Source organism: Platichthys flesus, chromosome 9 (genome assembly GCF_949316205.1).
Source record: "Platichthys flesus chromosome 9, fPlaFle2.1, whole genome shotgun sequence".
Taxonomy (NCBI): domain Eukaryota; kingdom Metazoa; phylum Chordata; class Actinopteri; order Pleuronectiformes; family Pleuronectidae; genus Platichthys; species Platichthys flesus.
The window spans coordinates 13,010,567-13,151,120 of record NC_084953.1 but is presented as its reverse complement, the minus strand read 5'-3'; the positions used below and the strand labels follow the sequence as shown (position 1 = coordinate 13,151,120).

Here is a 140,554-nt window from a genome sequence, read left to right as displayed (position 1 = left end):
TTAAATGTTGTTTATTCCCACAGGGAAATACCATGTTTATCATGAAAAGTACACAAGAGTCCATCAAAGTACTTTTCTGAAAGAATTTTCTTATCTAAAGGAAATGATACAAAAGGGTAATTTGTCAAAACATGCTTTAGCTGCAGAGAGTCTAAAGTTATAAGATTTGTTTTTCTTGTAAGAGAAGAACTATGACTCAGGCCTGATATAAACAATGTTGTAAATACAGGAAACTTCTTGAAGTGGTGACCTCTGTCAGCTGATGAACTTTACAAGCTTCCCCTCTGCTAATATTACCCGATGATGCATCTTCCTCATATTTCCCCTGTTAGTCTGTTCTATGTTTACCAAGGAAACCTTGTTTTTGAGTTTGAGTCTCTGACTAAGATCTCTGGCCTCTGACCTCATCTCCATGTGCCAGCGCTGCTCGTCGTCCCTCTGTCTCTTCAGCACCGCCTTCTGCTTCTGCTTCTTCAGCTTGCTCTCCTGCAGCTTCCTGGCCCGGTTACTGGGCTTGATCTCCACAGGAAGTTCTGGGTTCACTTTCTTCTACAGAGACACAGAGAAGAGGAGAGAATATGTAAGACGAATGTAATGTGACAGTCGACATGGGATCTTACCCCGGTGTCTTGGCAATCCCACACAAGTGATATTGAACCGATCTTTCAAAATCCCAAGGCACACCATTTCGGAATCACTGGTCTAGCCTGTGACAGTCCACCATAGTCTTATTGGTCTCACCACAGTTTCATAATGATCCGGAAAGATTTAAACACTTCTCATTATAACATAAAATATATTTATTGAGTATTTTGTCTTTCATAGTCAAGCTCGCCATCAGCAGCAATGGGAGAAATCCTTCTGCCAGAACACAACACCTGCCATTTGGGTGTGGGTGAGAATGTACCCAACCCCCCCATGGGGCAGCTCCGATTACATATAGAATCTTAAGACTGCAGATAATATCTGAACTGCCTTGTTCTGTTGCTTTCCACTCTCAAGAGGACCTCAAGCATCTCATCCTTCCTCATGACTGCTTATCGCTCTGGGTACCCAGTCAGACAGGATCTCGGCTCAGTGAGACTTTCTCACCTTGTACTGCAGTCTGTGCCTTCTTCCCTTCAGGTGCATGTCTTTAGCATTGGGGTCGTTGAAGCTGCACTCACACAGTTTACAGTGAAATCGAATCACTTTTCCTTCGTCGTTACGAACCTGAATAAGACAAGACAGTTGGGGGTGAATACAGAATTGTGCAGGAGGTGTGAGTGACGCAGAGGAGTTGATACACAAAAGACTACATCAAAGTAGGAATTGTGATGAATTTTTCCTGCACACCTCCTCTACATAGTCGTGTCCCACTGGCTGGATGTCACCGAGGCCACCTTCTTTGTCGAAATCCTCATCATCACTCTGAGACTCATACTTCTGAATTGAATGTACTTTGGGCACCTCCACCTTCGCAGGCACCACCGCTGCTACAACTGGTAGTGTCACAGCTGGAGTGCTGACAGGCTTAGTGGCTGCGAGGAAGACAAGACATTACAGATCAGAGAGTTCAATTTCAGGTATTCTAACTGCCCATGAATTTGAAGTAAAACAAAACCTGTTAACATCCAACTTATACTTTATATTTCTAGTTCTTTTGCAGATCGATACATTTAGAAATATGGTTTATCAATTGGAATTAACTATCCAACGTCTTAAAATCCAAGAATCCTGATTTTGAGTACAGGAAATTACTTATTTTATAAGTGCATTTATTAAGAGACCAATATTAAAAAAGGGCTTTAGTTTTTCTGAAAACTGCCTCTGAACTTCAGTAAGAGCTTCTATTTAAAGGTTCAGTGTGTAGAATCTAGTGATTTCGGATGCATGTTTCAGCTGAATACCCCTCCCCTCCCCTCACCCTCCCCTTCCAAACATGAAAGAGAACCTGTGGTAACCTTGAATTGTCCTTATATGCAAAAGGTGTTTAGTTTGTCCAGTTTGGACGAAAAAAAAACATGGCAGCCTTCTTAGAGAGGACTCACTACCTCTAAATATAAAGTATTTAAATATAAAGGGCCCATTCTAGGGTAAAGAAAACAACAATTTGTTCAATCTCGACATTTTCACACTTTTCGACAGCGATGACACAGATGCCAAATGTATGTCTTATAAGTATTTATTTCGACTTTAGATTGGGCCACGTGTGCACTGAGCATCTCTGTTATGCAGGTTAATACTATTAAATCCTGATAGTGGAGCGGGGAGTAATCCCAAACAAATAAACTGGATCGGGGGAAAACCAGTTCTATTTATCTACATGAGTAATCACCAAACTTACAAATGACAGTTATTTTGGAAGGAGCTGCTCTCCTGACCGGTGGTGCAGTTTTAGCCATGGCGTGTACAGACACCTGTTTTGGTGTTGCAGCGGGAGTGGAAGTGGTTGAGGCCAAGGCAGGGGTGGAGGTGGGGACTGGAGGTTTCCCAGCTATCGAGGTTGTGACGACTGGAGCAGAATTCACCAACACAGGCTCAGTGGAAGGTATAGGTTTGCCAAGCTTGGTGTGAAGTTTCACCACCTTTCCAGGAATGACAAAGGGAGACAGAGGGAGATACGTCCATTTAAGGCTGCTGATATTTAATCCCATCGCAGTTCCCTCAGGGAGGTTTTGTCCTTAGACTCTGACAGACATCACATGAGTACACGTCATCTAAAAAAAGCTTCCGAGGTTCTTCTCCAGCTGCCTGTTTTCTAGAGATCATGATTAGTATTCTCTCTCTCACACACACACAGTCAATCTTCTCTGTAGCAGCGGAGCATGTGTAATGACCCAAGCTAAATTAACATAAATACAAATGAGTAAGATGATGATGAGACTTATTCCAACAAGTCTGAGAAGTTTCTCCTGCTGGAATCTCTTAGAGCTCAATTGACAAATGTCGCATTTTGAATGAACTAAATATGTTGGTTGTGTTACTGAACTGTGCAAGATGTTATTGTGTGAAAATGTTAAGTTTGCAGACACGCGACACAAACAGCAGTAGATCAATGAGTCCTCACATCATGCTTTTAGCTAAACGTTTTCTTGCCTTGCATTTAGAGCATTTAACCACAGGGATTTTCTCTGGTGTGCAGTCACTACTTCCATCATATTTTCATTGTGCAAACAACCTATGCCGCAGTGTGGTAAAATAACATGGTTTAAATTATAAGTAATATTTGAAATAGTAATACTAATTGTTGGGAAAGTAAAAGCAGGTAAATACAACTTACCTTCTGGTGTTTGGCCCCACGGATATGGGCGGCGTAGGCATCCACTCCAGTGCAGGAGACGTCGCATAACTCACAACGAAGCTGAGTCTGGACCCCCCTGGGCCCGTTCGTGGCCCCCGACTGTCCCCCAGACTTTAGGGCTGCCTCTTTCTTCTTATGCTTCTGACCCTCCAGGTGCTCCCGGTATGTCTGGTGCAGGAATCACACCAGTTAACTTTCTTTTTGTCAGGTTGATGAAATAATTCAATACAATTCTCTCAGGCAAGTGATGATACGAAGCATTAAAGAGACAATCCACCATGTGCTCTGATCTGAGATCCTTTTTTATTAGTTTATGTCTTTTGCTGCTCATTTATGCACAACAGAATGGCCCTGTTATAAAGACCCTTACAAATAAAATCTTGTTAAATCCACCTCATTTCTAATCTCTTACCTGAGGGCCTGCACAGCTGATCTTGCAAATGTCGCAGTAGTGGAGCTGCGGTTGCTTTGGAGGCCCTTTGGGTTTCTGCAGCTTGTTTTGGTGAAATGTTGGCTTTTTGTAGGCGTTTCCTGCCAGGGCTGTGACCATGTTGCTCCCTGAGTTGCTCCAGGATGAGCTTGTGAGTTGCTTGAGCGGAGGCTGGATTTGAGCCTTGGGCTGCTGTGGCTGTTGAAGCTGCTGTAGTGGAGGCTGCGGCTGGGCGAGAGTCTGCTGGGCCGGCTGGTAATAGGAGGGGGTGGATGTGGAGGTGTAGCCAGTTGTATCATAATTGGAGTAGCTTAGGCCTGAAGGTGAGAAGGTAGAGGAAGAGAGTGAGGACAGAGAGTTATTGGACATTATTAATTAACAAGAAATGTAGAGGTCTTCAAGCTGAGGTGTGGAAAACCAACACATCTGTCGGTAGAGAACAGCTAATGCAACTCCTGCAAGAAGCTGGTGGTGGTGGTGCACTGCTCTACTGTGCAGCGACACCTGTACAAATATGATGGAATCATGTCAGTCATTTGAAGGAAGGATTTCCTGCATCCTCAGCAAAAAATTCTGCATCAAAAGTTTGCAAAGGAAAAGCTAAAAAACAAGTCATACGGACCAATGAAGTTAAATTTAAACTTTCTAGCTGCAATAAGTCAACGAAAGAAGGGTGCAGAATTTCATGAAAGAAAACCTTGCAATCTGTGAAGAACAAGGTGAATCGATCATGCTTTGGTCTTGTGTTGCAGCCAGTGGCACTGGAAAATGTCACTAGTAGAGGGAGGAAAGGACTTGAGTAAATACTAAACAAATTCTGACTAACATCAAACTGTCTGGGAAGGAAAATAATCCTCATACATTCCTAAAAATCCACATTGGACTAGATCAGGAGAGAGTTTTGCCATGGCCCCAGCCCCGACCTTAGGACCATGGAAAATCTGTGGATAGACCTCAACAGCGCAGTGCATGCAAGTCCAAGAACTAGAAGACTTTTTCAAAAAGAACCCAAAGACTTGACAAGCTGTGTCGAAAGAAGTGCATACAGGGTGCCTTAACTCTTATTTTCCTGTCGAAACAGTAAAATATGGCATTAAAGTAATCTTGCAAAAAATGTAAAGAAATATGTCTCTTCCCCTTTATGCCTTTTTTGTATATCAGGTCATCTTTTATATGTGTAATTATTTCCAGTAACCTTTGACCATTGTATATCATGATCTTTAATCGTTTAATTTTTACCTGAGTAGGAAGTGGCTGCAACGCTGGAGCTGAAGGAGGAGCCGAGGGTGTAGGATGAAATGGGAGTGGGGGGCTGCTGGACAGTAGTGGTCACTGGGTAGATGTTGTAGGTGGTGGCCACAGAGCTGGATGGAGCCAGAGGTTTCAGGGCTGTTACCTGCCTCTGGGGAGGAGGAGGCTGGCTGTACACGGTGGTGGGTGCTGGACTGTAAGCACTCTTCACTCCAACTGATAGAGAGAGAGAGATGGACAGGGCAAGGGGGAGATAGTTGAGGTGGAGAGGAAGGGCATCAGAGAGATCTGAAACTCAACCACATCCACTGGGACTGTCAGAGGTTTTTTGGCAGAGCCGGCAGGATCCTGGTTTCTCCACCAGTGGAGCCGCAGATCACATTTCATACATATCACATTACCCTTCTAAGTGCAAAAATAAAAAATACTGAGACTGATGACCAACAAATCCCACAGCAAGACCGAAGTGTGTTTGTGTGTCTCATGCTCTACCCTGTCACCTGGAACACTAGTTAGTCAATATTTTGGGAGCGACTTTTAAAAGTGTGTTTATTGCATCTTCACATGAAAAAATTGGCCGATGCTTTCTGCCTAATTTCATGGTTTGCGGATGGTAGCAGCAGTCACACAGTGAGTCCCAATCATCATGCGGCCGACAAATGTTTCAACCAGCAAACAATTGCACAGTGTTAAAGGGTCTTTAGCACTAAAAGTGTCTAGGACACCCAGTTCAACCTCATTGTCTAGTACTGTAGGATTGTTTTTGAAATCATATGGACAAATTGTGCATTAGTTTTAAATTCTTTCAAACCAGATTTTTTAAGAAGTGACAGGCCTAGTGAGTAAGTGTATCATAGTGACACAACATTCAGTTTATTTGGACATTTCTGTGCTGCATCATCTTGTCACTTGATTAAATCAAAAAACTAAACTAAGATCATTGAAATCAACAAAAGCTGTTTGGCTAAGAAGAAATTCGAATTTTTGATTATCACTCAGTGGAATTGACTGAACCTTTCTTTACATGATAGTTCAGATACTCACCAGTCTGGTAGTAATTCTCTGTGGGTGCCCTCTGAGCTGTGACTATACTTGTCTGGTAGTACTGTTTATTGTCATAGGTGGTCACAGCAGCAGGGCGTCCGTAACTGTAGTTGTCTTGCTGGAAATTACAAAAAAGGATTCAAACCAATTAAAAAACAGGTACCTGCAATTAACATCTTAACTGTGCACATAATCATCTTTTAAATACGGAAGGTCAGAATTTCGTGATGACAATTGGTGCAGAAAGTGCATGCGTTGCTTTCTGCCATTTGTAGAATGCATTTAAAAGTCACATTATAGGACTCAAACCCACAAGACCACATCATGCAATGAGCAGGGGAATGGCAGAATTCATGAAGGAAGCAGAGAGAGGCTGACCGTGTCTGAATAGACCTGGTACGTCTGTGGGGTGGGCTGCGGCGGGGCCGGGGGGTCCGGCTGCCTGTAGGCGTAGTCAGGAGGGGCCTGGTGGGTCTGATAAGCAGGGTAAGGGGCGGAGACCACGGGCCTGGCTGCCTGGACCGGAGCTGGAGAGTAGGACGCAGTCACTGCATGAGCCACGGTCGGAGCCTGCTGGACACTGTAACTTGCTGTGGAGGGATGGGAGTAGGCCGGGGGAGGCTGAGTACTGAAGGAGAGGGAGGGGAATTAAAAGAAGCAATACAATAAACTTCAGACTCTCTACAACCTTTATCCAGGAGGAGACTCTCCACTAGTGCAAAAAAAATAGTTTTCTGTCATTACAGTCCAACAGAACACAAACAGAGACTTCACAGCATCATCCCTCTCTTATCTGTGGGACACAGGTTGTGCCCAAATTATGTTTGCCTGCTTTTTTAAAGAGCACAAAAAAAGGGGCAATCTGTGATAAAGTTACTTACATCAATACCAAGCCCTAATACAAACTGCTAGATGATATCCACAAGCAACCTTGATGGCTAATCAACAGCAGGACTGGCTTATAGTGACTGAACAGTGCCTCAGTGAGGAGGATCACTTTAACTCAGTTTAATCTTGTGTTTTGTTACAAATTTATTTTACTGCATGATATCTTCAAATAATAATACATTTTTATAACAAAACATTTCTAATAGAACCTATCTAAACACATTAATAAGGTTCTTTAAAAAATACATGGGAATATAACAGCACAGACCTAAACAAGACAAGACAAATTAAGAAAGGTTGACAAAGTGTTAACAAGTCTAATCTCCACAGGCAAACAGTTCCACAGCCTCAGGGCCCTGATGGCTCAACCCTTAGATTACAGTTTGGAGTATAGGGGGTTAGCAGCTCTGTAATATAACTGTGGGATGGACCACACTGAGCTATAGAAATCATTTCAACTGGCCGCCAATGAAGGGAGGTAGAAGTTTAAGAGATGTGAGTCCTGCACTTAGTGTTGGGTATAAGATGCAGACATTAGTCAATGGCAAGGCCACAAGTGTCAGGACAGACAAGAACATGAGTGGGCTAAAATTAAATGATGGCTCAAGGTCATAAAAGAGTGATAACGCAGATTCGTCATCACAGAAAAATATCCAGGATCCAAAGCAAGTACAAAATAGTAGACAGACAAATTCACACAACCAGTGACAAGTGATAAATTACATTTTCCAATAAGTCTGTGCATTGTCTGTAGAGCTTCCACTATAGAAATGCCTGTGATTTAATCAACTCGTTGAGTGGACGAGTCTGTGAATACCGAGTAGGCACGGACTGAGTTTCTAAGATCTAATCGTTGAATCAGTGAAGTCCTACATACCGTGCAGTATAAGTATTTCTCAACATAAAATGTTATTGAGGATTTTTTAATCGAATAAATTGATAAATTTGTCTTATAATTCATTTTCTGGATAAATCATTCCTCTCATATGGTTTTAAACACATTTACACATACACTGTATCTCTGCACTTCAGTTTTAAAGGATGGGTAAAACTCGAAAAATTACTAAGATGGGTGAAATAAAATAACCTTCACCTCCCTTTGGCTATTTTTAAGTAAATATGCCAAAAGTAAGCTGTGATTACAACACTGAAAATATGTATGATGAGACGCACCAGGTTTAACATAAGCCTACACACAACAATTAAAGAGAGACTCTTGAATGAGTGAACAGTTCTACAGTGAGGAATATGTGGCCTCTTGCCTTTGCCCTGCAAAAATAATATATTGAGTAAGAGCGAAAGACACAGAAACTTGTTTACAAGTTGAAGAGCTAGAGACATGCTGATAATGACAGGAAGCCTATTTAGTACTATTCATTTTTATGATCTGTGTTCATTGTCAAAAACATTGAATTCCTGGATTTGATGTGTCAGATTGAAGGATTTGAAGGACTCCTCAGGATCATCTGCAGATCTCACTGCAGCTCTGCAGCTCCCACACACTGACACACAGTGGAATCTGGTGTTTTGTTAAATCAGTGACTGAGGTTAGCACAGATCCTGCAGACTGGTCCTCGATGAGCTCAGATCTGAGGAAGAGTTTGGTGATTACACATCACCCGACCTGTCAATGACTTCTGATCGACTGTCAAACTCACAGACCAGATGTTTGTCAGTCTGATCGATGCTCTTTCACTCGTTTCTCCCTGTTGACATCGGCTTGCCATTAAACATTTACCCACAACAAACACAGTGAGTGAGACACAGGGGCAGCAGCAGGGCCAGCCCCCATCTCCCACCCGCACCCACCGGCCGCAGGTCACAGCTGCAGCCGCCTGACACCTCCTGTCACTGACTCGCTAAGAGAAGCGGTGAGGGGGCTGGGCCGTCGGCAGCAGCTGTCCGAGCCAGGCCGAGCCGGGGTTCACCTAATGTCAGGCAGCATGTCGTGAGGCGCCGGCCCTGCCGACCCAGTAAGCTAATGCTAACAAAGCTACGCTGCCTCTCCACGCAGCGAAGCCCCACCACTGACCGAGTCACCGCCGATACGCGGCCGCCACTGACACCCGGGGCCCCGCGGGCACGCTGACACCGGCAGACTCCGCTTGAATTACCTGTACTGAGGGGCGGCGGCATGTGTGAAGCCGAAATAGTTGCTTGCAGCCATCTTGGCATCTCCAGCACAGTCAGTGGGGAAACAGCAGACAGCAGCAGAGAGGCTGAGGCTGACCGTCAAGATGATTCACCTCCCGTCGGCCCCTGCGACACCAGCGCACACAGGAAGCACGTCACAGAGAAAGAGAGAGATAGTTTATTTTAACTGTGGTTTTTGTTTACATTGTTATTTATACTTTAGCAACACATATAAATGTCAGTAGAGTTTATTGGAAATTAAAAAAAAGTTAATTGAATTGAAAGAGAGAGAGAGAGAGAGAGAGAAATAAGATATGAGAGACAGAGAGTGAAAGTATTGCTACAACAGTAGTTGTCTGGTTTTCGCTTTTCCCCCCTGCTCTTTATATTTAAATGGCACAATGGTGTTTTTATCCAGCTATATAAACTGCTGATTGTATTTAAGTTGTTTCTCCTGGATTGACAAAATGTGATACATAAACACATATATCTGGCAGCTCTACATTATTTGGTGTTTACATTTTGTCGAATGAAAAATGAGTTCAGCTCTAAAGTCACATACTGCTGTTGCAATTATAGACATATGTATGTAAGATATTAATTGTTAAAATTAAAAGCAGGTGATATGAAACAGGTTACATGCAAGTCTCTCAAAATCCTACTTAAGTACACAACGTAATTGTACTTAGTTCCATTGCACCACTGCATTGAGCTTGTTTTGTGTGTTTGTGTCATTTCAGGTCTGTAACATGATGTAAAGAGATAAAACGCGTAACGCCATGATCGGCTATGATACGTAAATCCCGAAGCGAAGGCGGAAGTAAGTACAAGTGATTCCTCTCGTATCGCCTGCACAGGCTCCTGCCGTATCAGCTGCATGTCAGTCACGCTTGCACCGAGTTGCTGTCTAATGCAAATCAAACCAGAGGCTGCGACTCTGAAGCCAGAAGATTTAGACCGAGCATCATCTTTAGATCCTCACTCTGTGTTAGAGGAAACATCTGCACACCTCTTTCTTACAGCCAGTATAAAAAATGACCTTGGGTTTTGCAGGCAGCGCCTCAGCGTCAGCACACAATTACAAAAATAAATAAAATAAAATTAACCTATTTACATATTATTAAACTTCTAGGGGTTACTACTGCCACCAGGTGCACAAGCATCCTTAAAATAGATAGGGGCCTGTGGTAGAAACATGCAGAGTAAGTCAGAATGTTGTGCAGGGAAACTGGAGGGGTGATATGATTGGTCGTGTGCAAGTGAAGTCAGGGGGAGAATAATGAATGTGTGTTGGGAGAGTTGGGGCAAGAAAGACGTGATGGGGAGACCGAGAGGGAGGGAGGGGGGGGAGGGGGGGTGCTCTGCATGGAGACTGATGCTGTTGCCAGGGAACAGCAACCACATATAGAGGACCACTGAAAACAGCAGCAGGTTCCATCTAATGGAGTAAAGGGACACAGAGACTGGTGCTCAAATGTTGTTCCCCCCACGTTGAGCTTAGGTATTTAAACAAAACCCAGAAAAGCTGCCTCCCCAGAAAGGATGTGGACGCAAGACTGGTACTGAATCAGAGGTAAGGAGGGGGAAATGGTTGTCCAATCAGAGGCTGAGAAAAAAGGGGGAGATAAAGAGTGAAATCATGATGCCAGAGCAGAAGCAGCCTCATTTGAGGAATTTTGTATCTGGGTTGGTGTGGATGCAGGAGCTGAGAAGCACTGCTGTCGGTTCGCTCTTCACGATCAGTCTCTCTCATACAAAGGTGGCCAGAGGCTGAGGAGACTAGTAGGAGGAGGGGGGTCCATCACAGACAGAGGTGCCCCCTGTCTCCAGACACCTGCTGCTGGCGAGCAGCTGATATTGAGGACACTGTACGACTGTGTCTGTGCACGAGTGTGTGTGTGTGTGTGTGTGTGCATGTGAATTAGCCAACGACAGAAAGCAGGGCGAGGGGGAGATTTCAGCCCGACCGATGCTCCCCTGCAGGCTTGAGGGGATCAGGACTTTCTTCCCTCGCATCTTTGCATCTGTGTCCCAGAAGGAGGAGGAGGGACGCACAGGCACGGACCACAGAGAGGGTTTCGAGGGGATCTTGCACCGCTCATGTGAGTCGACGTCCATGCATTTCTAATCTGCTTGCAGCTTTTACACCTTGCATGAAAAGGGAAGGCAGTGGGAACATTCGACTCTGTACTGGTAATGTGCTACATATGTTTTTTGCAGCATTAATATTTTTATGATATATGACTGGAATGACATAGGACGATGGTTTACATGAACAGTGTGTTCAAATGACCTGTTATAGGTTATAGACACATTTAATAATATGTTATATAATGATATATATATATAGTCCATATTACCACTTGTGTTTGCTTCTTTTCTTGTAGAAATACTTCCCCTATATAAAACATGGCCGTCCTCTAGCTTATACTCAACCTCAAGTGTTGCTGCCAAAACCACTAAAACCAATTGCCACTGTAGTTGTCTCTTTGTGTTGCAGCATGGTTGTCATAATCCCACTCCTGGCAGATTGTACCACATTTCATCACGGTATCAAGTATAACCTTTATCACAGACTGGGATCCTCCGTCATTCAGACACTGGGGATCTTTATATATAAGCAGAGAAGTGCAATAGGACTTAACGTGCCGTTAAACAGCCACAGTTCACCAGACTGTTATTCATGTGCCACCATTGCATTGTGATACTGCAGCTGACAGTCAGCATCAAACCATGGAAACAAAGAGGCAAGAGTGCATCTAGAAACACTTATGATAATGCATGTGTTAACACATTAGTATTAAATCTATTTTGCTCTGCTGACGATTGTTATTTTCTTGGGGAAGCCATCTTCACAAGTCTGTTTTGGCTTCTCAAATCCCTTGCACACTGTTTTAACTTTGTTTCACTCTCTAGTTTTCTTAATACATGTAATGTGCAAATAAACTATTTTCTGCATGTTTTTTCCCCCAAAATCTTTATCACTATGTGAGTTCTGGTTTGAACTGAAGATTGTTCAATTAAAACCATTGGTTACATGAAGCACGAGTGTGAACAGAGATCAAAAAGTCAGTGGCTGCATCAGTCGGGTGGGATTAAGCAGCAGCGAGCAGGGGGATTAAATGGGCTGAAGGTTGTGGTCCACCCTGGCCTCTTGAATTCCAACCAGCAGCGACTTCATATATAATATTTGACTTTCATGAGAATAGAGCTGCAGAAAATGGGCTCTGTTCGATTCCGTCACATGCCTCTCACATGTGCCCCGCTGGGCAGGGTTATAAAAAGCCACGTGACCATGCAGCGTTGGTATCAGCCCCTACATTTTATTGAAATTGTTCATTATTTGGGGAGAAAAATCCTCCCACAATGCCAACTTTTCAAACACGTGTCTCTGTGGTGCAGCCTGTTGTGAGGAGACTCATTTCATTTGACAGCTTTCATATGTTTTAAAGGATTGTCATTGAGAAGTGTTTCCTCTCTTCTCACCTGCAGGCCCCTGCTCTCCTCTCTGAGGGATGGGCACCACAGAGGCGACTCTACGCATGGAGAACATGGAAGTGAAAGACGAGTGGCAGGATGAAGACTTCCCCAGGTGGGTTCCTTTTTCATTTCTATTGGTCATCATCTGTTCCGCTCCGTTACTGTCAAATATAGGACTGACGTTGAAGGTTGAGAATATACTGAAGAGAAGAGAAGCTTAACGCATCTCTGTGAGCTGTGGGTGTTCATACCACGTGGCGCATGTTTATGAATGTGTGTTTGTACGAGTACATTTGAGTTTAAAGGTAAATATTTAATTATCTAAGATTAAATATGTAGTTAATTACAGATTGACTGCTACTTACCATTATAGGCTGAGTTGAATGACATTCAGTTTGGTTTACTTTGTGTAGACTCATTGATATTTATATACATGTGTGCTGTGACTCTACCAAAGACGTTATGTTTTCATCTGTGTTTGTTTGTTTGTCAGCAACCAGTTTTCATGACATTATGCAGATTGTTGTTGTAAAGAAAGAACACAAAGATTTTCTTTAGCATTGTCCGACTGGGCAGTTTTTTTTGAAATTTTCATTCCTTTCTCAGAGAATAGGGATTGAATCTTGATGAAAAAAGCCAGGCATGTTTCATGGTCTTATGAGTGTTCAATCTGATTAAAATGAAATGTGGATCCAGTGAATTTAAATGCGGTTCCATAAGGGGACATGCTGGGCCGTGGTGGAGCTAAGTGCTCGAGTGACATTCTGCTTGAAATATTGACACTTTCTATTTTGGGAACTATTGATAGCCTTATGCTGTGTAAGTTCTGCTTTCTGTGCATTAATAGGGAAATATTTAAACTGTATATCTGTTCTCATGTGAAATAATCAGTACAGGGAGCTTTAAGGTCAGGCTGACATTTGATATGATGTTCACAGTGAGAGGCTCTGAAATAGGAAATCTGATCGATGGTCTGTCGCAGCAGGAGAAGAAACTGAGAGAAAGATAATTCATGACATACACTTTATGTCAGTGCAATCAAAACAAAAGCAATTTAGAAATTGCAGGCATGGTGTTTGATGATGAGAGGTTTGAATGAAACTCTTGATGCGCAGAAAAAGAGCAGTCAAGAGAAAGACCTGTGATGCTAGTTGGTGCTGAGCTCCCTCCTCCCTCCCTCCTCCTCCTCGTCCTCCTCCTCCCTCCGCCTCCTCGGATGGGAAGCAGGAAGCCAGGGAGCAGGTGCACTGTGGTCTCAGTCTACGTCATGTGACGCAGCAGCAGCCACTGATCAACAACACAGCATCGCCAGGAAAATGGTGGCAGGATTTTTGGTTAAAGGCAAACAGAGGCTGAGGAGTATTCAGCAGCAGATGGATTATTGAGGTGTAGCCTCAGAGTGCTACTCATCCCCCATCAGCTCAGAAGACTGGGAATGGTTTAACAAAGCAAACACAGAGGTGTGTGAGGTTAAAAGGCTCATTTGAATCGGCTCTTGACAAAAGCAGTGTCCTCCTGAAGGTAAGCATCATCAGTTCATCCTGATATTGATGTAGCTGCGCGACAAAGCAGCCATTATAAAAAGAGATTCTCTTGCTATTGTTGAAAGAATAAACCCCCATCAGCCTGTTATGTTCATAGAAAGGGGCTTCGATTCTGACAAAGGGGGTGTTGGACTGTTATTCAGTGCAAGGCTCCTCAGGGAATAGATTCAGACTGTTCAGCTGTGGTTGTGTCTCTGGGCTAAAGCCAGTGTTGTTGGCTGAGGAAGGGCACACACAAACACTCACACACACACACGTACACTGTCAAGCACTGTGCTCCTGCAGATGGGTGGGAGAAGCAGTTGGCTTTCACAGGAATGCAGCTAAAAACTGCCCCCTGCTGAATAACAGTGCGCTGTAGCTCCCCGCTGCAGCTCTTTCAACACTTAACTGTACGAGTCTATTTTCAGTGCTGTGGTCTCTTTCGGTGTTGTTGCTGATCGACACTAAACCACTCACGAAAGGGCCATCTGCAATCAATCAATCAAACTTTATTCATAAAGCAGCCTGTGATCAAATCAAATGTGATTCAAAGTGGTTTACATGTGACTGACTACACGTAGGATGTTAAAATGTATTTTAATGGGTAAAAATGAATGATTCAAACTGATTTAGAGACCAGTTCATACCATTAATAATAAAAAAGACAACAATAAAATATAAACAAGCAGTAAAAATAACAAATGAAAAATGATTACATAAATTCCTTATAGGCAACTTCATAAGTATAACGTCAATAAAACCTAAATACATAAAAATAGATGATAAGGATCCATATTGAATATTGGGTAAAATAAACACTATTATTATTTAAAAGAAATAAACTTGATAAAACACTACAATAAAGCCAAACTAAATGGGCTTTTATTTCATGTTAAATAATGTGCATAGGTTAATTCACACACAAACACACACACTCACTTATATTAAGAGCAAGATGTTGACCTTTGACCATAGGTTGTCAACAGTAAATAACAGAGCTTTGTTGACACACGGAAGCCTTCTTCTCCTCTCTTCCACTTGTCTCTTTGTCATTCCTCCCCCTTTCCCCTCCATTAAATTTTCCGCCCTCTGTAATCTTCAACTCTCCCCAAAGAGATGGTAATTACCGTCTCTATCCTCTTCAGCCAGCAGCTCTTTTTAGTGCGTATAGCCAGATCAGTGACAACATCCATGTCTAATCTATTCATAATGTTACATTTTGCTGTGTGGACAAAGTCATAGAGACCATAGCATGTTGGAGAACAAAAAAAAATATCGGATTAGCAATATTTATGCTTGTTTTACTTTAATTTTGATTTAGACTCACAGACTCACACTTATTTGGCAGAACTTTGACTTTGGGTTGTATTAGTATACAGTATATTTAATATTGAACCATATATTATTTTTAGCTAAGTCATGGTTGTTTATTTGTGCGTGTTTCCCTACAGACCACTACCAGAGTACGGAGACATGGATCCCTCCTGTGGTCTCACAGACAACAGAGGCTGTAAGTGTCACTGACAACTGGATCATCACTGATGGACGGATGAGTTCCTTCATGGTTTCAGTTACAGTCTCCTCTCCTCTCCTCTCCTCTCCTCTCCTCTCCTCTCCTCTCCTCTCCTCTCCTCTCCTCTCCTCTCCTCTCCTCTCCTCTCCTCTCCTCTCCTCTCCTCTCCTCTCCTCTCCTCTCCTCTGCAGCTCCCCCTAACTCCCTGAACGTGAGCCCTTCCGGAGGAGGAGATGGCGGCGGGTCTTCATCCCACCGTAAGCGTCGCACGTTGCTCGCCCCGGATATGAACCTGTCCCTGGATCACAGTGAGGGCTCTCTGCTGTCAGAGGACTTCCTGGACACACCGGACGATCTGGACATCAACGTTGATGACATGGATACACCAGACGAGACGGACTCACTGGAGTTCATCACCAATGGGAACGAGTTGGAGTGGGAAGGTCAGAGGTTAAAAATATATATACACCTGTCAGCTATACCTTTGATAGATTTATAACTCTCAATCAATATAACTCTGATTCAAGATTACGTTTTCAGGTCATCTGAATACTAAGATCAGTATCTCATGTACTGTATTATGAATCTATATTTATTTTACATAATGCATATGAGACTAAATGCTGAGGTAGAATAAGTGAAATCTTATATGTCACATTTACTTTCCAATTACAATCTGAAAGCTGCATCCACAGAATGAGGGTGAAACTATTTTTACATTTAGATTTAATCTGAAACTTACAAAACACATACTGATTCGAATCCTTAGGAAGAAACACAAATATACACAAACATAATTTCGTTAAAACTAGTGATACTTTAATCAATCACTCAAAACATCTCTTTAAATTAATACACAATACATTTTACTCTTGGGACTTTGCAGGCTGTTGCATATTAAAGACAATCATATCTATTTAAAACTGTGTTCAGACGACACTCCGGTGGCCTCGGCCAAGGCAGGTCCCGCTAACGGCTCAGGAGAAGTGGACGAAGAGGGGAACACCAACAATGGACGCCTCTGGAGAACAGTAGTCATCGGCGAACAGGAGCATCGTATTGACATGCAGGTCATCAGACCCTACGTACGGGTGATCACACACGGGGGTCAGTGAAATCCATTTGATAACTCAATGAAGGCCTTACTCTCTAGGTAAATACAAAGATGAATTTATTCAGTAAAACAAACAACCTTGATTATTAATATATGAATACGTTATTATCAGGTAAACACCAGTGAGACAGACGTAAAGATCTCATCCTACCTCAGTTAACTTTTTTACTGCTTTAACACTGTCTGTGATTTACTGGATCTTCTCTCATCAGGATATTACGGAGAGGGTCTCAATGCCATCATTGTGTTCTCTGCCTGTTACCTGCCTGACAGCAGCTGTCCAGATTATCACTACATCATGGAAAACCTCTTCCTGTGAGTTAAACACGACTGACTTTTACATTTCAAGTACAAGCTTTGATGTTGTACATGAATGGATTATCTATATAAGTATAAGCTCCCAAATCAGAACTGACTAACGTTCACCTTGTGGGAAATTGGACAAACGGTTCTCTAAGTCAGTGATTCTCAAATGGGGGTACGCGTACCCCTGGGGGTACTTGAAGGTACTCCAGGGGGTACTTGAGATTTTGTTTTTATATATTTAAAATTAGCATCCATTCAAAAATCCTTGAAAAATTGTTATTTAACAAACATTCATAAAATATAAGTGTAAGTTCATGAACTAAATTTTATATTCAGTAGGTTTTTCAATTTAATTATCCTAAAAAAACAGAGTCTCCCCCATACCGATGGTTTGACCCAACCTTGCACACGCCACATGTCATTACCTGTCATCACCTGCCTTGAAAACAGCAATGCTGCTGAAACACGGAGGGACAAGTACCAAAGAAGGTTAAACCAGAGCAGAAAGCCTTCCCTAAACAACACCGTGAGAGCTTGTGCCTCTTCGGAGGGGCGCTAAAACGTAAAAGTTTTCCGTTGTGAAGTTAATCATTCATAACAAGTCCGCGTCTCTACCGGTACCCTTTCAAAATAAAAGCATGTAATACAAAAGCGGAAATGAAATTGTATGACCTTAAAGCGAGCAAATATTTTACAATAAAATAACAGAAAGACACTTCAACAATATTAACAATAACATAGATTGGGTTATTTACACTTTTTGTTTTTTCTGTGGGGAGAAATTAGCCAGCAGTGGCATTAAGCCACCACATCTTCAGTGGTATCTCCAGACAAAACATGAAAGTCATGTTGCTAAGCCACCTGAGTTTTTTAAGAGGAAACTTTCTGAATTCAGGTCATCTCAAGACACGATGCGAAAAGCCTCCCCGAAGCAAACGGAAACAAGCTACCTGTCAGTATTTTTTTCGATCCTTAAAGAAGATATTTTAAGATGATAAATATTGAAAAAATATGTTTTGAGCTAATCTTTTATTTAAAACTAAGTTAATGATTTATTTTTTGGGAAGAAGTGTTTAGCTATAATTAAGTTCATGAGTTCAGTTTGAGAACATATCTTTATTATGATCCCAAAAGAGGTCACTTTAAGTTGATAATTATTTTGATGTGCACAAATCTTTATTTATATTGAGATAATAATAGTTATTTTTTATATCTTTTTATTTCGAAATAGTTCAAGAGAGACCACTAAAAATGAGCAATGTTATGGACATTGATGCAGTTTTAAAATGCTTTGCACTGGTTAGGGGGTACTCGGCAGAATTTTCTCTTCGAAGGGGGTACGTCACTGAAAAAAGGTTGAGAACCACTGCTCTAAGTGATCCTTTCATGATCCTTTATCTTTACATACAATCATTCTGAAATGAGTGTTTAACAAATCTCACCCCATCTGTCCTGCAGGTACATGGTGAGCAGCCTGGAGATGCTGGTGGCTGAAGATTATCTGATCATCTACATGAACGGAGCCACGCCTCGCAGTAAGATGCCCGGGATCAGCTGGCTCAAGAAATGTTACCAGATGATTGACAGAAGGTGAGGAAAAGGAGAAGCTACGAGAAAAAAACTGCCGCCGAGCCACATATGTTCATTTTAGATGAAAGATCTGCCGACTGAATGGAGCTGTTGTTTGTGTTTTGATGGCAGATTGAGGAAGAACCTGAAGTCTCTGGTCATCGCTCATCCAACGTGGTTCATACGAACAGTCCTGGCTATATCCAGGCCTTTTATCAGGTGATACACACAGACACCAATGACTGTATGGTTAAAGTGAGGAATCCACAAATGCCTGTGCACAAGTTAGAATGCTTTTTGTTATTCTGATCGACGTCCACATGAATTATAGATATCTCTGTCAAAGCCAATTAAGGCCCTTTAAGTTAATGATGGCCCTGCACATTGTGGACTGAATATTATCGTATCTTTTTATACATAAACTCTTTATGTTACAATTTCAAAGATGTGTTGACCACTGCCTTTACACTAAAATATAACAAAAACTGTTCATTGATACATTATCAGTACTATAATGTTAACCTATGATTGTGTTGTTGTTTCCTCCTCATCAATCCACAGTGTGAAGTTCATGAATAAGATCCAGTATGTCCACAGTCTGGATGAACTGGCCGAGATCGTCCCCATGGAGCATGTCCATGTCCCAGAGTGTGTTGTGCAGTAAGTCTCTCTGACCACTAGATGGAGAAGTTGAGCTACAGGAGTGATTCTCAACCTGTTGGCAGCTGTGATACTCCTGCTGTATGTCTTCTGTAAAATGATTATTTCAATGTTATCTAATTGAGAGCGAAATTAAATGAATAATGCAAGTTTTCTGAAAATGATCTGAGACGGAAGGATTTACTTTGTGAATTCAGGATATAACAGTGTCACTCATTTGCAGATTTGACGAGGAGAGGATTAATGTCCGGAGGGAAAGGTAAAATAGATCCATAATTGTTTTTTCTAATTTTGATTACAGCACTCACCTAGGTAAAAATACAATAGCTATAAAGAATGACAATCACACTGTCTGTGCCTGCAGGATGGAGCAGGAGCAGATGCAGCAGGAGCAGCAACACTCAGTCCCTCAGGAGACAGTGAAAAAGTCTGCAAGGTACCAGTCCTCACTGGATTTATTTTAATATTTAACATTTATCTATTTGGGAAACTATCTTCATATATGTGTGTGTATTGTTTCTCTCATTTTCAGGCCAAAGTCGATGATAGCAGATCAGTAGTGGTGAAAAGGACAGAACTCTGCAGGTGGGTAGTTTCCTCCACTTCTTTATTTATTATCCACAGGATGGCACTGTTTTTGAAATGGAACCTACACGTTACTGATTGCATTTCAAACTTGCAGCAATTCCGCATTCCTGAGTAATGTTTTTTATATTTCAATACAGAAACAGGATTTAAAGCAGAGTTATATATTTCAGGAGACTTTCTCTTTGGTCTTTCTTAGGATGAATTCATTTGAATAGAATACTTGTATGCAGTAATGCTGCTTCAGACTTAACTGAGCACAAGTTGTGGTATGTGCATGGGAGAGACATCAACACATAAATAACAAACCAGTTTGTGTGAGTGTGTGAGTTGGGGAAGAGAGGGGAGGAGGTGGTTTAACCTTCCTTCACATTCAGATTTACAGTTTTTTTACAGTTCCTCCATTGTCAGTGAGGGATGTCTGCCCATCTGTTGTTTACACACCTTTACACACTAATGCTCGGTCATAAGATGATCGTCTAGTTCCTCATTGTTCAGCCACATTATTTGTAAACAAGTTTGAACAGACCTTATAAGTGGAGTTTGCATGTTCGAACTTCGGCCTCCTCCCACAACCCAAACACATTCAGATTGGCTTCAGGTTGACTCTGGGATTGACCTTCATAATTAGCAGTGAGTTAATGGATGAATGTTGAGGATCTTTTGGGATCTTTGCTCTGAGTTTAATCAAAGTTCTTAAGTTTTTCCTGCACACAGCACAAGTTTGCAGTCGATGCAACACAGTGCAAAACCTTGAGGGAGAGCAAATGTCTGAAAAGCAGATGTAAAATTGTGTCTATCGGGTCCAAAATGAAGGCAGCATGATATGAACAGGATTTAAATAGACAGCCACCAGGAGTAAGTCCTACCCACAGCAACATAGAGCCTGAGTGTTAAAGAGTCTGAGCTGGTTTGAACCTGCTGGTTTAAGAATTTAAACAGTAGTGTGCTGTAGCTGTCGGTCCTGCTGATAAAGGTCAAACGACTGAAATTCCAATGATAGTGTATCCAGTGTGTCACGGGGTCAACATACAGAGACATACAATCATTCAAACTCACAGTCAAACCAAAGATCAATTTAGATTCTCCAATTCACCTCAGCCTAACCCGCATGTGTTTGGACTGTGGGTGGAAGTCGGAGCTCCTGGAAAAATCTCCCCAAAGACACGAAGAGAACATACAGACTCTAAAAAGAAAACCCCAGCTTTGACTTGGTTCATAATGTGTTACTCAAAATATATGTCCTTTAAAAGAGCAGGGGGAGACAAAGTTCATAACTATTTTATGGAATAACTAATTTGAATTTGATCATTACTTATTGTTAATGTATTTATTTGACTATAGCCTTAAAAGCAACATGTTTTAATGTTATCCTGTTAAGTAATTTTCATCTACAAACATCTTCTCTTTGGCCAGGATGTGACTTAGGTGTTGAGAATAAAACCTTTGATTAAGAAGCAGCTTCCTTATCCTACCAACATCCAGCTGAAGATTTGTGCCATCGTCCTCCAGATGAAACTCTGAGCGCTTCATCTTTAATCCTTCTGTCTGGAACCCTGGAACCATCTTGTTCTGTCTCTGTGGGAGGTGTAGATATCGCTGGGGACGACGTTAATCCACTGAGCTTCAGAACTTTGCAAGAACTGTTTATATCTGAAAACTGTGTTCATCAGTTCATTACCCCGCTGTGTGGTCTCCTATATTGACATGTTGCATCATCCTGAGGCTCTATAAGCCGGGAACAAGGACAGAAAATCAATCTACAATAACTAAAATAATAGAAAGTTGTTATTTTTTATTCCGCAGCTTGTTAATAGGAGTAAAGTCACTGCATTAACACAAAAACATGCAGATGTTTGCTTGAAATCTAAGTTGTTTTAAGAGTTCATTGTAACCTTTTCATTTGACAAGAGGGTCTGACTTAAACCTGAGGGGTTGAATAGAAACTGTGCTCGTGTCTGTGTGACATCACCAGATCACTGTGATCAGACAAATTTATACTGACGCTGGTGTGTCAATGTAATGCAGATATAATAATGATGTTACTCCATATGATCAGAGGCCTTCATCTTTTATTTTGTTTGCAACATAGTTGCTGTATACGTCAAATGCTCTCTTACTGTATTAACATTTTGAAGATGTTGAAATGTACTAACACTCTCCGACATATAGGGATAATTTACAGTTCTTCTTCCGGATCTCACAGCTTCCTCTGTGGTCTTCCATCTATCGTGTGACCTTATGTCACGATGTGCCTCAGTTCTCCTTGTGTTCATAATCATACATGTTTTAAACTACCTGCACATTGATGAGTCTATTTTGTGTCACATGTGGCCACACAACAGATTTCATACATTGCACTGACATGCTTTGGATGTCATTATTTTGTGTCATGCAGCCTACATATTCTGTGCATGGAAAATAGTTACCCTCGAGATACAGAATACTGTCTGAAATCTGTGTGTAAGTGACGGCAGTCAAGACAAAATAGACAGATGTTGCATTTTATGGTTCTTTCATGAGCAGAACATGTCTAAATCATTTATAATAGACTTCCTTCTGATAGTGAGCAGGATTACTTACCATATGTTCATTAGAAAAAACAATGTTTAAAATGTACATTCTAATTAAAATCTGAGCTGACATTTGTTGTCAGCTCAGATTGTGGAAACATGTTATCACTGCGGACGATGCATGATAATATGCATCCTCTTCCAGGAAGGTCGCAGCTGAGGCATTTGGATCTCAATACTGAGGGATGCCGTTAATGTAGCGTATTCTTATATTCTTCCTGAAATAAGTCTTATTTGACATGTGCATTTCTTCTTTGCATGTATAATGCAATTGAATAGACATTTGCTGGGGATTCCTCCAATTCTTTCTCATCTTCAATTATTGTAGCAGGAGGAGAAAGAGATTTTATTTTTGTAAAGAACTGCCTGTATACTGTTGATATGTTTTGCACTGTAGGATTTTCTTATCATGATTTTATCATAAAAACTAGAGACTGTGATAGATTTATGTTTAGCTGTGTTTTGTGTTGTTGTAAGAGGAGCATGACTGATAGCATGCAGTTGTGTAGCTGTAAGTTCAGCATGGACAGACTTAAGTGTCTTGATAAAATAAAAAAAGGATTCATGACATATCTGTTTCTAAACAGCTATTTCAATTGCGATGCTCCTTTTGTTCTGTTGCCTTTATGTTGTGGGAATGTTCAAGAAAAGGTTTTAACTTTTCACTTCTTTTCAGTCATTTCTGGATGTGATGATCACAGTAAATCAAACCTGAGCCATCAAACATATATGATCCCAGTACAGCAGCCATAGCTTGTCATATAAGGAAGGTTGTTCTGTTTATATATTTTTGGCTGAACTGAGTGCCTATTTTTGAGCTTAAAGAGAACCATATTAAGTAGAGGAATGTAAAGTTTAGCCTTTTTAGTTATTAGGATTTATAGGTTATCTTAGTTCGGTTAAACCTGGTACCATTGCCAGGGTTTGCTGATGTGACCTGCTGTCCTTAACAGAAAAGCACAATGTCTAGATTTTTACAAATAGTTTGCCTACCATTTGTCTGCTGTAAAATGTTCGCTCATTATTCTTTCTAGGTCGCCATGTTTGTTTCTTCCATGTAAATATAAGTCAATAAATTGTTGCTCCCAAATTCTGCTGTGGTGTTTGTTTGTAGACCTTCTTCAACTTTTGTCCAGTAAAAGCCAAATATATTTTACTCAAAATGCTTCACCACCTCTAAGAATAACTGACTTAAACTTAAAGTATAATAGTTTATTTATTGAAGTTCATGTAAAAGACAATTCAATTTGCTGTCATGCTTTCAATCACATATATTTATTTTGTCGTTTCTTTAGGTCTTAAGTTTAAATTCTTGCGAGTACATATTTGGCAAATAGGAGTATGCGTGGGAGATACAGTTTAATCTTCGGATCATGTTATTTCAATACAATTATAACTAGCTCCTTATTTTAGTATTCTCAATAGTGTAACTACTGAGTTGATAAAAGAGGTAAAAGGGAACCACCACTATACAGTAATTTGTCCAGGCATTCATACATGAATCCATAAATGAATCCAACCATATCTCTTATCCTTTGAGGGATGTGTGATGAGCTGAGGCCAATCCCAGCTGATTTTGGTCAAGAGGAGGGGTACTCCCTGTACTGGTTGCCAGTATATCACAGGGCTGACATATAGATAAACAACAAACAGCCATGTAATTTTAACATGTAATCAACTAACAAACACTGCTGTTACACATTCATATCCACAGTGCAGCCACGGTATTGAGCAGTAAAACACACAGGTTCATTACACAGAGCAGCAGAGGTAATGCCTGTTTCCAAAATAAATCTCCTTTTGCATTGTTTCTCACAAGAGAAGATCCCCAGTGATGATGTAATGCTTTCCTCTAGAAAAAGACATGTATGTGCTCAAGGACATGTTACTGCGGTGTTGTCTTTTCTGTATGAAGCCACCACTTCCAGAGATGCTCAGACAGGACTGTGATCATGTCATGTCACCTCAAAGCTCCGAAAATGGACTCAGAGAGCCCTATGACATCATGATGATGTGAGATGAAAGGTCATCACTGGTCAACCCACCAACCTACTCCTTTACACACTAACACGTCATGGAGAGCCTCTGACCTATGACATATGCCCTCTGACGCACACAAATAGAAAGACCCGTGACACAGAGACACACAGACTGGGAAAGAAAGCCGAGGCAGGGAGAAAGGTGCAGAAAGTGATTATATCCAGACGCTCACAGAAACCAAACAAGGTCCACAAACAATTGATACTTAGGTTAGGCCTCACTGTGGAGGTTACGAATAGATTAATAACTAAAGCAGTGATTAAATCCAAAGCTGATGAGTAGCTGTGTGTGAAAAAGTTCATCTCAAATATACACAAATACATAGGCACACATGTATAATACAATCCAATGCTGTATGAAAGAGAAAATAGGAAAATGGAATATACAATGTTAGATAAAGTGTAGTTAAATAGCATTGTTATAGATGGTTGATTTAAATATTAACAAGTAACTCAAGTTGTTTATTTATCTAACTGGATATTATATTTTTTATTTTTATTTAGATATGTAACGATCCTGGAAAACTCAAGATTTTAAATTTATGTCTGTAGCATCAGTAGTTTGCGACCTCAGCAGCTGGATCAGCAGCTGGATTATTTCTTGATCCACTTCCGCTTCGCTGACACACACCGACAGCGGCCGGACAATCCCGTGCAACGATTGGCTGGCGGCCAGAGCTCCTGCTGGCTCTGATTGGCTGCCGCGCGGGGGGCACGTAGCAGGGGGATGTGGAAAAAGAGCGCGAGCACGTAAAACCACGAGAACGTCGCGTGCCGCCTTTGCCGTGACGTGTTTTGACGCGTGTTGTATATAAAGCGCGGAGCCTCCGGGTGCCAGGGAACGAGCAGCAGGAGAAGCGGGACTAGAACCGGACACTCAGCTCACTCGCTGCAGAGACGGACCCGGGACCAGTTCGATCCTCCATCTCTCTCTACGTGTCGTTTGTAAACAGCCTCTTCAGCTCCCGTAGAACTGGACGAGCCGGAAGCGACGAAGAAAATGAAGTACATCATTGGAATTGGCGGGTAAGTCTGTTTTCTTTATGTTTAAATCTAACAGATGAGTATTGGCTTATGTTTTGAATGTTTGAAAACATGCGTAACTAACTGAAACACCACAATGTCACAGCTACACCTACAACTTTAATACACTATTCCGTGTAGTGATGGAGTCTGACGTCTGGTGCCTTCTTCTCAAAGCAAACTAGTGTTTAAAGTAAAAGTTATTAAATGTACATAGTTTAGCTCCTCTCTTGTTATCGGCGGTTAAAACTCTGTCCACGGTCGTTATCGGCTGCCCGCCAGAAAACGTGGGAGCCGGGCGGTGACACCGGGTTTGGCCGCTGTTGTCACAAATCGAGCGGGACTTTTGAAAATTCGCCGCCGAGTTCCCGGTTGGAAAAGTGGAGGGAGAGTTCAGATCAGTGGAGAGTCCCCAGACAAAGACAGGTGCACATGAGCATCTATAAGTCAGCTGTAAATCATGATCTCACACGGTTATTGTATTTGGTATTTAACACTGATGTGAACAGCGATGTTTTTTTTATTATTCAACTCCGCATGTCGTTTTTAAAATGCTGCTGTTCACCACAGTGGGTCCTTACATGGTTACTGAACTTGGTGTTAATAATGATTATGTTGTTAAACCCTTTTTACCACATGTACTAAAATAACTAATACTAATTTAATACCAACAGTCGCATTTTCTGGTGCACAGATGCTTTTATTTGTACTCCATCATTTAATTTAAAAACTAATGTTGGCCTGGTTGTAAATCAGCGTGTTATCACTTTTTTTCATTTTCCCACAACAGTAATGTGCCTTTTTTATTGAGCTCCATATGTCTATTAAAATGTTGCTGCTGATCACAATCTATTTAAATTCAGCCCTTGTTTACTTGACTTGTTGTTCACATTATACAACAAAAATTGCTTGCGATATAAACAAGACACATTTTTCATTTTTCCGTTGAAAAGATAGCACAGATGCTTGTTTACAAATTAACTGTTGCAGGAAGTTATTCATCTTTTTGTGTCGCTTCTTGCTTTTCTGCTTTCAGAGTCACTAACGGTGGCAAAACCACCCTGACCAACAAGCTGATCAAGACTTTGCCCAACTGCTGTGTTGTGCACCAGGATGACTTTTTCAAGGTGAGTTTTAGCAGATGGACATTTCATAGAATTTGTCTCTCTCTGATGAACATTGCATGTGAGTGCTCCCACGAATGTAATCGTTCTCTGCTAGATATGAGAATGGCCTTGATGTCTATGCAGATTAGTCTTTCACCTGCTTTTCTTTCCTGTATCCCCTTTTTAATTTTCTTAGTAGTTTCAGATTTTAACATCTGCAATCTATTTTATTTTACATTTCCTTGTTTCTTATTTTAATCCAGCAGTGCACTTAGCAATAGCTTGCTTTACTTAGTCCATTCCCAAAATAGTGTGCCTTTTCCACATTTATGTGTGTGTGTCCTCTTTGTCCTAACTCTTGCATGTGAGTGTGGACTGCAAGTGTTCAGAGCTGTGAGGTTGCCGCAGTGTTTTACTGGTGACTGTTATTTCAGAAACCTGATCAGATAGAAGTCGGGAAGGATGGCTTTAGACAATGGGATGGTAAGACGTCACTGAAGACTGCCAGTGTCTCATTGTTGACCTTACATTCACATACCATGTACTTCAGCAATATTACATACACATATAGCCCTTAAAATGCACAACATGAAGTTGAAAACAACCTCCAGAGACAACAAACAAACACATTCCCAATATTTTACAGCCTTTATTTGACTCTGTTCTAATCTTCCCTTGCTTCGCTCTCTACCAATCTTCCTCTACAGTCATCACAGCAATGGATATGGAGGCCATGACCAACACAGTGAAAGGATGGATAGAGAACCCTGTGAAGTTCGCCCGCTCTCATGGTGTCACGCTGTATTCCCCCTCAGTTGTGGCGGACCCAGACGACCAGATCCACATCCTGATCGTGGAGGGCTTCCTGCTCTACAACTACCTGTAAGTTCATACATATATTTTATTCTTAACATTGACTCGGTTCAACTTTAAGAACTCCTAACTTGTCGATATAGTTTGTACAAAGACATGAAAGCTTAATTCCTAAGGCACCCACTTGAATAATTGTGGTCTGTAGCTCCACGTAAGCATAGTTCATACGTGTGGTCTATTTATAGATTAATACGTTGTCTCACGTTAACACATTGACAGCAGCATTGTCTGTGGTGGGGAACAGGGCGTCTTGTTCTCAAAAAATTCTGAGAAATTCATGACAACAAACACTCTGCCGTGTTATTTCTGTCGAGTCACATGATTAGTTTCCTACCACCAGCACATGTACATAGACCCCTGCATGTAGAGTCGGGGCGGGCTCTGCAGTCGGAGATAAGGTGTTCAGCAGAAAGAGGCTCTCAGAGTTGTCGTTAAGAGTTGGGGCCGGGTGGTTGATACCGTGTGCTGGAAACTGAAAGTGGAGCACGCTGCAGAGATGTAGATAAGAAACAGTCAAAACTGTTTTATGGCTTTATACTCCTTTTACTCTAGTTTATTTGAAAGTCACTCATGACATGGTTCTTCTCCCCTCTAGGCCCCTGCTGGATGTTTTCAACAAGTGCTATTACATCTCAGTTCCCTATGAGGAGAGCAAAAGAAGGAGGAGGTGAGATCATTCCCGAAATGTTTGGTTATATTATATCACGCATGTTCTTATGTTCAATGAATTTTTTTCCTGAGAAGTTATTAACCTGCATCTTACTTTTTGTTTTTAGTACCAGGCAGTACACTGTCCCCGACCCTCCCGGCCTGTTTGATGGCCACGTCTGGCCCATGTACCTGAAGCACAGGAAAGAGATGGAGGACAACTGCTGGAATATTGGTATGTTACAGCTGTGTTGATTTGTCCAATGTGTATTCTTCTTATTATTATTTTTAAAGTTAATTGCTCATATTTTCTTTGTGAAATTCAGTGTAATCTGTTTGTTTAGAAGTTCCCGACAGTTTTCTTTTTTTTTCTCATCTGATGCCTTCCTGTCTGTTACAGAGTACCTGGATGGTGTGAAAACCAAGGAGGAGATCTACAACCAGGTGTATGAAGACATTCAGAACAACCTGCTCAATCGTTTATAGGTAAGAAACCAACCACTGTTGGTGTTAGTAGTATTGTAGAATCATATAGTTAAGTGAGAGAAAATTTAAATAAAGAAATCCCTGATGGAACCCTGTTTGTATAGATTACACATGCACAACCTGGTCTGACCCCATGTTCTCTTCTTTCTTGCAGCAGGAAGACTCCTCTCCATCCCTGTACAGAATTTGTAAATAGTCCTGAGGGCCTGAGGGTTCTTTTTTTAAGATGTTTTTTTTAATCTAATTTTATTATTTGTGTATATATAGCAGACCAATGTTAACTTATCATTGTCTTTTTATCATCTTCAGATAATCAATTTTTGTTTTTCCTGGAAACATGATTCTACTGATCCTCTTTTACTGTTATCTGTAAGCACTGATTTGTACTGGACCATATGCTCGCCCATTGCATTCTCCTACAAATAAATGTATTTGTTGCTGTTTGCTGATACAGAAAATCAAGCATTTGTGTTTTCTTTAATTACCCATATAAATGTATTCGCAGCGGACATGGAGCTTGTGTTCAGTTTCATTATCTCTCGTGAGGGCAACTTTATCTGACTTTATTAAGACAGCTCAGTCTTACCTAGAAGAGAATTTGAGTCATGAATGAATTGATGCCATTTTACAACCAGTCAACATATCACATTGTACATTTGCAAATTCTTAACTGTATAATTTACTACACATCAATCATTCAAATGAATAACATTAAGAGTTCTTTGAGGAAGTACTCCATATCACTTGAATGTCAGGGGGGTGGGGGTGGTGAGTCAATCACAGTTGACATAGGGTGAGAGGCAGTGAAAACGTTTTGATGGGTTAGCATATCTCTGGAGACCAACAACGATTCAGTCAATTTGAATTCTCAAGTGAACCTAACCCAATCTGGATGTGTTTGGATTGTTGCGAGAAACATTCAGATTCCACATGAAGACCCTGGACCTGTCAGACCTGTGAACGGTGGCTGTGAATTCCCAACCTGTTTAATTAGACTCAAAGAGTCGAGGAACACTTATTGGAACCATTTCTCATTACATTACATGTCATTTGGCTGACGCTTTTGTCCAAATGGTACACTCAACATTTATGAGGGGCCATTTAGGGGTTCAGTATCTTGCCAAGGACACTTCGGCATGCAGATGGGTGAGAGTGGGGTTTGAACCGGCAACCTTGTTGGAGAGCCACCACTCTAACCACTAGGCCACACCGCCCCTATTAACTATTTAATGAAAATGTTTAAAGAGGGTAGCGAGAGCTTGTTTATTCAGGGGTTTCAGATTAGAAGAAAGTGGGTCCTTTCCCTCTGGACCTACCACACACGATTTAAATCTAGTTAAGCTTAAATTCCTCTGAATTAGAGAATCTAAACAACCCGCATGAACTACTTCCACGTTCGGCCAATTTCCCCTTGTATCTTTTTTAGAGACTGGAACGACTGAGAACCCCTGTATCTGTTCTGGGAGGGGGTTTCATCTCTGAAATAGCTGCCTTCACTCGAGTCAATGAGTAGGTATCAGACTAACCACAAGGTTTAGGCTATTAGAGCTGGAATTTGATTTCTGGAGGCCCAGCGTACGTGCTGACATCACCCAATGTTCCCCACACGTATAAATAGGCCAGAATAATTTCTCATTTCCCCCTGAGGGAATACCTCGTCTTGACACGTGGTAGACAGTGTGAACTTCAACTAATCATACCGCAGCTAAATATGGAAAAGGGTCAGGTAGGGGCAGTGTATTTTAAGGGTCTTCATTTCCAACGTGAATGGAAGTCAAGACATATTTTAATTAGTAAAACAAAGCCGCGTCTATATGTCAAAGTCATGTGTATTTGTATAGATGTTGGGACTCTCTCACATGTGATTGGATCATTTTGAGTCCCAGTACAGGAAACATGAGGTTACAAATTGTTCAACAAGAGGAGGTTTCGTTTTAGAATTTTTTTTTGAGAATTTAAGCATGATCCAAGGTTATTCTTTCAATTGGAGCGTGGGTAAAAGCCTCTCTCTCCCCTATTCTGACACCTTTTATAGTAACGACCAGTATTTTGGTTCGACGTGCCATCAGCAGTGGGTACATGTAATCTATCATGTGCGTGTCATGTGGAAATAGGGTTGACGAGGTGATCGCTGTGACGCTCTAACAGATGGACGTAGACTGAACCACACCGGCCTGGACTGCCGGTGCTAAAAATGACAGCAGCATGTGTGAGGTCAGTGAAACCACACACACGCAGGCAGGCCCTCACTCAGGTGGATGTGTTCAACAATGACAAACACAAACCAGGATTCTGATGCGCCCAATTCATCACCTCACGCAGAGAGTGAAGCAGTGGCTTTATTATTGCCCTCTGCTCTACAGCTCAGGAGGAACCTTTGAGAAAACAAATCCAGTCTAGACGTTTCCCTGGACAAACCTGACCTCATTACCCACTGAAGCAAATCCATTGTGGCCGAGGGTAAATCTGGAGTCAGGTGATCTTCCTATGGATGTGGGTTGTTTTATGATGTTAGTACTGAGCCGATCCTTTGGTCACACATACAGAACACAACGCAGCGCAGGTGCATGTGTGAAGAGTCACCCCATTCTTGTTTTTATGGCTGTTGAATCCCATTCATATCATTCATCACATTGTCACAACGAGGACACAATGTGCACAAGGTGTATCAGTACTGTACTTAAACCTAAAAAAACACTTTCCATACGCCCGCAGAGGTTGTCCCGCAGACGAGGTGGAAAGTTGTTGCTGTTTCCAAGGCCAAAAATAAACCCCAAATTTGATGTGGGTTTAAAATAAGTCATTTTAAATACACACTAATAAAAAAACGAATGAGTACATTGCATACTTTGAAAAACAAACAAAAAGTACATTTAAAAGTAATGTACAGTTACTGAATACAGATTATTGTACATTTCTTTGAACACTTCCTGTTTATGTAACTTAATACTTGTAGTCTACTGTGTTTCAGAGGCAAATGTACTTAACTATATTGACCTAGTAGCTATAACTAGAAGGTACTGTGCAGAATGGGCTTTATAATGAAGCAATAGGAGACAACGTGAGTCCAAACGATAAGGATTGTTTGTCTGGACTCTTTCTGTCGGAGTGATAAATGATTCTCCACTTCTCAACCCCTCAAAGCGGCATTCACTCACTTCATACAGCACCTTTAGACACTCCTGTCACACAGATAGCACAATCTGAGGCTCAGCATCTTGCCCGAGGGCACTTCAGACTGCAGACTGAATGTACCAGGGATCGAACCACCGACCCTCTATTTTCTGCTCAGCCCTCTTTATCTTCCGAGTCGCAGCCGCCCTTGGAAGACGTACTAGGACGGATTACAAAATATTTTTGAAACAGATTTTTTTTTGTGAAAACATGTCAGGCACAAATCATCATTATATCCTGCATGTGTAATAACATGTTGGTGTTTATGATATAGGCCATGTTATTGAATCATTTTCTATAATGCAGCAAAGTTTAACTTCTTTATGGTGCAACATCTAGAGTAATGCATCTTATGGGACAGGTTGATCATGTGTTTTAGTTACTATAACTGTTATATCAATGTAGTGGAGAAAAACAAAACTATAACCCCCTCTCAGAAGAACCACAGTAGCATAAAAACACTCCAGTTAAAGTTAGTACTTGCGTATTTCACTAAATCTACTCTGTAAGCCTAGGGACAGTCAGTTAAGTAATACTGAGCAGGGGTTAAGAGTTTAGTGCCTTGCTCAAGAGACCTCTCTTTAGATCCAAACATATATTTTAATGGAAACTATCCAGCCATTGTTCAGTGAAGGTGTCAGATACTTCATGTGGGGCGTGGGGTGCTTGGAGAGGTGGAGGTTTGAATGGCCTGCACCTTGTGATTGTGTGCCTCCACTCACATACACACTCTCACACACACACACACACACACACACTAGCCTACTCATGTTTCTCACACTCACTCATGAGTTTAGGCTCACTCATTGCTGAAAGGCCCTGAGTGCCCACCAGTGTGTGTGGGTATATTTGGAGGGCATCTGTGCTTGTGGCGTTGGTGCAGGAGCGGACACAGGAAGCTTCGTACAGTACGACCTCCTCTAATCCTCAGGGTGCTGGCTGGCCTCGTGCATTCAGGGGCCTGCTGCCACGCACCTGGCTACCAGTGTGTCGACACGTAGCTGCAGCCACAGATGGAGTGGCAGCAGGGGCATGGGAGGACCTCTCACCTACTTAGGGCAGTCAACAGCCTTTTCATTACCAGTATAAACAGACAGCTACATGCAGGCCTGAACTACCTGAACCTGGTGTCTCTAGTTTTCTTTGCGTTACTGTTCAGGTGTCACGAAGGGTTTCTTCAGGTGTGGAAAGTGCTGCAGATTAGATGAGACAATCCAAGAGTGTCTTCTAGATGTTGTTTCGGGCCAACGTGGTTTTCCCCATTTCTCAGCCTTTGACCAAGAAAAGAAACAGGCTCCCCTCTGTTTTGAATTGAATATAAATTTATCAGCATTCCCTGTCTCTCAGGGCCACGAGGCTCTGAACGACCTGCCCAAGGAGTTCATGTCATGTCAGCTGAGCCAGTGTCTCTCAATTTCCCTATTTGCCTCTTCACATACCATTTTGGTTTTGATGTAACAAATAGATTTTTGGCTGTTTAAAACCGATGTGTTTGATGAGTGTCTATTGACATTGTAAATCACTTTGTAATGTGGGTTTAAAATAGTGCTCTATTGATTAAGTTGTATTGTTAGTGTAATCGTTATTATTATTTTGTAATGATCCCTCCTGTAAATGGATGATGAAAAGTTTACCACAGAAAAGTCTGTGAGATACAAAGACCTTCATATTACACATAAACACACTACATGTTGAAGACTGGTTTAGAGTTATGGTCTGTAACATAACAATGTCCGGAACTTTAAAAAGGCTGTAAAACTTGACCTAACTTTAAAATGTTCTCTGATATGACGTGCAGACATCACTGGGGAGATAAGACAAATCTGTTTTGGTTATGTCTTATATAACAAACATTAAAGAATGATCATGTGTTTATAAAGTATAATAAGTTCAGAGTAGGATTCATGAACATACATTTGCTTTATCAACAGCCAGATTTTGATCTTGGAGCAGAACCTACTACAATAAGAGGTAACAGAAACAGAAAGGGATTATCATCTTGTCTTTCTTTTCATTCATGTTGAAAACTGAAAAGGGCCGTGACGTGTGACCCCTGCTGAAGTCACGAGACTAAAACAGTTGAAGTTGAAGACAGTCTGTGAGGATACACTGCCATCGTGTGGTGGAGAGGGGGAACAGGTCCTCAGTGGGCAGACTGAATCCAGTCCTGTCACTTCACACTCTCAACACCATCCAGCACCGTCATATTAACAATATAAACTCATGTATCTCCATCTAACGTCAGTCTCAGGACTTTGGGTCCCGGACGGTTCAATACACGTTTAATCCATATGAAATCTAAAGGGCTCCACTGCCACCTCCACCTACATAGATCTGTTTCCTCTTTTAAACTGTGACTACAATGCAGTTAAGGACACATACATGTTTGAATGAAACTCTTGTTAATGGAGGACCCCACTGTCTGTGTTTCAATTTTCAGAAGATTTTAATGAAGAAATGTTGAGATACTTAAAAGGAAAGTTTTCATTCTGTTACTAATACTACAATGAAAATGTATCTAAACTTGCTTTTAATTTGCTCAAATATACAACAATAAAATCTTCTGAAACTTGACATACAGACAGGGGGGGGGGGGGTCACCATGAACAAGGTTGAGGTGAAACATCTGTATCATCTTTAAATGGTTTTCTTAAAAATGTTTTTAACATGATCGTTTTGAGTGCCATAATCATAATGAAGAAGTTGCACAATTTTGCCTTTAATTTTCATACAAAATAAAGATATATTATATTCCCTTAATTTATTATAAATATTTGTGTGGAAATCAAACCAACCTTCAATAATAAGTTTCATTAAACCTTCTGTAAGTAGCCAAGGACCAGTACCGTAAGACCATGAGTAGACAAGAATGGACGCATCAATTTTCAAAGTGCGGCTGGCACGACCGAGTTTTCACAAACCACGGACCACATGACCAAAGTACCTCACTACTTATGACACACTCAAATGTTCTTGGTTAATGTCTCGTCAGATAGAGACACAGTCGCACCGAGCCATGGAGAAGCTTGTGTTGGTCTTCCTCCTTTATTTTCTGGTGTGTTTGGGCACAGCTCAGCAACATTTACGCGCAGGTGTGGGACCGTGGAGACACCGGATTCAGTGGGAGAACAACGGTCAGATGCACAGTCTGCTGAGCACCGGGACCCAGTACCGCTCCCCGGCACAGACCAGAAGACGCACTCAGCTTTTACTAACGACTAAGAACAGTTTCAACAGAGTGAACCTTCCTTTAGCGCCCAGTCGACCCACCAGAACCAGAGCCGGACTCCCAGGGAACGCAGTCTGGGTTCACCCACTCCAAAACGACCTCGGTCCCGTGGATGCATCTGTTCTTGGTGCTGATGCTGGACAGTATTTACTCGCCTCGGGTCGACCAGGGTCACCCGGGCGGTCTCCACTGAGAATGACCCCTGCCGGAGAGGCTGTGCCTTTGGGATACCGACCACACCAGAGTCCGTCGAATAGCACCGCTGCCGCCACCCAGGAGTTCTCTGGCAGCGGGGTCCCGCGAGGTGGTCGGAGTGCAACAGGAGCTGAAGCTGGTTCACAACAGGTCCCCGCGTCGCCGATGAGATCACAGGACTTTACGCACAACCCAGGTGACCCGATACGACCCGAGAGCTCTGCCCGGTCACCTGCCACATCTGGATCGGTCTCCATGGCTGAGGATGGCGGCAATGCGCATCGCATCCTTCAGCAAACCAGTGCGGTTGATGCGCCCGTTGCGCACAGTGCCCCCTCACAGACCAGACTCACACCGGAGTCAAACATAGTTCCCACTGCGCCGTCCGGCAACTCTGTAGAAATACACTTTGGTCCCAGGCCGGATCCAGCACGGACTACAAGTGACCCAAGAGATCCGCACAGCATCCATCACAGGAACTCGGTGTTCTACAACGTTTACCCACCAGACCGCAGGAACAGGATCACTGCGCGCCCTCCGCCAGGAACCGGCTATGGCACCAGGTTCTTCCACAATGGTGAGGCAGATCCATGAGATACAGAGACCACCGTGTGTGCAAGCAGTTGGCCAAATACAGGGTTTGAAGTGTTTATTATTTAAAGTGAAACTGATAATGTTCCTGAATCTTAACTAATAGCCCCCAAAAACTTAAGTCCGATTTATCATCAAGTCCAAGTCATTTTGGTGAAGCACAGTTCAGAGCTCTGCTGAGGCTTACTTTGACATTTACTTTTTAATTCCCTCCCTTTATGCACTTTTTAGGGCATTTTTATAATAGTCAGAGTTAATGTCTCTCAAAATAAAAATAAAGTCTCCAGTATGAAAAATCTCTAAGTGAAGTTAAAATGAGATGATAAAAGTTATTTGTAATTAATCTGCATTAATGGAGAAATTATGTTTTTATGTTTTGACAGTGTAAAGAACAGTAGACTTCTCTCGTCAATATTTAGGTATTCACGTATATGATTCTCACCATATAAAATATAATTACTTGTTTAACATGATTCCCTTGTTTCAGTGACAGCCTGAATAATGTGATGGTTTTTATCAGTTAAAATGTTAACTATTCTCCTTATTGCATGTACAGGTATATCTCTGTTGATTATTCCCCTTCATTATGTGTAAACTCTCTATTCAATGCTAAACGAGTCACTGACTCTATCTGGGTCCTGATACATATGCATGATTTTGAGTTTGATTTTATTTCTGCAGGTCTTCCCGACTTGGTTCCTGATCCTTATTACATCCAGGCTGCCTCTTACATCCAGAGAGTGCAGATGTATGCACTCCGCTGTGCTGCTGAAGAGAACTGTCTGTCCAGGTACTCCTCTTTATTTGACAGTATCAGTCTGTCAGTCAAGTGAAACCATTTAATTATATGATCTGTTATTTATCAATGTTTCTATAAGTAATGTTTAATGACTCCTAAATTGCAAAGGAAAGTCTGAAATAGTGAAATTCAGCAGCCGAACGATATTTTTACTGATTCAAATCAATGGGTTTCACGTGTATGAATAAAAGCACGACAGCCACTCAGTATTCCTTTGAGGTTCGTTGCCACATCAGGATGTGCGTCGGCCTCTGTCCTGTTTGGAAGTTACAGCTGAATGACAGAGCGGCTGGACACAAACCTGGCAGCCGCCCGAGCTTCTCTCCTCTGATCTGAGCCGCCACTCTGCCAAGTAAAACAAGCTCTGAAGTGAGAGTCAAAGGATTCCTGAGGTGAACACAAGAACTACTGAGGCAAGACCAGAAACCACCTCTTCCACTGTGGCGGTGGATCTACGTTTGTGTTACGGTCTGTGGTGGACGAGACAAGGTTCACTGTGCAGTGAAGTGAGGTTTGCACTGATGGATAATGTGATGTAAAGATGCCATTGGCAAGAAACACAAGCGGCGGGTCACTCAATGGTTTAGGTTTCCTAAGATCTGTCCTCGTTAGTCTCCTGCTTCATTTTCCCTCAGGTCCGCGTATCATCCGAGTGTGAGCGACCTCGACTACAGGGTCCTGCTGAGGTTCCCACAGCGCGTGAAGAACCAAGGAACAGCTGACTTCCTCCCAGTGAAGCCCAGACATGACTGGGAGTGGCACAGCTGTCACCAGTGAGTTCAATTGGGAGATACATCTCTAAAGTATATATTTGAGGAACTTTGAGGCTCTATTGGCTATTTGATCATATAGGTAATTAGGTGACTGTCCAAGACCAGGACACATTTGCATCACTCATGTGGATCTTTCTCTCCCTGCAGACATTACCATAGCATGGAGGCCTTTAGTAACTATGACCTGCTGGACGTCTCCACCGGACAGAAGGTGGCTGAGGGACACAAGGCCAGCTTCTGTCTGGAGGACACGTCATGTGACCGGGGAGTACGTCGGCGCTTTGCCTGCACCGCTCACACACAGGTTGGTCGGCACGGTCTATGGTTTCTTCAGTTTTCCATCAATCGTCCAGTCGACATTTTCATTATTTCTCACTTGTTGGGTTGTTTCCTGTGTTTTAATGTAAGATGATTGAAAAGGATGATATTTAGAAATACACACACATTTTTCCCTTAAGCAAAAAGAAGGTGATTGATGTGAGTCTGCGTTTGTCTCAGGGGCTCGGTCCTGGTTGCTATGATACGTACCACGCAAACATCGACTGCCAGTGGATCGACATCACTGATGTGCCGCCAGGAAACTACATACTCAAGGTGAGGGGGGGGGGGGCGTAGATCTGCGGTCAGATGTCCAGTGTGTTTTCTGTCGACTGGGATCAAATATCTACATTTCATATCTCGTTGTGTTGTTTTCAGGTGACAGTGAATCCCTCCCAGCTCGTCCAGGAGTCGGACTTCTCCAACAACGAGGTTCTCTGTGACATCAGATACACAGGAGGCTACGTCCAGGCCAGGAACTGCAGGATCACAGTGTAAGTAAGAGACTGACAGAGTTCTCCCTTCTGAATCAGAAACACAAGCTGATCACTGGTGTCTGTTGTTTGTTTTGACAGGAGCTGACCTGACTGAAGACGACAACTTCACCACAGAAATATGTAGTATATATATATATATAAGTGTTTAGTGTTATCATAATTCTCTCTGTTTGTATATATGACATGATATATTGAAGCGTCAGACAAGCTGGAGTGATGCTATCGTTTTTGTTGAATTAAAGATTTTCAACTGGTATTTGCTCAATTTACTCAAAAATGAAACAAAAAACAAAAACAGTCTTAAAGATCCTCCTCTGAAATTGAAAAGCCTTTTGTTTTATTTGACAATGTATATGTATGGTGGACAATGTATGTTACAATACCGAAAAAGCAAATACTCTATTATAAGAATTTAAAGCAATAATTCTGTGTACATTTTTCCAGCAGTGTCGCTGAAAATGTTTAGTTTGAAGGTTTTTGAATGGTTGAAAGGTTGTCTGCATTTTTATTATATTTTTATTAAAGATTGTTTTTTTGGGAAACAAAAGTACTATTGAAGACTATTTTTCCCGTCGGATTCCAATGATCGATAGGTTTAAAGCTTATTATATTAATACAATTAAAATGATAATAAATGGCATTCAGTTCAGTTCAATTTTCAGAGCCAAATCATAACCTAATAAGGTCAAGACCTTACATTTATAGAGCAACCCACCAGTTCCCACAATGAGTCAGCACTTTGGCGATTTGTGCCGACTTGTGCCAGAGTTGCGCCTCAACAGAAAGTAAAAGATATAATAATAAAGAAAAAGGAAAATAATAGTGTGAGTGTGACACCAGTGGAGGATCTAGGATTCTGAATTAAGGGTCATAAAGGGGTCACAATTAACACAGAGGGACCCAATAAACTTTATGTCCAATATCCATGCACAATTTCCTTTTCTCTATACCATTGAGCAAAACCACACATCATTAAATATATTTGGGAAAATGTTCATATTGTTTGGGAGTGACTATTTTTTGAAAGAGAACTTACGGGACAGGGGCTCTTCAGGGTCCAACCCCCCCCCCCCCGGCCTCATCCCTCGTCAACCCCTGGCTCACATGAATAATCGCTATGGTTGAAATAATTTGAACAAATATGACCTATGAAGCCATTCCACTGGCTAGCTACCGTCAACAACCTGTCCATAATGAACAACCTGAGCTGGTGGTACATTTCTTGAATGCCTTTGGAAGAGCACACCTCAGAGAGACACGTGTGAAAATAATTCCACTCTGCACGTTTACCTCTGTGGGAAACAGCAGCAGGGGACGTCCATCCACTGTGCACCACCGGCCTGCTGTTGTTGGTTGCATATTTGTCATGTTGTGTTAACTTGGATGAGCGATTGAGAAAACATTTATTCACCTGTCAGCGGCTCCAGATGAGGTGTCCGGGAAGAGTCTCGCTCCGTTTGCACTTTGTCACCAGATTTATTCTGCGTGATTGGTCAATGTATAAATAATCACCACAACATTTATTTTTACAGTGGCGATGTTTGCTGTCCAGCACGAATACATGACCTCACTGTGTTCCAACGTTAAATATACGACAGGAAGAGCTTTTTACTGTTTTTCACCCTCATTTGTTTCAGTGCCACATTTCTCTTTCCATGTGTATCGTGTCGAATCTTTATTTGACAAACAGGAACTCCTCTAATGCATTTAACCCAGGGTGTGACGGATTTGTGCCTCAACAGAAACTTTGTACTGGTCTTTTTGAAGTCGAGGATTTCCACTACTTTCATGCCAAAAGGAGGAAATGAAAAGGGGATGAAAGAGGAAGCAGGTTCAGGATGTGTTTGAGTTGAATATATAGGCAGGTCGGAGCTGAGGTCATGGAGTGTTTTACTGTGACACAATTACAATTACACACAGTCATGACTGTATAAACAAGTAGAAGGTTTATGAATAAATTGAGAATTGAAACACTGTCACGGTGCTGGAAGATCCTGTTCAGATACTTAATTTAAATAAAGGTACAATCATGTCAAAATAAATCCTGCATAAAGGGCTTTGTTTTCTTCTACATTTGTTTGGAGCTGGATTAGACAAAAACTAGAGGACAGTTTTCCTTGCAACTCGGTGAGTAGGTAAGGTAAGGGTCAAAATCACACATGTTTCGGGGACTGATATTTATGAGTGCGTGCAGAGTTTGTGCAGATCCAAATAAAATTTCTGATCTATAGAATTTAAAAGTGGTTTCTCACAGGGACTGTCGGGCCTTGGTGGAGGTATGTGCTCTCCGAGGGCCAGTCTTCTAATCTCAAGTCCTGGAGTTCCTGATTTACGGTCCAGCTTCTCTGAAGAATCACAAGATACAGTAAATGTTGGGGGATTGAAGAAAAAACATTGTTCTGAATATCTAAATTTGTTTTGATTGTTCCGCTTGTCTTCTCTAGTTTGGGGCTTTTGGGGAAAATTCTGGATAATTTCATTTATTTAGAGTTTGAACGAATAGTTTTGATGAGACATAAAGTATTGAGAGACTTTATTTGTTAGGTAAATATAAAAGTATTTAGTCGTTTTCTTTATCAGATTAACACATTTTTTTGGGGGAAAGGACAACAATTAAGTAGCCTAGTAAAGTAGCCCCAGTTTCTTTCACATGACTAGGATGATAGTGTTACGCGGATGGAAAGGATGAAAAGGCATCAAGAATTAAAATCTCAGTTTATCCGAAGCACACTGGGTATGAACCCATTTTACCAATCCGCAGATTTCCCTCATCCTCTTATCCAAACATGGCCTCTCTGTCGAGCCCTCACCATCTTTGGTCAGAGAGCCCCCTGATGGGAAGTTGAGTGTGACAGAGGGTCAGGACCGATTCTCCTCCGCCTGCTCCAGGTGCTGTTTGCTTAGAGCAGACCAGTGTGCTGTAAGCCTGCGGGGCGTGCAGGATGGGGAGAGGTCCCGGTCGCTCCTGGTGGAGATGACGGGGAGGAGAGAAATTCCACAGACCCGCAGACGGCCAGGAAAACCTGACTGCAAACCGCTGACATCAGCAGCACCACTGCTAAACCATTATTATCGCGAGCTGAGTGTCTGTGAGGCCGAGCCCAAAAGGTCTGAGTGTCTGAGACTCCCGGTCAACAAGCGTCAGAGCCAACAGGCGAGACTGCAGGGACACATGATGGAGGGCAGTTTGCTGCAGGCACAAGCTTCAGCCTTCCACCTCCAGAAATCCTCCTTTAAATTATGAACCTGAGTTGAAGAGAATGGAATCCAAGATAGATTTGACTTCTTTGTTTTGTTCAGCATCTTCCCCTGCGTAATCTCATCAACTCGTCCTGTTACTGTGATGTTGATGGATGTGTTTGCAAACATTTTTCTATTTACAAATAGAGCAGAGACAACATTGACAACGTTAGTCTTTATTCTGAGTCATGTTTCTGACTATCTGATTTAAGTCCTGTATAAAAGTTTGATAATCTAATTGATTTGTTCCTCAAAATATAAATTTAAAGGAAAAAACTAAATGAAAAAATAGTATAGATGCAGACCCCTAAATGTGACTTATTCTTCCAGATCCATTTATTATTCCCTGGGAAATTGGTGAAAATGTCAGAAAAGCTCAATAAAAAATTTACTGGACCTGGAACTTTTGCCTGAATGTTAATGTTCTTTCTTTGCCCATTATATATCCTTCTACCAAGTTTTGTGTAAATCAGTAGTTTTTGTGTAATAACTTTGTGTAAATAATGTCTCTTTTTATTGATGAGCAGTATTGCTTTGTGCAATTTCAATGCATCAGATTTTTCATGTATTTACGAACTACGACCCCTTAAAGCTGGATTAAGGATTCACATAACATGAGTTCATCATGATACACCTGCAGAAAGAGATGATCCCAGGAATAGTCAATGCCATCTGACATGCTAATCAACATCATGCAGTGTTTGACTGAATCAACATCCATCAGCCTAATTTAAACTTTTATATCAACAGCTCCATTAGTGGATACATCAGAATTCAATTAATTAATATACCATTGATGTGAAGTTGTTTTGTTAATCAACCAACAAACAGAAAGAGATAGTTGTGTTAAGTTTGAATTCTGTTTTGACAAAAACCGAATGGAACGTTGTTTTCCCTGCACATGTTTTCCTCTCTGTGGCTGTTCATCAAACAAACCTGCTAAATTAACACTACCCAAAAATTGTGACTACACACGTACTGAAGTTGTTTTTAACGCTCCCCGCTGAGTGTGCAAAGTCTGGACTTTGACTTTGCACCATTGGTGGGACGATTGGACGCCACACGTTCTGTTTGTGGACTGTGTTTACTTTTGTTTATGGCAAAGAGAAGAAGCTGTTTGTGCGAGCGCAGTGGAAATGACTGAATATTTCTTCTCCTCCTGGTTTTACACAGCTGACAACCTGAAGGAGGAAGAAGTGTTTACCTGGGCAGGATAAGGACTCACTCAGTCCGACCGTGTACAAATCATTACAGACCTAACTGCTTTCCCTGTCTGAAATAGAAGAATATGAGCCTAATGGTGCCTCTACTTTCCCTCCCGTCACTACTGTGTAAATATTAACACACTCAACAGGTTGTGTGCTTGAAAACACGCTGTTATTAATCCTGTTAAACTTTGGGTTGAGAAGTGGGACTGGAGGAGGAGGAGGTCTGGATGGGCCTCCTGGGGGCAGACAGCTTGTATGCTCTACATGCTCAAACTGTTTGGTTTTTACACATGAGTGTCCGACAATGTTCGGGGCGCTCGTCTCGCACCGAACATCTGTTACGCTTCACCAGTAGGATGCTTGATGGTACACATGCAGACATGTGGGAGCAGACACGAGACTGTCGATGTCTCAAATGTTGTGCTACTGTGAAAACAAGAGGAATGTACATGTCTGCTGGCAGGTAAATGTGGATTTTGGAAGGATGGATGATGTTCGTACTGGGGGATTATGTACAACAGACCTGGATCCTAGCCCGACAAGGCCCAAGAATTCAGAGCTGGCCACCTTTCCACCTTTGTCCCTCAGTATGTCTCCATGTGTGTAGAACCACATTCTGTGTATACATTTGTTTATAATCTTAAAGTTCCTGGATTCACGTCACAAATTGATTTAGTTCCACACAAAGTTAAACACATTGAAATCACTTTGAGTTTAAAATCTGAGTTTTGTTTTTGACACAAAAGATCAAAACTCTGGACTTAAAAATGGGACGTTATAATTTCTGCATCAGGTGCAGAGCGGTGGTGGCGTTTCCACTTTTGAACCACAGGTGGCGCTGCAGTATAACAGCAGCACATCCAAGTCAAAGCCTTTATATTAAGTCTATGAGTCAAACACATGGATAATTTCCTCTGTGACAAACCAGATGTAACGAGAAGAAAAACATCTCAGAGAGAAAAGTTCTGTTTCTACTTGTCTCTGCTTTAATGCTCAATAAACATCCTTCCACCGACTTCACTGGAATCATGACTCTGCTTTTCTTTCCTCTTCAAACAAACAGGTGGGAACATCTTGTCCTTGGTGCAGGTAAAAGAACAAAATCACCAGTTTGACAGAATGGATCATTAAGAATCGGTAAGCTTCTCACTGATGTGGAGCTGCTGCCCTCCTCAGGCCGGTGTGTCGGACCTGCAAGTGAGAGTCTCCACCCTGTCCCTCTCGGCGTGGGGGTGTCCCCTGTTGAGTCGGACCGGCCCATCGACGCAGCAGACAGCGGAAGGTGTTGGTGTTATTAAGCCTGTGAGTCCCAAATGTGTCCTCACAGCTATTAATGAACGATCAGGGGACATGTACTGGGACAGAGTTTCTATATATTGAACAATTCAATGTTGAAAACTCTGTGATTTCTGATCAAATCATTTTGAATTCTTGGCCTGTTCTCAGACAGCAGAAAATTACAGATCTGACTCTTTGATAAGGCTTTATGATTAGTTTATGAGCGTTGCTCCTCTACTATGGTGCTTATATAGAGGAAAACACTTGAAGGAACGCTGGTATAATCATTACAATTGTTATTTCATTCATTAAGCTCTTCACTTATACCGAAACAACCCTGAAGTTATTTTTATTTGAATACATGTTAATACATATTTGTGTCCCCTTGATATGATATGTTAAAGGGGTATCCATACAATGTGTAGAACAGAGAACTTCTGTCTCACGTTTATTCTTTATTTTATTCTATTGTTTTCACATGTATAGTTCTTGTATAGTTAGACGCACGCAAGCCGCCAGAGGGCTCGAAAGGGGCGTGTTGCGTGTCTTGCGTGCATGCGTGCGTCCGTGCAACACGAGTATAATTTGGCCTAAAGTCTGATGAATGAAGAGTTTGTTTTCAAAGTGTTTCTCTATAAGTCTTGACCTTTTAAGCAAAGAGCCTTGAGATTATGTATATTAGGTTTTGGCTCTATGTGTAACCGGTCTCTCCTTTGTGTTCTTCCTGCGTTGTGTGTCAGTTTGTGAAGGAGAAGACCGGGACAGGACTTGTATCGCTGCTGAATGTGTCTGTTCTGTTCAGCGCTGGTGATTCAGACGAAAGGCCCCTAGAGGGCGCCAGGCCCATGTACGACTATAACACCCAATACAATAAACAGCAATAATTAACAAAGGCTGAGGGTTTTTTGTTGGAATGCAATATCAGTTTAAATACCTGCTGCATATACAAATACAATTTAATGGACATTTCTCAGCTTTCTAATTGAGACAAAGGAAGGCAGATGCAGTTTATTTCCAATTCCTGAAGACCTGCTGGTATGGGGGAGGAATCGGATTGGATCATCCTTTAGAGAAGGTCCATTGTTGGCTTCACCACTTTGGGTTCCACATGTGTCTTCGACAAATATAGCAGCATTCCTTTCTGCAGGACCTCTCTGCCGTTGATTCTGACATCACCCCCAGAATGCAATGCTGTTTGCAGTATAGTACAATGTTCATAAATATTTCCCAGAATGCATTGTTTTCTACAGCACAGTGCTGTTTTAATAGAAACAGAATGTAACAGTCAGAATTGTAATCACACAAGAACACTTTGATGAACGTGTTGTTGGAATTTAAAATTAATCACAGGCCTTTTACCTTTTGGTTTGAGTCCATTCAATCATTGATAGTTAAGATATGAGTTAATACTTTGATTATGTGTCTTAAGACAACACTTGATGACTGAAAACCTTAATTCACCAAAGTGTCCTGTTTGATTTATAAGGACAGGTTCCTTGTACAATGTACTCAGTACTTCTGTTAAACAAATAAACGGTTCAATCACATGAACTGTGGCTTCAATATTTTAATAGAGGTTAAGCAGACCCTTCATCACGTATATCTAATACATACTTTTAAAGTGTCAACAGCAGTAAACATTTGTTATAGAAGTCGTTTCATTTCATCATCAACTTCATTTAGTTCAATAATCTCTCTTTAATGCTCCAAGTGAGGGGAAGTCTCTGCTCGCATCTCACAGGGGCCTGTCCCTCTCATTTCATCCGTTTGGACCATCTCCTGGATGTAGACTGGACCCGATCCGGTCGCAGCACGGTAACCATTGAAGGGATCTTGGTGCTTTTGTCCTCTGCATCTCATCACACAATTCCCTGTGAGACCTGAAAGTGGTTTTGAGACCCTTGTTAAAGCTCAAACAAAACTGGAGTAAATGCACTGAAAGTAAAATGCTACAGAGCAGAAACGGTCACTTACTGTTTCTTCCACTTCTCAGTCTGATGAAGTCCACCAATAGGAGAGCACCAAGAGAAAGAAGAACACAGAGGACCACAGCAGCAATGGCTGGAACAGCACCTGCAGGAGTGAAGGGCGAACAGAAAGGAGATTGATCTTCTTTTCACCAACATGACAGTGACTCATTCTGACAATTCCTCTGTGGTTTACTGCTCTGGACTCAAACACAAAAGAACAGAGGATGAAGTGGAAAGTGAGTTAAAGGCAAGACTCATATACCTTTCCCCGGCTGGTTGGATGTGGAGTTGTTCTCCAGATGAGGCGCAGCACTGACGTGGTTCCTGTGTTCCACTGTTTCACAGGAGATACAAACAGGTTGAGAACTTTCTCACATCACGTTCACTCACAATCTGCCGTTTTTCCACTGTCATGTCCACAGGCATGAGTTCAGGATTCTTACCAACATGCAGGGTGATGATGCACCTGGGTTTCAGTTTGGGGATCAAACATGTGTAATCTCCTCTGTCAGACATCTTCACAGAGGAGATCTGCACTGAGATGTTTCCCATGATCAGGCCTTTGTGGTCCAGTGTGGTTCTGTGTCTGTACTGCTTCATCTGGGCGTTGAGGAGGACTCTTCTGTCTCGATACAGGAGGACATACTGGCTGATGTCAGTTCTTGTAACTTCCACTGTGTAATTCATCAAGTTGACCAAGGGAACAAGTCCACACCAAAGACTCACGTCTTCACCTTCTTCCACCGTTAATGAGAGACTCGAACATGTGGGATGAGATCCACCTGAGAAAACACAGAAAACGATTAGTCCTGTTAACATCACACAGAGCTGATGCCTATCAGGGCAGATGTGGTGTCAGTGTGAACTTGAATTAATAAACTCACCAGAGACAAGTGGGACAATGAGCAGTAAAGTGAACAGAGTCTTGTTCATTTTCCAGAGTTTTGTCCGCGGCACAGATTGTACCAAACCCGTATATGGATCTGAAGAGCCGGCTGCACTTCCTGTTCTCTCTCTATGATCCTCACTGACGTAGAGCTGATGTCCTGTGCAGGTAAAAATGCAGAGTGCAACCTTTTATACTCGTAATGTTCGGTTAAAAAATCGACTCACATTGGGCCAATCACATCGCAGAATGATCACATGAATGGAATGTCGGAGATACACAGGGGGCGTGTCTGGAGAGACGCTTCTCGAAGGTAAACTGTTGAATCCGCATTGGTTCTGCGTAATTTTCGGTTGGAGCGAACCAGCGCGTGGCGGCGGCTCTAGAGAGCGACGCGTCGGACAGACGGAGCGGGTCTACAGCCGCTTGTTGGAAAGAGGATCGATAACAACACTTGATGTCGTACATGGTGACCGGTGCTGAGAGACTGACACGGGGAGCACAGAGAGAATAGACGGGGACTATAATGATTGAAACAAAGGTATCTCCACAGGAGGTAGACTTTGGATTCGGGAAATATAGAATTCGGGAGTTTTAACCAAACCGGGCTGGAACCTCAACAACCGATCTCACGACACTTTACACGGAGTCGTTCTGACCGGCATTCTGACTGGCAAAAGGGCGCGTCCCGCCGGATCCACGCCATGGAACTCAGTGGCGCTGTTCACTTCGGCTGTGATCGCGCTCTGCACCGATGCTTTCTGCGTCAGCTCTTTTTCTTCGAGTCGTCGCCAGATGCGGAAGCGTCGCGCAACTCTCTGGCGCTCAGCAGCCTGGCTGTCGGCCCGTGATTCTGCTTTCTCCGCTCCAGTTGTATATGCTCCGTTCAATGTAGGGGTTCGTGGTAAATGATGATGGTCTACATAGTCCATCATCCCCCCCCCCCCCCCTACTTAATCGGGGGGGGGGGACTCGGAAATATTAACTCCGGGGGAACATCAGGGAACTCTTATTTTACCAGGACCATTCAAAATGAATAAAGAAAGGAATCTTTCATATTGTATTTCATTATCACGTGTAATAGAGTCTCTTTGTGGGATTAATGTTTTGTCCTAATACTTGCAGTGTCAAGATGCATCATTTCTTCAAGTGTTTTACAAGGTTCATTAGTTTTATCACATGCAGTGAACAGACTGATAACTGTCATGTTCCGAAATCTACATCTGGAATGGACAACTTTTTTTCTATCAAAAAATCTGCAAGTATTTCAGTTGGCGCATTTCATCAACCGAAATCATTCATTCAGTAGACGTTGTTCAGAATATCACATCAACACAGGAACCAAGGTTTTGTTAAAGAGGAGTTTAATTCATAGGAATCAGATGGATCATCCTCTAGAGAAGGTCCATTGTTGGCTTCACCACTTTGGGTTCCACATGTGTCTTCGACAAATATAGCAGCATTCCTTTCTGCAGGACCTCTCTGCCGTTGATTCTGACATCACCCCCAGAATGCAATGCTGTTTGCAGTATAGTGCAATGTTCATAAATATTTCCCAGAATGCATTGTTTTCTACAGCACAGTGCTGTTTTAATAGAAACAGAATGTAACAGTCAGAATTGTAATCACACAAGAACACTTTGATGAACGTGTTGTTGGAATTTAAAATTAATCACAGGCCTTTTACCTTTTGGTTTGAGTCCATTCAATCATTGATAGTTAAGATATGAGTTAATACTTTGATTATGTGTCTTAAGACAACACTTGATGACTGAAAACCTTAATTCACCAAAGTGTCCTGTTTGATTTATAAGGAAAGGTTCCTTGTACAATGCACTCACTACTTCTGTTAAACAAATAAACGGTTCAATCACATGAACTGTGGCTTCAACATTTTAATAGAGGTTAAGCAGACCCTTCATCACGTATATCTAATACATACTTTTAAAGTGTCAACAGCAGTGAACATTTGTTATAGAAGTCGTTTCATTTCATCATCAACTTCATTCAGTTCAATAATCTCTCTTTAATGCTCCAAGTGAGGGGAAGTCTGTGCTCGCATCTCACAGGGGCCTGTTCCTCTCATTTCATCCGTTTGGACCATCTCCTGGATGTAGACTGGACCCGATCCGGTCGCAGCACGGTAACCATTGAAGGGATCTTGGTGCTTTTGTCCTCTGCATCTCATCACACAATTCCCTGTGAGACCTGAAAGTGGTTTTGAGACACTTGTTAAAGCTCAAACAAAACTGGAGTAAATGCACTGAAAGTAAAATGCTACAGAGCAGAAACGGTCACTTACTGTTTCTTCCACTTCTCAGTCTGAGGAAGTCCACACACAGGAGAGCACCAAGAGAAAGAAGAACACAGAGGACCACAGCAGCAATGGCTGGAACAGCACCTGCAGGAGTGAAGGGCGAACAGAAAGGAGATTGATCTTCTATTCACCAACATGACAGTGACTCATTCTGACAATTCCTCTGTGGTTTACAGCTCTGGACTCAAACACAAAAGAACAGAGGATGAAGTGGAAAGTGAGTTAAAGGCAAGACTCAGATACCTTTCCCCGGCTGGTTGGATGTGGAGTTGTTCTCCAGATGAGGCGCAGCACTGACGTGGTTCCTGTGTTCCACTGTTTCACAGGAGATACAAACAGGTTGAGAACTTTCTCACATCACGTTCACTCACAATCTGCCGTTTTTCCACTGTCATGTCCACAGGCATGAGTTCAGGATTCTTACCAACATGCAGGGTGATGATGCACCTGGGTTTCAGTTTGGGGATCAAACATGTGTAATCTCCTCTGTCAGACATCTTCACAGAGGAGATCTGCACTGAGATGTTTCCCATGATCAGGCCTTTGTGGTCCAGTGTGGTTCTGTGTCTGTACTGCTTCATCTGGGCGTTGAGGAGGACTCTTCTGTCTCGATACAGGAGGACATACTGGCTGATGTCAGTTCTTGTAACTTCCACTGTGTAATTCATCAAGTTGACCAAGGGAACAAGTCCACACCAAAGACTCACGTCTTCACCTTCTTCCACCGTTAATGAGAGACTCGAACATGTGGGATGAGATCCACCTGAGAAAACACAGAAAACGATTAGTCCTGTTAACATCACACAGAGCTGATGCCTATCAGGGCAGATGTGGTGTCAGTGTGAACTTGAATTAATAAACTCACCAGAGACAAGTGGGACAATGAGCAGTAAAGTGAACAGAGTCTTGTTCATTTTCCAGAGTTTTGTCCGCGGCACAGATTGTACCAAACCCGTATATGGATCTGAAGAGCCGGCTGCACTTCCTGTTCTCTCTCTATGATCCTCACTGACGTAGAGCTGATGTCCTGTGCAGGTAAAAATGCAGAGTGCAACCTTTTATACTCGTAATGTTCGGTTAAAAAATCGGGAAGGCCCTCCCTCGACTCACATTGGGCCAATCACATCGCAGATTGATCACATGAATGGAATGTCGGAGATACACAGGGGGCGTGTCTGGAGAGACGCTTCTCGAAGGTAAACTGTTGAATCCGCATTGGTTCTGCGTAATTTTCGGTTGGAGCGAACCAGCGCGTTTCTGCGGCTCTAGAGAGCGACGCGTCGGACACAGAGGAGGACGGAGCGGGTCTACAGCCGCGTGTTGGAAAGAGGATTGATATCAACACACTGAGTTCACAACACTTCATGTCGTACATGGTGACCGGTGCTGAGAGACTGACACGGGGAACACAGAGAGAATAGACGGAGACTATAATGATTGAAACAAAGGTGTCTCCACAGGAGGTAGACTTTGTATTTGGGAAATATAGAATTCGGGAGTTTTTACCAAACCGGGCTGGAACCTCAACAACCGATCTCACGACACTTTACACGGAGTCGTTCTGACATGCAGTCTAACTGGCAACAGGGCGCGTCCCGCCGTGTTCAAGCCATGGAACTCAGTGGCGCTGTTCACTTCGGCTGTGATCGCGCTCTGCACCGATGCTTTCTGCGTCAGCTCTTTTTCTTCGAGTTGTCGCCAGATGCGGAAGAGTCGCGCAACTCTCTGGCGTGCAGCAGCCTGGCTGCCGGCCCGTGATTCTGCTTTCTCCGCTCCGGTTGTATATGCTCCGTTCAATGTAGGGGTTCGTGGTAAATGATGATGGTCTTCATAGCACCCCCCCCCCTCTCTCTTTCTCTGTCTGACTGCTTGTGTGCCAGTAGTGTGTTTGTGTGGGAGGGGGGCATTTAATCATGCGAGGGGAAAAACTCGGCAATTTTAACTCCGGGGGAACAGCAGGGAACTCTATAGTACGGGACAGATATTTGATAATTGATATATAATATGTCATTAATTTCGTTTAAAATCATTTCCCAGTGTGTTTCCCCGAGCGATGCGCAGCCCCGAGCAAACCTGTGCGCCTCCTTTCCGCTCCCATGTTATTCAGATGTGATGTTCACATTGTCGCAGAGGGTTCCAACACAGTTTAGCAGTTTCCTGTCGATATTGGTCGGTCCACCACTGAATGGTGTGTCACCGGTATGTCACGTTTGAGTTTCTGCCTATAGGAAGGTAGGGAAAACTGAAGTGATCTGATTTGCCGAATCTGAGTCGAGGGAGGGCCTTATACAAATCCCCGGTGAGTGTAAATCCCGAACGTTACGAGGATAAAAGGTTGCACTCTGTACTTTTATCTGCACAGGACATCAGCTCCAGATCAGTGAGGATCTTAGCGAGAGATCAGGTCCTGCAGCCGGCTCTTCTGATCCCTGGACCTGACTTAATTGAAGGAACACAATTTATACAATTGTTACAATTTCGTTATTATATATATTATTTCATGTTCATTCGTTTGTTCTAAGATGGTCAGTCGGGGCGCCGAACACAGCGTGACAGATCCACCCGTGCTCCTTTACAGCAAGATGAATTGTTACAACCCGACCTCTGATATTTAAATTTAGAAGCCTAGGTTTATGTGATTGAACACTTTATTTGTTTAACACAAGTACTGAGTAGATTTGTTCGCAAATATTTCCAAGCCTATCTTCATAAACACTTGACATCATATATCAGAGACTGTATTTATCCAACCTCTAATCTCAGATTCCTGTGTTCTGCTGCTTCTTCTGAATCAAGAGGAACAAGAGCCGTTTGTGGGACTCGTCCCCAAGAGGACAGGGAGAGACATTCAGAAGAAATCTGTCTCAATCAACCTAATAGACTTTGAGTGTACTTTCATATAGGTCAGTGAGAGCTCTCTCTCCAGGTCTTTGTCAATTTGTCTCTTTAATTTTGTACATGTAATCATATACTTGTTCTCCTGTCCCCTAAATATGAATTATTTCCCTTCAAATGTGTGTAAGCCTCCTTTCCATATACACAAAAGGGAACATACTCACTTGTCCGAGGGCACATGTATATATACCATAGTAAGAATTGATCTCTTAAGCCTTTTAAGGTGACTGTAAAACAGGAACTGCGCAGACCCTATTTCCTCCACTTTAATTCTCTCTGTTAGAAATTTGGATCAGTATTTGGATGTATTTACTTCATCAATGTCACGTGTTGATCTTCCATGTAATGAAGTTGCAGAGCTCCCACCGTCGGTGCTTCACACACGATGCCTCAGAAACCATGTTCTGATGACAGGGTTCAGAGGACAGTGTATCCTGCCAATGTGTTGTTGAATTAATAGTTTTAATAAAGATTCGTCTGATAGAGGCACTCTTATTTTACCAGGACCATTCAAAATGAATAAAGAAAGGAATCTTTCATATTGTATTTCATCATCACGTTTTATAGATTCTCTTTGTGGGATTCATGTTTTGTCCTATTACTTGCAGTGATGCATCATTTCTTCAAGTGTTTTACAAGGTTCATTAGTTTTATCACATGCAGTGAACAGACTGATAACTGTCATGTTCCGAAATCTACATCTGTAATGGACAACTTTTTTTCTATCAAAAAATCTGCAAGTATTTCAGTTGGCGCATTTCATCAACCGAAATCATTCATTCAGTAGACGTTGTTCAGAATATCACATCAACACAGGAACCAAGGTTTTGTTAAAGAGGAGTTTAATTCATAGGAATTGACTGTCATCATGCTGCTATTACATTCAATTACATTGTACAGTATTTGAGATTATGTTGAATTTCCTTTAAAACAATAATAAACAGACAAGTTAATTTACATGACAATTGTTTACAGTGCGGAAGTGTCACTGTAACAGACCGCGTCACACTCGCGCTGTGGGTTTTACGCGATGTCCTCGCCCCCGGTCTACTGGGTGAATAAAGCGAGCGGACGGACGAAAGTTGCATCCGCGCAGAACATCAGCTCCTGTGGGAACACGCGAGCAAAGCGATGATGGGAGCGACACTGATGGGATCGGTCCCAGAATGTCCCCGTGGTTAACTCTGAGGCTTCAGGGGGGGCGAACAGCAAAACAGAAAACCCAAACCACCTGAAGGGAACAACTTAAACTAACCTACTGAAATTAAAGGAACCAAAAGACATGTTCCTAACCTGGGTCCTCATCCAGAAACAGGAGAAAACATGGGTTCAACTCAAAGGATACCCACCCCCCAAACCGGGCTGGAACATCACCAACAGATCTTAAAACACTTTACAAGGAACAGTTGTGACCGGCAGCAATGATCGCTGTGTTCACACCAGACGCGGAAGCGCACGAAGCGCCGCCCAGAGCGACTCTCTGGTGAGCAGCAGCCTGGCGGTTCACACCGACCGCACATTTCCCTCGCGCCGGTCAGCCCGTGATTCTGCTTTCTCCGCTGGATGTTGTTTGCTCCGTTCAATGGTAGATGATGAAGGTCTTCATAGCACCACTTATGCGCATTCCTGTAGGGAGTGTGAACATGGTCGAGTGGGTTCGCAGCCCGCCTAGGACAGCTTATGTTATGATGGTATCGCTGCAGGACTTTCCTCATCTTTGCGTTGTTAAAATCATCGGCCACCATACCCGCAGCCTCGGGCCGTGATGTCTCAGTCCTGTTGATAACCGCATGCAGCTCGTCCAGGGTCTGACGTCGTTATGTGGCAGAATGTGCACCGCTGTTATAACGACCGATGTAAACTCCCTCGGGATGTAATAAGGTGGGCATCTGATCACGAGCTGCTCCAGGTCCGGAGAACAGCCCGAAGAAATAATCTCCACATCTGAGCACCACACATTGTTCTCCATGCAGCAGACACCTCCTCCCTTGCTCTTCCCCGAGTTTGTTGTCCGGTCCTGGCGGTGAATGGAGACCCCCTCGGGAACCATTGCGGAGTCCGGGATCGAGCCAAGTCTCCGTGAACACCATCACATTACAAAAAGTCAGACTGCCTTTTTGTAATGTTAAGATCTGTTGGTGATGTTCCAGCCCGGTTTGGGGGGTGGGTATCATTTGAGTTGAACCCATGTTTTCTCCTGTTTCTGGATGAGGACCCAGGTTAGGAACATGTCTTTTGGTTCCTTTAATTTCAGTAGGTTAGTTTAAGTTGTTCCCTTCAGGTGGTTTGGGTTTTCTGTTTTGCTGTTCGCCCCCCCTGAAGCCTCAGAGTTAACCACGGGGACATTCTGGGACCGATCCCATCAGTGTCACTTCCATCATCGCTTTTCTCGCGTGTTCCCACAGGAGCTGATGTCCTGCGCTGACAGACTGCAGAGTGCAAGCTTTATACAGGTAATGCTCGGGATTTAACATTCGGAATTTGTGTAAGGCCCTCCCTCGACCATCGACCAACATTTGGCAAATCAGATCGAAGGGCGGCGTGTCTGGAGAGGCGGAGGCACACAGGGGGGCGTGTCTGGAGAGACGCTTCCCGAAGGTAAACTGTTGAATCCGCATTGGTTCTGCGTACTGTTTGGTCGGAGCGAACTAGCGCGAGTCGGTGGCTCTGGAGACTGACGCGTCGGAGACAGAGGAAGACGGAGCGGGTCTACAGCCGCGTGTTGGATAGAGGATTGATATCAACACACTGAGTTCACAATACTTCATGTCGTACATGGTGACCGGTGCTGATAGACCGACACGGGGAGCACAGAGAGAATAGACGGAGACTATAATGATTGAAACAAAGGTGTCTCCACAGGAGGTAGACTTTGGATTCGGGAAATATAGAATTCGGGAGTTTTAACCAAACCGGGCTGGAACCTCAACAACCGATCTCACGACACTTTACACGGAGTCGTTCTGACCGGCATTCTGACTGGCAAAAGGGCGCGAGCCGGATCCACGCCATGGAATCAGTGGCGCTGTTCACTTCGGCTGTGATCGCGCTCTGCACCGATGCTTTCTGCGTCAGCTCTTTTTCTTCGAGTCGTCGCCAGATGCGGAAGCGTCGCGCAACTCTCTGGCGCTCAGCAGCCTGGCTGTCGGCCCGTGATTCTGCTTTCTCCGCTCCAGTTGTATATGCTCCGTTCAATGTAGGGGTTCGTGGTAAATGATGATGGTCTACATACCCCCCCCCCCCCCCTCTCTCTCTCTCTTTCTCTGTCTGACTGCTTGTGCGCTTGTAGTGTGTTTGTGTGTGTGGGTTTGGGGATGGGGGGGGGGGGGGGGGGCACTTAATCAGGCGGGGGGGAATACTCGGAAATATTTACTCCGGGGGAACATCAGGGAACTCTTATTTTACCAGGACCATTCAAAATGAATAAAGAAAGGAATCTTTCATATTGTATTTCATTATCACGTGTTATAGAGTCTCTTTGTGGGATTAATGTTTTGTCCTAATGTTTGCAGTGTCCAGATCCATCATTTCTTCAAGTGTTTTACAAGGTTCATTAGTTTTATCACATGCAGTGAACAGACTGATAACTGTCATGTTCCGAAATCTACATCTGTAATGGACAACTTTTTTTCTATCAAAAAATCTGCAAGTATTTCAGTTGGCGCATTTCATCAACCGAAATCATTCATTCAGTAGACGTTGTTCAGAATATCACATCAACACAGGAACCAAGGTTTTGTTAAAGAGGAGTTTAATTCATAGGAATTGACTGTCATCATGCTGCTATTACATTCAGTTACATTGTACAGTATTTGAGATTATGTTGAATTTCATTTAAAACAATAATAAACAGACAAGTTCATTTACATGACAATTGTTTACAGTGCGGAAGTTTCACTGTAACAGACCGCGTCACACTCGCGCTGTGGGTTTTACGCGATGTCCTCGCTGCCGGTCTACTGGGAGAATAAAGCGAGCGGACGGACGAAAGTTGCATCCGCGCAGGACATCAGCTCCTGTGGGAACACGCGAGCAAAGCGATGATGGAAGCGACACTGATGGGATCGGTCCCAGAATGTCCCCGTGGTTAACTCTGAGGCTTCAGGGGGGGCGAACAGCAAAACAGAAAACCCAAACCACCTGAAGGGAACAACTTAAACTAACCTACTGAAATTAAAGGAACCAAAAGACATGTTCCTAACCTGGGTCCTCATCCAGAAACAGGAGAAAACATGGGTTCAACTCAAAGGATACCCACCCCCCAAACCGGGCTGGAACATCACCAACAGATCTTAAAACACTTTACAAGGAACAGTTGTGACCGGCAGCAATGATCGCTGTGTTCACACCAGACGCGGAAGCGCACGAAGCGCCGCCCAGAGCGACTCTCTGGTGAGCAGCAGCCTGGCGGTTCACACCGACCGCACATTTCCCTCGCGCCGGTCAGCCCGTGATTCTGCTTTCTCCGCTGGATGTTGTTTGCTCCGTTCAATGGTAGATGATGATGGTCTTCATAGCACCACTTATGCGCATTCCTGTAGGGAGTGTGAACATGGTCGAGTGGGTTCGCAGCCCGCCTAGGACAGCTTATGTTATGATGGTATCGCTGCAGGACTTTCCTCATCTTTGCGTTGTTAAAATCATCGGCCACCATACCCGCAGCCTCGGGCCGTGATGTCTCAGTCCTGTTGATAACCGCATGCAGCTCGTCCAGGGTCTGACGTCGTTATGTGGCAGAATGTGCACCGCTGTTATAACGACCGATGTAAACTCCCTCGGGATGTAATTAGGTGGGCATCTGATCACGAGCTGCTCCAGGTCCGGAGAACAGCCCGAAGAAATAATCTCCACATCTGAGCACCACACATTGTTCTCCATGCAGCAGACACCTCCTCCCTTGCTCTTCCCCGAGTTTGTTGTCCGGTCCTGGCGGTGAATGGAGACCCCCTCGGGAACCATTGCGGAGTCCGGGATCGAGCCAAGTCTCCGTAAACACCATCACATTACAAAAAGTCAGACTGCCTTTTTGTAATGTTAAGATCTGTTATTGATGTTCCAGCCCGGTTTGGGGGTTGGGTATCATTTGAGTTGAACCCATGTTTTCTCCTGTTTCTGGATGAGGACCCAGGTTAGGAACATGTCTTTTGGTTCCTTTAATTTCAGTAGGTTAGTTAAAGTTGTTCCCTTCAGGTGGTTTGGGTTTTCTGTTTTGCTGTTCGCCCCCCCTGAAGCCTCAGAGTTAACCACGGGGACATTCTGGGACCGATCCCATCAGTGTCACTTCCATCATCGCTTTTCTCGCGTGTTCCCACAGGAGCTGATGTCCCGCGCTGACAGACTGCAGAGTGCAAGCTTTATACAGGTAATGCTCGGGATTTAACATTCGGAATTTGTGTAAGGCCCTCCCTCGACCATCGACCAACATTTGGCAAATCAGATCGAAGGGCGGCGTGTCTGGAGAGGCGGAGGCACACAGGGGGGCGTGTCTGGAGAGACGCTTCACGAAGGTAAACTGTTGAAATCACATTGGTTCTTCTGTGTAATTTTCGGTCGGAGCGAACTAGCGCGTGACAGCGGCTCTGGAGAGCGACGCGTCGGAGACAGAGGAAGACGGAGCGGGTCTACAGCCGCGTGTTGGAAAGAGGATTGATATCAAACCACTGAGTTCACAACACTTGATGTCGTACATGGTGACCGGTGCTGATAGACCGACACGGGGAGCACAGAGAGAAGAGACGGAGACTATAATGTTTGAAACAAAGGTATCTCCACAGGAGGTAGACTTTGTATTTGGGAAATATAGAATTCGGGAGTTTTTACCAAACCGGGCTGGAACATCAACAACCGATCTCACGACACTTTACACGGATTCGTTCTGACCGGCATTCTGACTGGCAACAGGGCGCGTCCCGCCGGATCCACGCCATGGAACTCAGTGGCGCTGTTCACTTCGGCTGTGATCGCGCTCTGCACCGATGCTTTCTGCGTCAGCTCTTTTTTCTTCGAGTTGTCGCCAGATGCGGAAGCGTCGCGCAACTCTCTGGCGCGCAGCAGCCTGGCTGTCGGCCCGTGATTCTGCTTTCTCCGCTCCAGTTGTATATGCTCCGTTCAATGTAGGGGTTCGTGGTAAATGATGATGGTCTACATAGCCCCCCCCCCCCCTCTCTCTCTCTCTCTTTCTCTGTCTGACTGCTTGTGTGCTTGTAGTGTGTTTGTGTGTGTGGGTTTGGGGATGGGGGGGGGGGGGGGCACTTAATCAGGCGGGGGGGAATACTCGGAAATATTTACTCCGGGGGAACATCAGGGAACTCTTATTTTACCAGGACCATTCAAAATGAATAAAGAAAGGAATCTTTCATATTGTATTTCATTATCACGTGTTATAGAGTCTCTTTGTGGGATTAATGTTTTGTCCTAATACTTGCAGTGTCCAGATGCATAATTTCTTCAAGTGTTTTACAAGGTTCATTAGTTTTATCACATGCAGTGAACAGACTGATAACTGTCATGTTCCGAAATCTACATCTGTAATGGACAACTTTTTTTCTATCAAAAAATCTGCAAGTATTTCAGTTGGCGCATTTCATCAACCGAAATCATTCATTCAGTAGACGTTGTTCAGAATATCACATCAACACAGGAACCAAGGTTTTATTAAAGAGGAGTTTAATTCATAGGAATTGACTGTCATCATGCTGCTATTACATTCAGTTACATTGTACAGTATTTGAGATTATGTTGAATTTCATTTAAACCAATAATAAACAGACAAGTTCATTTACATGACAATTGTTTACAGTGCGGAAGTTTCACTGTAACAGACCGCGTCACACTCGCGCTGTGGGTTTTACGCGATGTCCTCGCCGCCGGTCTACTGGGAGAATAAAGCGAGCGGACGGACGAAAGTTGCATCCGCGCAGGACATCAGCTCCTGTGGGAACACGCGAGCAAAGCGATGATGGAAGCGACACTGATGGGATCGGTCCCAGAATGTCCCCGTGGTTAACTCTGAGGCTTCAGGGGGGGCGAACAGCAAAACAGAAAACCCAAACCACCTGAAGGGAACAACTTAAACTAACCTACTGAAATTAAAGGAACCAAAAGACATGTTCCTAACCTGGGTCCTCATCCAGAAACAGGAGAAAACATGGGTTCAACTCAAAGGATACCCACCCCCCAAACCGGGCTGGAACATCACCAACAGATCTTAAAACACTTTACAGGGAACAGTTGTGACCGGCAGCAATGATCGCTGTGTTCACACCAGACGCGGAAGCGCACGAAGCGCCGCCCAGAGCGACTCTCTGGTGAGCAGCAGCCTGGCGGTTCACACCGACCGCACATTTCCCTCGCGCCGGTCAGCCCGTGATTCTGCTTTCTCCGCTGGATGTTGTTTGCTCCGTTCAATGGTAGATGATGATGGTCTTCATAGCACCACTTATGCGCATTCCTGTAGGGAGTGTGAACATGGTCGAGTGGGTTCGCAGCCCGCCTAGGACAGCTTATGTTATGATGGTATCGCTGCAGGACTTTCCTCATCTTTGCGTTGTTAAAATCATCGGCCACCATACCCGCAGCCTCGGGCCGTGATGTCTCAGTCCTGTTGATAACCGCATGCAGCTCGTCCAGGGTCTGACGTCGTTATGTGGCAGAATGTGCACCGCTGTTATAACAACCGATGTAAACTCCCTCGGGATGTAATAAGGTGGGCATCTGATCACGAGCTGCTCCAGGTCCGGAGAACAGCCCGAAGAAATAATCTCCACATCTGAGCACCACACATTGTTCTCCATGCAGCAGACACCTCCTCCCTTGCTCTTCCCCGAGGTTGTTGTCCGGTCCTGGCGGTGAATGGAGACCCCCTCGGGAACCATTGCGGAGTCCGGGATCGAGCCAAGTCTCCGTGAACACCATCACATTACAAAAAGTCAGACTGCCTTTTTGTAATGTTAAGATCTGTTATTGATGTTCCAGCCCGGTTTGGGGGGTGGGTATCATTTGAGTTGAACCCATGTTTTCTCCTGTTTCTGGATGAGGACCCAGGTTAGGAACATGTCTTTTGGTTCCTTTAATTTCAGTAGGTTAGTTAAAGTTGTTCCCTTCAGGTGGTTTGGGTTTTCTGTTTTGCTGTTCGCCCCCCCTGAAGCCTCAGAGTTAACCACGGGGACATTCTGGGACCGATCCCATCAGTGTCACTTCCATCATCGCTTTGCTCGCGTGTCCCCACAGGAGCTGATGTCCTGCGCTGACAGACTGCAGAGTGCAAGCTTTATACAGGTAATGCTCGGGATTTAACATTCGGAATTTGTGTAAGGCCCTCCCTCGACCATCGACCAACATTTGGCAAATCAGATCGAAGGGCGGCGTGTCTGGAGAGGCGGAGGCACACAGGGGGGCGTGTCTGGAGAGACGCTTCTCGAAGGTAAACTGTTGAATCCGCATTGGTTCTGCGTACTGTTTGGTCGGAGCGAACCAGCGCGTGTCGGCGGCTCTAGAGAGCGACGCGTCGGACACAGAGGAAGACGGAGCGGGTCTACAGCCGCGTGTTGGATAGAGGATTGATATCAACACACTGAGTTCACAATACTTCATGTCGTACATGGTGACCGGTGCTGATAGACTGACACGGGGAGCACAGAGAGAATAGACGGGGACTATAATGATTGAAACAAAGGTATCTCCACAGGAGGTAGACTTTGGATTCGGGAAATATAGAATTCGGGAGTTTTAACCAAACCGGGCTGGAACCTCAACAACCGATCTCACGACACTTTACACGGAGTCGTTCTGACCGGCATTCTGACTGGCAAAAGGGCGCGTCCCGCCGGATCCACGCCATGGAACTCAGTGGCGCTGTTCACTTCGGCTGTGATCGCGCTCTGCACCGATGCTTTCTGCGTCAGCTCTTTTTCTTCGAGTCGTCGCCAGATGCGGAAGCGTCGCGCAACTCTCTGGCGCTCAGCAGCCTGGCTGTCGGCCCGTGATTCTGCTTTCTCCGCTCCAGTTGTATATGCTCCGTTCAATGTAGGGGTTCGTGGTAAATGATGATGGTCTACATAGTCCATCATCCCCCCCCCCCCCCCCCTACTTAATCGGGGGGGGGGGACTCGGAAATATTAACTCCGGGGGAACATCAGGGAACTCTTATTTTACCAGGACCATTCAAAATGAATAAAGAAAGGAATCTTTCATATTGTATTTCATTATCACGTGTAATAGAGTCTCTTTGTGGGATTAATGTTTTGTCCTAATACTTGCAGTGTCAAGATGCATCATTTCTTCAAGTGTTTTACAAGGTTCATTAGTTTTATCACATGCAGTGAACAGACTGATAACTGTCATGTTCCGAAATCTACATCTGGAATGGACAACTTTTTTTCTATCAAAAAATCTGCAAGTATTTCAGTTGGCGCATTTCATCAACCGAAATCATTCATTCAGTAGACGTTGTTCAGAATATCACATCAACACAGGAACCAAGGTTTTGTTAAAGAGGAGTTTAATTCATAGGAATCAGATGGATCATCCTCTAGAGAAGGTCCATTGTTGGCTTCACCACTTTGGGTTCCACATGTGTCTTCGACAAATATAGCAGCATTCCTTTCTGCAGGACCTCTCTGCCGTTGATTCTGACATCACCCCCAGAATGCAATGCTGTTTGCAGTATAGTGCAATGTTCATAAATATTTCCCAGAATGCATTGTTTTCTACAGCACAGTGCTGTTTTAATAGAAACAGAATGTAACAGTCAGAATTGTAATCACACAAGAACACTTTGATGAACGTGTTGTTGGAATTTAAAATTAATCACAGGCCTTTTACCTTTTGGTTTGAGTCCATTCAATCATTGATAGTTAAGATATGAGTTAATACTTTGATTATGTGTCTTAAGACAACACTTGATGACTGAAAACCTTAATTCACCAAAGTGTCCTGTTTGATTTATAAGGAAAGGTTCCTTGTACAATGCACTCACTACTTCTGTTAAACAAATAAACGGTTCAATCACATGAACTGTGGCTTCAACATTTTAATAGAGGTTAAGCAGACCCTTCATCACGTATATCTAATACATACTTTTAAAGTGTCAACAGCAGTGAACATTTGTTATAGAAGTCGTTTCATTTCATCATCAACTTCATTCAGTTCAATAATCTCTCTTTAATGCTCCAAGTGAGGGGAAGTCTGTGCTCGCATCTCACAGGGGCCTGTTCCTCTCATTTCATCCGTTTGGACCATCTCCTGGATGTAGACTGGACCCGATCCGGTCGCAGCACGGTAACCATTGAAGGGATCTTGGTGCTTTTGTCCTCTGCATCTCATCACACAATTCCCTGTGAGACCTGAAAGTGGTTTTGAGACACTTGTTAAAGCTCAAACAAAACTGGAGTAAATGCACTGAAAGTAAAATGCTACAGAGCAGAAACGGTCACTTACTGTTTCTTCCACTTCTCAGTCTGAGGAAGTCCACACACAGGAGAGCACCAAGAGAAAGAAGAACACAGAGGACCACAGCAGCAATGGCTGGAACAGCACCTGCAGGAGTGAAGGGCGAACAGAAAGGAGATTGATCTTCTATTCACCAACATGACAGTGACTCATTCTGACAATTCCTCTGTGGTTTACAGCTCTGGACTCAAACACAAAAGAACAGAGGATGAAGTGGAAAGTGAGTTAAAGGCAAGACTCAGATACCTTTCCCCGGCTGGTTGGATGTGGAGTTGTTCTCCAGATGAGGCGCAGCACTGACGTGGTTCCTGTGTTCCACTGTTTCACAGGAGATACAAACAGGTTGAGAACTTTCTCACATCACGTTCACTCACAATCTGCCGTTTTTCCACTGTCATGTCCACAGGCATGAGTTCAGGATTCTTACCAACATGCAGGGTGATGATGCACCTGGGTTTCAGTTTGGGGATCAAACATGTGTAATCTCCTCTGTCAGACATCTTCACAGAGGAGATCTGCACTGAGATGTTTCCCATGATCAGGCCTTTGTGGTCCAGTGTGGTTCTGTGTCTGTACTGCTTCATCTGGGCGTTGAGGAGGACTCTTCTGTCTCGATACAGGAGGACATACTGGCTGATGTCAGTTCTTGTAACTTCCACTGTGTAATTCATCAAGTTGACCAAGGGAACAAGTCCACACCAAAGACTCACGTCTTCACCTTCTTCCACCGTTAATGAGAGACTCGAACATGTGGGATGAGATCCACCTGAGAAAACACAGAAAACGATTAGTCCTGTTAACATCACACAGAGCTGATGCCTATCAGGGCAGATGTGGTGTCAGTGTGAACTTGAATTAATAAACTCACCAGAGACAAGTGGGACAATGAGCAGTAAAGTGAACAGAGTCTTGTTCATTTTCCAGAGTTTTGTCCGCGGCACAGATTGTACCAAACCCGTATATGGATCTGAAGAGCCGGCTGCACTTCCTGTTCTCTCTCTATGATCCTCACTGACGTAGAGCTGATGTCCTGTGCAGGTAAAAATGCAGAGTGCAACCTTTTATACTCGTAATGTTCGGTTAAAAAATCGGGAAGGCCCTCCCTCGACTCACATTGGGCCAATCACATCGCAGATTGATCACATGAATGGAATGTCGGAGATACACAGGGGGCGTGTCTGGAGAGACGCTTCTCGAAGGTAAACTGTTGAATCCGCATTGGTTCTGCGTAATTTTCGGTTGGAGCGAACCAGCGCGTTTCTGCGGCTCTAGAGAGCGACGCGTCGGACACAGAGGAGGACGGAGCGGGTCTACAGCCGCGTGTTGGAAAGAGGATTGATATCAACACACTGAGTTCACAACACTTCATGTCGTACATGGTGACCGGTGCTGAGAGACTGACACGGGGAACACAGAGAGAATAGACGGAGACTATAATGATTGAAACAAAGGTGTCTCCACAGGAGGTAGACTTTGTATTTGGGAAATATAGAATTCGGGAGTTTTTACCAAACCGGGCTGGAACCTCAACAACCGATCTCACGACACTTTACACGGAGTCGTTCTGACATGCAGTCTAACTGGCAACAGGGCGCGTCCCGCCGTGTTCAAGCCATGGAACTCAGTGGCGCTGTTCACTTCGGCTGTGATCGCGCTCTGCACCGATGCTTTCTGCGTCAGCTCTTTTTCTTCGAGTTGTCGCCAGATGCGGAAGAGTCGCGCAACTCTCTGGCGTGCAGCAGCCTGGCTGCCGGCCCGTGATTCTGCTTTCTCCGCTCCGGTTGTATATGCTCCGTTCAATGTAGGGGTTCGTGGTAAATGATGATGGTCTTCATAGCACCCCCCCCCCTCTCTCTTTCTCTGTCTGACTGCTTGTGTGCCAGTAGTGTGTTTGTGTGGGAGGGGGGCATTTAATCATGCGAGGGGAAAAACTCGGCAATTTTAACTCCGGGGGAACAGCAGGGAACTCTATAGTACGGGACAGATATTTGATAATTGATATATAATATGTCATTAATTTCGTTTAAAATCATTTCCCAGTGTGTTTCCCCGAGCGATGCGCAGCCCCGAGCAAACCTGTGCGCCTCCTTTCCGCTCCCATGTTATTCAGATGTGATGTTCACATTGTCGCAGAGGGTTCCAACACAGTTTAGCAGTTTCCTGTCGATATTGGTCGGTCCACCACTGAATGGTGTGTCACCGGTATGTCACGTTTGAGTTTCTGCCTATAGGAAGGTAGGGAAAACTGAAGTGATCTGATTTGCCGAATCTGAGTCGAGGGAGGGCCTTATACAAATCCCCGGTGAGTGTAAATCCCGAACGTTACGAGGATAAAAGGTTGCACTCTGTACTTTTATCTGCACAGGACATCAGCTCCAGATCAGTGAGGATCTTAGCGAGAGATCAGGTCCTGCAGCCGGCTCTTCTGATCCCTGGACCTGACTTAATTGAAGGAACACAATTTATACAATTGTTACAATTTCGTTATTATATATATTATTTCATGTTCATTCGTTTGTTCTAAGATGGTCAGTCGGGGCGCCGAACACAGCGTGACAGATCCACCCGTGCTCCTTTACAGCAAGATGAATTGTTACAACCCGACCTCTGATATTTAAATTTAGAAGCCTAGGTTTATGTGATTGAACACTTTATTTGTTTAACACAAGTACTGAGTAGATTTGTTCGCAAATATTTCCAAGCCTATCTTCATAAACACTTGACATCATATATCAGAGACTGTATTTATCCAACCTCTAATCTCAGATTCCTGTGTTCTGCTGCTTCTTCTGAATCAAGAGGAACAAGAGCCGTTTGTGGGACTCGTCCCCAAGAGGACAGGGAGAGACATTCAGAAGAAATCTGTCTCAATCAACCTAATAGACTTTGAGTGTACTTTCATATAGGTCAGTGAGAGCTCTCTCTCCAGGTCTTTGTCAATTTGTCTCTTTAATTTTGTACATGTAATCATATACTTGTTCTCCTGTCCCCTAAATATGAATTATTTCCCTTCAAATGTGTGTAAGCCTCCTTTCCATATACACAAAAGGGAACATACTCACTTGTCCGAGGGCACATGTATATATACCATAGTAAGAATTGATCTCTTAAGCCTTTTAAGGTGACTGTAAAACAGGAACTGCGCAGACCCTATTTCCTCCACTTTAATTCTCTCTGTTAGAAATTTGGATCAGTATTTGGATGTATTTACTTCATCAATGTCACGTGTTGATCTTCCATGTAATGAAGTTGCAGAGCTCCCACCGTCGGTGCTTCACACACGATGCCTCAGAAACCATGTTCTGATGACAGGGTTCAGAGGACAGTGTATCCTGCCAATGTGTTGTTGAATTAATAGTTTTAATAAAGATTCGTCTGATAGAGGCACTCTTATTTTACCAGGACCATTCAAAATGAATAAAGAAAGGAATCTTTCATATTGTATTTCATCATCACGTTTTATAGAGTCTCTTTGTGGGATTAATGTTTTGTCCTAATACTTGCAGTGTCCAGATGCATAATTTCTTCAAGTGTTTTACAAGGTTCATTAGTTTTATCACATGCAGTGAACAGACTGATAACTGTCATGTTCCGAAATCTACATCTGTAATGGACAACTTTTTTTCTATCAAAAAATCTGCAAGTATTTCAGTTGGCGCATTTCATCAACCGAAATCATTCATTCAGTAGACGTTGTTCAGAATATCACATCAACACAGGAACCAAGGTTTTATTAAAGAGGAGTTTAATTCATAGGAATTGACTGTCATCATGCTGCTATTACATTCAGTTACATTGTACAGTATTTGAGATTATGTTGAATTTCATTTAAACCAATAATAAACAGACAAGTTCATTTACATGACAATTGTTTACAGTGCGGAAGTTTCACTGTAACAGACCGCGTCACACTCGCGCTGTGGGTTTTACGCGATGTCCTCGCCGCCGGTCTACTGGGAGAATAAAGCGAGCGGACGGACGAAAGTTGCATCCGCGCAGGACATCAGCTCCTGTGGGAACACGCGAGCAAAGCGATGATGGAAGCGACACTGATGGGATCGGTCCCAGAATGTCCCCGTGGTTAACTCTGAGGCTTCAGGGGGGGCGAACAGCAAAACAGAAAACCCAAACCACCTGAAGGGAACAACTTAAACTAACCTACTGAAATTAAAGGAACCAAAAGACATGTTCCTAACCTGGGTCCTCATCCAGAAACAGGAGAAAACATGGGTTCAACTCAAAGGATACCCACCCCCCAAACCGGGCTGGAACATCACCAACAGATCTTAAAACACTTTACAGGGAACAGTTGTGACCGGCAGCAATGATCGCTGTGTTCACACCAGACGCGGAAGCGCACGAAGCGCCGCCCAGAGCGACTCTCTGGTGAGCAGCAGCCTGGCGGTTCACACCGACCGCACATTTCCCTCGCGCCGGTCAGCCCGTGATTCTGCTTTCTCCGCTGGATGTTGTTTGCTCCGTTCAATGGTAGATGATGATGGTCTTCATAGCACCACTTATGCGCATTCCTGTAGGGAGTGTGAACATGGTCGAGTGGGTTCGCAGCCCGCCTAGGACAGCTTATGTTATGATGGTATCGCTGCAGGACTTTCCTCATCTTTGCGTTGTTAAAATCATCGGCCACCATACCCGCAGCCTCGGGCCGTGATGTCTCAGTCCTGTTGATAACCGCATGCAGCTCGTCCAGGGTCTGACGTCGTTATGTGGCAGAATGTGCACCGCTGTTATAACAACCGATGTAAACTCCCTCGGGATGTAATAAGGTGGGCATCTGATCACGAGCTGCTCCAGGTCCGGAGAACAGCCCGAAGAAATAATCTCCACATCTGAGCACCACACATTGTTCTCCATGCAGCAGACACCTCCTCCCTTGCTCTTCCCCGAGTTTGTTGTCCGGTCCTGGCGGTGAATGGAGACCCCCTCGGGAACCATTGCGGAGTCCGGGATCGAGCCAAGTCTCCGTGAACACCATCACATTACAAAAAGTCAGACTGCCTTTTTGTAATGTTAAGATCTGTTATTGATGTTCCAGCCCGGTTTGGGGGGTGGGTATCATTTGAGTTGAACCCATGTTTTCTCCTGTTTCTGGATGAGGACCCAGGTTAGGAACATGTCTTTTGGTTCCTTTAATTTCAGTAGGTTAGTTAAAGTTGTTCCCTTCAGGTGGTTTGGGTTTTCTGTTTTGCTGTTCGCCCCCCCTGAAGCCTCAGAGTTAACCACGGGGACATTCTGGGACCGATCCCATCAGTGTCACTTCCATCATCGCTTTGCTCGCGTGTCCCCACAGGAGCTGATGTCCTGCGCTGACAGACTGCAGAGTGCAAGCTTTATACAGGTAATGCTCGGGATTTAACATTCGGAATTTGTGTAAGGCCCTCCCTCGACCATCGACCAACATTTGGCAAATCAGATCGAAGGGCGGCGTGTCTGGAGAGGCGGAGGCACACAGGGGGGCGTGTCTGGAGAGACGCTTCTCGAAGGTAAACTGTTGAATCCGCATTGGTTCTGCGTACTGTTTGGTCGGAGCGAACCAGCGCGTGTCGGCGGCTCTAGAGAGCGACGCGTCGGACACAGAGGAAGACGGAGCGGGTCTACAGCCGCGTGTTGGATAGAGGATTGATATCAACACACTGAGTTCACAATACTTCATGTCGTACATGGTGACCGGTGCTGATAGACTGACACGGGGAGCACAGAGAGAATAGACGGGGACTATAATGATTGAAACAAAGGTATCTCCACAGGAGGTAGACTTTGGATTCGGGAAATATAGAATTCGGGAGTTTTAACCAAACCGGGCTGGAACCTCAACAACCGATCTCACGACACTTTACACGGAGTCGTTCTGACCGGCATTCTGACTGGCAAAAGGGCGCGTCCCGCCGGATCCACGCCATGGAACTCAGTGGCGCTGTTCACTTCGGCTGTGATCGCGCTCTGCACCGATGCTTTCTGCGTCAGCTCTTTTTCTTCGAGTCGTCGCCAGATGCGGAAGCGTCGCGCAACTCTCTGGCGCTCAGCAGCCTGGCTGTCGGCCCGTGATTCTGCTTTCTCCGCTCCAGTTGTATATGCTCCGTTCAATGTAGGGGTTCGTGGTAAATGATGATGGTCTACATAGTCCATCATCCCCCCCCCCCCCCCCTACTTAATCGGGGGGGGGGGACTCGGAAATATTAACTCCGGGGGAACATCAGGGAACTCTTATTTTACCAGGACCATTCAAAATGAATAAAGAAAGGAATCTTTCATATTGTATTTCATTATCACGTGTAATAGAGTCTCTTTGTGGGATTAATGTTTTGTCCTAATACTTGCAGTGTCAAGATGCATCATTTCTTCAAGTGTTTTACAAGGTTCATTAGTTTTATCACATGCAGTGAACAGACTGATAACTGTCATGTTCCGAAATCTACATCTGGAATGGACAACTTTTTTTCTATCAAAAAATCTGCAAGTATTTCAGTTGGCGCATTTCATCAACCGAAATCATTCATTCAGTAGACGTTGTTCAGAATATCACATCAACACAGGAACCAAGGTTTTGTTAAAGAGGAGTTTAATTCATAGGAATCAGATGGATCATCCTCTAGAGAAGGTCCATTGTTGGCTTCACCACTTTGGGTTCCACATGTGTCTTCGACAAATATAGCAGCATTCCTTTCTGCAGGACCTCTCTGCCGTTGATTCTGACATCACCCCCAGAATGCAATGCTGTTTGCAGTATAGTGCAATGTTCATAAATATTTCCCAGAATGCATTGTTTTCTACAGCACAGTGCTGTTTTAATAGAAACAGAATGTAACAGTCAGAATTGTAATCACACAAGAACACTTTGATGAACGTGTTGTTGGAATTTAAAATTAATCACAGGCCTTTTACCTTTTGGTTTGAGTCCATTCAATCATTGATAGTTAAGATATGAGTTAATACTTTGATTATGTGTCTTAAGACAACACTTGATGACTGAAAACCTTAATTCACCAAAGTGTCCTGTTTGATTTATAAGGAAAGGTTCCTTGTACAATGCACTCACTACTTCTGTTAAACAAATAAACGGTTCAATCACATGAACTGTGGCTTCAACATTTTAATAGAGGTTAAGCAGACCCTTCATCACGTATATCTAATACATACTTTTAAAGTGTCAACAGCAGTGAACATTTGTTATAGAAGTCGTTTCATTTCATCATCAACTTCATTCAGTTCAATAATCTCTCTTTAATGCTCCAAGTGAGGGGAAGTCTGTGCTCGCATCTCACAGGGGCCTGTTCCTCTCATTTCATCCGTTTGGACCATCTCCTGGATGTAGACTGGACCCGATCCGGTCGCAGCACGGTAACCATTGAAGGGATCTTGGTGCTTTTGTCCTCTGCATCTCATCACACAATTCCCTGTGAGACCTGAAAGTGGTTTTGAGACACTTGTTAAAGCTCAAACAAAACTGGAGTAAATGCACTGAAAGTAAAATGCTACAGAGCAGAAACGGTCACTTACTGTTTCTTCCACTTCTCAGTCTGAGGAAGTCCACACACAGGAGAGCACCAAGAGAAAGAAGAACACAGAGGACCACAGCAGCAATGGCTGGAACAGCACCTGCAGGAGTGAAGGGCGAACAGAAAGGAGATTGATCTTCTATTCACCAACATGACAGTGACTCATTCTGACAATTCCTCTGTGGTTTACAGCTCTGGACTCAAACACAAAAGAACAGAGGATGAAGTGGAAAGTGAGTTAAAGGCAAGACTCAGATACCTTTCCCCGGCTGGTTGGATGTGGAGTTGTTCTCCAGATGAGGCGCAGCACTGACGTGGTTCCTGTGTTCCACTGTTTCACAGGAGATACAAACAGGTTGAGAACTTTCTCACATCACGTTCACTCACAATCTGCCGTTTTTCCACTGTCATGTCCACAGGCATGAGTTCAGGATTCTTACCAACATGCAGGGTGATGATGCACCTGGGTTTCAGTTTGGGGATCAAACATGTGTAATCTCCTCTGTCAGACATCTTCACAGAGGAGATCTGCACTGAGATGTTTCCCATGATCAGGCCTTTGTGGTCCAGTGTGGTTCTGTGTCTGTACTGCTTCATCTGGGCGTTGAGGAGGACTCTTCTGTCTCGATACAGGAGGACATACTGGCTGATGTCAGTTCTTGTAACTTCCACTGTGTAATTCATCAAGTTGACCAAGGGAACAAGTCCACACCAAAGACTCACGTCTTCACCTTCTTCCACCGTTAATGAGAGACTCGAACATGTGGGATGAGATCCACCTGAGAAAACACAGAAAACGATTAGTCCTGTTAACATCACACAGAGCTGATGCCTATCAGGGCAGATGTGGTGTCAGTGTGAACTTGAATTAATAAACTCACCAGAGACAAGTGGGACAATGAGCAGTAAAGTGAACAGAGTCTTGTTCATTTTCCAGAGTTTTGTCCGCGGCACAGATTGTACCAAACCCGTATATGGATCTGAAGAGCCGGCTGCACTTCCTGTTCTCTCTCTATGATCCTCACTGACGTAGAGCTGATGTCCTGTGCAGGTAAAAATGCAGAGTGCAACCTTTTATACTCGTAATGTTCGGTTAAAAAATCGGGAAGGCCCTCCCTCGACTCACATTGGGCCAATCACATCGCAGATTGATCACATGAATGGAATGTCGGAGATACACAGGGGGCGTGTCTGGAGAGACGCTTCTCGAAGGTAAACTGTTGAATCCGCATTGGTTCTGCGTAATTTTCGGTTGGAGCGAACCAGCGCGTTTCTGCGGCTCTAGAGAGCGACGCGTCGGACACAGAGGAGGACGGAGCGGGTCTACAGCCGCGTGTTGGAAAGAGGATTGATATCAACACACTGAGTTCACAACACTTCATGTCGTACATGGTGACCGGTGCTGAGAGACTGACACGGGGAACACAGAGAGAATAGACGGAGACTATAATGATTGAAACAAAGGTGTCTCCACAGGAGGTAGACTTTGTATTTGGGAAATATAGAATTCGGGAGTTTTTACCAAACCGGGCTGGAACCTCAACAACCGATCTCACGACACTTTACACGGAGTCGTTCTGACATGCAGTCTAACTGGCAACAGGGCGCGTCCCGCCGTGTTCAAGCCATGGAACTCAGTGGCGCTGTTCACTTCGGCTGTGATCGCGCTCTGCACCGATGCTTTCTGCGTCAGCTCTTTTTCTTCGAGTTGTCGCCAGATGCGGAAGAGTCGCGCAACTCTCTGGCGTGCAGCAGCCTGGCTGCCGGCCCGTGATTCTGCTTTCTCCGCTCCGGTTGTATATGCTCCGTTCAATGTAGGGGTTCGTGGTAAATGATGATGGTCTTCATAGCACCCCCCCCCCTCTCTCTTTCTCTGTCTGACTGCTTGTGTGCCAGTAGTGTGTTTGTGTGGGAGGGGGGCATTTAATCATGCGAGGGGAAAAACTCGGCAATTTTAACTCCGGGGGAACAGCAGGGAACTCTATAGTACGGGACAGATATTTGATAATTGATATATAATATGTCATTAATTTCGTTTAAAATCATTTCCCAGTGTGTTTCCCCGAGCGATGCGCAGCCCCGAGCAAACCTGTGCGCCTCCTTTCCGCTCCCATGTTATTCAGATGTGATGTTCACATTGTCGCAGAGGGTTCCAACACAGTTTAGCAGTTTCCTGTCGATATTGGTCGGTCCACCACTGAATGGTGTGTCACCGGTATGTCACGTTTGAGTTTCTGCCTATAGGAAGGTAGGGAAAACTGAAGTGATCTGATTTGCCGAATCTGAGTCGAGGGAGGGCCTTATACAAATCCCCGGTGAGTGTAAATCCCGAACGTTACGAGGATAAAAGGTTGCACTCTGTACTTTTATCTGCACAGGACATCAGCTCCAGATCAGTGAGGATCTTAGCGAGAGATCAGGTCCTGCAGCCGGCTCTTCTGATCCCTGGACCTGACTTAATTGAAGGAACACAATTTATACAATTGTTACAATTTCGTTATTATATATATTATTTCATGTTCATTCGTTTGTTCTAAGATGGTCAGTCGGGGCGCCGAACACAGCGTGACAGATCCACCCGTGCTCCTTTACAGCAAGATGAATTGTTACAACCCGACCTCTGATATTTAAATTTAGAAGCCTAGGTTTATGTGATTGAACACTTTATTTGTTTAACACAAGTACTGAGTAGATTTGTTCGCAAATATTTCCAAGCCTATCTTCATAAACACTTGACATCATATATCAGAGACTGTATTTATCCAACCTCTAATCTCAGATTCCTGTGTTCTGCTGCTTCTTCTGAATCAAGAGGAACAAGAGCCGTTTGTGGGACTCGTCCCCAAGAGGACAGGGAGAGACATTCAGAAGAAATCTGTCTCAATCAACCTAATAGACTTTGAGTGTACTTTCATATAGGTCAGTGAGAGCTCTCTCTCCAGGTCTTTGTCAATTTGTCTCTTTAATTTTGTACATGTAATCATATACTTGTTCTCCTGTCCCCTAAATATGAATTATTTCCCTTCAAATGTGTGTAAGCCTCCTTTCCATATACACAAAAGGGAACATACTCACTTGTCCGAGGGCACATGTATATATACCATAGTAAGAATTGATCTCTTAAGCCTTTTAAGGTGACTGTAAAACAGGAACTGCGCAGACCCTATTTCCTCCACTTTAATTCTCTCTGTTAGAAATTTGGATCAGTATTTGGATGTATTTACTTCATCAATGTCACGTGTTGATCTTCCATGTAATGAAGTTGCAGAGCTCCCACCGTCGGTGCTTCACACACGATGCCTCAGAAACCATGTTCTGATGACAGGGTTCAGAGGACAGTGTATCCTGCCAATGTGTTGTTGAATTAATAGTTTTAATAAAGATTCGTCTGATAGAGGCACTCTTATTTTACCAGGACCATTCAAAATGAATAAAGAAAGGAATCTTTCATATTGTATTTCATCATCACGTTTTATAGATTCTCTTTGTGGGATTCATGTTTTGTCCTATTACTTGCAGTGATGCATCATTTCTTCAAGTGTTTTACAAGGTTCATTAGTTTTATCACATGCAGTGAACAGACTGATAACTGTCATGTTCCGAAATCTACATCTGTAATGGACAACTTTTTTTCTATCAAAAAATCTGCAAGTATTTCAGTTGGCGCATTTCATCAACCGAAATCATTCATTCAGTAGACGTTGTTCAGAATATCACATCAACACAGGAACCAAGGTTTTGTTAAAGAGGAGTTTAATTCATAGGAATTGACTGTCATCATGCTGCTATTACATTCAATTACATTGTACAGTATTTGAGATTATGTTGAATTTCCTTTAAAACAATAATAAACAGACAAGTTAATTTACATGACAATTGTTTACAGTGCGGAAGTGTCACTGTAACAGACCGCGTCACACTCGCGCTGTGGGTTTTACGCGATGTCCTCGCCGCCGGTCTACTGGGTGAATAAAGCGAGCGGACGGACGAAAGTTGCATCCGCGCAGAACATCAGCTCCTGTGGGAACACGCGAGCAAAGCGATGATGGGAGCGACACTGATGGGATCGGTCCCAGAATGTCCCCGTGGTTAACTCTGAGGCTTCAGGGGGGGCGAACAGCAAAACAGAAAACCCAAACCACCTGAAGGGAACAACTTAAACTAACCTACTGAAATTAAAGGAACCAAAAGACATGTTCCTAACCTGGGTCCTCATCCAGAAACAGGAGAAAACATGGGTTCAACTCAAAGGATACCCACCCCCCAAACCGGGCTGGAACATCACCAACAGATCTTAAAACACTTTACAAGGAACAGTTGTGACCGGCAGCAATGATCGCTGTGTTCACACCAGACGCGGAAGCGCACGAAGCGCCGCCCAGAGCGACTCTCTGGTGAGCAGCAGCCTGGCGGTTCACACCGACCGCACATTTCCCTCGCGCCGGTCAGCCCGTGATTCTGCTTTCTCCGCTGGATGTTGTTTGCTCCGTTCAATGGTAGATGATGAAGGTCTTCATAGCACCACTTATGCGCATTCCTGTAGGGAGTGTGAACATGGTCGAGTGGGTTCGCAGCCCGCCTAGGACAGCTTATGTTATGATGGTATCGCTGCAGGACTTTCCTCATCTTTGCGTTGTTAAAATCATCGGCCACCATACCCGCAGCCTCGGGCCGTGATGTCTCAGTCCTGTTGATAACCGCATGCAGCTCGTCCAGGGTCTGACGTCGTTATGTGGCAGAATGTGCACCGCTGTTATAACGACCGATGTAAACTCCCTCGGGATGTAATAAGGTGGGCATCTGATCACGAGCTGCTCCAGGTCCGGAGAACAGCCCGAAGAAATAATCTCCACATCTGAGCACCACACATTGTTCTCCATGCAGCAGACACCTCCTCCCTTGCTCTTCCCCGAGTTTGTTGTCCGGTCCTGGCGGTGAATGGAGACCCCCTCGGGAACCATTGCGGAGTCCGGGATCGAGCCAAGTCTCCGTGAACACCATCACATTACAAAAAGTCAGACTGCCTTTTTGTAATGTTAAGATCTGTTGGTGATGTTCCAGCCCGGTTTGGGGGGTGGGTATCATTTGAGTTGAACCCATGTTTTCTCCTGTTTCTGGATGAGGACCCAGGTTAGGAACATGTCTTTTGGTTCCTTTAATTTCAGTAGGTTAGTTTAAGTTGTTCCCTTCAGGTGGTTTGGGTTTTCTGTTTTGCTGTTCGCCCCCCCTGAAGCCTCAGAGTTAACCACGGGGACATTCTGGGACCGATCCCATCAGTGTCACTTCCATCATCGCTTTTCTCGCGTGTTCCCACAGGAGCTGATGTCCTGCGCTGACAGACTGCAGAGTGCAAGCTTTATACAGGTAATGCTCGGGATTTAACATTCGGAATTTGTGTAAGGCCCTCCCTCGACCATCGACCAACATTTGGCAAATCAGATCGAAGGGCGGCGTGTCTGGAGAGGCGGAGGCACACAGGGGGGCGTGTCTGGAGAGACGCTTCCCGAAGGTAAACTGTTGAATCCGCATTGGTTCTGCGTACTGTTTGGTCGGAGCGAACTAGCGCGAGTCGGTGGCTCTGGAGACTGACGCGTCGGAGACAGAGGAAGACGGAGCGGGTCTACAGCCGCGTGTTGGATAGAGGATTGATATCAACACACTGAGTTCACAATACTTCATGTCGTACATGGTGACCGGTGCTGATAGACCGACACGGGGAGCACAGAGAGAATAGACGGAGACTATAATGATTGAAACAAAGGTGTCTCCACAGGAGGTAGACTTTGGATTCGGGAAATATAGAATTCGGGAGTTTTAACCAAACCGGGCTGGAACCTCAACAACCGATCTCACGACACTTTACACGGAGTCGTTCTGACCGGCATTCTGACTGGCAAAAGGGCGCGAGCCGGATCCACGCCATGGAATCAGTGGCGCTGTTCACTTCGGCTGTGATCGCGCTCTGCACCGATGCTTTCTGCGTCAGCTCTTTTTCTTCGAGTCGTCGCCAGATGCGGAAGCGTCGCGCAACTCTCTGGCGCTCAGCAGCCTGGCTGTCGGCCCGTGATTCTGCTTTCTCCGCTCCAGTTGTATATGCTCCGTTCAATGTAGGGGTTCGTGGTAAATGATGATGGTCTACATACCCCCCCCCCCCCCCCTCTCTCTCTCTCTTTCTCTGTCTGACTGCTTGTGCGCTTGTAGTGTGTTTGTGTGTGTGGGTTTGGGGATGGGGGGGGGGGGGGGGGGGCACTTAATCAGGCGGGGGGGAATACTCGGAAATATTTACTCCGGGGGAACATCAGGGAACTCTTATTTTACCAGGACCATTCAAAATGAATAAAGAAAGGAATCTTTCATATTGTATTTCATTATCACGTGTTATAGAGTCTCTTTGTGGGATTAATGTTTTGTCCTAATGTTTGCAGTGTCCAGATCCATCATTTCTTCAAGTGTTTTACAAGGTTCATTAGTTTTATCACATGCAGTGAACAGACTGATAACTGTCATGTTCCGAAATCTACATCTGTAATGGACAACTTTTTTTCTATCAAAAAATCTGCAAGTATTTCAGTTGGCGCATTTCATCAACCGAAATCATTCATTCAGTAGACGTTGTTCAGAATATCACATCAACACAGGAACCAAGGTTTTGTTAAAGAGGAGTTTAATTCATAGGAATTGACTGTCATCATGCTGCTATTACATTCAGTTACATTGTACAGTATTTGAGATTATGTTGAATTTCATTTAAAACAATAATAAACAGACAAGTTCATTTACATGACAATTGTTTACAGTGCGGAAGTTTCACTGTAACAGACCGCGTCACACTCGCGCTGTGGGTTTTACGCGATGTCCTCGCTGCCGGTCTACTGGGAGAATAAAGCGAGCGGACGGACGAAAGTTGCATCCGCGCAGGACATCAGCTCCTGTGGGAACACGCGAGCAAAGCGATGATGGAAGCGACACTGATGGGATCGGTCCCAGAATGTCCCCGTGGTTAACTCTGAGGCTTCAGGGGGGGCGAACAGCAAAACAGAAAACCCAAACCACCTGAAGGGAACAACTTAAACTAACCTACTGAAATTAAAGGAACCAAAAGACATGTTCCTAACCTGGGTCCTCATCCAGAAACAGGAGAAAACATGGGTTCAACTCAAAGGATACCCACCCCCCAAACCGGGCTGGAACATCACCAACAGATCTTAAAACACTTTACAAGGAACAGTTGTGACCGGCAGCAATGATCGCTGTGTTCACACCAGACGCGGAAGCGCACGAAGCGCCGCCCAGAGCGACTCTCTGGTGAGCAGCAGCCTGGCGGTTCACACCGACCGCACATTTCCCTCGCGCCGGTCAGCCCGTGATTCTGCTTTCTCCGCTGGATGTTGTTTGCTCCGTTCAATGGTAGATGATGAAGGTCTTCATAGCACCACTTATGCGCATTCCTGTAGGGAGTGTGAACATGGTCGAGTGGGTTCGCAGCCCGCCTAGGACAGCTTATGTTATGATGGTATCGCTGCAGGACTTTCCTCATCTTTGCGTTGTTAAAATCATCGGCCACCATACCCGCAGCCTCGGGCCGTGATGTCTCAGTCCTGTTGATAACCGCATGCAGCTCGTCCAGGGTCTGACGTCGTTATGTGGCAGAATGTGCACCGCTGTTATAACGACCGATGTAAACTCCCTCGGGATGTAATAAGGTGGGCATCTGATCACGAGCTGCTCCAGGTCCGGAGAACAGCCCGAAGAAATAATCTCCACATCTGAGCACCACACATTGTTCTCCATGCAGCAGACACCTCCTCCCTTGCTCTTCCCCGAGTTTGTTGTCCGGTCCTGGCGGTGAATGGAGACCCCCTCGGGAACCATTGCGGAGTCCGGGATCGAGCCAAGTCTCCGTGAACACCATCACATTACAAAAAGTCAGACTGCCTTTTTGTAATGTTAAGATCTGTTGGTGATGTTCCAGCCCGGTTTGGGGGGTGGGTATCATTTGAGTTGAACCCATGTTTTCTCCTGTTTCTGGATGAGGACCCAGGTTAGGAACATGTCTTTTGGTTCCTTTAATTTCAGTAGGTTAGTTTAAGTTGTTCCCTTCAGGTGGTTTGGGTTTTCTGTTTTGCTGTTCGCCCCCCCTGAAGCCTCAGAGTTAACCACGGGGACATTCTGGGACCGATCCCATCAGTGTCACTTCCATCATCGCTTTTCTCGCGTGTTCCCACAGGAGCTGATGTCCTGCGCTGACAGACTGCAGAGTGCAAGCTTTATACAGGTAATGCTCGGGATTTAACATTCGGAATTTGTGTAAGGCCCTCCCTCGACCATCGACCAACATTTGGCAAATCAGATCGAAGGGCGGCGTGTCTGGAGAGGCGGAGGCACACAGGGGGGCGTGTCTGGAGAGACGCTTCCCGAAGGTAAACTGTTGAATCCGCATTGGTTCTGCGTACTGTTTGGTCGGAGCGAACTAGCGCGAGTCGGTGGCTCTGGAGACTGACGCGTCGGAGACAGAGGAAGACGGAGCGGGTCTACAGCCGCGTGTTGGATAGAGGATTGATATCAACACACTGAGTTCACAATACTTCATGTCGTACATGGTGACCGGTGCTGATAGACCGACACGGGGAGCACAGAGAGAATAGACGGAGACTATAATGATTGAAACAAAGGTGTCTCCACAGGAGGTAGACTTTGGATTCGGGAAATATAGAATTCGGGAGTTTTAACCAAACCGGGCTGGAACCTCAACAACCGATCTCACGACACTTTACACGGAGTCGTTCTGACCGGCATTCTGACTGGCAAAAGGGCGCGTCCCGCCGGATCCACGCCATGGAACTCAGTGGCGCTGTTCACTTCGGCTGTGATCGCGCTCTGCACCGATGCTTTCTGCGTCAGCTCTTTTTCTTCGAGTCGTCGCCAGATGCGGAAGCGTCGCGCAACTCTCTGGCGCTCAGCAGCCTGGCTGTCGGCCCGTGATTCTGCTTTCTCCGCTCCAGTTGTATATGCTCCGTTCAATGTAGGGGTTCGTGGTAAATGATGATGGTCTACATACCCCCCCCCCCCCCCCCCCCCTCTCTCTCTCTCTTTCTCTGTCTGACTGCTTGTGCGCTTGTAGTGTGTTTGTGTGTGTGGGTTTGGGGATGGGGGGGGGGGGGGGGGGCACTTAATCAGGCGGGGGGGAATACTCGGAAATATTTACTCCGGGGGAACATCAGGGAACTCTTATTTTACCAGGACCATTCAAAATGAATAAAGAAAGGAATCTTTCATATTGTATTTCATTATCACGTGTTATAGAGTCTCTTTGTGGGATTAATGTTTTGTCCTAATGTTTGCAGTGTCCAGATCCATCATTTCTTCAAGTGTTTTACAAGGTTCATTAGTTTTATCACATGCAGTGAACAGACTGATAACTGTCATGTTCCGAAATCTACATCTGTAATGGACAACTTTTTTTCTATCAAAAAATCTGCAAGTATTTCAGTTGGCGCATTTCATCAACCGAAATCATTCATTCAGTAGACGTTGTTCAGAATATCACATCAACACAGGAACCAAGGTTTTGTTAAAGAGGAGTTTAATTCATAGGAATTGACTGTCATCATGCTGCTATTACATTCAGTTACATTGTACAGTATTTGAGATTATGTTGAATTTCATTTAAAACAATAATAAACAGACAAGTTCATTTACATGACAATTGTTTACAGTGCGGAAGTTTCACTGTAACAGACCGCGTCACACTCGCGCTGTGGGTTTTACGCGATGTCCTCGCTGCCGGTCTACTGGGAGAATAAAGCGAGCGGACGGACGAAAGTTGCATCCGCGCAGGACATCAGCTCCTGTGGGAACACGCGAGCAAAGCGATGATGGAAGCGACACTGATGGGATCGGTCCCAGAATGTCCCCGTGGTTAACTCTGAGGCTTCAGGGGGGGCGAACAGCAAAACAGAAAACCCAAACCACCTGAAGGGAACAACTTAAACTAACCTACTGAAATTAAAGGAACCAAAAGACATGTTCCTAACCTGGGTCCTCATCCAGAAACAGGAGAAAACATGGGTTCAACTCAAAGGATACCCACCCCCCAAACCGGGCTGGAACATCACCAACAGATCTTAAAACACTTTACAAGGAACAGTTGTGACCGGCAGCAATGATCGCTGTGTTCACACCAGACGCGGAAGCGCACGAAGCGCCGCCCAGAGCGACTCTCTGGTGAGCAGCAGCCTGGCGGTTCACACCGACCGCACATTTCCCTCGCGCCGGTCAGCCCGTGATTCTGCTTTCTCCGCTGGATGTTGTTTGCTCCGTTCAATGGTAGATGATGAAGGTCTTCATAGCACCACTTATGCGCATTCCTGTAGGGAGTGTGAACATGGTCGAGTGGGTTCGCAGCCCGCCTAGGACAGCTTATGTTATGATGGTATCGCTGCAGGACTTTCCTCATCTTTGCGTTGTTAAAATCATCGGCCACCATACCCGCAGCCTCGGGCCGTGATGTCTCAGTCCTGTTGATAACCGCATGCAGCTCGTCCAGGGTCTGACGTCGTTATGTGGCAGAATGTGCACCGCTGTTATAACGACCGATGTAAACTCCCTCGGGATGTAATAAGGTGGGCATCTGATCACGAGCTGCTCCAGGTCCGGAGAACAGCCCGAAGAAATAATCTCCACATCTGAGCACCACACATTGTTCTCCATGCAGCAGACACCTCCTCCCTTGCTCTTCCCCGAGTTTGTTGTCCGGTCCTGGCGGTGAATGGAGACCCCCTCGGGAACCATTGCGGAGTCCGGGATCGAGCCAAGTCTCCGTGAACACCATCACATTACAAAAAGTCAGACTGCCTTTTTGTAATGTTAAGATCTGTTGGTGATGTTCCAGCCCGGTTTGGGGGGTGGGTATCATTTGAGTTGAACCCATGTTTTCTCCTGTTTCTGGATGAGGACCCAGGTTAGGAACATGTCTTTTGGTTCCTTTAATTTCAGTAGGTTAGTTTAAGTTGTTCCCTTCAGGTGGTTTGGGTTTTCTGTTTTGCTGTTCGCCCCCCCTGAAGCCTCAGAGTTAACCACGGGGACATTCTGGGACCGATCCCATCAGTGTCACTTCCATCATCGCTTTTCTCGCGTGTTCCCACAGGAGCTGATGTCCTGCGCTGACAGACTGCAGAGTGCAAGCTTTATACAGGTAATGCTCGGGATTTAACATTCGGAATTTGTGTAAGGCCCTCCCTCGACCATCGACCAACATTTGGCAAATCAGATCGAAGGACGGCGTGTCTGGAGAGGCGGAGGCACACAGGGGGGCGTGTCTGGAGAGACGCTTCCCGAAGGTAAACTGTTGAATCCGCATTGGTTCTGCGTACTGTTTGGTCGGAGCGAACTAGCGCGAGTCGGTGGCTCTGGAGACTGACGCGTCGGAGACAGAGGAAGACGGAGCGGGTCTACAGCCGCGTGTTGGATAGAGGATTGATATCAACACACTGAGTTCACAATACTTCATGTCGTACATGGTGACCGGTGCTGATAGACCGACACGGGGAGCACAGAGAGAATAGACGGAGACTATAATGATTGAAACAAAGGTGTCTCCACAGGAGGTAGACTTTGGATTCGGGAAATATAGAATTCGGGAGTTTTAACCAAACCGGGCTGGAACCTCAACAACCGATCTCACGACACTTTACACGGAGTCGTTCTGACCGGCATTCTGACTGGCAAAAGGGCGCGTCCCGCCGGATCCACGCCATGGAACTCATTGGCGCTGTTCACTTCGGCTGTGATCGCGCTCTGCACCGATGCTTTCTGCGTCAGCTCTTTTTCTTCGAGTCGTCGCCAGATGCGGAAGCGTCGCGCAACTCTCTGGCGCTCAGCAGCCTGGCTGTCGGCCCGTGATTCTGCTTTCTCCGCTCCAGTTGTATATGCTCCGTTCAATGTAGGGGTTCGTGGTAAATGATGATGGTCTACATACCCCCCCCCCCCCCCCTCTCTCTCTCTCTTTCTCTGTCTGACTGCTTGTGCGCTTGTAGTGTGTTTGTGTGTGTGGGTTTGGGGATGGGGGGGGGGGGGGGGGGGCACTTAATCAGGCGGGGGGGAATACTCGGAAATATTTACTCCGGGGGAACATCAGGGAACTCTTATTTTACCAGGACCATTCAAAATGAATAAAGAAAGGAATCTTTCATATTGTATTTCATTATCACGTGTTATAGAGTCTCTTTGTGGGATTAATGTTTTGTCCTAATGTTTGCAGTGTCCAGATCCATCATTTCTTCAAGTGTTTTACAAGGTTCATTAGTTTTATCACATGCAGTGAACAGACTGATAACTGTCATGTTCCGAAATCTACATCTGTAATGGACAACTTTTTTTCTATCAAAAAATCTGCAAGTATTTCAGTTGGCGCATTTCATCAACCGAAATCATTCATTCAGTAGACGTTGTTCAGAATATCACATCAACACAGGAACCAAGGTTTTGTTAAAGAGGAGTTTAATTCATAGGAATTGACTGTCATCATGCTGCTATTACATTCAGTTACATTGTACAGTATTTGAGATTATGTTGAATTTCATTTAAAACAATAATAAACAGACAAGTTCATTTACATGACAATTGTTTACAGTGCGGAAGTTTCACTGTAACAGACCGCGTCACACTCGCGCTGTGGGTTTTACGCGATGTCCTCGCTGCCGGTCTACTGGGAGAATAAAGCGAGCGGACGGACGAAAGTTGCATCCGCGCAGGACATCAGCTCCTGTGGGAACACGCGAGCAAAGCGATGATGGAAGCGACACTGATGGGATCGGTCCCAGAATGTCCCCGTGGTTAACTCTGAGGCTTCAGGGGGGGCGAACAGCAAAACAGAAAACCCAAACCACCTGAAGGGAACAACTTAAACTAACCTACTGAAATTAAAGGAACCAAAAGACATGTTCCTAACCTGGGTCCTCATCCAGAAACAGGAGAAAACATGGGTTCAACTCAAAGGATACCCACCCCCCAAACCGGGCTGGAACATCACCAACAGATCTTAAAACACTTTACAAGGAACAGTTGTGACCGGCAGCAATGATCGCTGTGTTCACACCAGACGCGGAAGCGCACGAAGCGCCGCCCAGAGCGACTCTCTGGTGAGCAGCAGCCTGGCGGTTCACACCGACCGCACATTTCCCTCGCGCCGGTCAGCCCGTGATTCTGCTTTCTCCGCTGGATGTTGTTTGCTCCGTTCAATGGTAGATGATGATGGTCTTCATAGCACCACTTATGCGCATTCCTGTAGGGAGTGTGAACATGGTCGAGTGGGTTCGCAGCCCGCCTAGGACAGCTTATGTTATGATGGTATCGCTGCAGGACTTTCCTCATCTTTGCGTTGTTAAAATCATCGGCCACCATACCCGCAGCCTCGGGCCGTGATGTCTCAGTCCTGTTGATAACCGCATGCAGCTCGTCCAGGGTCTGACGTCGTTATGTGGCAGAATGTGCACCGCTGTTATAACGACCGATGTAAACTCCCTCGGGATGTAATTAGGTGGGCATCTGATCACGAGCTGCTCCAGGTCCGGAGAACAGCCCGAAGAAATAATCTCCACATCTGAGCACCACACATTGTTCTCCATGCAGCAGACACCTCCTCCCTTGCTCTTCCCCGAGTTTGTTGTCCGGTCCTGGCGGTGAATGGAGACCCCCTCGGGAACCATTGCGGAGTCCGGGATCGAGCCAAGTCTCCGTAAACACCATCACATTACAAAAAGTCAGACTGCCTTTTTGTAATGTTAAGATCTGTTATTGATGTTCCAGCCCGGTTTGGGGGTTGGGTATCATTTGAGTTGAACCCATGTTTTCTCCTGTTTCTGGATGAGGACCCAGGTTAGGAACATGTCTTTTGGTTCCTTTAATTTCAGTAGGTTAGTTAAAGTTGTTCCCTTCAGGTGGTTTGGGTTTTCTGTTTTGCTGTTCGCCCCCCCTGAAGCCTCAGAGTTAACCACGGGGACATTCTGGGACCGATCCCATCAGTGTCACTTCCATCATCGCTTTTCTCGCGTGTTCCCACAGGAGCTGATGTCCCGCGCTGACAGACTGCAGAGTGCAAGCTTTATACAGGTAATGCTCGGGATTTAACATTCGGAATTTGTGTAAGGCCCTCCCTCGACCATCGACCAACATTTGGCAAATCAGATCGAAGGGCGGCGTGTCTGGAGAGGCGGAGGCACACAGGGGGGCGTGTCTGGAGAGACGCTTCACGAAGGTAAACTGTTGAAATCACATTGGTTCTTCTGTGTAATTTTCGGTCGGAGCGAACTAGCGCGTGACAGCGGCTCTGGAGAGCGACGCGTCGGAGACAGAGGAAGACGGAGCGGGTCTACAGCCGCGTGTTGGAAAGAGGATTGATATCAAACCACTGAGTTCACAACACTTGATGTCGTACATGGTGACCGGTGCTGATAGACCGACACGGGGAGCACAGAGAGAAGAGACGGAGACTATAATGTTTGAAACAAAGGTATCTCCACAGGAGGTAGACTTTGTATTTGGGAAATATAGAATTCGGGAGTTTTTACCAAACCGGGCTGGAACATCAACAACCGATCTCACGACACTTTACACGGATTCGTTCTGACCGGCATTCTGACTGGCAACAGGGCGCGTCCCGCCGGATCCACGCCATGGAACTCAGTGGCGCTGTTCACTTCGGCTGTGATCGCGCTCTGCACCGATGCTTTCTGCGTCAGCTCTTTTTTCTTCGAGTTGTCGCCAGATGCGGAAGCGTCGCGCAACTCTCTGGCGCGCAGCAGCCTGGCTGTCGGCCCGTGATTCTGCTTTCTCCGCTCCAGTTGTATATGCTCCGTTCAATGTAGGGGTTCGTGGTAAATGATGATGGTCTACATAGCCCCCCCCCCCCCCCCTCTCTCTCTCTCTTTCTCTGTCTGACTGCTTGTGTGCTTGTAGTGTGTTTGTGTGTGTGGGTTTGGGGATGGGGGGGGGGGGGGGGCACTTAATCAGGCGGGGGGGAATACTCGGAAATATTTACTCCGGGGGAACATCAGGGAACTCTTATTTTACCAGGACCATTCAAAATGAATAAAGAAAGGAATCTTTCATATTGTATTTCATTATCACGTGTTATAGAGTCTCTTTGTGGGATTAATGTTTTGTCCTAATACTTGCAGTGTCCAGATGCATAATTTCTTCAAGTGTTTTACAAGGTTCATTAGTTTTATCACATGCAGTGAACAGACTGATAACTGTCATGTTCCGAAATCTACATCTGTAATGGACAACTTTTTTTCTATCAAAAAATCTGCAAGTATTTCAGTTGGCGCATTTCATCAACCGAAATCATTCATTCAGTAGACGTTGTTCAGAATATCACATCAACACAGGAACCAAGGTTTTATTAAAGAGGAGTTTAATTCATAGGAATTGACTGTCATCATGCTGCTATTACATTCAGTTACATTGTACAGTATTTGAGATTATGTTGAATTTCATTTAAACCAATAATAAACAGACAAGTTCATTTACATGACAATTGTTTACAGTGCGGAAGTTTCACTGTAACAGACCGCGTCACACTCGCGCTGTGGGTTTTACGCGATGTCCTCGCCGCCGGTCTACTGGGAGAATAAAGCGAGCGGACGGACGAAAGTTGCATCCGCGCAGGACATCAGCTCCTGTGGGAACACGCGAGCAAAGCGATGATGGAAGCGACACTGATGGGATCGGTCCCAGAATGTCCCCGTGGTTAACTCTGAGGCTTCAGGGGGGGCGAACAGCAAAACAGAAAACCCAAACCACCTGAAGGGAACAACTTAAACTAACCTACTGAAATTAAAGGAACCAAAAGACATGTTCCTAACCTGGGTCCTCATCCAGAAACAGGAGAAAACATGGGTTCAACTCAAAGGATACCCACCCCCCAAACCGGGCTGGAACATCACCAACAGATCTTAAAACACTTTACAGGGAACAGTTGTGACCGGCAGCAATGATCGCTGTGTTCACACCAGACGCGGAAGCGCACGAAGCGCCGCCCAGAGCGACTCTCTGGTGAGCAGCAGCCTGGCGGTTCACACCGACCGCACATTTCCCTCGCGCCGGTCAGCCCGTGATTCTGCTTTCTCCGCTGGATGTTGTTTGCTCCGTTCAATGGTAGATGATGATGGTCTTCATAGCACCACTTATGCGCATTCCTGTAGGGAGTGTGAACATGGTCGAGTGGGTTCGCAGCCCGCCTAGGACAGCTTATGTTATGATGGTATCGCTGCAGGACTTTCCTCATCTTTGCGTTGTTAAAATCATCGGCCACCATACCCGCAGCCTCGGGCCGTGATGTCTCAGTCCTGTTGATAACCGCATGCAGCTCGTCCAGGGTCTGACGTCGTTATGTGGCAGAATGTGCACCGCTGTTATAACAACCGATGTAAACTCCCTCGGGATGTAATAAGGTGGGCATCTGATCACGAGCTGCTCCAGGTCCGGAGAACAGCCCGAAGAAATAATCTCCACATCTGAGCACCACACATTGTTCTCCATGCAGCAGACACCTCCTCCCTTGCTCTTCCCCGAGTTTGTTGTCCGGTCCTGGCGGTGAATGGAGACCCCCTCGGGAACCATTGCGGAGTCCGGGATCGAGCCAAGTCTCCGTGAACACCATCACATTACAAAAAGTCAGACTGCCTTTTTGTAATGTTAAGATCTGTTATTGATGTTCCAGCCCGGTTTGGGGGGTGGGTATCATTTGAGTTGAACCCATGTTTTCTCCTGTTTCTGGATGAGGACCCAGGTTAGGAACATGTCTTTTGGTTCCTTTAATTTCAGTAGGTTAGTTAAAGTTGTTCCCTTCAGGTGGTTTGGGTTTTCTGTTTTGCTGTTCGCCCCCCCTGAAGCCTCAGAGTTAACCACGGGGACATTCTGGGACCGATCCCATCAGTGTCACTTCCATCATCGCTTTGCTCGCGTGTCCCCACAGGAGCTGATGTCCTGCGCTGACAGACTGCAGAGTGCAAGCTTTATACAGGTAATGCTCGGGATTTAACATTCGGAATTTGTGTAAGGCCCTCCCTCGACCATCGACCAACATTTGGCAAATCAGATCGAAGGGCGGCGTGTCTGGAGAGGCGGAGGCACACAGGGGGGCGTGTCTGGAGAGACGCTTCTCGAAGGTAAACTGTTGAATCCGCATTGGTTCTGCGTACTGTTTGGTCGGAGCGAACCAGCGCGTGTCGGCGGCTCTAGAGAGCGACGCGTCGGACACAGAGGAAGACGGAGCGGGTCTACAGCCGCGTGTTGGATAGAGGATTGATATCAACACACTGAGTTCACAATACTTCATGTCGTACATGGTGACCGGTGCTGATAGACCGACACGGGGAGCACAGAGAGAATAGACGGAGACTATAATGATTGAAACAAAGGTGTCTCCACAGGAGGTAGACTTTGGATTCGGGAAATATAGAATTCGGGAGTTTTAACCAAACCGGGCTGGAACCTCAACAACCGATCTCACGACACTTTACACGGAGTCGTTCTGACCGGCATTCTGACTGGCAACAGGGCGCGTCCCGCCGGATCCACGCCATGGAACTCAGTGGCGCTGTTCACTTCGGCTGTGATCGCGCTCTGCACCGATGCTTTCTGCGTCAGCTCTTTTTCTTCGCGTTGTCGCCAGATGCGGAAGCGTCGTGCAACTCTCTGTTGCGCAGCAGCCTGGCTGCCGGCCCGTGATTCTGCTTTCTCCGCTCCGGTTGTATATGCTCCGTTCAATGTAGGGGTTCATGGTAAATGATGATGGTCTACATAGCCCCCCCCCCCCCCCCCCCTCTCTCTCTCTTTCTCTGTCTGACTGCTTGTGTGCTTGTAGTGTGTTTGTGTGTGTGGGTTTGGGGATGGGGGGGGGGGGGGGGGGGGGCACTTAATCAGGCGGGGGGGAATACTCGGAAATATTTACTCCGGGGGAACATCAGGGAACTCTTATTTTACCAGGACCATTCAAAATGAATAAAGAAAGGAATCTTTCATATTGTATTTCATTATCACGTGTTATAGAGTCTCTTTGTGGGATTAATGTTTTGTCCTAATGTTTGCAGTGTCCAGATGCATAATTTCTTCAAGTGTTTTACAAGGTTCATTAGTTTTATCACATGCAGTGAACAGACTGATAACTGTCATGTTCCGAAATCTACATCTGTAATGGACAACTTTTTTTCTATCAAAAAATCTGCAAGTATTTCAGTTGGCGCATTTCATCAACCGAAATCATTCATTCAGTAGACGTTGTTCAGAATATCACATCAACACAGGAACCAAGGTTTTATTAAAGAGGTGTTTAATTCATAGGAATTGACTGTCATCATGCTGCTATTACATTCAGTTACATTGTACAGTATTTGAGATTATGTTGAATTTCATTTAAAACAATAATAAACAGACAAGTTCATTTACATGACAATTGTTTACAGTGCGGAAGTTTCACTGTAACAGACCGCGTCACACTCGCGCTGTGGGTTTTACGAGATGTCCTCGCTGCCGGTCTACTGGGAGAATAAAGCGAGCGGACGGACGAAAGTTGCATCCGCGCAGGACATCAGCTCCTGTGGGAACACGCGAGCAAAACGATGATGGAAGCGACACTGATGGGATCGGTCCCAGAATGTCCCCGTGGTTAACTCTGAGGCTTCAGGGGGGGCAAACAGCAAAACAGAAAACCCAAACCACCTGAAGGGAACAACTTAAACTAACCTACTGAAATTAAAGGAACCAAAATACATGTTCCTAATCTGGGTCCTCATCCAGAAACAGGAGAAAACATGGGTTCAACTCAAATGATACCCACCCCCCAAACCGGGCTGGAACATCACCAACAGATCTTAAGACACTTTACAAGGAACAGTTGTGACCGGCAGCAATGATCGCTGTGTTCACACCAGACGCGGAAGCGCACGAAGCGCCGCCCAGAGCGACTCTCTGGTGAGCAGCAGCCTGGCGGTTCACACCGACCGCACATTTCCCCCGCGCCGGTCAGCCCGTGATTCTGCTTTCTCCGCTGGATGTTGTTTGCTCCGTTCAATGGTAGATGATGATGGTCTTCATAGCACCACTTATGCGCATTCCTGTAGGGAGTATGAACATGGTCGAGTGTGTTCGCAGCCCGCCTAGGACAGCTGCTCCAGGTCCGGAGAACAGCCCGAAGAGATAATCTCCACATCTGAGCACCACACATTGTTCTCCATGCAGCAGACATCTCCTCCCTTGCTCTTCCCCGAGTTTGTTGTCCGGTCCTGGCGGTGAATGGAGACCCCCTCGGGAACCATTGCGGAGTCCGGGATCGAGCCAAGTCTCCGTAAACACCATCACATTACAAAAAGTCAGACTGCCTTTTTGTAATGTTAAGATCTGTTGGTGATGTTCCAGCCCGGTTTGGGGGGTGGGTATCATTTGAGTTGAACCCATGTTTTCTCCTGTTTCTGGATGAGGACCCAGGTTAGGAACATGTCTTTTGGTTCCTTTAATTTCAGTAGGTTAGTTAAAGTTGTTCCCTTCAGGTGGTTTGGGTTTTCTGTTTTGCCGTTCGCCCCCCCTGAAGCCTCAGAGTTAACCACGGGGACATTCTGGGACCGATCCCATCAGTGTCACTTCCATCATCGCTTTTCTCGCGTGTTCCCACAGGAGCTGATGTCCCGCGCTGACAGACTGCAGAGTGCAAGCTTTATACAGGTAATGCTCGGGATTTAACATTCGGAATTTGTGTAAGGCCCTCCCTCGACCATCGACCAACATTTGGCAAATCAGATCGAAGGGCGGCGTGTCTGGAGAGGCGGAGGCACACAGGGGGGCGTGTCTGGAGAGACGCTTCCCGAAGGTAAACTGTTGAATCCGCATTGGTTCTGCGTACTGTTTGGTCGGAGCGAACTAGCGCGAGTCGGTGGCTCTGGAGAGCGACGCGTCGGAGACAGAGGAAGACGGAGCGGGTCTACAGCCGCGTGTTGGATAGAGGATTGATATCAACACACTGAGTTCACAATACTTCATGTCGTACATGGTGACCGGTGCTGATAGACCGACACGGGGAGCACAGAGAGAATAGACGGAGACTATAATGATTGAAACAAAGGTGTCTCCACAGGAGGTAGACTTTGGATTCGGGAAATATAGAATTCGGGAGTTTTAACCAAACCGGGCTGGAACCTCAACAACCGATCTCACGACACTTTACACGGAGTCGTTCTGACATGCAGTCTAACTGGCAACAGGGCGCGTCCCGCCGTGTTCAAGCCATGGAACTCAGTGGCGCTGTTCACTTCGGCTGTGATCGCGCTCTGCACCGATGCTTTCTGCGTCAGCTCTTTTTCTTCGAGTTGTCGCCAGATGCGGAAGAGTCGCGCAACTCTCTGGCGTGCAGCAGCCTGGCTGCCGGCCCGTGATTCTGCTTTCTCCGCTCCGGTTGTATATGCTCCGTTCAATGTAGGGGTTCGTGGTAAATTATGATGGTCTTCATAGCACCCCCCCTCTCTCTCTTTCTCTGTCTGACTGCTTGTGTGCCAGTAGTGTGTTTGTGTGGGAGGGGGGCATTTAATCATGCGAGGGGAAAAACTCGGCAATTTTAACTCCGGGGGAACAGCAGGGAACTCTATAGTACGGGACAGATATTTGATAATTGATATATAATATGTCATTAATTTCGTTTAAAATCATTTCCCGGTGTGTTTCCCCGAGCGATGCGCAGCCCCGAGCAAACCTGTGCGCCTCCTTTCCGCTCCCATGTTATTCAGATGTGATGTTCACATTGTCGCAGAGGGTTCCAACACAGTTTAGCAGTTTCCTGTCGATATTGGTCGGTCCACCACTGAATGGTGTGTCACCGGTATGTCACGTTTGAGTTTCTGCCTATAGGAAGGTAGGGAAAACTGAAGTGATCTGATTTGCCGAATCTGAGTCGAGGGAGGGCCTTATACAAATCCCCGGTGAGTGTAAATCCCGAACGTTACGAGGATAAAAGGTTGCACTCTGTACTTTTATCTGCACAGGACATCAGCTCCAGATCAGTGAGGATCTTAGCGAGAGATCAGGTCCTGCAGCCGGCTCTTCTGATCCCTGGACCTGACTTAATTGAAGGAACACAATTTATACAATTGTTACAATTTCGTTATTATATATATTATTTCATGTTCATTCGTTTGTTCTAAGATGGTCAGTCGGGGCGCCGAACACAGCGTGACAGATCCACCCGTGCTCCTTTACAGCAAGATGAATTGTTACAACCCGACCTCTGATATTTAAATTTAGAAGCCTAGGTTTATGTGATTGAACACTTTATTTGTTTAACACAAGTACTGAGTAGATTTGTTCGCAAATATTTCCAAGCCTATCTTCATAAACACTTGACATCATATATCAGAGACTGTATTTATCCAACCTCTAATCTCAGATTCCTGTGTTCTGCTGCTTCTTCTGAATCAAGAGGAACAAGAGCCGTTTGTGGGACTCGTCTCCAAGAGGACAGGGAGAGACATTCAGAAGAAATCTGTCTCAATCAACCTAATAGACTTTGAGTGTACTTTCATATAGGTCAGTGAGAGCTCTCTCTCCAGGTCTTTGTCAATTTGTCTCTTTAATTTTGTACATGTAATCATATACTTGTTCTCCTGTCCCCTAAATATGAATTATTTCCCTTCAAATGTGTGTAAGCCTCCTTTCCATATACACAAAAGGGAACATACTCACTTGTCCGAGGGTACATGTATATACACCATAGTAAGAATTGATCTCTTAAGCCTTTTAAGGTGACTGTAAAACAGGAACTGCGCAGACCCTATTTCCTCCACTTTAATTCTCTCTGTTAGAAATTTGGATCAGTATTTGGATGTATTTACTTCATCAATGTCACGTGTTGATCTTCCATGTAATGAAGTTGCAGAGCTCCCACCCTCGGTGCTTCACACACGATGCCTCAGAAACCATGTTCTGATGACAGTGTTCAGAGGACAGTGTATCCTGCCAATGTGTTGTTGAATTAATAGTTTTAATAGAGATTCGTCTGATAGATGCACTCTTATTTTACCAGGACCATTCAAAATGAATAAAGAAAGGAATCTTTCATATTGTATTTCATTATCACGTGTTATAGATTCTCTTGTGGGATTAATGTTTTGTCCTAATACTTGCAGTGATGCATCATTTCTCCAAGTGTTTTACAAGGTTCAACATTCTGAAGGAGTCAATATATTGTATTTTGTAAGAGGTTAACAACATATACCCAAGAGGCTGAATAAGACCAAGGATTCAAAAATCAAACCAGGTGAGCAATAACCAAGCCATATTAACAGACAATTTGAGAAATGCAATTGACTAACAAAAACATGCACTTTATTGTACATAGCTGTACCAACACAACTTTAATGGTCTTTATCCTCTTTATTCAAGATTAAACTGATTGAGTGACAGGCCGAATCAAATGTATCTCCACCAACAAAGTGCATTGCATGGAACTAAAAAGAATGCAACAACTTAAAAGTGGATCAAGGAAATGTGTTTCAAATTTCATCACTCAGTTCAGGTAAACTGTATCAGTTGTTTAGAATTTCATTCATTTAACTGGCAAACAACTTCCCAGTTCACCAACAAATACAAAACAAAACTGCAGAGTAGGCCTCTGAATTGAATTACAACATAAAAATGCATGACAATTAATGAGGTGAATAACATCATAATTACATCATACTGTTACAAAAATTATCCTTAATTACTTGCTTGACTAACATGCCTATTAACTTGCATGTAATTTGCCTACATTTGCCATCGAATGAGAGAAATGGCATCTTTTTGACTAGGCACGAGCAGTGAAGTCAGGTTTATAAGTTGTCAGGGCAATGCGCATCCAGTCATATAGATGCTGGTCAGTAAAAGGGCTATGCGATAGTGAGTTTTAATGGCATTCATGTAGGAGAATGGTGACTCACAAGTGTATGTTGAACCAAACCAAACTAAAAGCTCCTTTCCTTTCAATGCAAAGTGAGATTGAATGTTCACAGAACAAGTGTCATAATTCCACTGGGGATGCTAAAATCATGAAACTTTGAGGCAAAGATGTTTTTCAACGAGTCAATGAAGCCTGACATCATTTCTGTAATTTGTAGGCCAGAACTCCTCAATGTGGGGAAGTGGAGCCTCTTCCCAGGACAAAGATCAACAGAGAAAAGTGAGAGCTTCCTTTGAAAATCATGAAGCCTCTCCTCAAGCTCAGCGGCTGTTTTATCCCTGGACTGCAACTCCAAGTTGAGTTGGTTCAAATGGTGGAAAACGTCGCTCAAAAAGCAACCGGTGGCATTAAACTCATAATTTTCCATCAGAGACAGAAACTTGCTCAATGCGTTTCTTTTGCCAAGCCATCTAATGTCATTGTGAATGAGCAAATCTTTATATTCAGCAGACATGTCAGCTATTAGCTTGCGGAAAAGGCGGTGCTGTAAAGTGGAAGTTGACCGGATAAACTTGAAGATGGCTATGACAGAGTCCATGGCCTCTTTCCACTCACTCACCTCTGAGCTTGGCACACAGGAGGCTCTGGTGGATGAGACAATGAGGTGATCTCATCTGCGGAGCCACGGCTGCCATCCTCGCAGCTAGCCCCTGCTCCCTGCCCGCCATAGAGGGTGCACCATCAGTCACCAACAGGTTGACGCGCGCCAAATCCAAGTTTTTCACTTCAAAGAATGAAACGATTTTGGTGAAAAGAAAGTCACCGGTAAGTATGTCCCTCCATGGGAATTAGTCCAAGCAGAACCTCACAAAAACATTCCCCATCAAAAAATCACTGTTTTCGGTGAACTCATCCACAGCCAGAGACATCACTTGGGCCTTCCTCAGTTTGTCCAAAGGCATCTTGAAATTATCGATTGTCTCCGCACTTCACCGCGAGAGGAAGACGACAGCGGGACCGACATTGGAGCTAACGTCGGTTAGCGGGCTAATGTTAGCTTGCCAGCTGAAGCTAACATTTATTATTCAAGTGAGTACTGACCATATTAATACCGACCATGATACTGACATGATTCTGAGTTACTGACCGTGATACTTTGACAAGACAAGATACTGACCACATCTTCTGTAACATAAGGTTATATTAAATAAAGTTTAGTTAAACTAAAGATTGTTTTATAAATCTGATTGAATTTTTGGTCATTAAAAGATAAAAGTGATAAAGGGCTGAAATAATTTAAAATTATGCTTTTTAAATAATGATTTAATTATTTTCCTGGCACAAAAGGGTGAATGAATAACAACAAAAACAAAATAAACAAATATCGGTATCGGCTCCCGTCCGGACCGGGCAGCATCGTGTTTGTTGATTCGAGGTTCAGATGGGAAAGGCAATGATTACACAAATTAAATGTTCAAAAGTTTCACAGTAACAAGTTTATTGTATAAGAACAATACTTACTGAGAGTCTCTGGGGTTCTGCCGGACACGTCACCAGGTCCACTCTCAACACTATCACGAACTGAATGAGGCTACCGGAGCATTACATTACATTTCATTTAGCTGACGCTTTTATCCAAAGCGACATACAATAAGTGCATTCAACCCCGAGGGTATACCAGACCCAGACTCAAGCACTTTTCAAGCACACTCCGGGGGCCAGTCTAAAGCAGCCCTAGGGCCGGATTCGGGCCGCAGGCCGCCTATTGAAGAGCACTGCCATAGACGATGGGGCTGACAAAGCGCGGCAGGATCTGGGCAATGACGTAGGAGGGTAAGCTTCTGGTCGAGTAGTTTTGGTGCAACAGATGGAGCAGACATTGTTCAAACATGGATCTCACATAAACAATCATGCAAACCCAATAATATCCATCTCAAGGACACACCTACACTTGTAAAGGGTCTTGAATGTCTCTTAAAACCCACACAATATGGTGAATCAAATGACACCTGCTTGATGTAGGAGACAAAAAGTCATTACTGTTGCAGAACAAATCCTGTTGTTAGATATTATCTGCACATGCATTTAAAAAGGGTTCCAGCATTATAGATAACAGTGCACTAACCTATCATCCTCCACCAGGACTGAATCGAGCCTGAGGGCATATCGGTGGCTTTATATCAGTGAGCGGCTGTATCGTGCAGAATGAGACGTGACGTCATGATATTCACGTGTGCGTGAGTAAACATGGCTTGTTGACAGTGTCAGTCAAAGAGGGGGGGGCTTAATGTGTCTTGTCATTGATTCTACAAGTCTCTGATCTTTTTTTATTTAGGATAGTACAACTTTATATTTGCTATACGTGTCATTGATTAAAGTGACTGAATGGGTTCTCTCCGTACACACATCACACTCTTCCACTTCCTTGGTGCAGGAGCTAGAACGACTCTGACGAGCTCGTACCTCCGAGGCCCTTTGTTCCAATCAAGCCACATGACTCACACTCATAGAGAACAGTTCTATCAACATGTCTGAGTTTCTTCATCATGATCCTTGTCTCATTCTCTTAATGTCAGTGAAAATGAAAACATGCCTCTAAAAGGATTCCTGGACTTTCTACACTGATGAGATCCTGACCTCATACTTATTACAGTGGGTGGATTAAAGGTACCCTAGATCTTTGCTGACACCTTGTGGTCAAACACTGTTACTGTTGGGATGCAAATCTCAGCAATTATTGAAATACACAACGGTCAAATAATGCAATTCACAATGCAGCTGTATTACTCTAGATCTATAAACCAACACCGTGACTGGACTGTATACATGTGACATGACGTCACAGAGTTCTGCAGATGGAGTCACACATTCAGCTCCAACACCAAATATAACAACCTTCAAATCACAGGAGGAAACATGGGTTTGAGCTCAGGCTTCATTTGATGGAGTTGTGCCGTTTGGGAGTTTTCCACTAAGAGCTTAGTGTGTGTCCTCTGCACTTTGACATGCAGAGGACACACACTGAGCTCTTAAGCCTGAAACATGCTTCTGCGTTTTCACTGGCCCGTAAGCGCAAGAGCCCTTCCGGGTCCCTTACGTGCTTCTGTATCCCTCCTTACGTGCTGACGGGTGTCGACCCCCTTTTCTAAAATTTACGGCAAAGCTCCGCAAGCTCACTCAGCCCGCAAGGCTGTGATTGGGCTGCTCTACATCCCTTCTGGAGCTGCATTTCCGGTTTCATGCCCCATAATACCGGCAGAAATCACGGAAGATTTAGAAGAACGAATATGGACCAAATAGAAGAGCACTTGGCAGAAGAGATCCGAAAGTATGACCACTTGTATAACCCGTCACTGACTGGCCGACTTGTCCGCCAGAAAAAGGCTACGAGGAGCCGCAGTGGCTATGTAAATAAACAATCGACGAAGAAGAAAGAAGGCGTCTCTAAGGTCGTCTTCGACAAAAAGCATTACTCCGCCTAGTGTTCTGGCGCGGAATTGCTTTGTAAGACGCGCAACGGTTGGGGAAGCATGAATGAAAATGAGTCTTGCGCCACAGCGGCGTGAAAAGACGCAGACGCAGTCGCAGAAGCATGTTTCAGGCTTCAGCGTGTTCATTCCAACACGTGAACATGAAGCAGAGAGGAAGCTGCTCCACCTCAAAACAGGACTGAAGTCCCTGCCACTCTTTCTACTGGATGTGCTGCATCACTGACTCACAGCTGATGAAGTGAGTCTCTGGAACACTGATGTCTTCTTCTCTCAACAGGTGGAGGTGGGGATCTTATTGAAGTTGAGTGTGAAGAGGACAGTGTGTGTGGACGGAGGCTGAGCTGTGTCCTGAGGATCCAGAGGCAGAAGCAGCAGCAGCTTGTGTGTAGTCTCCAATCTACACAACGCCTTATGTGTTAGTGAGATGAAGCCGGAGCACCAGGAGAAACACGGGGAGAACATGCAGACTCAGGAAGACACCATCTGAACCGATTTCAAACCAGCAACCTTCTTGCCCCGATTGTGTTTATTCACATGAATAATGTGTTTATTGAAATGACACAACACAAGCAGAATATATAAACCCTCTATGGATACAGAGCATTTTGACGGTTGCTTCGATAAAACAACTAAAATCACTGAATTCAACAATATTAAATCTGTAAGATTATCATTATTATTATGCTGTTGATTGTACGTCCCAGCATGTTGCATATACTGCACAGCAGATATAGACCTTCCAACGTATTGCTGTTTATTCAGTCTTAATGCATTGCTCTTACAGCACAGAACAAACATGACCACAAACCTGTAAATCCATATTTGGAACAATTTATTTTTCACTTTCTTAACATTATTTATTATTGTTACAATAGATATTGTACCTCACTCTAAAAGGGCTTGTTTGTTTTTAAATGGTTGACAGTTTCTGTTTTGACGTGTTCATTGCCAGCTGTGATTATAAGTACAGTTAAACAGTCTATAGATAATCAAGATGAACTTGTATCTATCTATCAAACCAGACTGGGCAGAAAAAACAATCTCAGGAAGCCTCAGACATCAGAGACATGTTTTGTTGTGCCCTGTAAACAGTCTGAGACAAGACGAGACGAGTTCATATATGAGGCAAGAGACGTCATCGACATTAATGCCTCCTTTATGGATCTGAATTTCCCTCGGGATTAATAAAGTATCCATCTATCTATCTATCTATCTTTACACCTGCATGTGACATCCTGTGTGTGTGTTCCTGTACTTATATTTTTGTAAAGACCATTTTAAGCATAGACCCAGAGTGGGGACATTTTTGGAAAGTGAGGACATTTTGTCCGGTCCTCACTTCTTCAAAGGGCTGTTTGAGGATTTAAGACTTGGTTTTAGGACTAGAATTATGTTTAGGTTAGGGTTATGGTTAGGTATTATTTGGGATGGCTAAGGTATCGGAATTAAGCTCTTTATACACAGTGTATTGAATTAAGGCTAGGGAACACATTATGCCAATGAGTGTCCTCACTAAGACAGAAATACAAACATGTGTGTTTGTACAAAATAACTCAACAACACCAGACTTGGGGGGAATATTGGATCTATCCATCTATCTATCTATCTATCTATCTATCTATCTATCTATCTATCTATCTATCTATCTATCTATCTATCTATCTATCTATCTATCTATCTATCTATCTATCTATCTATCTATCTATCTATCTTTTTTAAATGACATTAAATATTTGAAAACCTCTGATTTGTGTAGTATTTGTAGTAGTTTCCTCTTATATAAATCCAGATTTACTTGTTTCAGTAATAGTCGAACCCGGTTTGCTGGATGTAGAATTTTGCAATTTAGATTTGGCTGCTGGAGAGCGACACCGTGCGGCCAGAGATGGTAACATCACATTCCAGAACACTGTAATTCTTTAAATATAGTTTTCTCAACAGTAAACAGTTTTTTTTATTGTTTTATTTGTTCATGTCATGTGAAGTCGAGATACTAGTTCCATTCTTTTTTCTTAGTTTTTTCTTTATTTGGTTTCGGTTTGGTCTGTGACGCGGCTGGTGACGTCACTCTCAGTGGACGGAGCACCGGGGGAAAGCGGAGCGGCCACTTTGATCCACTCACACAGGACAGCAGGAAGAGATGGCGCCTGAAATCACCTGCCGTGTTATGACCTGGATGTTTGTGCTCGTGTTGGTGTCCTCTCTCGTCCCGACTGCGGCCTCCGCTGATCGGACGAAGACGGTTGAGTTCAACGTCAAACCTGGAGGAGTCGTGCACACGTTCAGCCAGAGAATAGTGAGTGACAGGAGGAAGTGTGGGTCTTCATCTGACTCTGTTGGCTCAGCTATTAAAACAGCAGCTCACACAGAGATTGTTTACTTCATTTATACATGTTTAATTCAATTTGATTTGTCCTCTGTGAGTTAGATTGCAGTCCAATAACCGTGTACGTTATTGTTATTACTCCATTGTCACGTATTAGCCTTATATGAGAGTACTAGCACCATCTGCAAACACATGACGATCTGCTATGTGCGTAGAAGTCAGGTTTCCGTCATGCAACGTATGTTTATTTCATATATTTGACCTTAAAAACCACATAAATGAAAAGAACTACATCCAGCTGGAGTTGCGGCGTGATGGCGTCACGGCCGCTGAGAGGCTGACACGTCGCTGCCACAGCGGCTCCGCTGATTGGCTAAGCTGGAGTGAATGAGAGTCGCTGTTCTGGTTTGACAGGAAGTGTGAATGGAATTCCTGTTCAACCCATATCTATGGTTCAACCAACACTGTCATCCATTCACTCTTTGTTTTTATATTGTTTTTAAAGCATTATTGCATTTAATTACAACACATACCCATCACAACCAGCCCTTTGTCATAGCAACAAAAGCACAGATGTCACCAGTAACATGGATGGTTGCTGCATAATAAGATGTAAGCTATTATTTTAAGAATGTGAGCAATGAGGACATTTTCTGTATAAGTATTCGATGGGATTTAGCTGTTAGAAATCTGTTCAATTTCAATAACATATATGTGCAAGCCTGTTACACTGTATACCCTGTTTACATTTATTTTATTATCCATTTTTCCTTTGCTGCTCTTACAACTCAAATTTCCCCCATAGTGGGGATAATAAAGGATTGTTTTATCTTTTAACTTATTTCTTATATCTTATCTGGCAAGGCTTTCAATGTAGATTTAGTTCTCAACTCCAATTTATCACTGATTCCTCCTTCTGCAGATGTGAAACTGGTGCATGCACATAAAATTAAAGCTACAACTAACATCTTTTTTTGGTATTTATTAGTCTGTTAGTATTTTTTCCATTACTCAATCAATCACTTAATCTACCAAGCAAGGCGACTTTTAGCTTCGTTTAACAAACAATCCAAAAGCAGTAAATAATCATTTCTTAAAAACAATTGAATTATTTAATCAAAAGAATAGTTACTTATTATTTTTCTGTCAGTCGGGCTAAACTAACGGTTTCAGCTTTAAAGGAACATTAGCCATGGTTAATGTCAAAATAAACCTGTGAAGCTATTTTCAACAATCAAACACTGTTACTGAGCAACAGATTGTATTTTCCCTCTTGTTCAGGTTCACCCTGTGGCACAAATAATTAAAAGATTAATGAAGTGTTATTGTTACAGTAATTGATCGCTTAAGAATGAATGTAATATGTAGGATCTGTGCTCTAACTGCCTCTCTTTTATTGCAGATGGATTATGAATGTTCATTCACTTATGCTTCACAAGGGGGAACCAATGAGGTGAGTTTCTCTCTCTCTCTCTCTCTCTGTCTCTCTCTCTCTCTCTCTCTCTCTGTCTCTCTCTCTCTCTCTCTGTCTGTCTGTCTGTCTCTCTCTCTCTCTCTTCTCTCTCTCTGTATCTTTATCAGCTGATTACTGATTCACCACTTTATTAAATCTTTGATTACAGCAGAATATAAACATAATTTCTCATTTGTGTTTGTGCCTACAGCAATGGCTGATGAGCGTGGGCCTGAGTGATGAGGACACTCTGTTTTCCTGTTCTGTCTGGAGGTGAGACACACACACTCTCACAGGCACACTATGAGACACACACACACACACACATACACACACACACAAACACACACTCAGCGGCTGCAGAGCTATCTGTGCTGACTTCTTCAGTTCAGTGACCGTGATGTTTAGTCCGTTTATCTTCAGTTAAATTCTGTCCCATCTGTTTGGGGTTACTGATTTTAGTTAATTGTGACAGTCACAAAGATTAGAAAGAGACAAAATAAACCCACAAATGTTCCAACAACATTTAAATATATTCATGACTGATTTCATAAGTGTGGGATTGAATGCAAATTACTTTAGAGTTGATAACAAATATTTCTTCTTCATTTCTTCCAGGCCTCAGGGGAAATCATACTTGTTTTTCACTCAGTTCAAAGCTGAACTGAAGGGAACCAAAATTGAATATGCCAACGCATATGTAAGTATAAAGAAACACTGTTTGGATTTTTTTTTCTACTGTAGCTGACTTTAAAAACGGCCAATAATGTTAGCTAACCGTTCAATAAAGAAACTAGAATGCCACTTGGTAGAGCACACACCTCTGTAAAGGCAAAGCAAAGTCTGCCTTTGCAGAGGTGTTAAAATGTTAAAAATAACCCTGACCCATACTGCATCCTTCCACCAAGCCTTGTGGAAATCCGTTCTGTAGGTTTGTGTAATCCTGCAAACAAACACAGACGAGAACATTACCTCCTTGGTGAAGATAATTAAGGGTAACCACAAATGACATGGATTGTGTTCCGGTCACTTACATCTTGTAATAATTGGTTGGAAAATAGAACAACTTAAATGTCACAGTAATTCAACTTAAAATCAAGTTTCGATGAATGTTCCTCTTGTGAAAGACTAAGCTAACCCACTAAATTGTCTATCAGTTGCATCTCCCTTGTCGTCAGTGTTGTAAGATGTTGGAAGCCAGATTGCACAACAACCTGCACACTATAGTTTTAATGCTGTGGGTGCAACACAGGATGAACCCTCTCCTGTGTTTTTGCTCCTCAGCTCTTCTCCTGAATGATTAGTTGAACTGGAGCTTTTGCTGGACAGCAAAAAGCTCACAGGACTCCACTCGCTAACAAAGACAAAGTGCAGTAATGAGTTTTTCCTTGATATTACCTCGCTGCTCCAGGCTCCCTGTCAGTGATGAGATTAAAGCTGGCCATACTGGGCCCAAATAAGTTAAGAGGTTAGAATCTAACGTGTCTGCACAAATGTCAGAAAACCAAGGCTTAATATTGTTGATGAACATTTTTGCATAGCTTGCAAGTAATGACCATCCACCTACACGCCTGCAGTGCAGCAGTACATTAGTCACGGTGAGGGGTAAAATGCAAGGCAGGTTTGTTTTTCCAGCAGTTTCCTCACTTGATTGAAAATAGAGGGAAACGGCTGTCACCTTGTTATCTTGGTTTCTGAGTCTATTGTCTTGCAGCTGTGGGTCTCGTTCCTGGACATGCATGCGTGAATGCATGTACTATGCATGCATAAAGAGGTCCTTGTGTTCTAAATTCAGCCGATCAGACCTTTGTGCTGTCAAACTTGCTGAGATCCGGAGGCATGTCACCACACCTGCAACGAACTGTTATTTTCACCATCAATTAATGTGTTGGTTATTTTTCTAATCAAACAAGTGAAAAGCAGCAAATGCTCCAATTTTGTGCAGGTTAACAGTGAATTAATTGTTTCAGCTCTTGATTTAAGAAAATGTTTACCCAACCACAAGTGAATGTTATCCAATTCACAGTCACAGATTTAAGGGGATTAAGCGACGTTGTGTTTTCATCAGCTTAGAATGAGCCCTTTAAATCTATATTGGGAATTTAACATGTTTCTACAGAAGCCCGGAACAGGCTCTAAGGATGACGGCCTTTGACATTTGTTATCTTGAGGTCACTGTAGGTCCTCCCACATGCCTTCAAGGGGAGGTTGAGCTGAGGGGTTTTCAATGTAAAATGACACTTCCCCACTAGATGACACTAAATCCTACACACTGATCCATTAAATGTCCCCTAACATCATCAGAGACAGAGCAGTGTAGTGTCGTCCCTCACACTTTGGACGTGTCTTTTTGCTTTAATTAACAACCCCTAATGTCAAACCTATGTCTCCATGGAAACCCATTATGTGCTCCCCGTGTTCCTGTACATTTTAAATCCATTGCCCTCTAATGCTGTATCGGTCCACACTGACTCGTACCAACTCTGACAAACCAACACACACAAAGACATTAAGAAAAAAATAAAAACTTTATTTGTCCTGGGAGTCGGGCTCTGAATGGTCGTGTCTCTGCACGTAATGTTTTACGGAAGGTTAAAGTCTGGACTGTGTCTGAGCTCAGTCACTCGGTGGAGGTCTGCGTATCTGATGTGGTCATCAGTGAAGTTCCCCTTGACACGCCTCCTTCCTGCAGCAAGGACAGTAGTGTCACTCTGTCATTAGTGAGAGCACATGTTCCATCCTCCTGCTCCGGCTCTGAGCCCTGCAAACAGAAAACCAACACACACACCACTTCACTATGAGGGGACAGGAATAACCTCGCACACCCCCCCACACAGCAGCTCCTTGACCTTGTCGTCACATCCTCCAGCTTTCCCAGCCCGTCTGCTGTTCCCCCTCTCATCCTGTTTATTTTTCTCTCTTTCTCCTTGTTCCTTTTCTTCTCCTCCTCCTCTTCATCACCGCCGCTGTGTGTGACTCCAGTCCCAGACTGCCGGGGCAGGACAGAGTGACGTGCCTCTGAGGCCGGACGAATTTACCATTGGAGACTCAACAGGTGAGAAATTGATCAACTCCCACTGCTTGTCACTCTGACTCCCTCGCCCTGTCTCCATCACACTGCGAGACCCCTGCTGACTTCCTTCTTAAGAAAAGGCAAATGTTCCAGCAGGGAGTGGGATGCCACTTTGTCCCTGTAGCTTTATTCGTTCTTATTCAGTTTCAGCAGAAAATCTCCACTCAGGGTCTTCAGTCTCAGACTGTAATTAGCAACATGTCAAACTAAACAGAAATGTACAATAACTTCATTTTCAGCAGATTAGGCTGAAAATAGATTCAGGCATGATCCTTAGGGATTGAGTCCTTAACAGTTGGGTATCACCTAAATGTACCTTGTAGTTGCAATACAAGTACTTCAGTTAAGTAGCTTGTAACTTGCATACGTAAGAACCAAATATATTCATATTTAGTAAGCTGCCGATTATCCACATGGAGGAGCTGTTCAGTCATTGATTCACCAGCTTTCACTTAGACCTACCTGCAACATTTAACTTCCCTTCAAAACGAGAATTTCTTTTTATAATTCGCGAATTTTCGGAAGGTTAGGCTAAACTAGCGGTTTCCCTTTACCTTTCGTCTAAATGCTAAAATGGGCTTGCCCCATCCTGTCTCTAGCTCTGTACAGATATGATACTCATACTTTTTGAAATCCTTTAGTTGTCTTACATTGCTTATTATCTCTTTATCATCCCTGTATCCCAACCTCGTTTCTTTTTCTTTGCACAACTCGTAAGGACCCTCCGCCTCTTTCATCCAAGTGAATGTAAAGAATAGCAGATACGCTGTGAGCGGAATGATCACTATGGTCTCACTTATCCAGCAAATAATATGCTCTAGTGAACAGGACTATTACATTTTCACAACCTCACACCTCTGACACAACAGCAGCTCTAATAAGAAAAACAAATTCAGCTGTATCACTCGTTGCCTGCAAGTGCCACAAGTGTGTGGGGGGGGGGGTGGATGCAGCAGCTATAACGAGCTACAGGGATGACGTATTGTTGTAGGCCAAGCCAGAAGTTAGCATCCGGCTCATATCTCAACAAAGAGGCTACAGGGTTTTTCCACTGGCCTTTAGATAAATGCAGAAATAGGAACTGTGACAAACACAGGCTTACAGACCATTTTAATCAGCCAGAAAAAAGCCTAACAGTTGTCAGAAATTAATTACTGATTATATAAACAAACTCCATCACTGTTGCTCATGAGCTTCCAAACAATTCTAACTTAGTTTGATTTGAGGCACTTACCTCTTCTGCAACAACTTTTCTACTTGGAAAGTTAGAAATTGTTCAGAAGAGTGTGAGTATAAACACAACGAGGGTGTGTAGGTGGACTCATCGTCTGTTTTAATGTGTCTCGTGAGCCCATCAGCCTCCGTAGCCTCATTTGGTCGCTTAAAGCTTTAAAAAATCATGAGTGAAGAAGTAATAACTATATATTTTTTGTCATAGAATAAAAATTGAAAATCTCTTGAGCTTGTGTGAAACTCAGACCTTATTTCAGACCAATTAAAAAAAAAAAAAAACTCAGAAAAAAAGGGAACCAGAAGTTTTACAATTACCAACTTATTCCCAGTTCAGGGACATAATCTTCAAGCACTGAATTTCTTCCCTTGCCTATAGATGGCGCACATCTACATCTGCTGGTTTAAATCGCCTGCTGCTGTTACTCTTCTTGGCAACAGGCAGCAGGTTGGACTCTGAAACTGCTGCCTCTGCAGCTCTGCAGTCAGACGATGCTGGCTGGGTTCAGGTGCTTGTGAATCGCTGACACTGTTTGTCCTTATTTTTGTAATAATCTTGTCTCTGACAGCAATTTACTCTCTCTCCTGACTTCTAGTGACCCACAATGACGGCAAGTTCAACGCTCAACTCTCCAAACTGACGGCCATCGGACGGACAAAGCACGATGAGCTGTAACTGGTCAGAAGCCTGACTCGGCTCGGGTCACGTTTTGACCAATGGGAGCAGCTGGGTGGGCTCGGAGCTGGGCTTCTCTGTTTCAGCTCAGCGGTCAATGAAGGAAGGATCTGAATCCTGAGTGACAACCAAAATTGGACATAGGATGATACTGATGTTGCCTTTGCACCTTCTGTGTCAGAACATTAAATACTGTACCCGGTTATTCTCTTACCTCAGTAGATTTATCCTACTGGGACGAAAATAATAAAACGAGGAAGCGTCAGTTGAGTTGTTTTTTTTAACATAGTGTCCTAGTTAAAATTCTGCCATAAGATAAAGCGCTTCCATAGTTGTTTCTTACTTTTTGAGGCTGTACGATTTTCAGTGAATAAATCTGCCCTGATCCACAGGGGAAGTATGTGAATGTACAGAGGATTGGTGTGTGGGGGTTTGTTGAGTATAGATAACACATTTAGAGTCGGGAGGGATTTATCCTTCTTGTGTAATCCTGAGAGGAAAGTGAGTAATCCCCTGTATCATCGTGGCACACACATAAACAATTACATTTTTTTCCTCAATCTCATTCCGCTCTGAGCTGCTCTTGAGACGACGCTGCGGTCTCTTGTCTGATTATCTTCATCTGTTCCAGATAACTGAAAGCATCACATTTGATTCCCCGATATCACAATTCTGTATTATTTGTGAAAACATAGCGGCTTCATCGTTAGGAATTAAGAGAACATTAAACACGGTCATGTTTCTGAGCACGCTAAAGCAGTTTTGGATAAATAAAAAATAAATAAATAAAAAGCCTCTGGATTCCTGAAAGATTTTTTTCTCTCTGGTGCACACAAGACAACAAATCGAACACACCAGAAAGTCCTATTGACCGGCACGTCAGATCAAAAGCTCAGACTGGAAGAACTGAGGAATCAGGCACGCCGGTCCTCATTTTACACAGTTTTGTTCTTACACCATCAGAATCAAAAATGGATGAGTTCTTAAACAGGATAAAAATAAATCATAGTTTGGGACAGAAATAGTTTAAATCGGTTATAGTTTAATAGAAATATCCTCATTACACGCCTGTAGCTAACAATTCAATAATGGTCACGAAAGTCCCTTATTCTGCTATTTCTTTAAACCCACTCTTTTCTAATTCTATGACATTTTACTGAACTTTCAGTTTCTTTGTGTGAAAGTTAACCAAAGCTAAATATAGGGTGTGCACAGACGCTTTGCTTTTATCCTTTCGTGTCACGTGTGGATCAGCGAGGATATTGTGCATGTTTCAGAAGTACGTCATTATTCGAAGGGTCCCTCTGGTCCCTCGCTCCTCTCCCGGCTCTTATGGAGGGGGCAGGATTACCTCTATCTTTCCTACACTGATCCGACCTTCTTATATCCACACAAGTGTCCAGAGGGTGAGGTCTGGGGATTGATTTCAGATTTGACTCTGTGGTCTGAACAACTTCCTGAGGTTCGTACCTTGTTTGGCCTCGGTTTGGTTTCTCTCGTCTGTCCTCTGGAGTTGAAGAAGTGCTTAACTTGGATGATTGTTGTGTGTCCCTTTTTGTCACCATCAAGACGTCACATCAGGAAGTACCCTCGTGCATATCCTGACCGGGAAATAAAAGAAAAATACACAAGATGTTACTTATTTTCTTATCTCCTTTTTGTTTTCTACCTCGTGATCGTTTATGATTCATGATGACATGTGATGTATGTTTCAGTAAAGACATGTTGTCACTGCTCTGGAGATGAGTCTGTGTTTTTTGTCTTGTTGTGTGAGATCTCTGTGATCTGATGGAACCCCCCCCCCCCCGGGGCTCATCAAAGGATAAACATGAAAGAGAAAGTGCCAGTCAGTAAATATTCTGAGCACTGTCAGAGCTTTGAGGAGAGAACATTTCTAACAGTTTTACCATCAGAATTAATATATTCCTAATTAAACTCAATTAAAAAAACAGGTTTCCAGCGTACAAATGAGACTTCACATGAAACTTGGTATTGAAATGAGTATTACGAAGATATTGCTTCGAAAAGTACTGTGAGCGTACTCAATTAACATATATTGTTCTCAGATAAATGTTTGCATGAGATAAAGCCCTCCATTGTTTCTTGTTAATTTCTGGGGAGCGAGGCTTTGCAGGGAGGATCTACTAAATCCTGAGCTTTTATATACAGTCTGTGATCCAGAGGCATAAATGGGAATGTATAGAGCACTGATCTTTGTGGGCTTATAGAGATATAGTGTCCAGGGATTTATTCATTTTATGTTAAGCCAAGAGAAAATCATTATACGCGATTGTCCTCAATTGGCATCCGTGGTTTATCATTTGTAATACAACTGCGAGTGATGTAGCAGAAAAATGTAGCAACGACTGTAACTATAAAACCCCTGAATTTATTGCGAGGAAATCTGTTGCGTAGTCGCACTTTGACAGAGCCGAGTTTCATTGAGATCACAACACATGAGCCGTGCCAAGAAACTCCCACGGTCTCCTGCTTGTAATTAATGCATCGTATAGCAAAGCTGTGGCACTTCCAGATTCTAATTTCCATTTTTTTTTGGCCTCGTGGAAACAAAATTTGACACTTTGTTCCCAGGATGGTTGTTCCATTGAGTCATAAGTCTCTGCAGCACAATAGCTCTTTGTTTAGCATCTGTGGAGTGTGTGTGTGTGTGTGTGCAACTCGGAGCTTCCTCTATGCTGTCATCCAGCCACTAAACAAATGCTAACCATCAGGTACCTTTCCCCTCGCTGTACGGCCATAAAAACAATATATACACTCAATGCTGCAGAGCACGTGCTTGGTTTACAATGGCCTCCATTCACAAGCTTTGATCAGGAGCATATATATTCATTGTAGCAGCGTTTATCTGGCCGGTCCACCACTTCAGTCCAGACTGAAGTAAAAGCTATTGTGTCGATTTCCATGAACCTTTACTCCTGCTGCCCATCTGGTTTCAGTGACTCTAACCTTTTTGTTCTTGGGGAATAACAAATTAAAAAAGAAGAGCTTTAGCTTTTCCGACTTCACCTTTTTGTTTATTGTCCTGTAAGTGCTCAGTTGGATCTGGTGACCTGTCATCATCAGGTAAACAGTTTCTGGTGAACCTGCCTAACATGTTTGCATTTGGCACAAAACACCTCTGTGTTAGAACAGCCTTACTGAGCCACTAGACGTCTGCGACTTTCCCATGCGACAGACCAATCAAATTATACAGTCATTTACCAGAGGTGACGTGTGCAAAGTTTGATGAGTTTTGGAGTTGTTAGCTTCTCAAAAATGGGTCAAAAGTAAAAAAAAGAAAGAAAATACGATACTTAATATGCTCCATACACCATTCAGTGCTCAGGCCCTAATAACAACAGCTTTATCCTAAAAGACAAGAGTTGGCTTTGAGGTGCAGTAACATTTCAGAGAGGGTGACATCAAATTACTTATTCGATCTCCTGTGCTGTTTGGAACTCCGGAACTCCATCGTCTTTTTTCCTTCTTCCCTCTCACACACCTGCCCCCTGCTTCTCTCTCTTTGCATCTCCTGACATGTGGAGGGGAACAGATGGAGATAGTGGCCGGGTCGGTCAAGCCAGAAGCAGCAAAGGAGAGGGGATTTTTACCCAGTGAAGGGAACAACGGAGGGGCCAGCTGCCCCCCCCCCCCTAACTTTTCTGTCTCCTCATCTGTCGCAGATCTCTGACCTCTCTGACCCTGCGTGTTGTCTTTCGCACTACTGAGCCAAAGTGGCCCGAAGTGCACCCAGTCCTCATTGTATCATCTCAACCCCTGGCAGCAATTATCCGACCCAGACAAAACATACGCGTGTGAGAGGAAGTGTCTGGGTGAATGGGATGAAGTTAACCCAAAGTAATGCGCCCTCACTTCGTCGCATCATCTTACAATAATTACAATTTCCCTCATAGTTCTTTCTAATTAGAGCTTCTCCTTTGCCCTTTAACAGTGCGAGCTGCAGGGCGAAGTGAGCATCTGTACGGCAACTCTTGTTAGTAGATCAGTAACCCAGACAGCTGTTACGACGCCCTGTGTATGTTCCGTGTACTCAAGAGATGTGTCAAGAAGAGGAGAGAGGGAAAAAGACGTCAGCAGAGCCAAGCTGTTCCTCCTGACATACTCACCCCGGGTTGCATCTCTGTCCTGTCACCTTGGAAACTTGGTCTTAGTTTAACTTGGCGAGCCCTTAAATCACTCCTCACTCCTGCAGGCCCCGTGGCTGGCGCTTTGAATGTGGCTCAGTTTGATCGGCCTCCCACTCCTGCTGCTCGTCTCACACTGTGGTCGAGAGCAGCTTTCTTTTCTCTGGATACGGCGGAGCTTTGCGGGTCTCCTTCACTTTCTCTGTGTGGTCAGAGAGTCTGTGGTGGGGGTAAGGTGGCGGTTTGCGACCTCGGCGACCTTGCACCATTGACGGTTTAGCCGTGGCTGCAGAGGCAATGCACACCTGGGACTTTGCATGAACAGGTCCTGCCGAGGACGCTCGCTTCTCTCTCTCAACGCTGGTCGCCGTTTGAGTTTGTGAGTCTGTGGCTGGGCAGCTGGCAGATGGAGGCTGGGCCGATGATGGAGGGAGCGAGCCAGCACATGGGTGGTCGCGTTGTGGGGTCTGGTAAGAACCTACTTTGGTCTCGATGATGACAGACGGGCTGAGGGCAGGGGGTGGGTGAGGCTTTGGAGACAGCGGGGAGGGAGGGGAGACAGAGCTGACCCGGATGAAGGACGAAGGACCTGGGGATTGAGGCCGAGAAACTGGGCTTCTGGAGGGATGGAGGTTTACTGTGAGAGGGGAGAGACCAGGAGTGGGAGGGCGGACAGGGAGGTTTCTTTGGTGAGGCAGCGTAAGGTCATGGGGGGAGAGGTTCTGCAGTTGACTTGGCCCAGATGAAGGGGGGTTATTGCTGTACGGCAGCAGTCCACCTTTTCTGGGAGAAGACCCAAGGGTACAGGCGAAGCGCAGAGTCCGACTCCTCTCGGATGAGGACACCGGGCACAGCTGCACACTGGATGGAGACTGGCCCCTGCCATGGTGACCTCTCCTGAGGGTGCCAGATGAGTCAGTGTTTCCTGGCTGCTCTCCAGGCTCTGAGGGCCTCTGACGGGTGCTGCATATTGTCACCTCTGAGTCTGAGCTGGAGCTGCTGTCGCTGGGAGGCTCGGCCCGGTCGCCTCCTCTCGGGCCCTGCTCCTCCTCGTTAAGATCGATGGACGAGGTTAGATGGTCGATCTGCTGCACCACCTAGAAAATACACACAATGATGGAGGGAGTGCAATGTGAGGATTGATAATAAAGACTGGTCAAATAATAGAAATGCTCCACTGGCTGAACACAGGCAGATCAGTTTACTTCTCACGAGGAGAACTATGAATGAACAGGGTTAATGAAAGTAAGGCTCTCTGTAGTTCTGAATGGAGCTTTATGAACTGGAGTGTGTAAGATGTGGGTGTTACCTGGCAGACAGGGTTTAATCATTCAGTTGCATTATGGGACATGTAGGATCCAGCCTTTCTGGAGCTTGACCTCAACCAGGTGTGTGTGTGTATGTTCCTGTATTTATATCTTTGTGAGGACCAAGTGTATACCTCACAATGGGAGGACGTTTGGGGAAAGTGAGGACATTTTGACCGCTCCTCACTTTTTCAATGACACTTGTGTTTTCAGATGTCGCATTTTGTTCAACCAACAGTATCATACCAAAGATATTCACTTTATGGTCATCAAATAAATAAAAGCAACACGTCTTCACATTTGAGAAATTGGAAACAGAGAATATTTAAATCTTTTACATAACAAATGACTCATACGATCATGAATGTCCACCGTTTTGGGTTGATTCTACAACACTATATTATTATGAGAAGAGTGTTCTTTCATTTGGAGAAGCAAAGGACGCGGTATCCTCTAGATAGTAATAAATATCTTGAATGATCAAGTTTTGGGTGATTAATTCTTCTGCATTAGGCTGCATTTATAATTTAGAGCATATTTGCAGTCGACTCTCAGCAGATGTATTGCACTAATCTGTGAGCAAGTCACATGAGCTTGTAGTACTTAGTGCAAATATGTTTACCTCAGCCTTTAGAGGATGAGAGCACCATTACTGGAAATGTGTAAGCTAAATTTAAGTGGGTTTCCCTTCTAATAACTCTCAGTGGATAGTGTGTAATATATCATACACAGGCAAACCAGTATATCTATGCATGTTTTTGAATGTTTGCAGAGTGTACAGTATGCACATACACACAAAGTCACACAGTCGCGTGGGTTGACACACAAACACACACATGATCCAAAAAAAGCCAGGCAAGAGATTTTAGAAAATTACACTGGGGAAAATGTTTGACCCAGCTCTTCACCTGCTCAATGTGCACAGATAAATCCTCGGCCCCTGCAAGAACAAATGAAATATTGTTTTGTTCCCTGTGTTCAACAGCATCCTTGCCGATGTCAAAAGATGACCTGGTTTGTCTCTTTTTTATGCCGTAGCTTTTTGGGCGAGGCATTTCAGATTAATACTTTGAAGTACAGTCTGTGTGTGTGTGTGTGTGTGTGTGTGTGTGTGTGTTTGTGTGTGCGAACGTCTAGTGACTGTGGGCAGGTGCTGCTTGTTAATGTCAGGAATCAGACAAGATAAAAGAGCAGAGGACCCTGGTTTTTCGTCTGCTGCTCCCTTGAGTGTTTATAAAGACAACCTTTCTGACCCCTCAGGTCTTCACGTACGATGCCGATGGGTGCTAAAGGATGTGTTTTCCTTTCATTTTCATTTTACTCTTTCAGTTTAACCTTGCTGTTGGGTTCCTTGAAGTTCTGAGTCATAATGCAGCGTCTGCTTTGCCCAATTTCCCCAGCAGAGGATCCCTGTGTGAGCCTTGCCTTCCTGACTTCCTGATGCTTTCTTCTCTCACCTTGTATGAGTCTTAAATGTTGCCGTAATATTTGTGTAGTCCCAGTCTTAAACGCTTCAGAGGCTCACTCCAATTTCTTTTTGTAAAACGAATTTATTATTTAACAACTGAGGGTTGCTGCTCATGCAACAGAATGATAAAACAGGGCTTTGAAATAAATATGCTGCCAAAGTCTTCTCTGGTGCCTTATCTTCTTTTGATCTGTCATCCCTGTTGTTCAAATTTGGGACTTTCTATCACAGTGCCGGTTTGCTACCCTCTCATCCCACCGTATACGCTCTTTCATCAGTGCTATATTAATACTGTTACACGGAATAAAGCAAAAACCCGCAGCCAGGATGATGAGGTTATAGCACCTCGGGTTTAGCCGCGACCCCCGCAGATGGGAGATCAAATGGCAGGAGGCGAGATTTTTTCCATGTCACTTTTTTTTTCCAGATGAGAAGCGCGAGTTGGGAGATACTCGGACATAAATGGATTATAAGAAAGACTCGGACACTATCCAGCTGCATGGGCCCGGAGCAGCATCTGTCAATAGGGAGTTAGAGTGGAGGGAGAGATGAGGAGGGGATGAGGGAGGAGGGGGATGCAGAGAGGGAGGCTTTGCCTAATGTCACACAGTGTAATCTCAGCAATCTGTGAATGCAAGTAAATAGTCTCATTCACCTCAATAGAAATGTCTGCATGAGTAGGTTCGGCGACAGAGACAACGGGGGAAGAGTTGGAGAAACAGTTTGCGGGCTGCAGTGGATCCATGCATCCCTGCTGCTGACTTTTTAATGCGTGTTAAATTCTGCTGAGGAAGTGCATTTGTAGTCTGCATTGTTATCCGTGAGGGTACCAGCCCTCCAATTTTTTTCCGTTTTTTGGTCAGTGCCTGGAAAGCAATGTGATGATTGAGCAGGTGAAATGGTTGGATATGAGAAATTCTAGCCCTGTTGTGTCTTGTCTTATCAACAAAAATCTGTCACCTCACCTCTCTCATTTCCTGGTGCACGTCCCTCAGCGCTGTTAGCACCTGCTCCAGGTTGAACACCACTCGTTTGATCTGATTTCGAACTGCCTTCCTGCTGCAGCCCGCCTCCTTCCTCCCCGGCTCCCCTTCACTCTTTGGTCTGCGCCTGAGTGGCGTCTGCTTCTGGCCCAGGACGGCAATGTGCTCCGACACCGGCCTGGGTTTCCTGGGGCGACGTTGCACCGTGGTGCAACCCTGGCCCCTCTGAGGGACCTCGGCAGAGAAGATGATCCCATTAAGGGGCCCGTTGAAGCCTTCCACAGGTGGTGCTCTCAGCGCTGTCAGGTCTCTGTGGCTCTGGGAGTTCCTGCTCTGTTGTTTGATGTAGCTGAAGCTGGAGCTGAATCCGTGCTGCCTCTCGATAAGTCCCTGAGTATCCGGGCTGACCCAGCTGGATGAGTGCAGGTCTCTCTGGCGGTAAGTGGTTTGGCTGGCATAGTCCCATACCTTCTCCCTCCTGTCCTCCATACACAGCACGACAGGCACCTCACAGTTCAGGTCCTCAGCGAGCTGTGCGGGAACAGGAACCGGAGGGGGTACCACCAGTGGCCCATATCTCTTCGCTGTGGTGCTGGTCCTGTCATTCTGTGAGTGAAGGAGGCTCAGCTGACCACTGTGGTTCCTCACCAATGTGTGGTTCTCCTTGGCAGAAGTAAAGCTGTTGACCGGACTCTTTGGCCCATCCCCTGGGCTGATTTGTGCGTTGGGGTCTGGGTCTAAATCTGGAGATTGGTTCCACCTAACAGGACTCTCCTCCCTCTGCTTCCCCTGACTCCCTGGCAGGATGTGGGGCCCCCTCAGCACCACCGGGAGCATCTTCGCCATCCCCACGCCATTGCACCGCAAGTCCCCCTTCTTTGTACGGCCCTTTCCTGGGAAGGAGAAGAACCCGATCCCCTTGGCTTTCTCCAGTGGGGTCAGGCTGCCGGGGGCTTCAGGGTTGGGTTTCTGTGGCCTGTTGAGCCCCAGGTCACTGCTGTGGTGGGACTTCAGACTATTGCGCAGCCATGGGATGAAGTGAGGGGCGTGCGGCTTGAAGCCTTTCTGCTCCCCAGGCGCTGGAGCCCTGCTGTCAGAGAACATGGTGATGGAGGGTGTCCAGCAGCCTCACAGAAAGATGAAGAAGCGGAAGAGGTACAGGAGGACTCCTGAGACACAGAGAGCTTCCTCCTCTTTTTCCATGAATCTCCTCCTACCTTTGCCATCAACATAGACTCTATCTGCTCTGTCTGAAGTCTATGTTCCCCTCTCCTACTCTTTCTCCAAAACTTTTATCCGCTTTTTCCCAGCTCGGCTCAGATCCCACCCATCTACACCCCTGTCCCTGATGAAGCCTGCTTCTCTTTTTTATCGCCCTGCCTTTTTCCCCTTCTTGTTCCCCCTCTCCTGCTGCCCCGTTGTAGTGCTCTTGAGCCCCTCACCCCCTCATCGGGCCGGCCTTGGAGATGCCGATGGCCTCACTCCCTTCGTCTTCTCTCTCTGCCTGCCTGCGTATCACTGGTTCAGTAGCACTGGAGGCTTCCCGTCTCTCACTCCCTCCCTCTCTCGCTCTCTCTCTCTCTCATTCTCTCTCTCTCTCTCTCTCCCCCCCCCGCACTGCACTGCGCCGCTGCCTCCTATCCTTGCTCTTTCTTCCTCCCACTCCCTCTCTCTGCTCTAACTCCCTTTCTCTATTTCCCTCTCCTCTCCCCATCTGTCTCTTCTCGGCTCTCATCTGAAAACCCCTCATCAGCCTCTGTCTTTGCAACTCTCCGCTCGTTTGCTCCCCCCCACCCCTCCTCCTTCACTCTATCCTGCCTCCCTTCTCCCTTCTCCCTCCCCACCTTCCATTTGCCAGAGAGAGCAGCTGAACTTCAATCAAGACGCCAGCATTATTAATCCCCCGTTAGCCAATGTATATCCATGTGATTCCCCCTGCCACTGTTCTCATCTGATTACTCCTTCTCCGGCTCAGCCCTCCACAATTAAATGCTGCTTATAGGATACCAGAGGGGCTTTAGAGGAGTAGGGGAGGATGACAGCAGGGAGGGATGGAGGAGGAACAGTGGGGAGGCACAGGGGCACATAATTGCGACCTACAAGATCACAGATCAGCAGCAGTTGGACAGAAACTATAAGCTGCCCCTGGCTGCAGTGGCCGAGCTCTCCCTGGTTTATTGTCAGCAAACAGTGTCACGTAACATCCCAGTTGTTTCCCTTGTTTTATTTTCTGCAGCATGTCCAACTTCCATTTGTTCCAATTTTACAGAGACAGCTGCTATTTTCGGGTTTCTCATTCACATCCCAATTCTTGGCTGTCTGGATTCGATTTCTCGTGTCTGACAAGCCCAGGGACGCCTCCTAGGTGCCTCCACAGTCAACTGCCGCCGCATGCATGAGTCCCCCTCCTCACTGGCAGCATCCGGAATGAAAAGAATGCAGCGGAGCCGCACAACAGCGCTGACGGTTTGCTGTCACTCAGCAGCGAGACGCACAAGGCATCCGTCTTGCCGTTAGTCAGCATTGGCAATCTACTCCTCTGGTTGTGCTCTGTTGGAATGTGCCATCACTCATATTTTACTATACGGGTACATGTTGTGGAGGAGGGGGGAGAGAAAACAGCCGCAGGCCTAATCTGCAGGCTAAGAAGATTCCTGCCTACATGTCCATGGACTGCTGTAATGAACAAGAGTCAGGATTTTTTAAAAAACAATAAAGAGTGGAAGTAATAGAGCAGCCACTTTTAATCCTGCAGAGCTTTCAGTTCCTGTACGACACAGTGATGCCCACAGCCACAGTGTGTTTCTATGTAACAGTTGGAGGTTGCTTCTGTATTTAAAAAGATGAATCCCTGAATGCACCGTTCATCTATACATGTCCACATTATCATGTTTAGAAGGTTTTATCATCATGAAGTTTTCACACACACACACACACACACAAACAAACACACACACCTCTTAATAGAATATTTGTATTCAGCTAAAGTAAAACATATTTGCAGAATATTCTTCTGTCAGAGCTCACTTCCATTCATATTACATCCATGCACCATCACAGAAATATAAGAAATAAAGAGATATTTGATTTTGATTAGATGGTATATATACTGGATCAAAGATAGGGTTGGGGATGTTACAGGCTATACTCTGGATATTTGCAGCAGATACATCGTACCCCCTCCCATCAGCCCTCTGTCAAAGCTGCACCCCCCAACCTCACATGAGCGCGCACAGACTGACAACTGCTGGAGGCCGACATTTCCGTGACTTGCTCGCTAACTTCTTACCATCGTCTCTGCTCCAGCGTTGTGTGTCTCCCCGGCTGAAGAGTCAGGTCATGCTCAGTGAGAGCACAGGCAGGCAGGTCGATTAGCCAACGATTTGATTGTGTCTGAATGAAATGATACATGGCTGTGTTTGTTACTTTCCATCGAGAGCCACAGACACCCTATTTTGACATATTAATTTGATGGCTATTGGGTCATGAAGAGGATTTGAACAATTAAGATAAAAAGAGTTTCAGAAACAAATGACCAACCCTGTCTCTCAAGAAATATACAATGAATACAGTGGGTGGCACAGAGCACCTCACAAACCCTCACAGCGAGAAGGTTCTTAGTTCCAATCCCAGTTTCGGCTGGGGTCTTTTCATGTGGAGTTTGCATGTTCTCTGTTCTTTTCATGGCGTACTCCAGTTTCCTCCGGAGAAATGCAGATTGGGGTTACATTAACTGGAAACTCTAAATTGCCCATAGATTAGGGTTCGGGGTTAGGGTTAGGTGTGAATGGTTGCTTGTTTCTTTACGTTGACCCTGTGATGCGCTGACAACCTGTCCTGGATGAACCCCGCCTCCTCCCCGGCTGGTATTGGCTCCAGTCCTTCCGCAGTATAAGCGGCTCAGATAATGGGAGAATGGATGGAAAATAAACATAAACCCTAAAATGTGAACATAACTCAGATAAAGAAGTAAAGCTCCATTAAGTTCAAACCTTTATCTTCCCTTTTATCTTCCTAAACCTCTCCTGTTCCCCTGGCCCCTTACCCCCCACTCATCAACTTATTAGATAAAATGCACAGAGCAGGAAACCTCTGTGTGCCAGATGTGATATGAAGGGTTTCCAAATCACATTATGCCGTGGGAGTCTGTCCTGTAAGATGTATCTTAGCCCTCCCTAATGAAATGAATTGGTTAGATCATGTGGCCACATTTTTGAGGCAAGTAATAGATTTTTTTTTTAATACTTAGCTGTGATGAGGCAGCAAGAGAGTAATTGTGGTTGTGCTGTGATGAGTCTACTTAATACTCGAGAGACTCCGAGTATGATTAATAAAGGCTCTGGCTCTGGTGGAGTGTTAAGGATTTCTGAGCTGATATTAAAGATGCGAGACCAGAAAGATGCAAGTTTGGGGCTTAAAACGAAACATTAAAAAAGGCTGTCTGTGAGAGAGGACATTTATCACATGCATCTAGATATAAACGGTATGTTTTACTTTCATAGAGTCTAGTTGGTATAAAGGGGGCAGGCACACACTCCTCTGCATCTCCATGTCCGCACAGCAGCTGACACAGGAGCTATCTTTCTCCCAGAAGGGTCATTTTACAAGTAAATATGAAATCACTGCACATCTGTTGTCTGTAATGCACGTGTATGAGATTTTGTCAAACAACTGCGCGGTTTTAAAAAACCTGGGTTTTAGCAGAGCGGAGCAGCAGCTTGGAAACGGTTTGAAAGTGACTGCTGGGTAACATGAAGTCTTAATGGGCCACGTGTCCGTCACTGCTTCGTACGTGTTCAGTCGCCTGACAACAAAAACCGACACCCATGAGATCAGCTTTATCGGGAAAACTTGTATTAAACTTCTGTATATGTGAGCAGGGAGAGCGGGAGGGAAGCAAATACAAAATTTAACTTGCTGACACTTGGCAGAATGCTAATACAACCCGATGGCGTCACAGTTAGGGTCTTATAACATCTCGTGACATTTAACGACATTTTCGAGCAGGATTTAGCTTCTTTGCATTGAGTTATTTTAGCAGCATCCTGAGATTTGCATATTGACCACAGCTTCGCGGTTCCGCCATATGCCAGGTTTTGACCTTGTCTTGTTTGATAAACTGGGGGATTAAGAGTCTGTTTCTCAAAGCTAAATAAACCCGATGAACCTATTTAGAGGAGCGTGGTTTTCACAGGACAGCGATGACATTTTCCACATTAACTTTTCTTTATAAAGTGAAAGCAAAGGTACATTATATTTGAGAGGTAATGATAACTGTGATAGTAATTTATTTCTGTTCACAATCAAATTGTTTCTGTTGGGTATGATGGACACGGATGGACATATCATTATATTAAGTGCATTTTCAATTTAATTCATTGTTGGGGAAGGACAAGATAACCATGTTGCATCTTCCTACTCCTTTTTGGCCAAACAATGGTTATGTTAATATCACTTATTAATCTGTTGATTATTTATTAGAGATTTCCTTATAACCATGTTAGTATATATGGTTTATACGCATGTATGTATCTATCTATCTATCGATCTATCTATCTGTCTGACATCTGTCTGTCTGTCTGGCTGTCGGTCTTCTCATGTACTGCACTGCTTTGTACAAATGTATTAGTGAAGCAAGAATAGCTGTTTACTGTGGTGGAGTACAAGTGAAAAGTACCTGGAAATAAATCTATATAATAAAAGGTACACATCCATAAAATGTACTTAAGTACAATATTGAGGTCTTTGTACTTTGTTACATCCCATCACTCCCAATAAGTTGGAAATTGTAAGTGTGATCGGAAATATTTGAAAAGAAACCTTGCCTGAACATATTGTTGCATGTGTGTGTGTGTATGTGTGTGTGCACGTACGTGTGTGTGTCTCCCTTTTCCTCCAATCAGCCACCCTCTTTGTGAGGTCCCTAAATAACATGGCAGGGAACCACACAATCATTGCTCATTTTAAAGTCAATGTGGAATAATAAGTAGTCGTCACAGTTGCTTTCCATTTAGAGCCGACTGGAGCAGCCTCTCGAGTCTGGTCGCCTTCTCTCCATCCTTTATGTTAATTTGCGGTAAACGTGTGTGAAGGACTGAAGAACAAAAAAAACTCTCTTTAAGTGTTTTGCTCGAACAAAAACTTGGCTTTTCAAACCCTTTCTGTCTGATTGTAGTATTCAGAATAGGTGGAACAGGCTGGTGCAGGGTCTAGAAGGGACCCTGTCACCTTGCCTGTCGCCCCCTGCAGCTCTGCCTCGTTTTGTTTTGAGTCGTGTAACAGGCCGAGCGTGCATGCCACAACACTTCAGCTGCATACGTGTGTGTGTGTGTGTGTGTGTGTGTTTGCTGATCTTCACTGCCACTGCAGATACAGTTTCCTGGTAGAATTTCTTTCTGAGGAGACAGAAAAGAGAGAAAGAGAGGGAGAGGGAGCACATCACTGAACACCTTACGTAACCTGGTGGAAGAGATAGATGTTAAAGCGACGCTTTGAAAGCCAACAGGCCTCGTGTCACTCCAAAATGTACCGCGCAAAATTGCTTTCAGTCACAGTGTGAAGGCCTCGGGGCGCCTGGAGAACTTTCTGCAGCCACCTGAGCAGCACAAATGTGCCGCTTGGAAAGGATTGTATGTGTTCACCCGACTGTATTTACATAAAGCAAAAAAAAATGAGAAGGGTCTTGAGAACACAATGTTCTTTTTTTTTTTGCGGTCTTAAATATGGAAGTGAGCAGATGCTGCCTTCCCTGAAGTGTCCAGTGTCATGCTGTTGATAATCCTCAGGGCTCCGGCAGTGGAGTTCTGTTGTGAGTGTGTACAGTGCCGTCCTCTCATGTATATTTTTGTGTTTGCTTTTCAATTTCGCTCCGCCGTGCTTTTCATCCTTGAACAACACATCAGTCAGGTGCTCTCCGAGGACTAGAGAGTGGAGGAAGAAGAGAGTGACAGGGGGACATTGAGAAAGAGTTGAAGAGAGGCAGGGAAAAAGGGGAGGAAGACAGGAGTGGAGAAAGAAAGAAAAAAAGAGTTTTGAAAGACTTCGAACTTGGAAAGCTGACATCATAGCCGCGCTTGCCAGAGGGGAGAGCACCTTTAAGCATACTGGATGAGTGATGATGTGGAAGGACTACAAAAGCAAAGTAATACATAAGCAGTGCTCTGCCGGCTAACCTTCATGAGACTGGTGGTGAGGAAAAAATGGGAAATGCTCAAAAGGTCAGCGATGGCCTGGTGTAAAAGGCTTCAACCCTCTGAGCACACTGTTGGATGTGCACGTCAGCAACACACGGATTTTCATAGAAATGAGGTGATAGCATCAACAGGCGGGGAGTTGACTCAATCTAAACGTGACAAAATGTTTTACATAGTGTATGTAACCCCGCGCAATAATTCACACAGCTTCTGATGCAGGTATCGGCTGCTGAAAATATACACCCACCTCTCACATGAAGCTTCATTCAATTTTATTTGATTTAAAGGTACCATAAATATGTCATCATAGAAATAGCTGCATCATTTAGCACTTTCTCTAAGAAATCTCTTAGAGAAAATCTCTAAGGGAGCTCTTGAAAATGCAGTCATAAGGAAGGCCAGACTATGACCTTTGAAATCCACAATCTAATGAGCTCATCTTTGAGTCCAACTGAACATTTGTACCAAATTTGAAGAAATTCCCATATGGTGTTACCGACACTTCCGTGACTCGCTCGCTAACTGAAGGCAATAACGTGATTTGTAAAGTCTAATTGAACTTGACCTTTGAAACACCAAATTCGAATCAGATTCGTCCAAGCGACCATTGGTACTAAATTTGAAGGGATTCTGTGGAGGTGTTCCTGAGATATTGTTTTCACAAGGCAAAGAAATGTGCTTTGTAAAGTCACAGCGATCCTTGACCTTTGACCTCCAACCACCAAATTCTATCACCAGTAAGGCAAAGTGAACGTTTGTAGTAAATTTCTAGAGATTCCTCGAGGTGTTCTTCAGATATTTGGTTCACAAGAATGGGAAAGACAGACAACCAATAAACATAATGCCTCAAACCACTGGCAGTCACTGGCACAGGGGTATAAATATACCATCAACCAATCATAAACCTCCAATAAACATCAGCCAATGGGGCTGCTACAAAGACGGGGTAGGTCATGGGGTCTTTCGACATCAGGCCAATTGTTGTCCAAGCTGGTACAGAGGTAAGGGAGTGACATTAAAGTTGTGTTAAGAAGTGTTACCGGAGCTTTGACCTCTTCAGCATCTTTTCTCATTGTGACAAAAACCTCCTGAGGCCTAAAAGGTTCCGTCACCGGCGTCTGATGAAGTAAATCTACAAATGTGACTGTGCGATGTTGTATGAGACCAGAATATATTGCCTGCTGTTTGAACACTATGCTGTGTGATTTGTTTTGTCGCACCAACCCGAACTCAAACATTAGGGTGTTTGAGCCCATGTTGACAGGCGGCCAGACTTAGCAGCATTATGCCAAAACTAACTGTCTGTATCCTTGCGGTGATAGAGCGTGAAACACCCAGGCTCGGTTTGTCCTTGTGTTGCGGGGTTGTACATGTACACAGCCGAGCAAGAGAATCATCCCTTTGTCATATTTGATCCTACAGAGAGGTACGCCGCAGCAGCTCTGCTCAACTTTTGTTTGCTTCAGGTTTTGAAGTCTGCAGCACAAATAACTCAGTGATCTGCGCTGGGAACACGAGTGGAGAGAGTAATGGCTCCTCCGCACGCTTCCATCTTTTCAACGCCCTCCTCCTTAGGATGCAGGACGGCTCCTCTGTAGTCACTTCATTATGTAGAAATGATAATTATGCCCCAGTGAAAGCTAGCTTCAACGAAATGTATTAGAGCCCTCAGTCACATCCACTGATAATCAAGTCGTGACAGTCAGTTGGAAATTTTAATTTTCTTAAAGTGTTTGAGACGCACAGACGGAGAGGAAAGTAATTAAAAAATAATAAATTTCAACTGTAGGCGCACAAATCAAACAATTTCTGCGCTTGCACAACTACAATACAAACAAAGTAAAGTGGATGTCAGGGTGTTTTTACTTTATTTGACATGAGAAGAGGTGGAAGTACGGAGAAAGAATGGGTCACATCTGAGTCTTTGGTATTAACTCTCTCAACTCACCAGTGCATTTCCTGTAAATAAAAGAAAAACATGTTGCAATGACCATTGGAGGAGAATTGGGCACTTGCTGCTGCAGCAGCCTTTCAAGTTTGCTGCAGGGAGGCCTTGCAGATGAGCCACAGGCCAAATTATCATTCCAGAGTCAAAGATTAAACTCAAACCGAATTCGCGAGTATTACTCATGCTAAGCTTGAGCTGCAGGCCGAGCTGAATGTTTCAGTTTCCCAAAACAGTAGCAAGGAGTATTTCTGGCTCCCCGGCTTCCTGTTATACCTCCGACCGCTCTGTGGGGAGGCGGAAAGAAATGACCTAAACTTTGAATTGTTTGTCCGGCCGATGGGGGTTTTGTGTGTTTGCTTGCATGACTTCCTAACAATGCTGGGAGAGGGAGGAAGGGATTTGGTCGAGTAAATCCAGGTCAGACTTTCGTCAGATTACCCTTCTGATCAGACCGGAAAATTTCAAAACATACGACGTACCAGTGGGAAGAAAAAAAAAAAAAGACAAGAAATGTATTGTTTTAAAAAAGTAGATTGTATTATATTTGTCGTGTCTGGATACAATGCAGAGAGACAAAAACAATGATATGTACATTAGCGAAAATACAAACAGTTCACAATCCTCAAAAGTCAAAACGCAAAATGAAGCACATGCTTCATTTGAGGGCTTTAGTTAAAAAAAAGAAGAGTTGAGGCTTCGGCAGAGGTTCCTAATCTTTCAATCGTGGTGGATTTTGAAACTAGGGAGATTTAAACTTAACCCTGAGATGTGGAGGGATTGGAGAAAATGGCATCCAAAAGACAATTAAAGTCAACGGTTCTCAGGGACTTAAAGAAAAGGATTTACGTCGAAGCCTCAGTCGGATTCAACAAACAAGAAGAAACTCAGGGAAGTCGTGTAAGAATTTTAAAAAAACGAACCGAAATCACCTTTGTCTTCATTAATCACCATTAGCAGGGTATCAAGTGCATACTGTTGTCTGAAGTGTTCCTCTGACGGGGAAATAAAAATGAAGGCGGCATTTGGAGTCGCATCAGTCACCTTATCTTTGGCAGAGCTGCTGTGGATGAAGTACAAGTTTCAGCAAACCTATCTGGAGAAGCACAGCGCTTATTACACAGCTCAATTTCCAATTCTCTCACAGGTATGCACACAAACACACACACACACACAGAATACAAAATGAGGCCGCAGCGCAAAACAGGCTCCAAGTCAGGCTCAGTGATACAAACACACACAAAAAAAGAAATGAGAGGGAAAGATGGCTATTATGTAAGGTTGTGTGAAATGTTCCTTCATAAGGAAGAAACACAACAGCTTTTAGTCCATTAAATAGGATTTGCATCGTGAAAACGTCCATCTCAAAACATGAACGCTGCCATGTGAGGAAATGGAGGGACTAGTCGACGTAGGCAGGCTGCAGGCCATTATACAACCCCAGAGCCGGGAGCGATAATTGCAGAGAGAGAGTACAATCATGTACTGTGTTTGTCTCTGCTCTAATAACTAGGCCCGGCCCTGTCCATAGACACAAAGCTGCATGGAGAGTCTTTCTAGTTCACATCTATCCGATTTTAAACCAGAGTTGTTAGGATAAAGCCGAGGCAACACAACGCCGCTGACCCCAGTGCAACAACGTCCATTGTTTTACAGATTTTGATCTAATGCCAGAGTAATCTTTGCATCTGGCGCTCAAGAAGTAATGATGAGCGCACAGTCAATGAGACGCTCGAGTCAGCGCTGGGACAATCAGCAATACACAGAACAATTAAATTCCTTCAAGTTTACGGTCCCCTTATGACCCAAATCCTTCATCTTTGTTGTGGCGGCTATAAACCAGACCGTTAAAGGGCAAACTGGGTTTATAGGTGCCTTCTAAAACACAAGCCAAGCCTGGAGTGGAGTACAGTGCATGAGGGTGAGAGCTTCAAAATGCAGCCTAGGCAGGATTACTTGACCACCATGCTTCACATGGTCTCACTGTTGCAGGAAAAGTACAGTACAGTACAGCGCTTCTTCAGGATTGAGTGCAATACTACTTTTTGAAAAACACAAAAACAAAACAAAAAAAAGAATTACGTTATTTCCTTGGGTATTTAAAAAAAGATGGAAACTCACTTTCTTTCCTCCTCTGTTACACCCGGAAACATTGTCGTCTATTAAAAAAGGCACCAAACAGAGATATAACTGAATTTGTGTCTTTTTGATTATGTCAGAGCACCAACGCAGCGCCCTTGGAATGAAGGGAAAACATGTTCAAGGCACAGTTGTCAAGGCTCCTACCCCTGAATATACTGAAGAGCATTAAGTTTTACATTCATTTAAAACAAAGAGAAAAAATGATGGGTTTTGTTTACTGTAAAATAACAGAAAGTCGGACGAGATTAAAAAAAAAAAAAAAAGTCTTTGGTCTAACTAGCAGAGAGAATTTCAGTGTTACAGTAATATGTGAAAGACACGCAAACACAAACTCAACAAATGGAAGTAGAAAAATGTTCACGATTGTCACCTTGGGAAAAAAAAACAACAACTAAAAGATGATACATGAAGGGCGACTAGAGGTAAAGGTGCCTGAAGACGAGGCAAACGGGGGGGGGGGGGGGGGGGGGGGGGTCAGAGGTTCCCGTCGTCGAGCATCTTGTTGACGCCGTTGCAGATCCTCTGCAGGTGGCCGCGATACACCTCCGAGGGCCCGTAGAGGGCGGCCAGGAAGTCGCAGTCGGCAAAGTGATTGAAGACGTGGTTGACTCTCGAGTGGCTCTTGGCTGTCAGGTGGCGTTTGATGGCCTGGTGCAGCAGCTCGCGGCACTCGTTCAAAATGGCGCTCATGATGCGGCGGTCAAAGGTGAACTCTATCTGGTGGAAGCTGACCGCCGTCATGGCCAGAGTGTGGACTTTCTTCCTGTGAGATGAGAAGAGAGAGAGAGATAGAGAGAGAGAGGAGAGGAGAGGCTGTCAGTTTCTAATTCTGACTGGGGCAGCAGACGCAAGTAAAAATAGAAAGTGCTGTCTTGTGATTTTCTTTGCAAAAGTTTGACTGCCCCCATTCATCACTTATAGTATTGTATTTCACAGCCATACAGCTCCATGCTAATACACCCACCAAGAGTTTTATTGTTTTAGTGGATGATATCTAAACTGATCTACTCAATTTGCTTCCATCAGCAGGCAACAATGGTCGCGACCTTCTGACAAACAATTTTACATTTAATGTAGAAACTTTTCATTGGAGCTACTTGAAAGTTAAACATTTTTTGAAGAAAAGAGTTTAGATTGATTCAAAACAAATAAAGTATTTGTTGGAATTTGTACACTAAAAGGAAAGGTAGCTAGACATTAAGTTAGAGGCTCGTGGTCATGATGACAAACACACAATCACAGATGGTGAAAACAATACAAAACTCTGCAATTGATGTTGATAAAAACGAATTGTTTTAAAAAGGAAGTTATGTACTTTAACCATTTCCTGATAAACAACAGCTGGGCCATAGGACTTCCTGAGGTCTTATTGTCATGTAACTGAGCTTTACAGGTGTTGATAGGTTGAGTTTGGAAATGTTGACAGAGCTCGAACATTAAGATCAGATCAGCGTCCGTGTGCTTCTCTCTTTATAAAATCAGATGAAACATATGAAAAACTTTTTGCGATGGGGTTATTTAAAAAAAAGAAAGACTGATTAAATAGATTGTAATTCACTGAAACTTTTTCAATAGTCCCAGCCCACAGAAAAGGTCACAGATCAAACAAAGGTTTATGACATGAGCGACGCCACACCACTTAAGCTGAGTACAGCAGTTGTTTGTATGAAAACAAAAACGACAACAACTCAAAAGATTCAGACACATACTCTGACATGCCCGCTGAGCTGCCAGCAGGCTCAGTGAGTGAGAGAGGTGTTTGAAGAGGAGGATTTCCATGAGTAAGAGCCAGAATCCCTGCAGGCCAAGGGTAAAGACTGACAGCTTCCAGGGTAAATACAATGATTTCACAATACAAGCCAAAGGTTTAAGCTCTCAAATGGTTTTAATCTGCTTCAATTTTTGTGGGGCATTAGAAAATCCTCAGGTTTTACAAGGTTGCTGTTGTGACAGAGTCCCGCCTACCTGAAGTTGTCCACTAGGATCAGCTCCTCGCCGTTGAATTGGTTGTTCCTAAAGAGAACCCCCAGCTTCACCACCATCTTAATCAGGTTCTTGATGATCTTCTGGGACTCTTTGCGGTTTCGGGTGTACTCCTTGGTGACGCGGTACAGCTCGTCCAGCACTTCGCTGCTGGTGTCGTCGATGAAGAGGCTGGCCATGCTCTTGGTGGCCATCTTGCTCATCAGCTTCTTCTGCGCCTGCAGGGCCAAGCTCTTGGTGCTGAAGGAGTCCATTGTCAGGTCTGGGTCAAGATGAGACAGAGGTAGGGGGGGGGGGAGGGAAAACAGTCAATGATTGTGATCTCGGACAATAGACAGCTTTACCTCTGAGAGACCATTAGTTTGAAGGTCTGTATGATGATTATGCAAAAACTGGAATGATTCAGCATATGCAAAGAGAGAACCCAAACATTTTTGCGTAGGTCTAGATATAAGGTGTGTGATTTTCTTTCCAGATATCCGGGGAATACTGCATCGTTGTTGGATATGAAGAACCTTTATTGAGGGGACTGATATCTGTTAGCGTATGCAATCTGTTGCAGCTGATTGAATATAAGGCGACTGGTGGGCCATGGCAGAGGAATGCGCTCTGCAGAGTGCCATTCTAGTTTCTTTCTGCAGAAACCTCGTGAAATGATGTGTGAATACGTGTTTGTTCGCCTGTGTCCTATATTTGACATTCAAACTAGAAATGAAAGGATGTTAACCTCCCTTAGAAGTCTGCTTAAACCTTCTCATCGTGAAAGCATACGAGGGTCAAACATATTACCCTGACAGCAGGCAATGTGTAAGGTTATTGCAAATAGCATCTACACTAATACTGTTTAAACTGCAGGGCCAAGAGCTGTCCCCTTTATCAGATAATGAGCCGTGGCAGCTGTCAAATTAGTCCCAGCAACCCTCTGACTTCCAGCGGGTACGAGGTAGTTGGTGAAGAATGTGTCATAGTGTGTGTAGGAGTGAAGTCAAGTAACAGACCGAGCGCTCACACACAAAGCAGACAATGTGATCTGGAGTCTGGACTCCAATAATCAGGATGCATTCAGTGAGCAGGTTGTGTTTGTGGGCGTGTGCGTGTGTGTGTGTTTGTGTGTGAAAGTCAGCAGCAGACAGTGTCAACTCATTCATGGCACGCGTGCTCCCTTGATTTATGTATGATGCCGCTTTCGACTGTGTGTTGATGTTTGTGTGTTGATGATTGTGTTACAGAGCGGAGTGTGACTCACTGAAAAGCTGCGCCCATGATGGAGGCTCATAAATAGGCTGGTGGTGGTGGAGGGGGAGTGTGGGGGGGGGCCTGGGGGGGTAGGTCTGCAGCACACCACATCATTCCATCAGCTGCATCTCAATGCACTCCACAGGTCACTTCTGCAGGTTTTGTTCTGCGTTATTGAAATATAATACAAATCTACTTTCCCGTGCGCTCCCTCCTTCACCTTCACATATCTCCGCAGATAACCCGGGAGTAGAGGAGAGTCGGCGGGCAACGGAAAACAATAATATTCGTCTGCGGATATTCAAGGTCCCGACGGGATGAATTACAATGACTGTGGTGATCTTCTGACTTTTGTTCAAGTGCCACAATCACAGTAAAGGTTTCACCTGTGTCATACATCTCAATTTCTACTTGTTGGACAGACACAAAAGTAGGTACGGTTTTATGATCCCCTAACGTTTCCTCTAGCGCCACCACAGGGTGGAAATACTGTAGAAATTTGATGATCCCAGAGGATGAATGTTTTTTTATCCAAACTAATTTGTCCAATACTTTGCAGCATGTGGCCGAGTTCCAGCAAAACGTGTTGAGGGCAAATTTTAAGGGGACATATTATGCCAATTTTACCACAGTTGATATGGTTCCTTGGGGTCTTAATGAAATGTCTGTAACATATTTTGGTCAAAATGCCACAAGGATCATTTAAAACAGCCCTCTTCAGATTGACCTGTTTTGAGTGTTGACGTGTAGAAGCACTACAAAAGTGGAATTTTCATAATATGTCCCCTTTAAGTGTTTGAATATAAAACTAACACAACGGACATGGTAAACATTAGCTACTATTCCTGCGGTTATTAGCATTATCAAAGTATTCATGTTGGCGCATATCAACAAACCGATAAATTGATCAAACACAGACAGTCTTCTTCAGCTCAGGGTTTAAATTTGATTTCTTCCCAACTAGTCATGTATAATGAAGCGAAAAGATCAGCCCCAAGTTATAAACACACTGACACAGTTTCACATGATAACAACAATGCTCCTGTACAGAAAACAGGAAGCAGGAAATAAGTCCAAGTCAGAGTCCAAAGAGGAACTCAGCACTCCTTCATATTCAAATCCATATTGTATCATCATTTATCGGATGTTCCCTCTCAAAAACCTTTTTTTTCCAGAGACCAAAATGTGTCAATCTCCCTTTTTTCCTTTGTACTTCTTCCCAATGTCTATTTTAAATGATAATGTTCCCATTTTAGTGAAGGTTTCCATATAACTACTTGTTTTTAGAGAAGATTCTATATTTGAGAATTCATTTGTAAGCCCAATCTAAGTCCATTATATAAATCCATAGGGACCAATATGAAAAAATTATAACCTAGCTATACTGTGATGATTGCAAGTAATCAAGGAAATGCATGGGCAAACGTGTAAAACACTTCTTCACCTCAGGAACTGACGAAGATAAAACAAGACTCAACGGTCCGACCTTATCTCCTCCGTCTCACTATAACACTAAATGTAGCCTAATGGGTGGCTGCCACGGTGAAAACAATGCAATTACATTCAAGCAAATTGCTCCATTCATATCACAATGGGGAATTAATCTTAATCCACATGGAAGCCACCCTGAAGCTAAATGGAGAATATATGTGATTGGCCAATTGCCTATCCAGGGGCAGGGGAACAATAGACAAATCGGAAGCAGGCGAAATGCTATTAGTGAGGCTGACAAAATGAGTGGTGACATATTCCTGCTGGGTGACTTGTGATTTTTACAGTTGCTGGTACTAGAAGGCGGCATACGTCTGTGACTTTCATTCCCCTCTCCCCTCGCTCTCTCACTGCAATGCCTCTCCAAGAATATCAATAAGACTCCTTAGAGAGAGTGTCAGCAGGACGCTTCCCAAGGAGGAGACACATGGGGAGAGGCAGAGCAAAGGCACAGAGATAGAGGGGAAAAAGAGGAGGGTGTGTGTGTGTGTGTGTGTGTGTGTGCGTGTGTTAGTGTTATACATCAATCCTGAGATATCAGGAGGAGGTAGGTGGCTGAATGAGAGGTCATTTATACACTGTTTAATGCTGAATCTAGGTTTACGCCCTCTCTCTCTGTCTGTCTCTCTCTGTCTGTCTCTCTCTGTCTCTCTCTGTCTCTCTCTCTCTTTGCAGAAGCTGGAACGTTTCAGCGGGCCTGTGCCCATGATCGTAAACTTGCCGTCTGCACTTACAGAAAATCTTGATCTCCTGATGCAACGTGTTAGAAATGCATTACAAGGAGAAAGACACCAATGATCGGGCTGAAGAGAACACCACAAACAGAGCTTGAGATATATCTCTATGTGAGGGGCGACTGAAAACAATCACTTAGTTCTGCTGTCACCCTCTAATAACAATGGTCCTCCGGAGGAGAATTGCTCACAGCAACACATCGAGAGCGTCTGCATTCACCTCTCTCTCTCCCTCCCTCCCCACACCTCTGCTGATGGATGTACGGGAGTTTTTAAAAAGTGCAAAATGGCTAATGAGCACATTAAGAAAAGCAACTTTTTTCTCAGATTGGAGGGCGATTTCATGGTGCTCATTAAATTCCACTCTCGCTGGGGACCAGAGCCATCATAGCTGTCGGCTGCGGATGAATAAAAAGGGTGGAGTGATCGTCTTTCGTATCCATGAAAACAAACACTTTAAACGTGGCTGCACTTGTCGGTCTGATATTTCACTTTGAGCCGCAGAGTGCTATTAAAGACCCGTGGCTCTTATCTTCAGGATAGAAGGGAATCCTTACTTCGGCCCCCCCCCCCCAAAATCCCCCCACGGCAAGAAATATAAAGGCTTCCCGGAAAAAAAGAGGTCCTTATGGGACAAGTGCTCAGAATGATGAAAGGTTTTTTGATCGTGGAATCATTTTTTCTTTTTTCTTGGTGACTTTGCAGCATTTGAGCGCTTAGTGCCAAATTTAAAAAGCCTGTGCAGTCCGGTGCCCAGGGACCGTCTGGCCAGCCCTGACACAGCATCTCCATAGTATTTATAGAGGGAAACCGTTAACGGATTCAAGGCAGAACAAGACATGACAGCGGCTCACACTGCTGTGTCGCTGCAAAACCACACAAGCCGCAGCCACCGCCGCGCGCACAGCATCTGCACACCCGCACACATGTATGCCTTCACATTACTGATAGGCCCACGCTTTACGAGCAGCTGAAAATGAAATGGAAAACAAAGACAGGCTGCGGCAGCCAACAGCTCCTCCACATAATTACAGCAGACAAGCTACAATCTCATCAATTCGCTCAAAACAAGCCAGCATAGATTCACTCACAAAGACAAGTGTGCAAAAGCTGCGCAAACATGACTCGGTGGGAAATGAAACCAGACCCTACGCAGTGCTGGATGGATGCCTCGTGACACTGAGGGAGTCTGGGTAATTCTCTCACCCTCCCGCAGGTGCAGAGGGCCCGTGAGAGTCTGGTGAAAAGCTGTATAAAGAGGCTGAGGTGATAAGGAAGTAACCTAAATGTTTTCAAGGATTACGGAAGAAGGCTCAGGTGAAGCTGGTAGGTGCTTCCTTATCCAGGTTTCATTTGTTCTGCCTCTTTGGACTTAAAGCCAGGTAAAGCTGATGTGCATTTGTGGAAAGAGAGGGATTACTGCTAGATGTCATTATATTCCAAAACCTTTGAGACTGATGCAGTGGATAAGGTCTGCAATACATCTGACAACCGAAACACATTGTACAACTAATTTGCCACTAATTACCCCATTTAAAATGTTTTTACCAGCCTTCATTAAACAATCACTTTAAAAATACATATTACCAATTAATATACATCAAGACTGCAAATAGGGCTTTTTCCATTAATGATTAATCTGTTAATCGTTTCTTTTATGGTTTGATCATTACTTTAACTTAGTGGTTTTCAACCTGTGGATTGTTTATAGGTTCAACGGATGAGATTTGTCTTTAACATAAGATTTATTTCTTGGGATATTTGTGTTGCTCAAAACCTGTTCAGAAAGCACAAAACATGGAAACAACCCCTCTGCTCTGGATGTGACAGTAATCCAAGTAGCAGTACCTCTGTAGCTGAATAATTTAAACATTATACCTCATTTATTTGACCCTGCACAGAAGCTGATGTGGTTTACGACAGACTGTTTCTCTGCTGGGAGCAGTGATGGCCCCAAAGTGCAGCCGGCCAGCTGCCGACTGTAAGCTTATATTTACTTGACAAATATGATAGTGGCGTCTGTCTAGTTCCTCATCTGAAGCAAGAAAGTGAATCAGCACATTTCCAAAAATGTTGAAATATTGCTTCAAACAAAACAATCTGACAAGGACAAAACAATGTTTAGCTAGACTGCTCATAACTCATGTTCATACCAACACTATCAACGAGGATCTTCACTTTATTTTCAAGTCAAAGAAAATCTAAATGCCAAAGGATGTAGTGAAAATAGTCTCATAACATGTTGGAGCTCAAGACTTTGAATTAAATGCTTGGTTTGTCCAAATAACAGTGCAGTGAACACAAAGGTTCAAAATTCAAATTTAACATTAATTGATTTTTAATGTCTTATCAACTCAATTCAGCAATAGGATTTGTTTCTGTGACATTCAGAATTGGTAAACTTGCTGCTTTTCATAAAGCCAAGAGGGGAAGCTGTCGTCAACACTGACATTCCGCACATTCCATTTCATATCAACATGTTTGGGACTTTTTGGCTGCTGATATTTAGGAGCAATCCAACATGATGTGAACGTGGCATTGAGCAGGATCCAGGTTAGGGTTTCTGCATTCATGTTCTCACTTGTTAGTCAAACTAAAGCGAGGTGTGACATGTGGGAAAAGGCCAAACATTGGATCTGCCCACTCCGAATGATTCCATCACACCTCATGAGGAAGAAGAGGCCACTATGCCCGAAATATCCCCGCTCTAATACCGGCTGCCAATCTACACAGCTCAGTGCTTACTGATAACAGGCAGCACAAAGAGGACACTAATAACAAGTGTGTTTCTACACTGCCTGGACACCACAAATTGAAAAGCTTTGGCAGAGGGTGCAGAACTTTCCATGACACTTCATCCTATAATGGATTGGTTGATGGAAGCAGAAACTGTCACGACTTTTCTGCTCTTCGGGGATCAGTGGCCACATGGTCCAGGGCACTGTGACCCTGAAAGAGACGGCAGAGAAAAGCTTCACTGCTACAGGGACAGGGCCAATTACTGTCAACAGCTCTGTGCTCTGCTGTGTCCTCACAATGACGTGTCAATATTCAGATGCTTTATTAACATCTTCTTCTTTCTTTCTTGATTTGAGTCCTTCACATCTTCAAAAGCATCAACCTTGGCGACCCAGACGTCCAAGACATTAACCTGAGACGCCCCCAATTGGAGTCCAGCCGATGACCTTTACCATCTGTCTCTCCACTCTCTATCCCTCCCCATGGCCTCTCTCCTGCTGTTTCCTGGTACTGTCCAACACATGCAAAATACCATAAATAGAATAATTTAATAGTCAAATAGTGGTCACAAATTTCTTTGACGCAACAGATACAAATAACAAGATATTCAGTTTATTATCATGTAAGCATGTGACAGAAGCAAAACATGACATTTGAAACACTGGAGCTACTTCAGTTGACAATTTTTGTAGGTTGACCATCGTTTCTAGGACAAGTTCATGCTAAAATTGAAGTTCAGTAGAGGTGGAGTTGTTGTTTTGAACTGATTTTGTGTTGAGCAAAATTAACACAAAACAATCGCACAATGACATTCAGAATCAAATCAACATCACTCGGACATGATGCTAAAAATGACTAAACATAACCTCAACTCAACCGAACAGCTAACGGAAGACATGTCAGAAGACCATGGGGCTGCCTCCATGTTGGGCTGTGCAGTCCGTATCCTCTGAAGGAGGCAGCTCCTTCTACACGGCTACAGTGATGTGACGATTATGGACTTAGGTCAATACAACTTTATTCATGTAGCATCATTCATCCGAACATGTAGCTACGTTCTTTCAGCTGATTAAAACCACTAAACACTGTCACTTTTGGGGACTTGACATAGGCTTACTAACCCTAACCCTCATTTCCTGAAGGCCTAACCCATCCGCAACACTAACTTTAACCGCTGATGTGGTATAAATAAATGGTGATGAAAAAACCATGATTAAGTAAAATGCTAATAAAACACGGCCAATGTGTGAAAACAGAGTCGACGGTAAAACTGCCTTCCGTTTCCTGACACCAATCAAACTAAAAGCCAAACAAAACTGAACAGCTGCCAGAAAAACAAAATGACAAGAGTGGATAGAAAAAAAAATTGTAAAGGAAAGGCTATGTTTTGTTTTTGTTTTATTACGGATGTCATTATAGAATCCTTATCGGCAAAACTTGAACGAGACAAGTTCTTCCTCCACAGACACCACCCAGCTGCATGATATAATCCGTCTCTGGTTCGAGAAACAATAGACGGTCCTGGCTGTTATATAAGGTACATCCGTGCTTTGTGTTCAGAGAGGACGTGCAGCCACTCAAACGAGCTGTGCAACTGGAACCACTCCACTGTTAGGGAATCAACAGCAGGATTTCAGGACAACTGAATGCTCCCATTTCATCTTTCATCAAGTTTTGTAGTGCTCGTCTCGCTCTTCTCTTGAGATGTTGCATAACAGAGGAGGTGCTGACTGCTAATAACAGAGCCAGAGCCGGGAACGTTGTGCGGCACACAATTGGTCAATATGTGGCAGGCGTAGAAGTTTGTGTAATGGCCTCACTCGTCTATTGCAGTAGCTCCGACACGAGTGCTGTATGTTTCACCCAGAACAGATGCATAACACATATGGGCACATACTACATACATGCACGTATGCTCCGGGTTTTGTAAATGATGCTTGTGTGCTGTCGTGTTCTCATCTTCCCACACAGTCATCATCTGTGAGGATGTGTGCAGATCCGCTGAGAGGAGGCAATCTGTGCCTCCCTCTCAGACACCATGCCCCATCCTACCCTTTTTTAACAGTTTTCTTAGAGCTGCCAGAGCCCACTGAACAATTAATAATTAACGCATCAGCATATAAAGGATCGTGGATAAATTATTCAGCCTGCCGATTTGGACTAAAATAGACCGCAGGCTAGGAGGAGTGTGCTACGGTGCAACAGGTTGAGCCGGGCTAATGTGGGCCAGGAATAAAAGCTGGAATATCAGCAAACACAGTACAATACAGTGGCTGAGCTGATAATGTTCATTCAGGAACATCAGTCAGAGTTAGACATGTGTAATCAGGCTGGGAATAGAGTCACTGCTGTGCTGCCTGAGGGCCAACACAACACAACACACGGACAACATTTGCTTAAGCAGCGGATAGTTGTTTTATCATTACGGACTTCACATAACACAACTGTGAATAAAGATAGGCTGATAAAGAACAAATAACAAAAGAGCCAGGCCATGACTTCACTTTGACAATAGAATTAGCATCTTAACAGCACTGAAAATAATGAAAAACATTATCAAGGAGCTAACTGGGGCTCGAGCTATGACTGATGTCTGGGCTTATGACATTTTAATTAAGGCCACCATAAGAGCAGGGCACATTATGACTAATATTCTTCACCTCAAGCCCAGAGTGCATAATTTGTTAACTCAGAATGTTAATGGAATGGCAAATACCATTGTGCCTGGCTGCAGGAACAGCAGGGATGGAGCTCAGCGAAAACAGAGGGGGGCCGATCTGAGAGGACATGACTGTGACTAATACATGACTCGAGTGGGATCTGGATGGAGTCCGGTTTATTGGCAGATGACACCATCCCCTCGCTCTCCCCAATTCAAACAATGCCGTGATATTTGCAGGCCACGCGGCTCCACTCTTTGAGACGGGGCCACATGCTCAGAGTGTTTTGGGTTTCCAGGGAAACTGGAGGCCACCTGCGTGTGTGTGGCTGAACTTTGCAGCCTAGTCGACGCAGGTCAAACACCTCTCTCGCCGTGTCAATGAGTTACCATGGCTTCTCCGCAGCAGGAGCACTGTCTCGAGCACTTCTGCTGCAATTTGAAGCTCTACCCTTAATAGCACGGCATGGGGAATGTCTGGCAACGTGACTGTATTGTCCTTTTCTCAGAGCTGCTCAGGGGAGGGGATCTGCACCGATACAGTTACAGTGAGACACACATAAATGAGGCTCATCGGCCTCTGTCTAATCCTGCTGGGCAGCTATTGCACATTTTAATTTATTGTCTCGAGAACCATATTGTGTTGACACAATGACGAAGGCATTGTGGAGCACAGAGCTATGATTAATGATGAAATGCAAATAATCATTAAAACCAGTCATGGATGAAATCTAAAACAAATGGACTTTAATTGTACCTCATTGCACCGTAGTGCGCTTTCATTTTCATGCTGCCCACAGCAATGCACAAAAACATGAGCAGTTAGGGCTGGATCGGACAATTATTATTTCTATCATTGATTATCATGTTAATGAACCGCTTCATCTTTTATACAACAAAAAGTCAGAAAGCAGTGAAATGTAATCACAAGCTCAAGGCAGCACCTTCAGATTGTTTATTTTCTGAGATATTCAAGTGACGATGGAGACATTCTTTCATTTAAAAAATAGTCGCAGGCGAAAAAAGAATTGAGAGGGAGATTCTCTTATCACGATTTCCCCCAAAAGGTTCTTTAGTTATTCCACGATATTCATTTTGGCCCGTCTCAGCTTCTCATCTGATGCTAACAACTGCAACAAAGACACAAAGGAAGCCATGGCAACTAAAACAGAGTGGGACGAACAAAAACACAAAATTATTTCACCACAGACACAGCTAATGCACGGGAGAGCAGCAAACACCAACTCCTAATCCAAGGCCATAATTCAGACGGCATGTCTGTTGAGGCTGCGCATAATAATGTGTGCTAGGAGCTGCCAGAGCCCCGGCAGCACAGTGACGCTATTCATCCACACTCCAGCCTTGTTCTGGAGCCGGGCCTTACAACGTAAACACAGCAATGTGTTACAAAACATATCAGTGTTTGCAAAACATACGTCTTCCCACTTTGCCGTCTTGGTTTGCAGTGGATTACTACGTGTTTAAACAAGCAGGGACCACTCCATTTAATCACTCGTCAATTTCTTCTGAGAGAGTGAACAGAGGAGAGTTTGTACAATTTGTATTAACCACATAATATGTACATTACCTGGGTGGCTCCCAAACTCTGGAAGATGGACACATTTCACTAAAACTTTGAAATGTGAAATGAAAGCGATTACAAATTGCTTCTTATTCACCAAAGGCAGACCAAAGCAGTAGACTTTGGATTGTATTGGTGCATGTGGGTGTGCCGACCAACCAGACGTCCAATGCTTATCAAAAAACAATAAAACCTGCGTGATATGAATAACCTTTGTACCTGAGGTGATTGAATCAAAGCATGACCGATTGTATAGACAGCCGATACAAATCGGCCGATATCTCCTTTTACCGAGATGTCAATATCTGGGTTTATTATGTGCGGATATAGGGGTAGGGAAACCATGCAGATAAGATGTGCATTCATGCTTACAACTTACGTTGTTAATATTAGCATTTTCATATATATTTATTTATTTAGACCTAATCAAGGCGTTATCTAGACATCTTGGGAATCGATGCCAATTTCAATAAATTGATATCGGAACTTTTTGAACTGCCCAATATCAGTATCATGATCATTGATCCAAACTCCAAACTAATGTCAGCTAGTTAATATTGCTCTAGTGAAACCTCCTAACCCTGGCCCCAGCAGCCGGTGATGGCCTCTCACCAAACCCACTGGAACCATGTTGGTTGCTTCATCCTCAGAATATCGTCTGAACTGATAAGAAACAGACTTGGCCGTTACTTCCTCTGACTTCCTCTGGAAAACACAGACTGTACAGAGAGAGAACCCGACCCAACAAACAAGCACGAGTGCCACCAACCTCACGTGTGTGTGTATGTGTGTGTGTGTGTGTGTTGAGCGTGGGCAAAGGGGTGTGGGTGAGGTTTTCGAGGTCAAACAGACTCGGCAGTGAGGGGACCTCGGGCCTGGGACAAGGACCAGTAGCTGTGGCGGCTTGTTGTCAGTAGATCAGATGCTTCATTAAAACCCGCTGGAGCGTTCGAACCCGCCGGCGACGTGTTGCACTCACCTCGGTGTCCGGGCGCGTTGGTGTGTGTGTGGAGAGAGATGTCACGTTAATGCGGAGGAAACCTCTCAAGCCTTCATCCTGGCAGCGCAGGGACCCGTCGCTTCACAGCATGTTCCTGCTCGCGGGGTCGCTTTTAAGAAGAAGAAAATGTCCTCCTCTGCTCCGCAACCGTGACCCAGGCACAGACGTGTGAATTATTCAGTGTTCTCCTCGCTCGGCCCCGCTGGTCAGATCGCTTACAAGAGTTGGTTGTAACTCGAGTCCTCCTCCCACTTGTAGGAAGGGGAAAAAAAAAGTTTCAAACTTGAGGGGGACCGGCGGATCACCGGATTGATGGAGGTCTGGACCAATGGGGGAGCCGCGAGTGGGCGGGGCACCGGCCCAATCAAGCCAGGCAGAGAAGAAAGGAGCGTTTTACAGCCAGCACATTCCCAGCCCCCCCCCCCCCCCCCCCCCCCATTTAGTGTTTCCAGTAATTATCCTGGTCCACTCCGCGGTCCCCAGGGCTGGAAGTGTCCCGGAGGAAACGGTGCTGTGGGAACAATGAGCAGGAACTGTGTGCAGCGGTGTTTCTGTCCGGGACGGGATGATAGAGGGACCTGTTGAAATACACACGTTTGTTTATTTTTCGGATTTACATGACCATTTACAGGACACTTACAAAGTGTCATGTTTTCATAATGTGACTGTGGTGATCTACCAACACTTCATTAACCTTCACAGCACCTGAGAGGGGTGTGTGTTTGTGTGTGGGTGAGAGAGAGAGAGATGGGTGTCTGTGTGTGGGTGAGAGAGAGAGAGAGAGAGTGAGGTAATGGTTAGTGTGTGTGTGTGTGTGTGAGAGAGAGAGCGAAAGAGGGTGTGTGTGTGAGAGAGAGAGAGAGAGAGGGGGGGGGGGGCTGGGTATGTATGTGTGTGCTTGTGAGTGAGATTGGAGAGAGAGAGAGTGTAGATGTGTTTGTGAGTGAATATAAAAGAGAGTGTATGTTTGTGTGAGAAAGTGTATGCGTGTACTTGTACTTCTATATCCGTAAGGGCTAGGGAATTTAATGTGTAAATGGGTGTCCTCACTAATATATAAGTGTGTGTGTGTGTGTGTGTGTGTGTGTGTGTGTGTGTGTGTGTGTGTGTGTGTGCGCGTGTGCGTGTGCGTGCGTGTGTGTGTATGTGTGTGTGTTTGCGTGTCACAGAGAAGAGAGAGACTTTGTCAGCGGATGTTTTCGGGAGAGAGGAAGTTTTCCCTCCTCTGTTTAATGAGGACACCGGAATTCCCGCGGTCAAAACAGCCGTCCTTGCAAAATGATTGTTGTTTTGAACCTGATGTTAATGTACAGTAGTGATATTATTCAGTTTGAACCCTGACACCTTCGGCCAGTAACAGTCATAAGGAGCCACGCACCAAGCACACCGACATTAAATATATCTTGTACTGTAATAATAAATTAACCACAGTGACAATAAAGTGTTCCTGCCGCTTGAGCACCTGTAGTGGTAAAGTGGATCTGCTGCGACCTCTGGTGGAATAATGTTTGTTTGTAATCTGGTAAGTCTCTCTAATAGAGATATATATTCAATGTGCAAAAATGTTACTATTTTTTCTGGAGGCTCTCCTTTGTCTCTAGAACGAATAATACATGTGGTTGCAGGCTTTGGCTACACTTAAGGCCCAACTATTCTTCACAAACACTTGGTCTCAACACACAATAACAAATCATGAGCTTCTTCTTCTTCTTTGCTTAGTTTATTGGCAGGTGGCCACCAATTTCAAGGTGCATTACCGCCATCTATTGTGTAAATCATGATAGTTGATAAAGATTCAAATGAAATAATCATGATGAAAGAAAAAGAAGAAAGAAAATTCACATAAAAGAAAAGAAATCACTACAAATGACAGATATGGCTTTAAACTAATTAGACAAGCAAAGATACTGATGCTCTCTCATTATCAACCTTGTAATGAGATGTATATAGACACACAATATGTATCTGTCTTTAAAGTGTATGATTTAAGCATTTCTTATAGTACTTATAGAGTTCCAAGACTACAAGGACTGAGCTAGATGAACTGTGTGTAAACTCTTATGCTACTTACCTGGCTGATAGGAACTGGCATACTTGGCTGCATCTAACTTCCTTCTATTATATTCTCCTGAGAAGTGTGAAACATCGACAGCATAACTACACCATCACCATGTCTCAAAACAATGAGTTTAATATCAATGAAGGAGACTTGATTCCCTCCCCCACTACATATTACCTGGCCCAGAAATATCTTGGCAACGGCGGCTTTGGTATGGTCATCCAATGCAGGAATGTGGCCACCGGTGAAATGGTGGCTTTAAAAATCATCCAAAACACAGAAGATATTGACTTTGCACAAGAAGAGGAGGTCATCCTTGAAACCATGAAGAACCTCCACTCAGACAGGTTCAACATCGTCAGATTGTACGAGTCCTTCTTCTACAAGGAACGTTACTGTCTTGTGTTTGAGCTCCTGGATATGGATCTGCATAAATTCATACAGATCAGCAGTATCTGCACTTAAAACACAACAAACGTACAGTTCTGCCGTGATTTTTGTGTATTTTCAAATCCACACACTTGATTATTATAGTGAAAGAGTTTCCAGAAGTTCACTGATTTTTACTATTCTACTAATGGGACAAACCAGAGACACTTCATCCATATGTCTCAGTAATAGAAGTGAACCTGATGTACATGATCAACAATGTAAACTTGAAGTTAACTAACTCTCACAATGTTGTGTTTTCTCCACAGATGAGGCAAATTGCATTTGCAATTAGAGATCCACAGCATGAAGGAAACCTCCTACCACATGCGTTCTGGCCATGATATTGGATGGAAGGCAGATTTATGGTATCAAACTAGTTTACAACCATTTAGCAGGCTCCACTAGCTCACTAATTATGGT

At 44.3% G+C, this 140,554-nt stretch overlaps 11 protein-coding genes across 14 annotated transcripts in view; 4 read left to right on the top strand and 7 right to left on the bottom strand.

Moving 5' to 3' along the window:
* zfr2 (zinc finger RNA binding protein 2) overlaps window positions 1–9,151 on the bottom strand; it is a 19,648-nt gene extending 10,497 nt beyond the window's left edge. For both annotated transcript variants that reach the window (XM_062394905.1, XM_062394906.1), the window contains exons 1-10: window positions 9,011–9,151; window positions 6,387–6,636; window positions 6,009–6,126; window positions 4,953–5,180; window positions 3,696–4,030; window positions 3,263–3,451; window positions 2,327–2,567; window positions 1,336–1,520; window positions 1,093–1,212; window positions 404–549 (exon numbers count right to left, since the gene is read on the bottom strand). In XM_062394905.1, the coding sequence (XP_062250889.1) occupies window positions 404–549; window positions 1,093–1,212; window positions 1,336–1,520; window positions 2,327–2,567; window positions 3,263–3,451; window positions 3,696–4,030; window positions 4,953–5,180; window positions 6,009–6,126; window positions 6,387–6,636; window positions 9,011–9,063 (1,865 nt within the window). In that variant the 5' untranslated portion in view covers window positions 9,064–9,151. The remainder of the gene's footprint in view (window positions 1–403; window positions 550–1,092; window positions 1,213–1,335; window positions 1,521–2,326; window positions 2,568–3,262; window positions 3,452–3,695; window positions 4,031–4,952; window positions 5,181–6,008; window positions 6,127–6,386; window positions 6,637–9,010) is intronic.
* Window positions 9,152–10,425: 1,274 nt separating this feature from the next.
* Window positions 10,426–22,799, top strand: atcaya (ATCAY kinesin light chain interacting caytaxin a). 3 transcript variants are annotated; one of them, XM_062396285.1, is made up of 14 exons: window positions 10,426–10,602; window positions 10,789–11,131; window positions 12,522–12,621; window positions 15,487–15,545; window positions 15,740–15,991; window positions 16,482–16,655; window positions 16,875–16,977; window positions 18,427–18,558; window positions 18,670–18,756; window positions 19,099–19,197; window positions 19,421–19,456; window positions 19,562–19,633; window positions 19,730–19,782; window positions 21,199–22,799. In XM_062396285.1, the coding sequence occupies exons 3-13, from the start codon at window positions 12,545–12,547 to the stop codon at window positions 19,755–19,757; spliced, it is 1,119 nt and encodes a 372-aa protein (XP_062252269.1). In that variant the 5' UTR covers window positions 10,426–10,602; window positions 10,789–11,131; window positions 12,522–12,544; the 3' UTR covers window positions 19,758–19,782; window positions 21,199–22,799. The 3 variants fall into 3 exon arrangements, with proteins under 3 accessions (XP_062252269.1, XP_062252267.1, XP_062252270.1); XM_062396283.1 differs by having other exon boundaries at window positions 10,426–11,131; XM_062396286.1 differs by lacking the exons at window positions 10,426–10,602; window positions 10,789–11,131; window positions 12,522–12,621 and adding an exon at window positions 13,776–14,030.
* A 2,417-nt stretch (window positions 22,800–25,216) lies between these two features.
* On the top strand, window positions 25,217–28,992 carry mibp (muscle-specific beta 1 integrin binding protein). The gene is made up of 8 exons (XM_062396175.1): window positions 25,217–25,420; window positions 26,454–26,544; window positions 26,958–27,006; window positions 27,231–27,405; window positions 27,992–28,063; window positions 28,173–28,279; window positions 28,445–28,530; window positions 28,685–28,992. Exons 1-7 carry the CDS (start codon window positions 25,395–25,397, stop codon window positions 28,528–28,530), a joined length of 606 nt encoding a protein of 201 aa, XP_062252159.1. The 5' UTR covers window positions 25,217–25,394; the 3' UTR covers window positions 28,685–28,992.
* Window positions 28,993–34,672: 5,680 nt separating this feature from the next.
* On the top strand, window positions 34,673–38,629 carry loxl5a (lysyl oxidase-like 5a). Its single transcript, XM_062395713.1, has 7 exons — window positions 34,673–35,705; window positions 36,401–36,509; window positions 37,154–37,291; window positions 37,439–37,595; window positions 37,790–37,885; window positions 37,988–38,103; window positions 38,185–38,629. Exons 1-7 carry the CDS (start codon window positions 34,685–34,687, stop codon window positions 38,189–38,191), a joined length of 1,644 nt encoding a protein of 547 aa, XP_062251697.1. The 5' UTR covers window positions 34,673–34,684; the 3' UTR covers window positions 38,192–38,629.
* A 6,837-nt stretch (window positions 38,630–45,466) lies between these two features.
* On the bottom strand, window positions 45,467–46,839 carry LOC133961220 (myelin-oligodendrocyte glycoprotein-like). Its single transcript, XM_062396263.1, has 5 exons — window positions 46,687–46,839; window positions 46,246–46,584; window positions 46,065–46,136; window positions 45,807–45,905; window positions 45,467–45,712 (listed from the first exon to the last, which is right to left on the bottom strand). The coding sequence occupies exons 1-5, from the start codon at window positions 46,733–46,735 to the stop codon at window positions 45,531–45,533; spliced, it is 741 nt and encodes a 246-aa protein (XP_062252247.1). The 5' UTR covers window positions 46,736–46,839; the 3' UTR covers window positions 45,467–45,530.
* A 1,754-nt stretch (window positions 46,840–48,593) lies between these two features.
* On the bottom strand, window positions 48,594–50,023 carry LOC133961189 (uncharacterized). The gene is made up of 5 exons (XM_062396217.1): window positions 49,871–50,023; window positions 49,430–49,768; window positions 49,249–49,320; window positions 48,991–49,089; window positions 48,594–48,896 (listed from the first exon to the last, which is right to left on the bottom strand). The coding sequence occupies exons 1-5, from the start codon at window positions 49,917–49,919 to the stop codon at window positions 48,715–48,717; spliced, it is 741 nt and encodes a 246-aa protein (XP_062252201.1). The 5' UTR covers window positions 49,920–50,023; the 3' UTR covers window positions 48,594–48,714.
* Window positions 50,024–61,940: 11,917 nt separating this feature from the next.
* Window positions 61,941–63,370, bottom strand: LOC133961190 (uncharacterized). Its single transcript, XM_062396218.1, has 5 exons — window positions 63,218–63,370; window positions 62,777–63,115; window positions 62,596–62,667; window positions 62,338–62,436; window positions 61,941–62,243 (listed from the first exon to the last, which is right to left on the bottom strand). Exons 1-5 carry the CDS (start codon window positions 63,264–63,266, stop codon window positions 62,062–62,064), a joined length of 741 nt encoding a protein of 246 aa, XP_062252202.1. The 5' UTR covers window positions 63,267–63,370; the 3' UTR covers window positions 61,941–62,061.
* Window positions 63,371–69,467: 6,097 nt separating this feature from the next.
* LOC133961168 (uncharacterized) lies at window positions 69,468–70,897 on the bottom strand. The gene is made up of 5 exons (XM_062396181.1): window positions 70,745–70,897; window positions 70,304–70,642; window positions 70,123–70,194; window positions 69,865–69,963; window positions 69,468–69,770 (listed from the first exon to the last, which is right to left on the bottom strand). The coding sequence occupies exons 1-5, from the start codon at window positions 70,791–70,793 to the stop codon at window positions 69,589–69,591; spliced, it is 741 nt and encodes a 246-aa protein (XP_062252165.1). The 5' UTR covers window positions 70,794–70,897; the 3' UTR covers window positions 69,468–69,588.
* A 27,445-nt stretch (window positions 70,898–98,342) lies between these two features.
* mydgf (myeloid-derived growth factor) lies at window positions 98,343–105,446 on the top strand. The gene is made up of 6 exons (XM_062395418.1): window positions 98,343–98,574; window positions 100,007–100,057; window positions 100,269–100,330; window positions 100,676–100,757; window positions 103,040–103,112; window positions 104,957–105,446. Exons 1-6 carry the CDS (start codon window positions 98,419–98,421, stop codon window positions 105,034–105,036), a joined length of 504 nt encoding a protein of 167 aa, XP_062251402.1. The 5' UTR covers window positions 98,343–98,418; the 3' UTR covers window positions 105,037–105,446.
* Window positions 105,447–109,168: 3,722 nt separating this feature from the next.
* On the bottom strand, window positions 109,169–114,043 carry LOC133960813 (uncharacterized). The gene is made up of 2 exons (XM_062395654.1): window positions 112,922–114,043; window positions 109,169–110,278 (listed from the first exon to the last, which is right to left on the bottom strand). The coding sequence occupies exons 1-2, from the start codon at window positions 114,041–114,043 to the stop codon at window positions 109,313–109,315; spliced, it is 2,088 nt and encodes a 695-aa protein (XP_062251638.1). The 3' UTR covers window positions 109,169–109,312.
* Window positions 114,044–122,593: 8,550 nt separating this feature from the next.
* On the bottom strand, window positions 122,594–137,885 carry tnfaip8l1 (tumor necrosis factor, alpha-induced protein 8-like 1). The gene is made up of 3 exons (XM_062395696.1): window positions 137,623–137,885; window positions 126,185–126,464; window positions 122,594–124,982 (listed from the first exon to the last, which is right to left on the bottom strand). The coding sequence occupies exons 2-3, from the start codon at window positions 126,454–126,456 to the stop codon at window positions 124,694–124,696; spliced, it is 561 nt and encodes a 186-aa protein (XP_062251680.1). The 5' UTR covers window positions 126,457–126,464; window positions 137,623–137,885; the 3' UTR covers window positions 122,594–124,693.
* Window positions 137,886–140,554: the final 2,669 nt, after the last annotated feature.

Excerpts from the sequence above, each read along its gene's own strand:
- atcaya (XM_062396285.1), top strand. The coding sequence starts at position 12,545 with ATGGGCACCACAGAGGCGACTCTACGCATGGAGAACATGGAAGTGAAA. Across the intron at positions 15,992-16,481 it reads GAACGAGTTGGAGTGGGAAG|ACGACACTCCGGTGGCCTCG; the intron begins GTCAGAGGTTAA and ends AACTGTGTTCAG. Across the intron at positions 19,198-19,420 it reads GTCCCAGAGTGTGTTGTGCA|ATTTGACGAGGAGAGGATTA; the intron begins GTAAGTCTCTCT and ends ACTCATTTGCAG.
- mibp (XM_062396175.1), top strand. The coding sequence starts at position 25,395 with ATGAAGTACATCATTGGAATTGGCGG. Across the intron at positions 25,421-26,453 it reads TACATCATTGGAATTGGCGG|AGTCACTAACGGTGGCAAAA; the intron begins GTAAGTCTGTTT and ends TTCTGCTTTCAG. Across the intron at positions 28,064-28,172 it reads GAGAGCAAAAGAAGGAGGAG|TACCAGGCAGTACACTGTCC; the intron begins GTGAGATCATTC and ends TTTTGTTTTTAG.
- loxl5a (XM_062395713.1), top strand. The coding sequence starts at position 34,685 with ATGTCTCGTCAGATAGAGACACAGTCGCACCGAGCCATGGAGAAGCTT. Across the intron at positions 36,510-37,153 it reads GAAGAGAACTGTCTGTCCAG|GTCCGCGTATCATCCGAGTG; the intron begins GTACTCCTCTTT and ends ATTTTCCCTCAG. Across the intron at positions 37,596-37,789 it reads CCTGCACCGCTCACACACAG|GGGCTCGGTCCTGGTTGCTA; the intron begins GTTGGTCGGCAC and ends CGTTTGTCTCAG.
- LOC133961220 (XM_062396263.1), bottom strand. The coding sequence starts at position 46,735 with ATGAACAAGACTCTGTTCACTTTACTGCTCATTGTCCCACTTGTCTCT. Across the intron at positions 46,137-46,245 it reads CATCATCACCCTGCATGTTG|TGGAACACAGGAACCACGTC; the intron begins GTAAGAATCCTG and ends CCTGTGAAACAG. Across the intron at positions 45,713-45,806 it reads ACTGAGAAGTGGAAGAAACA|GTCTCACAGGGAATTGTGTG; the intron begins GTAAGTGACCGT and ends AACCACTTTCAG.
- LOC133961189 (XM_062396217.1), bottom strand. The coding sequence starts at position 49,919 with ATGAACAAGACTCTGTTCACTTTACTGCTCATTGTCCCACTTGTCTCT. Across the intron at positions 49,769-49,870 it reads CATTGTCCCACTTGTCTCTG|GTGGATCTCATCCCACATGT; the intron begins GTGAGTTTATTA and ends GTGTTTTCTCAG. Across the intron at positions 48,897-48,990 it reads ACTGAGAAGTGGAAGAAACA|GTCTCACAGGGAATTGTGTG; the intron begins GTAAGTGACCGT and ends AACCACTTTCAG.
- LOC133961190 (XM_062396218.1), bottom strand. The coding sequence starts at position 63,266 with ATGAACAAGACTCTGTTCACTTTACTGCTCATTGTCCCACTTGTCTCT. Across the intron at positions 62,668-62,776 it reads CATCATCACCCTGCATGTTG|TGGAACACAGGAACCACGTC; the intron begins GTAAGAATCCTG and ends CCTGTGAAACAG. Across the intron at positions 62,244-62,337 it reads ACTGAGAAGTGGAAGAAACA|GTCTCACAGGGAATTGTGTG; the intron begins GTAAGTGACCGT and ends AACCACTTTCAG.
- LOC133961168 (XM_062396181.1), bottom strand. The coding sequence starts at position 70,793 with ATGAACAAGACTCTGTTCACTTTACTGCTCATTGTCCCACTTGTCTCT. Across the intron at positions 69,964-70,122 it reads ATCCAACCAGCCGGGGAAAG|GTGCTGTTCCAGCCATTGCT; the intron begins GTATCTGAGTCT and ends TCACTCCTGCAG. Across the intron at positions 69,771-69,864 it reads ACTGAGAAGTGGAAGAAACA|GTCTCACAGGGAATTGTGTG; the intron begins GTAAGTGACCGT and ends AACCACTTTCAG.
- mydgf (XM_062395418.1), top strand. The coding sequence starts at position 98,419 with ATGGCGCCTGAAATCACCTGCCGTGTTATGACCTGGATGTTTGTGCTC. Across the intron at positions 100,058-100,268 it reads CACAAGGGGGAACCAATGAG|CAATGGCTGATGAGCGTGGG; the intron begins GTGAGTTTCTCT and ends TTGTGCCTACAG. Across the intron at positions 100,758-103,039 it reads TTGAATATGCCAACGCATAT|TCCCAGACTGCCGGGGCAGG; the intron begins GTAAGTATAAAG and ends GTGTGACTCCAG.
- LOC133960813 (XM_062395654.1), bottom strand. The coding sequence starts at position 114,043 with ATGTTCTCTGACAGCAGGGCTCCAGCGCCTGGGGAGCAGAAAGGCTTC. Across the intron at positions 110,279-112,921 it reads TGCACCAGGAAATGAGAGAG|GTGGTGCAGCAGATCGACCA; the intron begins GTGAGGTGACAG and ends TGTATTTTCTAG.
- tnfaip8l1 (XM_062395696.1), bottom strand. The coding sequence starts at position 126,456 with ATGGACTCCTTCAGCACCAAGAGCTTGGCCCTGCAGGCGCAGAAGAAG. Across the intron at positions 124,983-126,184 it reads ATCCTAGTGGACAACTTCAG|GAAGAAAGTCCACACTCTGG; the intron begins GTAGGCGGGACT and ends CTCATCTCACAG.